Raw genomic sequence first — 116,004 nt, forward strand, 5'->3', positions numbered from 1 at the left:
GCCAGGAGTGCGATGTCGATAATTGCATCTACGGACATCACGTAGGTTTTCATGACGAACTTCTCCCTGCCTAAGCTAACTCATTTTCAGTGCCCCAGCGTGGTTGGCAACACTTGCACCCACCCTTACTGCAAGTTCCGAATCTCCGATCACCCGCCCGGAACCAAATTCAAGAATAGCAAAATTCACGAGAACTAAAAACTGAAAGAGGGTCCTGCCGCATGAGGTAGCAGGCAAATCATTTTGACACTTGGGACACGGGGTCGACAATCCACTCGTTTCGAGGCGGAAATGCATGGGAGACAGCTGGACGTGGCTTTCGTGAGACGTTGTGTATCTTTAAATTGTTAAATGCTGGCATGTTAGACTATGTATAAACCGCGAATAGTATTTCTTCATGCATCGGTGATAAACTCCGTCGATGATCGTCTCTTCATCGACGGAGAGCGTTCCTGCGTGTGTTGAGATGACGTTTGACCTAGCTTGAGCTGTCCGCCCGTAGGTAGCTCCTGAACCCTGGTCGGTGTAGTGGGTGGGCCCCGCAGCGACATTCCCCCACCACCACAACGAACCTTCGGTTCCCGACCCCACATATATATGCCAAAATCCCAGAGGGGATTAGTAGAGCCTCCTCCCAATCGACAACTGTATCCTCACTTCCCATATCCAAACCTCCACCACCACCACCAACACCACACCGCGACCCCTAACGCCCTCCTCCGGCAGTGGCACCTTGCACGACGATACCGCAAAGCCAATCCGGCGTATACCCACACAAGACCTCGCCAAAATGTCACACCCAAGGGTAGAGGAGGTCGAAGACAGCGACATCGAGGCGTCTGACCCCTCCGAGGGCGACATCGACGAGTTCGACGACATGGACATTATGCGACGGGTCGAACCCAAGTCCTCCACCACCTCCTCCTCGGCCGCCGCCGCCGCCGCCTCGCACATCAACCCGGCCAACATACCCTCCGCCGCCGCCGCCGCGCCCCGAGCCGGCGCAGGAGGCCCGGAATGGCAAACGGCAAACGACCCGAAGCAGTACGCCGACTTCCAGTGCCTGTACCCGGTCTACTTCGACGCCCGGCGCACGCGCGCCGAGGGCCGCCGCGTGCCCAAGGAGCTGGCCGTCACGAACCCGATCGCGCGCGAGATCGTCAACGCCTGCGCCGCCATGCACCTCCCCACCCTCTTCGAGACGGGCAAGTTCCACCCCAAGGACTGGGCGAACCCGGGCCGCGTCAAGGTCAGGATACGCTTCGGCGGCGAGGCGGGACGCGGCAAGGACGGCGGCAAGGCCAGCCCCAACCAGAAGCCCCACGGCATGCCGCAGATCAACAACAAGCACCACCTCTACATCCTCGTGGCGAAGCACCTCAAGGCGAACCCGACGACGGAGGACAGCGCGGCGCTGAGGGCGCGCGTGCAGGGCGCCCCCGCGGCGGACCCGAGCAAGCCGTGGCCCCGGCCCGCGGTCCCGCGGGGCTGGAAGATGGGCGACCTGCTGCCGTACATCAGTCCCGCCATGACGGGCGGCGGCGTGAGCGAGAACTTTTTCAAGGACATGATGAAGGAGATGCAGGGCGGAGGGGACCCGATGGCCGCGTTGATGGGGCAGGCGGCCGGTGGCGGCGGCGGCGGCAGCGGAGCGGAGGATAAACCCGCCAAGAAGAAGAAGGGCAAGGGCAAAGCATGAGTGAGGTGAAGAAGATGATGTTGCTGTCCGGGCGGAGGTTTCTGGAACCGCAAAAGAGTGTCGTTGCTAGCTATACATACGTGCATGTACATCATCATGAGGATAAACCGGGACCACGAGTTATTACGATGTCACGGGCGGGGAACGGGGAAGAAGAAAAAAGTACAACGCATGAAACAGAAATAGATGCTGGACATAAGGATGGGGGGTATCTAGCCACTGGTCCTGCTATCCTCGCTTGATAATCATACAGCCGCAAGGCGGCCCTGCAATCCCTCCCACTCGCGAGATCCCACAATCTGCACATCCCGGCCGCCGCCCGGCACCATCTTGCCGTCCGCGTCCGGTAGGCGAATCTGCAGCCTCGCCGCCACGTTCCTCATCATCTGCTTCTTCTTCTCCGCGGCGCCATCCTTGCGGCCGAGGACGACCTCCGACTTCTTGAACACCGAGTCCCGCCAGCTCTTCCACGCCGCGAGGTCCTCCTTCTGCTTGGCCGCGTGGTACTGCGGCGTACTGCGCGCCGGCTTCCATGCCAACTTGTCTTCGGGGAGGGCACCGAGGTCGTACACCCTGGCTGAAGTCGTGAACTTGACTAGCTCGCTGAGCACGTCCTTGCCCTCCGCCACGACGAGCGCGCGACGCTGCTCGACGACGGATGCCGACTTTGTGAGAGGCTCCGCGAGCCAGTCGTAGTTGTGCTGTTCAGTTGTACGGGCGCGACGGTTGTCCTCCCGCAGGTAGCGTACCGCGGCTTGTAGACTGGCGATGTCGCTCTTGAGGGCGTCCATCTCGCGGGCGGTGGCGACGGCACGCTCTTGTCCTGCCTTGGCGCCCGCGGCACCGGCGCCGTCGGCAAAGGCCTTGCTGTCGCCAGCGATCTTCTTCCACTTGTCGCGGTCCGTCTCCAATGTCTTGAGCTCGCGGTCCTGCTTGTCGATGTCCTCAACAAGGCTGGCAGCTCTCTGCTTGGCGGCCTCAATCTCAGCCTCGAGATTTTCGATGCGCGAAGCCTTGGCGTTAGCATCCTTCATGCGCGATTCGAGAGTCTCGATCTTGAGGTTGGCGGTGCTGAGGGTCTCCTCGCGCTGTGCAATGGCCCTGCGGGCTTCATTGTGCTCCTCCTTAAGGCGGCGCAGTTCCTCCTCAGCGTCAACCGGAATCGTCTTGATGGCCTTGAGCTCCTGGGAACGGAGCTTCCATGGCGCGGGACTGACGTCAAACTCTTGAGTCTGGGACAAGTCCGAGCTGAGTGCAGCCAGGTCCGAGATCTGGCTCGTGAGACTGCGAAGTTTGGCCAGGTAGGTAGAGAAGAGGTCAGACTCGCTTGATGAGGCAACCTTGACGGTGGCCTTCGCAATGGTGTCTTGAATCTCTTGATACGTGTGCGCCTCGGCCCGGCCCTCCTCATGCAGAAGAAGATGGAGATCCAAACCGATCTCACGCGCCAAGGCAGCAAGCTGGCGGGTGGCATCCAGGCATTGCTCGAAGGACTCCTTGGTTTCTTGTGGCAGCGCCAGGGATCTGGCCTTGAGGTCTTGAAGGGCCCTGACGGCCTTACCGGCGATGACCTTGGCGCTGCGGGTCTGGGTAACGACCAATTCAGACTTCTTGCTGAAGTGCTCTGCCATCTCGTCCTCGTCAGACTCGGCGGGCACGACCCTTTGGACCATGCTCCGCATCGTAGCAAAAGTAGTGGCCGCAGAGTCCAGATGGCTTTGCATGACAACAGTCTGCATATACGTGTCCTCGGCGAAGTCGGGCAATTCGTTCGTGAGGTGGACCTCCGCCAGATGAGACATGAGTGCAATGGTACGTTGAAGTTCGTCCGCGCACTTCTTCTCCTTCAGCTCATCGCGACGCAAACCATCGATCCATCCGTTCAGCGCACGCTCAACGGGTTCAAGCTCGAACAACGCGTTCTGGTAGCGCTGGAACTGCTCGATCGAGCAGTGGCTGATGGCGTTAGTGAAGCGCTCGCACATGGACGCGACCCAAGTGAGCTTGTCAATGGCGTCACAGGCAGCAAAGATATCGTCCTCGTGGCCGGGGTGAGGCTGGCCGTTGACGCGCTCCTTGATGAATCCTTGCAGAAGCTCCGCCTTGAAAGCCAAGCGCTTGAATCTGAGAAGGGCAAGCACAGAGTCTTGATCTTCCTTGTAAGTGTCGGGCAGGAAGAGCTTGACAATCTCGAGGTGCTGCTCGGCTTCTTGGGCCTCTAGCCTGCGAAGCTCGAGATCGATCGTCTTGACCTGAGCCTTGGAGGCAGAGATCTGCAACTTCATGTTCAGATCCATCATAGCGCGGGACTTGCTGTTGAGCTGTTCGGATTCCGTTTCAGTGACGGCATGAGATGCCCGCATGTCTTCGAGATCGCTCTGAAGGCTGGTGACCAAGCCCCTGAAGCGAGACAGAGTATACTCCATGTCTTCCAAGGCCTCCTCCTGCTCGCCTGCTCGCCGGGCCTGCTCCGCGATGACACTGTCCTTGAAGTCGAGGTCCTCCTGCATCTCCTTTTCGTTCTGGACATGGTTGATTTCAAGTTCGTCGTTTACCTCCTTCAAGTTTTCGAGATCCTCGATGACAGCCTTGAGCTCGTCAATCTGCTCGGACATGCTCATGTTACGTTCGGTGAGATCCTCGATCATATCCTCGGCGCCCAGTGCATTATCCAGCTGCTGCCGCAGATCCTCAACAGCCCCCTCAGACTGTGCAAGCTTCTCCTTGGCTGCATCAAACTGCTCTTGAACAACGTCATAGTCCTGAAGCTCAACCTCCAAAGTCTTAATCTGGTCGCGGAGTTCCTCTTCTTGTTGCTGCGTCAAGTCACGTAGTCGCAGAAGAGCCTCACGAAGTCGCTCGTTTGTCCGCTCCATCTGCAACCAACTGCTGCTTGATCGCTCTTCCGTCGTCATACCCTTTCCGAACTCCTCATTTTCCTCTCGAAGAATTTCCACCTCGAGCTCTAGCTCTTCTGACTTCTGCTTCAGAGCCTCGAGCTCAACCTTGAGGACCTCGGCCGTCTCCTCGGCCATCTCTCGATCCAGAGTCGCCAACTCCAGAGCCGTCTCGTGTTCCATCTGGATGGTCTCGATCGACTCAAATCTGGCCTCCGCCTCCTTTAGCTGTTTCCTTAGCTCGTTGTTCTCGTTCTGCTGCGGCTGGTACTTCGCCTGTAGTTTTTGAATGATGGACTCGAATCTGTCCCTCTCGCCTTGAACTTGCTCCAACTGCTTCAACTTCTCTCTATCTTCTAGTCTCTTTCGCTCGAGAACCTTTAATTTGGCCTTAAGATCCTCGATTTCCTTGTTGGCAGCGGCAGCATTTGTCGTGGAACGGGCGGTAGTTGTGGTCGCTGATCTCGTGGTTGTACCGGAAGGGCCTGAGTTCCCCGATGTGAGCTTCTCAAGAGCTTTGGTCCTCGCCTGCACGGGGCTGTTGTAGCCGATGTCCTTAGATGGCGAAGTAGCATCGTCCCCGGTTTCCGAGGCCTTCCCTCCGCCCATATCTGCAGATGGTCGTCTGACGGAGGTTGTTTTGCCGGTCATTGAAAGTCTTGCGCTTGTCGGCCTAGTTGAAGTTGGCCTTGTCGAGGCTGAAGACGTTGATGGCTGTCGCGCTCGAGTAGCGGGTATCGGTGGGGGTCCCATGGACGTTCGGGAAGCTCCTACACTTGGTCGCGTTTTGGCCCCAACGGTTGATGTGCGTGCGTTAGATGGTGTGGTTGTTCTTGATGGTGCGGTACTCGATGTGGCCGATCCGAGCTGTTTTGTTGGTGATTTGGTTGGTGACTGCGCATTCCGTGTTACTCGCTGTTGTGTTGCTCTATATCATCAACGAGGACACTTACTCTGAGTATACTCGACGACGGTCGAGACCCCTTAGGTCCCGGGCTCGGGCTCGGGGCATTCAAGCTCATCCTCTTAGTCAATCCGGAATCCGTCTGAGACCGTCCGGTGCCTGGATTGAAGCTGGTCGGCCGACTAGGCCTTCGAGCTGCGGGCTTCGCCGTCGCGGGCGCCTGGGCGATGATGGCCAGCGTCGTGGGCCGCACGAACATGCCATGGCCCATGCCGCAGTCGAAATATCGCTCGCCCTGAACGCTGCCATCATTCTTGCCGCTGTCGTCCTCCAGCTCGATGCCGACCCAGTCACCACTGGCGAAGTGGGTACTGCCGACGAAGCGCACGACGCCCGTCCGGCCATCTGACAGACGCACTGTCTGCCCAACTACTAAGTCCGACATTGCTGTAATCGTGCTGCATTAAGAGATAACCATATTCGGATGGGATGCGGTGTTGGGCGCGGGCCAATTGAGGCTCGTCGAGATGTGTCGTCGTTGTGTTGACGTCCCTTTGAGGGTCACCTGGGGGCGCGTCCGATAGGACGAACGCGCTGGGATCTGGAGCTTGGAGCAGTTACGGCAAGGATCCACAGGAGTGACATGAGCACATAAGCTATGCATAGCATAAATACGCACAGTCCAAGAATAATGTAGTGCGAATAAACAGATGACAGGATTAATTAACGTCAATGCAAAGCAGCAAACGCCTTCAAAGATTCGAACAGAGACATTGTCTCACCCGCCCTGACATTGAATCACACATTGGCGCGTCTACCTCGTGCATATGCTGAGGAAGCTCAGCGCGAACCGCGCCCTTGCTCACGATGCCGATATTGAGCACGATTTTGATCGATCAAGCTTGCCTTTTCCCCAGCGCTGGAAATGTCACCTTGAATCAAGTGCGAACGCCGGGCTGCTTTCGGTCCAGGAGAGCTCATGATTTTTCCTATCTACGCCTACGCTATGTCGAGAAATAAGACAAGAAATATTCTCAACCCGCTGCATCTACATCTTCCCAAATCACCATACGTCTTCCCATCTCAGGATATCAATCATTAAATCCGCTTTTCGCACCTCGTCAAACTCGACCGAATCCCTCCTGGAAGCTGGCTCCCCGGATCCACTCGACAACTTCGAAACAAACGCGCCGCTCAGTCTTCTCGTCCAGCGATTTGCCATGCGCGATCCTGATCACCATAACACCAGGGCCTTTGAATTCAACGGCTCCTGCTCGAGCGACCTCGTCTTCCGCCGCAGTCTTGACATATATGACGAGGTCTGGTCCGATGATGCCCCTCCACAGGGTCGACATCCACTGCCAGTGGTCGACAGGGGCGTACGAATCAGAAATGGGTATCATACAAGCATACTTGTCTGATATGGTCAAGCTGAAACCCGCAGGAAGCAGAGCAATCGGTGTCTTGGCCAGGCTGGGAGTTGATGTCAAATCGTGCCTCGATGCGACAAGCTCTCCTTCCGAGGCCCTTCTGTTCGGCGGTTGTTCTTCTGGTCCGAAGACCGGTTTGGTGGTGATGTGCTTGACGATCTCCCGCGACTTCTCGTGCCACTTCATCATGGTCTGCATATAGCTGGAGAATAGTTCCGACGCGTGGAGAGTCGGCTGCGAATGGCTGCTCTTCCTGCTGCTGGCAATGGACGCGCCGTCGTTCATCTTCGTGTCTTCCTCGGCTGATGTGGTTGACAGTGGGCTGGCCGGCGCCTCGCACCAAATCTTCAGGTCAATCTCGCTCAAGCCAAGAAGAGACCTGTGAATTGCCGTTCCGACCTGTTCCAGCTGTCGAGGATCACCTCCTTCGATGGCGATGACTGCGCCGCGGGTGTCGATGTCCGGGCTGGCCGGTCCAGGCGGAGTCAAAGTCGGGCTGATCTTTTGCAGGACCTTCAGCTTACTCAAGAATGGTATCGTCATAATCATGGCCTCGATGCTTTGGGCGTACGCGTCACGGGAGTTGGCAATGCCATGGCCCGAGGATGGATGAGCGCTTGGGCGATCGTTCATGTCACCCTCTCTGCCTAGTGGGGGAGAGTTTTGTGTTTGCAAGGGCGGCAAGCGAAGACTTTCGTCGAAGGCCGAGCCGCGGCTTGGTCCTGAGTAGCCCGAATGATGCGGTCGAGGAGGAGGCGCCATAGGTCCGTGGCCGCCAGGCCTCGCAAGCGCGGATGGGCCAGGCAACGGCCCGTATCCCGCGACAGGCGGCGTTCCTGGCATACTCAGAGACGATCGGGGCTGTCTTGACAGTGGATGCCCGGTGTACGGGCCCGGGGACGGCACAGCCTGGTAGTGGCCCATGGCGTTGAATCGGCGCCGTTTGAGCTCGGGCGACGGCGACATGGCTTCGTATTCCTCGTCGACGTCTCGCAGGTTGCCATGTTGATATTGATAAGGCTGTTTCCCGCCAGGCAGGGCATGCCGAAGCTGGTCGTTGTCGACGCTTCGCATATCTCTCTGGTGGTGAGGAGGCATGCTCGTTTTCGCAGCAGTCGGTGTGACAAACGGTGTCGACGGCGTTCTGGGCGTTGCGATGAACCTGCCTCCACACTTGGGGCACCTTCCTGTATCTCCTCCGGATGATGAGCCCGGCCGGCTTCCTGGTCGTCCACCGCGCCTCGGCTGGTACCGGTAGTCTGGGTATTGTCGTTGGTGTCGGATCTTCTCTTCTTCTGCAAGCTTCTTCCAACTTTCCTTGACATCCTCAGGCTGTACCCGCCACTGCTCTCCAATGATCTTGGAAATCTCGGGATTGGAGAGTCCGGGGTGTTGGGAGATGACCTGTGCCTGGTGGTGTTGTCTGTACAGGATGAATGCTATGAAGGAGAAGCAGCGTCAGCGAACGGGAGTTGCACAAGTGTCCAGCTGCCGGTTTGAATCATTCAACAAAGACAGATTGCCGAGTCCCTCGTCTCAGAGTGTCTGCGACGAAGAGTGTCGGAATATCTTGAGATAAGCAAAGGACATGAGAATAGCACTCACCGTTGCGAGGTCTTGGAACCTTGAGAGCGGGCGTGCAGAGACAGATGTAGTCCTTGCTGCCTTCGCTGCCCATCGGTCCGGTTTCCAGGCTGAATTCTCTCGCCCTCGAGCTGTTGTTGGCCTCGTCCACGTCGATAGAGGCAGCGCGTTTCCTGCTTGTTCGACTGCCAGCAGAGCCCACGGAGTCTGGTCCTTCGTCTAGTTCCTGGCTTGCTCTTCGCTCCATGGCCGAGTGGGCAGAGTTGCCCCCGGAGGAAGAGATTGACCGCCGTGGTCTGGGAGTAGAAACCACATCTGTCATCTTGAGGGTTGGAAAGGTGTGAGGAGGGTGCAAACGGGTGTCGGTGAAAAGGTGACAGGTGGGGAGCGGCGGCCGGGCGGTAGGTCGGTCTAGGTATGCGACGTTTGGACTTACACCATGCTTCGGGACGGGGCGTTTGGAGAAGGACAACAACGACGGGAGGAGGGGGGCGTGTATGTTGTATACGGTGAGAGACACTACGGGATGCCGGGTTCTGGTTTGGAAGAGATGGCGGGACAGACAGTCGGCGGAAACTTGGACGAACGGCAAAGACAGAAAGTATTTGGGAAAATGTGGAAGAGACAGATGAAGATGTTTATCGGGAAACTGGATGGAGACAAGACGGTCGAGAATGTCTCTCTGTCCCCTCGTCGGGAAGATTGCCCGCTTCGTTCTGTTCTTCTTCTTTGTGTTTTCGAGAGGACGGCCACCCATTCAGCAGACACTGGGCAGACAATGACTGTCCAGCTCAATGACCTTATGTTCAAAGATGGAGGTTGCCATTATGGGGGAGAAAGAACATTGGGGGTGAGGACCGGGCGGTACGTTGTTGCGGCGGCGGCAACGACGAACAGCAACAACAACCAACAACGGGAAGGTCGCGGTAAGGAGCAGCCCCGGAGAAGATGAGTGGAGGAAGGGAGGGAGGAGGTCTGGAGAGCGGAACGAACAGAATGAAGAAACAGAACAGAGAGAGGATGAACGAACGATTGAGGAAAGTGATGGGTGGCTTTGGGGGAATGTCTCGGGAATGCACCGACACCCAAGCTGTTGCAGATGAGGGTAGAACTCTTTGTGACGAAGCGTTTGCCCTGTGGCCGGAGCCCCTCTCTTACTCAGTCCACCGCGGTTTCCGTTCGCATTTGAAGAAAGCAGATGCGTGTAAATGCTTTCCCAACCTTTGGTTCTGCGACCCTGGGACACGGAATGGCAGGTTTCGTTCGGGTCCAAGTCCGAAGTTGCAAGTGGGGGACGATGCGGCGGTGACGATGACGAGGCAATGAAAGACGAATGAATAATGGATGTTGGGTGACCAAAACGACACACCGCGCGTTGTCACGAGATGAAGAATTCTTTGCCGCTTCCCTCGCAATTCTTCTTTTCTGAATAAAGGGCAGCGAAGGAAGAAATTGTTCTCCTCGAGAGAGACGAGGGATATGTGTTACTCAAAGCAGCCTTATTCTCGATGTTATTTTAGGAATTCCCTCCTTTCATATCAGCCCGTCGGAAATTCAGACAAGCTTTGGCCACACCCCAGACACATCCTCTTCCTCTCCATCTCTCTCTCTCTCACTCTTTCTCTAAGATAGATACAAGCAGATTCCCACATGTGTTGCTCCTCCTCGTGCTGCTGCAAATGCTACTACTCCTACTAATGTGCTGCGACAGAGTGCCGCGGCCACCGCGGCACTCTCTCCTCCCTCTTCCCCCTACCTTTTCCTCTCCTTGCGCCAATGCCCACATGCTCTCAGCCAGCCTCTCTTCAAAGGAAAACATGCATGCCCAACTGCAGACTCATCGCGCTGTGGGACATCGAAAACAATGAACGACCTTGCTTGCCAAGGTGCGATGGGTGTGGAGTGCCAGGGCCAGGAAGAGAACAGTGCAAGGGGAAAGAATAATGAGTGAATGAAAGGGAATGAATGCAAAAAGGTCGGTTGGAATGTTCAATCAAAAGAGCGCTTTTCCCGCCCTCCCATCCAAGGAACAAAGACAATGGGATGTCCGTCGAACCAACACAACCACCCCCGGCCGAAATTGGTCTAGACTTGGACGAACAGCGACTCCCACGTGATGAAAGGGAAATAGGCGAAGAGCCCTGAGAATTCCCATCCCCCCTTCCCCTTCTCATTTTTGTGTGGCTTCTTCTTGTCTTCTTGAAATGTTTTAAAATTTGATCGGCAAGGACACAATGCGTTTGGCGTTGGTGATGTCTCTGATGATGGGCGCCAAAGCATGGGATGGGGTGGGGACCGGGGTTCAGAACGGGAAACTGAAGACGCGGTGAAGGGTATTAGTCCATTCTCTCTCTGTCGTTGAGTGAGGTAAAGTCAGCACGGGACAGCATTGGTCGGTGCGTGGATGTCTCTCATTAGTTGTGTTTTTCCTTCGTTTTCTGGTTCGCGGCCTGCAATGTCTTATGGCTCTCGGGAGGGCAGCCCTACTTTTTTCCTCATCTGGGGTTTTGTTTTGCAAACAGAGTCGCCCTCTGTCGGCTCTCGGTACCCTCAGCCAAGTCGGAGATCGAGGAAGAGTTCACGGTGCTTCTCTTGATCTAGGTTCTCAGGTCGATGCGCGTTTGTCAACCAAATTGATCATCACCTTCCGTTGACTCTCGCAGACCAGTCCGAGACACCTGACTGGTCCCCTTCTGAAGGAGAAACGCACACACAATGTCCTCACGATACCATCACGGGACGGAATGCCGTGGATTACCTGTTTTGGTATTCGATAATGTGACAAGTTCTTTTTACAACGCCGCCGCCATCCTAATTCCTCGAGATAAGATGGGGGACCGTGACATATCTCTCTCTATCTCTCTCTCCCCCCCCCATCTCATCTACCCATAACCCCTCCCAAGCTTTCTCACGAGATGTAACCTCGTCCGTTTTCACTGCTCAGAAGGCTGGCGCTGCGCCGTGAGTCCAGGAAGAGTTCCTCGCACTCAGCCACGTCCTGGACATCGATTTGGCTGCGGCCGTTTGCCTTGGACAGAATGCTTTCATTGGGGTTAGCCCACATGTCTCACACTAGCCGGTCGATCAACGATCCAAGAGAGGGGAATATCCGCACGGGGATGAGTAACGGAAAGCGGTGGGCAATAACAGGCAATAAGATCGGGCACTTCTTTTACTTACCTGGCGGGTGTCAGCAGTTGCAGGCAGTACCGCAAGCTGATGCGGACGCCATGTTCCGCGATCTTGTCCAGGGCGTCATCGGTGATAGGCACACCCTCGGTGGTGGCCCTGATACGGACGATACGCTTGATTTCGTCCAGCTGGTACGGCGTCGTGGGAACGATGAGCAGGCGGGTCAAGAAGTCGGTAGGAATGCCGTGCGCCGCGACAATGTCATCCGTGCCGCGAACCGTGGTCATTCCTCTGTTCGATGCCAGCACGACAATCGGGGAGATGTTCGATTCCAGGGCCCGGTTCAGGTACGTGAAACACTCGACATCAAGCATGTGAGCCTGTTGTTGAAGATTAATCCACCGGTCTCAGTTCGCGTCAGACAGGGCATGGAAGCTTTGCTTACCTCATCGATGAAGAGAACACCGGGTACGAGCTCTGCGACGCCCTGGTCGATGTACTTGCTCACCACCTTGTTGATCTCTCCGCGCAGCTTGTCCGTGATCTCAGTCATCTTGGGCTTCATCAGCTGGCCCATCATGCTCATAATGTCCTGGCCGCCTTGAGGACGGGCGTTGGCAACATCGAGGTCGTGCAGAGTCACATCCTGCACGATCTCCTTCTTCTTGTGCACCTCACCCTTCGGGATGGGCACGTACTCCTCGGCCTCAAGGTCGAACTCGGTTGCGTAGGCGTCTGATCTTCCTACACGTTTGCAAGCGCCGGTGTTGGCCTCGATGTAGATGACATCTCCCACCGATACTCTCTCCTTCTGAATGGCCTCGTATATGCTCGGGTCCAACCGCAGCTTCTTCTGGCCCTTTGCGCTCTTCAGGCCAATCAGGAGTGTGCTGATGGTCTTGCCGTATCCGCCCAGAGGGTTCTCGGCCTCCTCAGGTGTGAGCTCTGTGACCTCGCCTTCGTACACCTCCTTCGTTTCCCGGACCTTCAAGCCGATCGCGCGGCGGAAGTTCTCCATCAACACCTCGGTCTTCTTCACTTCTGTCGAGTAGATTTCGCTGCCAACAATCGGGCAGAAGGGGATCTTGGTTCCGAGCTCTTGGCTGATGGCGAGCGCGAGTGCCGTCTTTCCCGTGCCCGGTCCACCGGCGAGCAGAACACCGCGACCGGCCATCTTGTGTGCGCGGATGAGGTCGACTACAACACCACATGCCTAGAAATCGCAGAAACATCAGCAAACTTGCTCGACTCCATCGCGATGGATGCGACCAACCTCTCGTGCTGTCGTCTGGCCGACGAAACCTGAGGCCTGCTTCTCCGCCGTGCCATCTTGCTTCAGTCCCAGGCCTTTGATGTGGGTGTGGGCAGCAGTGCGATTCTCGCGACTGTTTCCCTTGACCTCGCTAATTTGGACCATCGTCGCGGCGGGGGCGTCGGTTGCCTGAGGTCAATTCCTAGGGTATGAATTGTATCGTTCGCAAATGAGATGTCGAAATGTTCGGCGATTACTTCGTTGTCGCAATTATTTCGCTGTGGTGGATGATAGGTGGTTGGTGTTAGACGACGGGCTTGGTTGAAGCTTCCAAAAGATTTTGGACGACGCGCCTCGCTCTATCCCTGCAAAACTGCACGGCGCACGCACCGTGCAGGCGCCAACCGGCAACTTGGGAACTCAGGCGCCCCACACGTGACCTGGGGATAGCTTCCCGTTTGCACCTCCATCGAGTTTGGCTTTCACCTTCACACTTATCTCCACACAAGCGACTAACTTTGAAAACCTCCATGAGGATTTCTTCTCGCCTATGTCCCATGCTTGCTTGATTTTGTGTGAACTTAATGATCCGGCCCCGAACCACCGGAAAGACCGCCACTCTCTCATGGAGCTAGGTTCATTGCCAGACGAGCCGTTGAGAATAACAACACCAACTGCCTTCCGATTTTCTACCCCGTCTAGCTTTTCTCAACCCATGGCTCCCCTTCCATGCATCAGTAGGTTTGTTCATCAGAGGGCACCATCGTGGAATGGCATGTCACTCGCTATCCCTCATTCTTTCACCCAAGAAAGATCGAACCACTACGGTCGTCAAACGGACAGGCAGGTGGGTAGCATGACTCAACTCAATTTCCTTGCGGATTCTCCTTCCGCGTTCGGGAATGTCGAAATTTTGTCTCACCGTATCATCCTTTAACCCGCCTGACATTGTAAACGCCGCGCGCCTGGAATTCCAAGGGTCGCACCTCGGACGGGACCCCTATTACGCGATCGGGAACACGTTTTGTGTCGCCTTAAAATGTTCATCATCTAACATGATGGTCGATGACGTTGGATTTCGTAAGCGTGAAGACGTTAAGCAGGCGATGGAGATGTTGGGACCACCCGTTACTATAGCTCAACAACTTGTCAAGATTTAAGGGATGACATTTGGATGCGTTGACTATGGTTTAGCTGTATACAAATCTTATGACGTCATTGTAGAGACAACTATTCCGAAATCCAAGGCGTGTATGAACGTCTTGACCTGTCAAAAAGATGACTCTAAAAGTTTCACAGCGATTACGTATCGATTAGATGGCAGTTGAGAGGAGCGGCATGGAGAATCGTAGGCTATGGTCAAGACAGGTGAAACTCGAACAAGGTTTGATCGATGGCGAGTTCGATAAAGTCATTCATATAATTCACAAGCAGACCAGCTTCATGAATGTTCACGTGTCTTCCCTGAGGTATAACATGCGACTCGTAGGCTTGGAGTTGGACACACCGAGCTCATTGATAATCGGGTGCATTACCAGTGATTTAATCGTGAGGGTGAGAGCGCCGAAGACATGCCAGTACTTCACCATCACAGCGCTACACTTTCCCAATAGTAAGAGAAACTGAATCCCATGGCTAGGCAATTGAGGATATATAATGAGATGACCCTCGCAGCACTGTTACCCCGGCAAAGTCTCATGAGTTCATTCAATTTCGAAGGTATCCAACCCCGTTAGACGTACAGGTGCTCCAGGTATTCCAATCCCAGGTCAAGCGACTCTCTGCCGGAAAGATGCGCCGTCTATATCTAGATACCCAAGTCCCAGTACCCGATTCCCATAATTTTGTCATCCAAAGACCCATCGCACATGGCAGGGTATTATGACCGAAGCCCCCGCAGCTCCAAGTCCTCGTCCCTTCCACCGTCTATATCCGCCAACATGGGCACAGCCTCGGTGTCTCTCACATTGGCAACTTCGACGTCCGCCACAGTCTCCCTCTTCGGCGGCGGCGGCCTCTTCGTAAGAACGACCCAGAGGGCGCTGCCGATGATCAGGCCGCAGCCCGCCAGACTCACCCATCCCATGACGTTGCCAAATATGAATCTGTCGAACCCGGCGGCGAAGAGCATGTGGGTATAGACCATGGCGTTGGCCCTGTTTGATCTGTCCGTCCCCAGTCCCGCGGTGAGGAGGAACTGCATGATGAAACCGAACGCGCCGAGGAGAACCATGAACAGCCACTGCCGTCCTGTTCCCGGCAACGCAAATCGTAAAGCCGGCTGCTCGAATTCGAACATGGGTGCTATTGTGAGGACGACGGCGCACACGATTGTGCACCATGTCGCGAAGTAGTTAACGGAGATGAGTGGGTGCGCGCGCTTGCCGATCCACCTAATCGTCGTGAAAGCACCGGCAGCACCAAACACGCCTACTATCGCAACGCCGATAGCCGTGAGACGTTCCGCAGTCGTAGCTTGGTGATTAAGTCCGGGCAGCTTCGAGGAGACTGTACCGTTCGTTGCGTTGTCGTATTCTGGAGCGGTGGCGGCGGCAGACGAAGTCGAGTCGCCTGTGAAGAGAGAGGTAGGGTGTGCGATGAGGACGACTCCAAAGAAGGCTATGACTGTGCCTATCTGCTCGGCCCGAGTGAAGGGCTCGCGGAGAGCGAGGTAGCAGACGTAGCCGGCGACACTGGGAGCCAAGAACGTGATGACGGTTGCCTCAGCAAGGGGGAGATACATCATCGAGTACCACATGCCGAAGATGCCAAAGAAGCCGCTTACTCCTCTTGCGATGAGAAGCCATCTGACCTCCTTCTTCCCGAACGGGAAGTCTGGTGTCTTCATCCAGTACATGTAGACACAGCAGCAGACCATGGTGACTGACTGCCGGGCGAACAAGACCTGAAGGGGATGCATTCCGTCTCCTTCCAACTCAAGAAGTCGTGCCGTCAAGTTCATGAGAGCGCCAAACAACTGCGAGAGCGCTACGAGGACGACACCTTTGTTGGTGATCCAGAATCGCCATAGTCTTCCCCGCTTCTCCCATGGCTCTGATGTCGTCGGGTGGGTTGGTGCTCCCAGGAATGGTGATGCTCTCTCGTTCTGAAAAGGGCTGGCTGAAAATGTTCGAAACGAGTCCGGGTCTGGTAGGTCGAGGCCCTTTCCTTGGTCATTGGACCATGACATCTTGCTGTCTACCGACATTCTGTGGCCAGTCTCATCAACGATTTCCGTGTCGTCTTCGAATCTTTTCTTCGTCCCGACGCTCTGGGGGGTAGAGTGGTTCTCATTATGTTGCTTCGGCCCGGACATGACAGCTACATAAAGTCATGCCTAGAGCAGGCTGAGTAAAGTACACAGAGGTCCTCAGTGACGTGGGGGAGGCTCTGGGGATGACGCTAATGAAGAGATCGACGAAGAATAGCCGATTCTGTACGGCCCGTTTCTGAAAACAGAATGACTTCTTCACACAGAAAGATAGAAAAGAGATTTCATCCACCGTCAGAAGCGGGGTGTGGTGCAAGTGTTGAAGAATCAAAGAGAGAGTTCTCCATCGTTCATCGGAAGTGGGGAGGCTGGAGTAATAATGGATGGGGTCTGTCTGTCACTTCCATTCATCCAGTCAGTCACTCGGGACCGTTCCTCCCAAAAGTGCAAAGGGTCGGAAGACCAGGTCGACATATGTGTGGCCGATCGCGTGCGGCGTGCCACACCCTTGTTCCTCCTGCTGCTGTTCAGCTTTCTACCAGGTAGTGTGGTGGACCACCTGGTCTGGGCAGGGCAATGGTGGTGCGGGTGAGAATGGTTGGCAATAGTCGCCAGTGTGCGAGGTAGCGAATGCAGACGCGCGGATTCTGCGTGGATGGGTTGAGTAAGGGAAAAGAGCGGCAGTAGCAGGGTGGAGTGGACATTTTCGAATGGTCATCAATCAACCACTCGGAGACATGCTAACTGATTTTTTTTCGCCCACGCGGGTGATGGACCAACCAACAACACCAAGGTCCCCCTCCAGGCTTACCGGCCACCGGCCCCTTTGAGGCTGCCCAAGACGCCTAAAACAGACTAAGTCTGCAGCAGGAAGACCCGGGGCAGTCTTTTGTTTCGCTGGCACCCGCCGAGACGAGAAACAGAAACGGTGGGATGCGACAGAGGCACCCTGCATGATCACCTGTCGTTTGGTCTCGCCTCCCCCCGATATCGCCAGATATCCACGGCATGCCACCCCAGCTTCCCGAGAAGGAAGGCAAAATGAAGGGCCTGGGCTTCCTGGTGGCCGGCTGTCGTGTGCCGGGGGTGCAGTCCGCTTTCTCGGCGAGGTCCCGCCCGAACGCCTCTACAAAGTCCCGACAGCGGCGGTTCCGGCACCGATTCGGGTAGTCTTTTGGTTCGGGCAGAATCCCGCGTCGCTTTGCCCTTGCGATTGCAGCGAACCAAATGCATGGCAGGGCAGGGTTGCTTGTAAGCGGCTCAACCTTAAATCTTTGTAGCATCTGACATCGAACTCACCTCGCGTTGGACGAGGCGCTTGAATGACGGCTGTGGCATGTCGAATTAAGGTCGGCGGGGTCGGCCACTTTATCCCTCGTTGAAGATCGTGATCCCGGTCGAAAGTGGGAGCCAGATCTCGCTCCAGCCTTTCGAGAAAAAGTTTCACCGGCATCATGTCGTTTCCTGGTCACACGATCCATGAACTCTAGGAATCTCGGTCAGCCTCCGAGGCCTAGGTTACTGACGCCGAGACCCTGTCTGCTGTGAGAGACTGCGAGTGTGTGCATTAGTGGTATTAGTCTGTACCTTTCCAGCCGTCTAGCTAGCCCATGCGCCGTTACCATAACCAAGTATCAGTGTCGGATTGATAGACGTTTTCCGCATTTTTCTCCGTCCCTTTTGGTCCCATCCGACCGAAGGTATATTCTTCCTGAGCCGGATACCGGGCTCGTCCATCCAAAAAACAAAACGCCAATCGCTATGCATAGTCTCAATGTGTAGAAATGTCGTCGCCCCTCGTGCGCGCAGCCTTGCCGGAACAAGACGCCAGACTCACTTCGCGTCTCCATCAAGCCGGACCCTCTTCGCCGGCCGTCCCGCAACCTCGCTCTCTGCATCAGCATCATCATCCGCCTCGCCCAGTTCTTCCTCCTGCTTCGCAGCGGAAGCATCGGCAGAAGGGCCACTAGCCTCCGTGTGTCCGTTGACGGCCTTGTCCTTCGACTTCCCCTCCTGATCCACGGCGTCTTTCATAAGTACAGCCTCGTCGTCCTTGGTGAAGATCTTCTTGGCTGAATCAATCTCGCCCTTTTTCTCGAAGACTTCTTGCACCTTGCCGAGGAAGGCGTCATTCTTGCGGAAGGCGAACTCGAAGTCTTCATATTTAACTTTTTGACGACCCGCATAGTTTGCTGCCCGGGTGGCCTCGAAGGCCATGCCTTGGATGAACTCGGTGACGATTTCGTCGAGGACGCGGATCGTTTCGGGGAGCGGATTGCGCACATCGCCGTGGGCGTAAAGGAGCTGGGCCACTGCATGAGAAGAAATCAGTTCAGTTTTATTGCTCTGCTCTTGAGCCCAAATCTAAGGCGGAAGGCACGTACGCTCGTTGTGGCTGAAGTTCATCTTGCCAACATTTTTGGCGGCGCGGGCGCGAGGCTCCATGATGGGCTGTCGTGAGTAGTCGGTACGTGATTGATGTTGGTGTACTTGTTTCGACTTGAGGTAGAGTCGCACGCGTCGGCGATATAGGGATAGATGGAGCGGATGACTGTGATTTGCGCGCGAATCGAACGGTAGTGCGGTCGGAAGTTCGAACTGGCGAGCTGAAGAAATCACGGTGACAGTCTGCGCGACGCACGGGGCAGCTTCCACCTCAGTTTCCAGGTTCCACTTTCCATGTGTGGGGGTGGCGTCCATCATTGGAGAACGTGCCCAATAGAGAGCTTGAGCCACGTGTGGCTCGTCACCTTAATTCTCCGGGCCACCTTGTCCACTGTGACGGAATCGTACCTTACCCCTGGGCCATCGCATCGCGACCTTCCAGCTAGCTTGCCCATTTGCACCAGGTCAACCACGTCGCAAGCTCCCTGCGCAGAGGGATACCAGTCGCAATCATGGTCAGTCGCGGTAAACCCCAAACCCAGAGGCGGGCATAAGCTAACGAATCTACAGACCGCCCTCTTCAACTTTCAGTCCCTCCTTCTCGTCATCCTCCTCCTCGTCTGCACATGCGCATACGTCCACCAACTCTTGCCCGCCTTCATGGACCGCAACAAGGACGGGTAAGGATGATTCTCCGAGCGAATATACCTGCCGAATCGCACAATCGCTAACCGCGCTGTAGTGTAATGGGCATATTTTGGAAATTCGCTAGGGTAGGCGAACGGTTAAGTCCATACATCAGCTTATGCTGCGTCGTCATGGCGGCAAGTGGCCCCCTTTCCTTTCCTTCCCGAGTACCCTACTAACCAGCCATGACCAGGTCTCCATGCTCATCAACTGAGTATGTCATGTTTACACTGGCGCACGATTCCCCTCGTCGGAGGCGAGAAAACGAAAGACTTGTTCCATGGTTTCGGAGTTGGGTTAAGGAAATGAATACGGCTACGGCTTTGTTAGAAGGGAGAAATCTCAGGCCGTCAAGAAGAACAATACTTTTGGGCGGATTTTGCCCGTGTCACGATCGCAGGAGTATAAAGAACGCTCTGCCTCAAGTCCGGCAGTCTCAAAGATAATTCAAGAGTTTATGTTATGTTACCACCAGCATTGATTCACAGGCACGAGTCAACAACGCGTCTCAAAGCACTATTCTGGATCTGTTCAGCCCTCGACCAGGGACTTCACTGTTTCGACCCAGGGCTTTGCTCGCCTGGTAAATCGTCCGTTTCACCGGCACGCCAGATACCCTCGATCAAAGGGGGCAAGGAGTTTTGCGTACTTCTTGTTCTCGACCACCACTCGCCCAGGTCAAGAGATGGGCCGGTAGCTAGACAGCATCCCAGTGCTGCACCATTACGGAGAAGAAACCAACATGGCGCTTGAGACGGATGTAGAACAAAACATATCAACAGTCTACTGTTGGTCCTGTTTGACTCTGAATGCATGGTTTATGAGCCAGTCACCATGAAACTGTTGCCGCCGGCATGTTCACCTGCCTGATTCCATTGCTTGGGCCCCTTTCTTTACTTTTCCATTTCCTTGTCTTCTTTGCTTTTGCCGGGCATCACCTCGTTTGAGACCCCATTCGCGTTGTGACACAAAACACCACAATACACATCGGCACCATCATTTCGAGGTTTCTCATGGGGAAAAAGCGCTCAGTGTGTCTCTGCTGCCTGATTTATCGATGTTCCTGAGTTCGCCTCTGAATTGACACGTCCTCGTCAGGGTTGGCTTGCCAACTGTGGTGGATTCAAGGAAATTAATCTTGGTTTTCGGAATTTTCCTGACAGCACGTTTGTAGCATCAGTGGCAATAGCATCGACGGCAATAGACGATGCCAGACACGTCGGTGATGGCCAGGCCAGGTGTTATGTACATGAGAGTAATCGTAGGGGCTTGTGGCTGCTGAGGACTCCAGATTAAGAACATCGTACGAACGAGAGACCACGACAAAAGTTACTCTGATGTGTCCCCGAGGCAACCGCCATTTCTATGACTTTTGCGGCAACCATACCGAACCGTCGTCACTGAGACTGTTTGTATGTGATATCGTTATGAGAGATTAAACCTGCAAATGAACCTGACAATATATTCAGAGGCCATTTATTATTTTACGGCGTTGATACACCGAGATGCCTTCGACAACGTTCTCAACACCCAACTCTCCTCTTTTCAGTCCCAGGTGCCTGTCCTGGTGGAGAAAAGTTGTGGGCTTGATTATGAAGAAGAAAACGGACTTCTTGACCTGAAAACGTTCGTGTTCAAGTGGAAAGACGAGACCCCATCAAGAACCGACAGCCATCAAGGCGCTACAAGTCTTCAAAGAGCGGTCAAAGTAGGACAAAAAGATGAACCACCAGCATCCACGCGGGCACCTGAACACACCTCGATATGCTTTGTCCCCCGCCCATGTGAGCGGCCGGAGAGTACAGCGGGCCTATGAGTGATTGCTTCTAGAGCCTCGTTTGACAGGCTTCTAGGAACATGGACGACATGTTTGTCGAATACACGGGGGCTTCCGGTCCCGAGTATGGCCAAACTCCAGAATACCGTAGTTCCATAATGCGAGACTTCCATGTCATACATCTGAGACCTTCAGTCGTGGATACACACCATTGACGGGCCTGCCGGAGAGCAAAGGGGCCCGCGCAAGGCTACACGTGGAAGGAGGGCAGTCAACTGACACCCAGCCGTCGGCGTACATGTCCAGCTCACTATCGACATCTTCCATGAGACGATGAATTGGAAGAAATAAACAGTCTGGAACAAACTAGATGAGGGAGAAGGGAAGAGGTCCCAGTTACGTACATGGGTCGATTATGTGTGACTCAGATTAGTGTGGTTACGACAACGTTATGCCGCCTCGTCCACAACTTGCCATGCTGCGGCTATACCCCCTTGTGATGTCTCCAAGCTTTTCAGGTCGCGACCAATCCAAGTAGTTTATGTGTTGCTCTAAGTAGTTTATGTGTAGCTCTTTTGGTTAAAGGTGCTACAATATATAAATACAATCAAGCTCTCCCCGGGCGCGTGTGCACGTCACTCACGTAAAAAAGAAGATGTCAAATGTCAAGAAACTCTCATTTTCCTGTCTCGAAGCAATGCAAAAAGGGCGCTATGTATCTGCATATAACCACCGCCAGGAGACGCCTGTCCAAATAACCGCCGCGATAGCGCGAGCTTGAGATGCTATGATTCCCCAACACCGTCTAAGGTTCCGTAAACACCCATAGCCAAAAGATGAATGAAGTCTTGCGAGAAAAAGCGGCTAAATGCAAGATTAAATACTGTAAAAGGGGTATTGTTGTTCGACCAGACAAAGTAGATGGTGTAACTGCTGGCTCCTTGACCAGCAGCTGTTGATTAAATGCGATTTTGCTCCAAATCCCAGTGGTGCTCCGGAGGTGACACTCTTAAAACTGGTTCATCTCCATGATGCTGTCGGCCTGATCTTCAGAGGTGTAAGCCAAGCCGGCGAATACTCTCCAGTGAAGGATGCCGAGATGTGCCAATCGCGTCGCCATGTCTTCGATGCCGCCATCTTCACGAGCCTCGCGGGAGTTGTCTGAGAGCTCCCTTTCGCGCTCCGGACTCCATGACCTCCCTGACCCTTGGACACGGCCGCCAGTAGCAACTGAGAAAAGGCCGACACCAGTCAGGCCGCGGTACTCTCTGACCCGACATTGGAGTTCCGTGAGAAGCTTGCCGTGGAATTGCTGCTCGACCTCCTGGAAAAGCGGGCTGTTAACATCGCAAACATGCGAGGCAAGCTTGGACTCTAAAACAGGCAGCATATCGGATGGGGCGTTGGTGTAGCGGAAGATCTGAAGGGCCAAGGAAGGCGCGATGGCCTCCCAGCGAGACTCGTGCCTGCGTGGTGGGGGCGAGGTGTGAAGGAGGGCAACAAGAGAGTTGTACAGTTCCTTGGCCTTGGCGATGGACTCAGTGGGGTCGGATGTCGGTTGAGACGGGAGGACGAGAGAGGATCGAGGAGACGAAGTGGCGGAACCCCCCGAGCTGAATGCCAGACTGGACGGTCTGGAGGGAGGCGTGTTGAAGTTGAAGTCAGGTGTCATCGACAGGGGACGGCCGCCGGTTTCGTCTTCGAATCGGGACATCGAGTTGGCGAAAAGGGGAATCCGGCCCACGCGCTCCAGATCGTCGTACATTCGCATACACACCTCCAAGTTGATCGCGTCTAGCATATCAGCCCGAAGCTTGATGAAGCGCTCTTCATCAAAAATGAAGGTGTTGGGCAAGGCCTTTTCCGAGACCGAAGGCAAAACTAGCCTCGAGATGGACTCGAAAAACACAGACATCTCGCCAAACGAGTGAGCAGCAATTGGTGAGATGGATGTCGAGTATCGGTCCTCGGCGTCCCTGTACCACGCGTTCGCTTGCGTAACGTCCAACTTGTTCCCTTGGATCTTCTTCTCGAAAAACTTCCTCTCGAACGGAATGGTGCCCTCGATGAGAATGGGACGTAAACAGCGGATCTGGTGGTTCGCGACGTCCAACTTCATGGCCTCCAACACGCTGAGCAGGCTCTTCATGCCCTTGACCAGTTCCTCAACGTTGTTCGTCCTGTTTCCACTGCTCAACTGGCTGTACATCTGATCAACCCATTCGTCGCGCATCGGAGCGCAATGTGATTTGAGGACGCGAGACAGCCATTGCGCCAGCTTTTCCAAGTCCGCGATGCCCCTGTAAAATTGCTGCATCAACAAATCGACGTTCAGTCCTTCATCGAGATAAACCCTGTCCCTCTGCGGTACCAAAGTCTGAATAATATCCTTGACGGCTCTGAGAAGTGACGGCAGGCACCAGTCGTCGCCCTGGCCATGGGAAGCGTAGAATGCCTCGGGTTGGCTCATGAATTCAACCAATTGCTCCTGTAGCGTGTTCCAGAAGAGGTCGGCCTTGTGTTGTTTCCTCTTGCCCTTGTCTCCGTCAAGATTAGGTCGGAAGTGCAGTTCAGGGTCGAAGTTGATGTCGTGGCGCAGCTTGGGGTTATGCATGATTTTGCACACGTCCAGCTCGCTCAACGTGCCCTTGGTGACCGGTGGCTCGAGTGGGCGAGAAGGCCGCGGGGCGGGCGCCTTGGGCTCGGGCACGGGAGCAAAGTAACTGTCTGTCGGGGCGCTTGGAGTTGATACCGTAGAACTGTTGGATGAAGCTCTGGCCATGAGAGGTGCTGTGGAGGGGGTGGAAGTACTCGAGGGCGGGTTAAAGCCCCTGGGCGAGTCTTGCGAGGGCTGTTGAAACTGAGTCTTGGCTTCTTCTTGTTGAGTCTGCTTGCCGGTTTGCGGTTCGGTTTCTTGAATGGGCTCGTTGTCGCCGCTGGCTCTGGTGGAAGTCGAAAGTTGGCGACGGTTACTCTCTATGCCGCCACCGGCTCCCTGTTCGCCTGCCATCGTGTCGAATTATCGTATAGTAGAGTGAATTGTGGCGTGCTAGCTCTCGCGAGTCGAGCCGGCCAGTGGTTTCAGAAAGGACTGTGTCAGAAACCGATTCCAGAAGTCGCAGGTTACACACTCAGGTTTGGGTACTGAGACAAGGAATCAGGAAGCTATAAGGCCGGAAGAGAGGAGGAACAAGTTCTGGCGTGGCTAGTGTACCGCGAGGGAGCAAGTTAGCAGGAGTATATCTAGGTGGGTGGTCGCAAACAAGCATGGGTGGATTTGTGAGACGAAGGAGGTCTCGTGAGCGACACACGGGCAAATGCAGGTGCTAGTTGCCGTAGCTTTGTGTAATACAGCAAGTATATGCTGGCAGTTTGCAGCCGCGGGCGGCGGGTAGGCCAAGTAGGCTCAAGGCAACTTACAGGAATGGTAGTGAGCGTGGCGGGGAATGCAACGGCGATTGGAGAGATTCGTGATTCGAGGCGAGCGCCAAAGTCTCGAGGGATGTTTGCTTTAAGCAGGCGCTGCAAGAAGGAGCGGCTGGACCACGACAAGTCCGATAGTTAAGGGTGGGTGCTGAAGAGGCGCACACGGCTGAGAAGCAAACAAGCGTCGACCCAAGTCACAAGCAGGAGTCCGTCGTTGGCTGCGAAATGCTCCTGAGCGGTTGAGATGAGAGAAACGGTTTTCGAGCCCGGGGGTGCGGTTGGGCGTAGTACAGGAACGTATGTGTGTATCGTAGGGTGAAAGATCGGTGGTTGATATGGTTGGCCGACTGTGGTTGTATCCGTTGCCGGTTGGTGAGCTGGGCAAAAGGTGAAAGTCTATTGGAGGGAAAGCGAGGAAGTTGTCGAGGCCGGAGGGAAAGGGGGGAGAAGAAGCCTTTCTGGATGTCGAGGAGATGTATGTTCGGGAGATTGCGAGGAGGCAGCGAGAGAAGGTTGGACTCGAGTAAAAGAGTGCAAGAAGCAAGCCAGCCAACGAGTTAATTACAAATTGGGAAGGAAATTGCAAACGGAGAGAAGGAAGGAAAGGAAGAGTGGGAGATTTCACAGTCTAGTAAGGGGACGGGAGAGGCAAGAGAAATACGGTCGGTAAGTAGGTAGGTAGGTACGGTCAGGTCAGGTCAGGCCCCAGACAAGGTCAGGTCAGGTCAGTGCAGCATGCGGCCGGGGAAGGGATGGAAAAAAAAAAGGAGAGAGAGAGAGAGAGAGAGGAAGGACTGGAGCATGTTAAAGCCAAACAATAATATTAGCATGTATGGGAGGGCGAGGTACAGTACCTACCTACTTCAGGCCAGTACATACGACGGGTGCGGTACCTACCTAGGTAAGGTACTGACTTGCATACTCGGGCACTAGGCATTATGGTGGAAAGGTACGTACTGCTGGAAGTTGGTGCTGCAAGTGGGAGTGAGAGTGGGAGTGGGAGTTGGAGGTGTGTGTGTGTGTATGTGTGTGTGTGTGTGTGTGTTGTGTTAGATGTGGGAGTGTGCAATGGCATGTACATAGCGCCTCCAGTGCAAGAAAGGCATGTAGGCTTGTACATGACCCGGGACAGACGATGTAGGTACATGGACATGCATGTATGAGGTAGGCATGTAGGTCATCACCGAGAAAAGGGCAGAAGCAAAGAAGATGCTTGTCACTGGTACCTATCTCATCTTTTGGACTGACTGCCCGGCTTCCCACTTTCTTTACCTTGGTGAGGTGTTGGACACTAAGGTAAAGGTACCTAGTAATAAAAAAAACGAGCGAGCCCGGCAAAGAAAAGTCAGGACGGGAGCCCGGGCCCCATATGTTCGCCCTGGGAGCTAAGGTATGGAGTTACTATATAGCACGCTAGGGGAGTAGGGCAGATTCTTTCGGGGCGGTACATGCAAATAGGGGGTTTCAGAGGGCCTCGGCATGTACCTCACCTTACCTAAGCAAAGATGTACATTACCTAAGGTAAGGTGCCTTGACCTTGTCTTTTCGTCCCCTTTCCCTTCCATTCTCTCTCTGTTCTTGGCTGGGGGGCTACCTGATCCACCACCTCCCACTCCGTATGCGCTTGGATGGGTTGGGTGAAATTGCTTGCAATGCACCCTCTTCATAGCAGTGAGTGCCAGAGTGGGCTCCGTCCTTCACCCACACTACACACTCGGAGCTTCACATTCTAGCGCACACCACCCATTACCGTAAGGTACCTTAGGTAGGTTGGCAATCAATCTCCTTGGTCCCCTCCCCTCTCTTCGGACTGGTCTGGCCTGCTAATGTAGCTGACGGCGCGCAGCTCTACCGCCTACCCTCTGAACGAACCCGGGTCCAGGTCAGGCACACCCGTCGACGAACAACAAGCGCCTGCTTATTACCAGGATGAGGGCGATGAGGCGATGGCGATGGCGATGGCGATGTTGAGATGGTGGTGTTGTGGCATGGACATTCGACAGATATGTGGAGGGAACAAGTCACGCTCTTGTACCCCTTGCCAAATCATTTGCCCTTGCCTCATACAACTCAGGACCTCTCCACTACCTCTCCATACGAATCCCATCTTATCCCATACATGCCATGCCTCCCTCGTCTTCTTCCCTCACCTCGAGCCAACATCCCTTCCAGTTCAAGTTCATGGTGTTGGCGCCTTTCCCTTCTCTGTCAGGTACGGCACGCCTCACCAACGCCTCCAGCCTCCGGTCCCAGTACCAGTCCCAAGGACCACACCCACGTCCGTCCCTCACGGCTTGCTTGGGAGCTTTTAGCGCGTCATCTTGCGAGAGCAGGTCCCTTTGAGAGCTTTCCCCATGGCAATGACAAGCAATGTCCAAGACAACCACCGCGGCCACTGCTTCTGCTAAGCAGCACCAAGGAGACTTTGGGGACTAAGACCGACGGCACTGAAGGAAACAGCACCAACACCGGCGCCGGCACCAACACCGGATGCCCTGTTGAATCCAAGGCACTTTGGGGCCAATGTAAGGTAGCGCGCAGCGCTGTGCTCTGCTCGACGACTCAAACCAGTGAGTGGTTCATCCCTCGGGAACTTGCCGAGTAAGGTGTCCGGACCTCACTCTCAGAACTAAACGAACCATCTACATACAGGAAACCAGCAAGCCGCATTCGCCCATGCCACGCCATCTGCAACTCGTTTGTCTGCGCAGTATCAGTACCTGAGATACCTTCTCTGTCTTAGCAGAGTGGCCAACGGGTGGCTAATCAGCGCCGAGATTCGACAACGGCCGGCCAACAGGAGTTACACTGCGGATACAGAGGACAGCAGCAGCATGTTGGGGCAACATGTTCTACGGATATCATTTCCATTGAATTTTGCCGTTGGTCCTGTGGCCTCTGGTCTGGTGGCTCTGGTTTTGGTACTTGTCCCGTCCATGGACTGAGACGACATAATTACCCATGCTGCTACTATGGTATGTCCCATGCCCCATGCCACGCCAGACCTTGCCATGCCACGCTCATCGCACGCTGGGGCGTTTGGCGTCCACGCACACGGCACCCAGGTCCCAGGGTCAGGACGGACATCCTTGCAGCGGGCTGGGGGGTGGACGAACAACTCGTTTGGTGCTCGTACCGTGCCTTACCGTACTTGAGTCTCTTGTTGGTCCACTCGGGCCTGTTCCCTGCCGGCCGCAGACTCTCAGAAAGAACCACGACCCATGCGCCTGTCGGTGATCTTGAAGAACGGAACGCAAAATGGATACCTCGTGGAACACGCCAGCCAGCCTCCCTTCTTTACCTGGCTCTCCTTGGTTTGTTTTCCCCGACAAGTTGGGACTGCTTCCATGGAGGGGGGAAAAAGGGGACGACCGGCGTGGCACTGGACGGGGCAGGCCGATTCAGCGTCGTTGGAGCGACGAGCATTTCCCAAACACCAGACTCAGTTGTCTGCGGAATCAAGCAAGCCAAGGGCAAAGGGGCAGGTATGCGCGTGCGACTAGTCGTTGCGCGGCTTGAAAGAGCAGAGACACCACACACGATAGCCGCCGCCGCCGTCGCCGCCGCCTGTCGGCAAAGGGGTGGCCACCGCATCATTTAGGAAGAGGATCCGGGCCTTCGGGCTAGACTTTGACTGACATGACAAGAGATATTAGGCAGCTCGGGATACAGTAGGTGGTTGATGAGTCGTTGGGTGTCCGTGTTGGAAAGAGAGAGAGGGGGAAATAAGGAGTGTCAAAGACGACGGCGAGTCAATAATAGGCTTTGGTTTGCTTCGTATCGTCCGTCAGCGAGCGGTAACTCAACCGATTCCGGTAGCTGCAGCGTGCGGCGCGTGTAAGCATCCTCAAACTGCAGCGGAAGCAAGCGAAACCTGTTGGTAGGTATCGACCGTCAGCCCGTGGATCGTGGAGGCCGTGTTGCATAGTTTGCCGGCGGACGGGAGACCGAGATGGAATGGGAAGTGTCCTGTCCGCCAGGAGGAATCCCGCACGGAACCACAAGGCGACTCTCACTTGCCGCCCGCTTGTTGATAAGTTGTGCGTCCGTCCGCTCGTCGGCTTTGGGGGAATTGAATACGGGTAAGTTGGACACCACCACTGTCTTCTTCAGTCTAAGACGGGCGGGCGGGCGGACGGACGCAGACGACAAGATTGCTAATAATCCATCCGCCAAAGGGAGTCCGAGCCACAGCAAGGACGCTCACTCTTGGCAATACATACCGGGGGAGGAAGACATATTCGTACAAGATGGTAGAAAAGAAACAAAGGAGTGCTCCGTAGGAGTTGGTCGATCATGAAATGGTGCGTCTGGCGTGGGGTTTTGCTCCAACAGGGGTGGGATAAGCAAGCATCGGAGGAATATGGACAGAAAAAGAAAAGAAGCAAAGCCAACAGGGCAAAAGAAAAAGAAAAAGATGGTGATGCCAGGATGGAACAGGCAAAAGAGCAACGGCAAGGGCCAGTTGAGACAACCCAGCAACCCGTACAGTCGGTAAGGTACAGGTACTGATAGTAGAAATGATAGAATATGGATGTGATGTAGGTACCATTCCTGGCACACGACAGAGAAAAGATACATGGACACGATTCCGAGTGCTGAGTTCCATTGAGGGCGTCCCAGCCACAGCTTACCCTCCGAGTGTCCCAGGGGTTCAGCGGCGCCCAGTAGTACCTGACTGAAGTGCCTTAGCTGGAGATGTGAGCAGGGGACGCCCTTCCACTCGTTCCAAGCCAGGGCACCTCATGGTTCAGGACTCGGAGGGCAGGGCAGTGTACGGACGGGCATACACTTGTCTCTCTCCCTCGAAATAACACTCGAGTATCGTTACGTAGTACATGGCCACCTGTGGGCAGCCTACACGCACCTGACACCAGGATTGTATCTTCCAGATGTCAGCAATCTGGCGTGTAAGGTACCTCTGGCAGGTGAGGTGGGTAGGCAGATCCCCGGTGAGAGGAAGAAGGTCGAGGTGAGCGCTATTGTAATTTAGTGATTTTCAATGTTCGTAGAGGCCAGGAGGCACTTTTGTAAAACGCATCAAACCTTCATCAATTGATACGCCCGCCAGCAACTGCACCAGCACCAGCACCGGCGCCATCGCCATCGCCATCGAATCGTATTGCCATCAAATCTTGTTCCTCGGACCTGTCTCCGTAGTGCGTGACATACAAAACATGTTGCCTCTCGGTCACTCCCGAACACGGCAAACAAGACGAACCTCCGCCGCCGCCGCCGCCGCCACCACCACCACCACTACGACGTATACGACCACAAAAAAGGATACGACGGAGCCGGAAGTGTGCGTGATGCACAATACAAGGTATGATGGCCACGCACCACCGACACCATGTACGCAGTAATGCAAATGGGTTGGCAGTTGCCATTGCCATCAGATCCGCAGTGTCCGTCCAGAGCGCCTCACACAACCAAAGCATTTCTCTCCACGACTCCATATCTTGGCTGCATGTCCGGTCCAGACGCTGGGTTGCATCCGTCGTTGGCAGACGACCACTGGCTACGGATACCTTTTTCAAAAACTGGGCCGGGATTTATTCAGGGAGATAGAAACCCTCTGGAAGAAACAAGTCAATGCCTCCCATGTCTCCCTCTCTCCCAGGGTCGAGGGCAACCAATATGAGTCCGGTCGGGGCGGTTTCTTGGGGGTCGGATCTATCACTGTGAATTTCGGTGTCGACACCCTCTTCATGCCTACGAATGGTGTCGTTCCCCGTCCCTGCATCTGGGCTCGTCTCATCCGCGTCAAGTGGGAGAGGAAGCGGCCGAGATACCGAATCTCACCATGGTCCGGGTCCGGGTACCTGATGTACGGGACCTTCATATCGCAACCAGGGCATGCCCTGCCTTGCCAGGGGATAGATGCAATGGAGAGTCACGGAACTCAGGCACGCCCCGAACCTGCGGCCGGCCTTCATCACGTCGTCTTCGGAGCCGGGCCACAGAGGCAGACGTTGGAGCACTTGGGGCATGTACGAACACAGTATACGTACCGGCCCTTACCTCATAATGAGGTACGGATACCTTACTTGTCCAATGCAAGGCCGGCTTCAGTAAGGTAGTCTTTGGGGCGCTGCCGCTGCAGATCAGAGTCGGCGATACGGATAGTGATAATAACCCAAAACTTCCAGGTTCTGCCAGCGACACGAACTGAGATGTCGCGTGTGCTGGTGCTGTGGCTGGAACGGCCAAAGACAAATACGGAATGCGCTCCGTCTCCCTCTTCAACTCAACACAACACAAACCACCACAATCCTGCGCACAACAAAGCAACAAAGCGACAACCCACCGACCCCTTCCCTGCGTCGTTCATCTGAGGCAACAAGAGGCAGCCGAGGCACCGTTTCCCCTGGTTTTAAGATTGGGTCCATTTAGTTGCGATCCACGATCCACCGGTTTTTTTCGTCCACTCCAGATACGACCAGCCACCAACTACACTGTACCAACAAAATTCCTGCCTGCTGATCAATCAATCCTCACGATCAATCTCTCTCGCGGTCGTAGTCGCTGTCGCGGCCGCAAGCCTCCGAGTCTCGTCTCGCCTCGCCGCACACTCGGAGCCGTCGACTCGCCAGCGTGTTACCTTCTGCAATCGATGCAGGACCAGGACATTGCCCGAACGAGCCAAGAGGTCGTGATGTGAAATGAGAACAGCATCACACTTCATCTTGGACGAACAAACCCCCTGTTGCCTGCACTGCAACCACAGCTGGACCTGCAACTACAGACGAATGCAATATTCTATCCAAAGTCGTCCTGGCTACACCCGTGAGCCGTCCGTCGGCTGTTCCAGATTGTGCACAACAGAGCAAACGCACAACAGTCACGGGAGAGCCTCCAAGCCGACTCTCGCCAGGCTCATGTGTACTATGTAGTCCTTGGGGTGTGGCTGTCAATTAACCCATTCCTGGGTGCACACGGCCGAGATATCGGTGCCTTTTGGGAAAATGGCCGACGACGAGCCAGAGCCAGACGCCTCGCTGACCGCCGTCGTCTGACGCTGCCAAGTGCTGCGTGGCTTGAGGTCCAAACGGCCGGCCCAGACGGTACCGGGCAATATGACCGTCCATATCGCAACTTCCGGCGCGTCCGTCACTTGACCCAAACGCCTACGCCTACGGCGCTCGACAGATGATCATTTCAACTTTCGAGACGCCGCCCGCTGCCCGATCCTCAGACCTTTGACATTCACGCTACATATTGCACACATCTTGCTCGTCGCTATCCACGCATGAGTAATGGAGCGCTGCTGGCGCTCGCCCCTGCCCGTTCTTTTGGCTACTTCTTCGACCCCGACGTGGCTTTGACTCCCCGGACTTTGCGACAAGTATTCCCGGTGACGAGATGAACCGTCGCCGGTGGGCGCTGGAGGCGGTCAAGTCACCCACGACGATATGACAAAGGTCGACGGTCTAAACCATTTGCACCTACATGCATGCGAATGGACGGAGGGATCGGGCGTTGATGAGCTGAGATCATCTCATCTTCTCCCAAACGCCCACCATTACCACCTTGAATCCGGAATCAGCTTGCATCTAAAATTGACGCTGGCTGACTCTTGCCTGGGCCACCGCCCATTTTGCTCTGATACGAGTCAATCAACTTCTGACGTCGACATTCGACAATTTCTCTTCTCGAATAATGCCCGTGTACGTGCGGAGCGGACCTACTTCTACGGATACACTACGCGTCAACCAAAGACGCCTCGGCCACGGCGAACCCTCCATCCCTTCTGCCTCGTCGTGCCATGTGGTTGATGGAGCACACCCATCGCCCACAGACCGGGAACCGCAACCTAGGGGAGACGAGGGGTCATCCTCGCACGACTCCTGCTGAGAATGAGGCTGCACAGCTCACACCATCACCAAAACATGTCGGCCATCCAGTTTCAACGGTCCGACATCTGCGTGCCCACCACCAACCGCCTAGTCATTGGCGACCATTTCTCAACTTGATTACCAGCAACCTGCTTCGATTCGACAAGGCAAGTCTTGTCGTACCCACCCTGACATCGCCGTATGCCGAGCATCTGCGGAAACCCGTCCATAATCGGTCACTGTCACGGGAGCCGGCTTCAAAACTTCGGATTCAACCTTCTTCTTCGCCCCACCGAGAGGAATTGATGAAATAAGAGGCCTCGTCAACTGCTTCTGGGACATCGAAGGAAGCCGAACCGCTGGAAAGACCAAAGAGGAACTCTTACACGAGAGAGCGCCTTTCTTTCACCTCAGCCGTCTTCGGACTCGAAAGGCATAAAACGGTTTGTAGACCGCTTGCCTGCATGTTCTTTTGTTAGCATGCAAACTATTGAAATGTCGTCTCTTCACCTGACTGTCGCCTGCCGCCTCACCGAGATTGGACCACTCTGAAGGTTCAAGCACTGCCCAGTCAGACAAACCTGGCGCAAAGCTTGAGAGTTCCATTATTACGCCGCCCCTAATTAGCCCAGCAGATTGTCAGAGTCGCCGACGAGGATGCTTGGCAGATCCCATCGTCCCAACTTCGACATCCAGTGCAACGTTATTGGTTTGTTCTCCAGCCCTTCTGCAGACTTCCGAGGCGACAGTTACATGTAGCAAGGCCCTTCCCAGGGACGAGAACACAACATCAAGTGACCGCTACCCTACCTTTCTCTGCGCTGTGGCACAACGCGCGTCGTTCGATCTGGCCCGTTTCGACTCCTTCACCAGAGAGCAGCAGAACATCATTAGCAACCCAGTTGCGAGCTCGCTACGCACGCGACGAACGTGATAGCCTCATAAGAAAGCCATCTTCGCCCGACACTACTTCGCGTCATGGAGTTGTCTTTCCACGCTAGGCTTTCAGGGAAATAACGCCGCTCGTCATCGTCCAAACGGTGCCTTAGTGACAACATAAGGATGAAGCGGGCCCATGACTCGGTCCGCTCCAGAGCACACGACATGCCCGACCACTGCGTTTTCCACGGCCCTTGCGAGCACTTGGCTTCGACGCTTCAGACGACCAGCAAGTGGCCCTCCTCGTAGTACCTACTTTCCAGACGGGCATGACGGTGCTGCGGCGATATGACCATCATGCTGCAACCCGCCAACTATTGCAGCTTGCAGCTTGCTTCGCGACTTTTCAATGGCCCCGTCGCAACGCAGCGCATCGCGATGCAACCCAGGCCAACAATCACCGTCGGCATGCTCACACTACTGCGTGGTAGTCCACTTGCTTTATCCTATGCTTCCGATGCCGGGATTCAGAGGAATTCGACAAGCCTACACGCCAAGCTAGCAAAGCAACGCAACGCAGCACTCTGTGGCAACAGCTGATTGATGGCTACTCAGCTTGACCCCCCAATGCCGGCCTGATTGATCGTCCTTGGTCTGTCGTTGGATCACGTTCCGGATTTGTGTGTGACGAGAATACATGCTGCGTCGGCAGGCCGTTTGAGCCCTCAGGACCAGACGACTGTGACAAGTCAGACGCACACAAGCACACCCACACACCATACATGGCTCGTACACGTCGCTGACTCTGTCGCCATGCCTCTTGTCGCACCCTGGGCCGACGAGAAAGGGCCTTTGCTGGACAACGTCCGGACCGTGCCCACCCAAGCCTTTCCCGAAGCGCGCCTGTCTTCCGTGCCCGGCCGACGTCTCGTCTCTATTTTTCTTTGTCGAATGGCTCTGCCCTCACCCACTTCACTTGCCAGAGGCCCAGTCTTCCAGCATCAACCGTTTCAAATCACATCACAGCGGGATCTGGGCCGAGCAGTGGCACCTCCTCTTTTACCCGTCTTTTCCGCGTCTTCTAGAAGGCTCAAACCCCTGACGAAGAAGCCTCTCAGACTTCTCGCGCTGTTCTCGAGCCAGCATCTCGGGGACACCGCCCCTGCAGTCACCCTGTGTGTGGATGAGCATGGGTTGAGGACTCCATCCTTTTCATATCCATCTGCACCGGCTTCATCGCCACCAATGCGCCCTCAAAGCATTTGGTCTCGACGAACCCACCTGCCTTGACCACAATTCTTCAGCAGCGACTCTCGCTTCTGGCAGCAAGTTTCACCAGGGTCTCTCTAGATGCAAGGGCTCTGATGAGACGGGATATCTCCCATTACGATGCCATCACAGGGCGGTGAGCAACGTCGCGCCCCAACCACACTGCGACAACAAAGTAATGTCGCTGTGTTGACGTCCCAAATGCAACCTGTGCTTGGTTGACATCCAGCAGGAGGAGTCAAACTGCATGAATCGAATCCCTTTTGATCACCGCCATTTGGGGCGTCCTTTTTCCCACTTACCGCCCCTCGTCGTGGAGCAGCTGGCTTTGATGTCCGCAACGTCATTGCCACCGCCTGCCACGCCTCTCAGTCTTTGAAGTCTCCATTTGATCAAATGTACCCGAACACCACGAGGCACACCACAAGCTCATTGTCTCTTTGACGCTTCGTAGCCACCCCTAGCTCTGCGCTACTCGAGTCGGGGCTCCAATCAAAGATTGTCAGCCGTCCGGTTTGGGCCAGCCGCCCCGCCGCCCTACGGACAATGAAGATCGGCAACACCATTGCCTCCCCACCAAATTCGATGCCACAGCGGCGTGGAACGGTGGAAACAAAGTCGCAAAACTCATTTCGACAGACAGAGAAAGGCACTGACGGTGCCTGATTCGGGATGTGTGGTCAAAGAGACAACGACAAGGCAAGGGTTTCGGCCACCAACTCCTGGCTTTCCGGCTCGTCCAGATGACCTGCGGGACCTGCCTTACCGTCTCGTCATCGTCAAAGAGGGACTCCTCCAAAGGATCTAGGCCCTTCCGCGTTCGCGCAGATCCCAAGGAACCACTTTCGCACTCTCACGACCCCCAGCCCGCCGTTTTGGCAATTGTCGCCCCGTCATTTGGGGGCCGCTCTAAGCTCAACACTGACCTGCTGCCTTATACCTCTTACGGTCGCTGCCAGGGCTAGAGGTCCATCCAATCTGGCAGGAGGTGATCATTGAATGCCGATCTCGAGCTTCATCGAGCACAATTTGCCCACGGCACTTGTCCTGTTGAGTGTCACCGTGGGCCTTTTTACGGTCAGGTGACTGAGAGAGAGTCGCAACGGAGCGGGTCCGGTCATCTGCGGTGCGGAATTGCGGGATCTCAACACGACTTTTCTGGTTTCGCCGCGGACTGCCTTCCGGTGCCGCCTCCGCCAACCCATTCCTTGCCGCTAATGACGAGATCCAAGGCCGGGGCTGCATGTATCCTCCATGATATCACTGCGATCACGTCGGGAAATTTGCGTGCTTGCTTACTATGTGCAGTTCTCGTGTCAGGTCGGTTTAGACATGCGTATAAGGGATGAGCGACGATCCTCAACCTTCGAGACTTGACAATCCTGTGATGGTGAACAGTTGAATCGCAAAGCTCTACCTACCGTGACTGCTGCTGTAGGTACTATCGAATTCACTTCAGCAATATTTTTTCGCCAGTGAAGACTGGCCGTCGCTCGTGTAGGTATTCGACTCAAGAGTCGCGGCGCCGCTCGTCCGCGATGTTGAGGCGATGCCCATCCGCTGTGCGTGAGTTCCGTCAGGTACATCTCAAAGGCCGTCATGACAGGAACCGTGATAGTGGGAGGCTTGACTACGTGTGATAGCAACAGTCGCTATTGGAGTCGCAATGACCTTCAAAATGGGTATGGTCCATATACCGAAAGACGGCTATGGGTATGCCGAGTAGCGTCCTCGAGACCGAATGAGCCGCGCCTCCTCGAGGCCGGGATAGCGAGGAGCTTAGACACGTACATTGCCGCATAGAGCTGAGCGGAGCTTCATGTTGCGTCGATGGACGTAGTCGCTTCCAGCCTTGGTGCTCTTCAGACCACGCCGGTTGACATCTCGTGGGCATTGTCGAAAGAAGCACGCGCAGGATCGAGACTGCTGCCAAGTTTAAATGTACGCCGTCGAGTTACAGCCCCTTCACACGTTCATGAGGATCCGTGACACTCAACGCGGACACGATGGGGAAGGCTTAAGCCTGCGACATAACGCACGTATGTACGTACATGAGAGAGGGAGGGCAAGGTTGTGTGTCACTTTGGCTGTGTTGATTTGATATTCATTCAACCTTGAAAATTAAGGTGTCATCCCCTAATCGACCCCTCTCATCTCCATTCTCTCGTGGTATCCAGAAAAAGCACCAAAGCTTTAAAGAACATAAAGGGGGGTTTGTCGCGGCGCTCGAGGTCAAGATCGAGATCGCTCGCGTCCCCAGCTATCCAATCAATCGAACGCGCAACAGGGAAAAAAAGACAGGCGGCGTCTCCTCCCATTTTTCCTTTTTCTATGATCCCGCTATGCAAAAGAAACAGCAACGCCGGCTGGGCAAAGAAGAAAACGGGCGGACGACAGGCGCAAATCGGAAGTCCTGTTTCCCCTGGCTAATAGTACACATGTAGCGATGATTGATGGTGATGTGACAGTGGTAGAGAAGTTAAAGAAGAAGAAGAAGCTGTATGTGCGATGCGACGAGTGTAAGTCGGGAACGTCGCGTGAATTATGGTTGTGATATGGCTGGTTATCTTGGGCTCAGGGGGCTTCGTCCGGGGCCCTGCGATTTCCTGAACTTCTGCAGTTCTTCTTCGAGCCTTCTTCTCTTGGCTTGTTCCTCCTGCGAATGGGGTTAGTATATCAGAGGCCGTAGACCGAACTCGATATGGGCGTACCTTGAGATCCTCCTGGAACTTCTTCCTCTCCTCCCTCATCGTGGCTCGGAACTGCTCGCTGAGCATGGTAGCTCCAGCACCACGGGCACCGGCGCCAGGTGTAACCTTGAGTCGCTCCGCATCCAGTTCCTCTTGCAACTTCGACATCTTGCTCCTCGAGTTGAGAACCTCGGCGTCGAGCTGATCCTTTAGCGACGCAACTTCGCCCTCGAGGGAAGACTTGGTGGCCAAAGCATCGTCAAGCTTGCTCTCGACATCAAACTTCTCCCTCTCAGCGTTGATAGTCTCCGCCGTGATATTCTCGAGCTCCTTGAGGGTAGAGCTGAGCTCATCCTTGAGCCTTTCGACCTCGGACTTCAGCTGTGTGAGCTCCACGTTATTCTGAACAGCAGCGGCCTGCGTAGCCCTTTCCTTACGAGAGCCATACGCGCCGTCGAGCTCGGCTTGCGCGATGGTCAGCTCGGTCTTCAGCTCAACGAGCATCATATTGAAACGGTCGATCTCTTCCTCCTTTTCCTTCACTTCCTTGCTCTTAGCCTCGGCCTCCTGTTGCTTCTCAACGGCCGCCTTCTCCGCAGCAGCCAGCTTGATCGTCAGCAACGACACCTCCTCGTTGGCCTTTGATAGCTTGCCGTCCTTGTCCTGGGCGTTGGAAGTGATGCTCGCCATCTTCGTCTCCGCCTCCTTGACAGTCGCCTCCAAGGATGCAATCTTGGCGTCGCGCTCCTTGATTTCGTTCTGAGTCTTGGTGGAGCTCGACTCATTAGCCATGCGAGTAACGTTTGCGGCCTCAGCCTCCTTCTCAGCCTTGGCAAGCTTTTCCTGGGCTTCAGCAACTTCGGCCTCTGACTGCTCCAGGAGAGATCTGAGCTGGTCGAGCTGGTCTTGCTTGATTGTCAGCTCGAGCGTCCTCTCTTCATCAGCGCGCGCTTGAGCGGCTCGAAGCTGGTCGAGTTGGTCTTGCTTGGCTTTGATCTCAGTGTCCTTCTGAGACTCAGACTTATTACCCAACTCGCGTTGTTGTTTGATTTGGCGTTTGAGGACGGACTTCTGTTCCTTCAAGCTAGTGGCCTGGCTGTACAGCCACTGAACCTTGGTTGAGAAGGCAGACAACGAGTAGGGCTCGTCTGTGTCGACAGCCTCGTTGTCCGACATGTCGTCGTCGTCAGACACGCCCTGCTCCATTCGTGTGCGACGTCGGTCTGCCTTCTGCTTCTGAATGCTGGCAAACCCGGACTGGATGATATCCCACAAGCCCATCAGTACAGCCTCAGTCTGCTCGTCATCCTGCTTCTTGACGGCGGTCTTGCTAGCAGTCTTCTTCATTTCCTCCTCGACAACAATCAACGCGTCTCGGAGGAAGTCGAACTGCGCATTTAGACCCGTGTTGGGGACCTCAGGGTAGTCTGGGTCAACAACGACTAGGACATCTCGGAGTTTCTGGTTGAGATCTTCAATACGGCCTTCTGCCTGGGTTAATGCAATAGAAGACGCCGCAGCCGCAGCCTTCACATCCTTGAGACCATCGGAAGACTGTCCCTGAAGCTGCTGTTCCTCGCGCACGACCAGCAGGCCCTGCTCCAGGTACTGGAACTGACTGCCGAGTGTTGCACCGGGCTCGGCTGGTGGTGCCGAAGGAGGCTCGCGAAAGCCGCCGTTCTTGGTAGGATTAAAGTTTACAATTACCTCTCGCAAAGAGTTGTTGAAAGTCATAAGTTTTCGCTCCGTATCCGTAACAGATTGTAAGCGCTGCGTGTTCTCGCTTTTGAGGGAGTCAATTTCGGTGCTCAAAGCATCGGTCTGCGCCCGTAGCTGGGCATTCTCGTCCTGTAGCCTATTCAACGTGTCGGCTTGCGCACGAAGTTGGGCGTTCTCCTCCTTCAATCTGTCGGCCTCTTCCCGCAGCTGCTTGTCTTCAACCCCAGGCGCTTTGGACGGAATATTCAGGGGCGTGACCTTGGGCTTCCCGCGGGAAGGAGACCCCTCGATTCCCAAGTCTTGGAACAAGCCGTTCTCGTCGAAGAAAGAGTCGTCTCCAGATCGCTCCATGCTGTTGCGGCCATTCGAGTACGTGTAGAGGCTCTCGGGGCTTCCGGGCATACCGTTCATGATTTGTGCAGGCAGCTGATTCGTCGGTTTCTTAGACGCCTTGTGCGTCAGCTGGAGGATACCAGCCGTATGCTCCAGCAAACTCCGTTGCGACTCTATTTGACGTTGCTCAAGGCTGCGCAACTCGTTTGACAAGTCGTCGCAGCGCTTCTCGCTCGCTTGTCGTTCGGCTTCAGCCTCGCGCAGGGATTCGCCCATGCTGTCGCGGTTGTTGCCCATCAGACTCCTCCTCTTGCTAGCCTCGGGCTGCGAGTATAGCCTGGCCATGGATATCGCAGCATCTCGATACTTGGTCTGGATGGCGAGGTTCGTTCGTGTTTGTTCGACGCGTAATGTCAAGGACTGGATCTGCTTTTTCAGACTGTCGACCTCCTCTTGCGACAATATCCGGAACTGTTTGCTGTCTGTCAAGGCTGTTTCGGTCAACAGATGGACTTGGATCGGGTCCTTGAGGTCGACAAGAGCAGAGCTGGGCGGGAGCTTCGTGTTCATCTACGGGTAGTTAGATGGCGGCGCAAGAGCAAGGATACAGACGAGGTGGACTGACTTGAACACGTAGTGGCGCCTCGTTATCCATCATGTCTCTCCTGTAGGCATTCCCAACACGGCCAGGCGCCCGGGGCGGAGATGGCCTCCCCGGGGAATAGCCGTTCATTATGTTGGATCGGTCGTGAGCGAGGGACGACTCGTCAAATCATTATATTACAGAGAAAAATCGTTGAATCGTATGGGTGCTTATGAGGAGATAGTCGCGACGACCGTAGGGAGCATGTTCTTCGGAGGAGGACGCGGTTGGCTAAGGTATCGGTCGGTAGCCTCACAGGGCTGGCTTAGTACGGCAATGGAAGCTCAAGCAAACAATGGTGCAGCGAATTCGTCAACGTAAAGGTAAGGAAGGTAGGTGAGGTAGGATGACAAGCCAAGGATAAAAGCCTTTGGTGGCTGGTGGCTGGCGCGTGGGATTGGGATTGCCGGAGCCCCTTGGTAGGAAGGAAGCAAGCAAGGGGGTGGTTTTGCTGTATCGAGCGAGTCGCGAGTGCTATCGCCGTGGAGACGAAACGGAGAGGCGGATGAAGATGGGTACGGGGTCGTGGGCGTCGTCGGACGACTTCAACACCAGCCGCTGCAATCGGGAGGAGGTTGCGAGGATAAAAGAAGACGCTTCTGGGCGAGAGACAAACATCTCTATTTCTTGCCCCCCTGGTTGGATTGGTGGATCAGAAAGCAGCCCGTTCCAGCGAAAAGCGACGAGTCTCTGCGTCTGAGTTTGCCGTCCCAAAAATTGAGTTGGGTGGCCTGTCGCAGCGGGTGGCAGTCAGAAGTCTGGCAGACATTTGACACTAACCCACTGAAGCCACCGCAATCCAGCTGCTTTACTGCAGAGGCCCCCGCCCCCTTGCAGCCGTTTGGCGATGCTTCGCAGCTCCCACTCAACCACCTTAGGTACCTACGGGGGCGGGCACTTGCGCTAAGCTTATTCAGGTTCGTCCCTTGCCGCGTTCCTTGCGTCTTTGTGCAGTTGCGACCACTCTATTGGCAGACGGAACCGTTGGCTTCGCGGTACGTACACAGAGCGTTAGGACCTGAGCATTAAGGTCAGCGGGCAGTATTTTGTGGATGCTATTCCGCCTCGTCCATCTGCGTAATTCCAAGAAAGAGAAAACTACTTGAATACACATGCTTTGTGATGCATCATCCTTCTTCCTGACGGATGCTGATGTGATGCTGCCTGAGGAAAGACAAGTTTTCGCAGCTGGCGATTAGGTAGGGTCGCAAATTGCATAAAGACAGCTCGCATCTGCAATCTGAGAGAAGATTCACCGTAATTTCGGGATTCTGACGGCCAGGATCTCTGGCCGGGATTAAACTGGGCTAGACCAATTCTGACAGCTGCCCGAACCTCTTTTCGGCGACGTTTTAATCATCGTCCCAAGAACGGTTGTCGGCCTCAACAGGGCCCTCCCTATTTTCGATAGATCGAGCAGATCAGCGGGCGTCTTAGATGATGAGTCGGTCCTCGAGAAGAGGAAAAAACCCGAACACTGGAGAACCAAGCCAATAGCTCGTCTTCTCCTGTTTGCTCGATTCCGCGGGAGCTTTGTCATAAAGCTGAGCACGAAAATATACGAGGAGAGGGACCGACGATGCATTATCTTTTGTCAGCAGTGCAATGTATGTAATGTGATGCCTCACTAGAATTTCGCCTTTGATGCACTCGAAGTATTTCTGAAGTCTTCGTCGACTGCCGCTCTACTGAAGATGCGCAGGTTTTAATAATAGGTCTTGCTGATTACGTTTTTGGGGTTTGCATTTTGCCCACGACGGCGCTCTCAGTCCTCGCGACTGTCTTGGCCAACTCTCCGCCGTCCAGCGTCCCCGTCAACGCCTTGAACCCCGGAAGCAGAAGCAGTTGTCCCTTCACCCTCCAGTCGTCTCCGAAGTCCCTCAAACTCGCTGCGTCTCCTCTGACTTCTTACTCCAACCATCCAACCCGGCAGGCGCCACTTGGTCATCACACCCGGTAGCAGGTCGTTCCTCCAAGAGTATCCAACAACCCAGCCAACAACAGCACCGAGTAGCGAGCCGGGCCACTGGAAAAGTGCCAGCTGTATGGCAAGCGCGTAGCGGTACGACTTGTCGGAGAAAGTAAGGCCGACGAATTCGTCATTCGTCGGCGGAGCAGCGGATGCGGCAACTCGGTATCGGTAGATGTGAGGAATTACAGCATGGTACTGCGCTAAGATGGCGAAAATGATCGGGGTTGGTCCGGCAGGCATGTAGTTGAACAAGCCCGCCGTCAGTGGCCGCAGCACGATCGACAGGAAAACCGGCGGTATCACGGCCGTGAAGAGTGCGGAAACAAGAATGAACGACTGTGATGTTGGAATTAGTTTCGCACAGCCCGTATGGGTCGTAAGTCAAGTGAGGTGACCTACAGCATACTTCCTCGAACCCCACATTTGCTCAATGACTCTCAGGTGATAGAGGGTCATTGAGGCGAAGAGCACCTCGCTCGAGTTGGTGCAGCATAGCTGATACGTCAAGAGACGCCATAGTTGATGATAGCGCCAGAGGTGGGTGTCGACGATGATGTAGAAGTAATGCTTGATGTCGAACAGGCTGGCTGCTATCGAGCTTGATACCAAACCAAGCACAATGGTGCGCGTGACGGGCGCGTTCGTGAATGACATGTTTTCTGGAGGCTATCGCATCGTAGCTCTGGATGCAGTCTGAACCACGGCCGATCGATGGAGGGGCAGGGAGAGGTAGCTTGAGGGTGATAAGCTATCCCTTGCGGCGGGAGACTTCGTTTTGCTCAATCCGTGCCCTTGGCAGCGTGGTATTGAATAGAATCCGCGGACGTGCTTCTTGCTTGGCCTATCGAACAAATTGGCGCAGTTTCAGTGGCTGGCGACGTTGAGAGTGAATCGCGGAGGCCAGAGGACCGATGATGCCAGGTGGTTTCTTGGGCCGATGTCGAACCCACCCGAAGCTCGATGCACTTGCACAGTGACCTTCAGACTCCAGGTGTCCCACACAATGCTTTACTACGGAGCTGCCGCTGACTTCCATGGAGAAGGGCGTGCCGACGCCACGGCCACGTCCATGACCAATCGGGCGGTAGCCCACCGGTTCAGACACCTGTGACCTCAGGTCCTCCCGTCCCGTGCAATGGAATGACGAGGCTGGAGGGCTGAGGGTGGGCAAAGTGTGGCTGATTCACCTGCCATGTTCGTGGGATTCTATTGGCTCATTGCTCTTCTGCCAGCTGCCAGCTCACTATCCCTGCTCCCGTCTCCACTCCTTGCGCAACCCTGTCGCGACGTATTTTAGTGAGGCGCAGAGCTCTGGGCACACGCCGCCGTCGCCGATACTTCCAGTCTCCAAGCTTCTGGTGGCCGAATGCTGAGATCAAGCGGGTACTTGTCCAAGTTGTCTACCTACAGAGCTGACGCGCCATCACAGAGTGGCTCAACCTGTTTCTTACTCTCTTTTCTACTGTCGCCTTGGCCGTTGCATCTTTTTGACGTAGGGCGCGACTTATCAAGAATATTTAATTTTTACTGCTACGCAAGTAGACAGGTTTCCCTTCTTCCACGTCACGTCGAACTCTCAAGTTGGCAAATCATGTCGGAAATATTCCTCAACCACATCAGTCGATGGCTGCTAAGCTCGCCGCCAGCCGAGTGGGCAATCAACCAACTGCGCGAACTGCTCATTGGTGCTTTGAAGCAAGGGCCCGTTCCTCAGCATGTCGCCTTCGAGATGGACGGTAACAGGCGGTATGCTCGGGGGAAGAGAATGGAGACGATCGAAGGCCACCACCACGGTTTTGAAGCGCTTGCTAGGGTAAGATTTATTCTGTTTCGCTTAGTGTTAGACTTCCGCTGATTGTGCGAATGCAGGTTCTCGAAATTTGCTACAAGTGCGGCGTCAGAGTCGTAACCGTATACGCCTTCAGTATCGAGAACTTCAACCGCCCGCAATACGAGGTTGACGGGCTTATGCAGCTTGCCAAAGTCAAGCTCGAACAGTTGACGCAACACGGAGACTTGCTGGACAGATATGGAGCGGCGGTCAGAGTGCTTGGTCAGAGAGACCTGATCCGCAAAGACGTTTTGGATGTTGTCGACAATGCGGTGGAGATGACCAAGTACAACAAGCGGTAAGCTGGCGCCGGTTGAGACTGCGAGAACTTATTGCTGACTTTGACAGCAACGTACTAAACATCTGTTTCCCGTATACTTCCCGCGAGGAGATGACGACGGCCATGCGCTCTACCGTGGAAGAGTACATGATGCCCCCTGGACCCAAATACACTCCTTTTCCGGCGGCGCGCATCTCGCAGAAGATCATGTCGAAGCAGCTCGACCGGCGCGAGCCCCTCCCAACCATCCGCGACACATCTCCTGCGCCTTCGTCCCGATCTGATGGCGACGACGGTGCGTCGTCGTCAACCACTCTACCGCCAGACTCGCCCTCACCGCCGAACCGCCCCGGATCTTCCGGTGGTCTCCGTCTCAAGAACCCAGAAACAATCACGGCCGAGACGTTGAACAACCACATGTACACAGCCGGAAATCCTCCGTTGGACATCTTCGTTCGGACTAGTGGCGTTGAGAGACTCAGCGACTTCATGCTATGGCAATGCCACCAGGACACTCACATCTTTTTCCTCAAGTGTCTGTGGCCTGACTTTGACCTGCAGCATTTCCTCCCTGTGCTCTTGGAGTGGCAATGGAGGCAGAAGCAGATTGAGAGAGACGAGCGGCCGAGACAGACCGTCAGTAAGACACGAAAGCTTGTTTGAAGAACAGGGGAAACGGCGGCGAGTTAATTTCTTCACGGTTGACTTGATGCGGGGGCGGTTTTTACTACTTTGTAATAGCCTCTGTTTTGGAGGGAATGACGGCCTGGGCCCCTTCTAGAGGCCGCATCACCAGTGCAGGACAGACGGAACTGATACCAGCATGACATTGTTTAGACACGTTATTGATATCCATTAAATGCAATCATTTTCTTAGTTGTTTCTTGTGCCGTCCGACTTGGAGACGAAAGCTTGCTCTGTTTGGGAAGGGGAAATTCCCGGGCTCTAAAAAAAGGCATTAATGAGGCATGCAGGATTGGAAGCGGAATGCGACCGCCATCAAAGTGTGGCGCTCCAATCCTGGAGAACGGGCAAAACCCGGCGGATGCCATCCCGGGCGTCAAGGAATGACGACAATTGATGTGGCTGATAGCATTCTTAGGTGCGCAAAAATCGGACGGTAGGTACTGAGTGGAGGTGGACTGGACCTCACTGGACGTGACGGGACGGGTGGCTGGAGACGGCAGAACCAGGCACAGGGGCCCTCCAGGTCCAGGTGAGCTACGGGGGCCTGAGGCCCAAATCGCTCGCTAAGTGATGAATGGGGTCACTCAGCCAATCCTCCGCCCGCGGCAGAAGCAGATCCCCAAAAAGACGTGGATGATGGAACATCCCGAGGCGTCGTTCTTGATTTTCCTCGCGCACTCCCCTCTCTCACGAATACCCGTTAGCACCTTCTGGACCTCGACAACCACCGGAATGCCCTAGATTGCTTCAGTAATACATCGTATTTACCTAAACTTCTATTTTCGCATTGCGAATCCCTTCCAGAATCCATCCGCCCGCCGCGGCACCTACCGACAGCATTCGTTGCTGCGACCACATCTCTCTCCTCCCCACGACGTAGTGTGTTCCCCGCGCGCCTCGCTGGTTGAAGTCGCCATGAAGTCGGCCAAAACATCCTCGGCGGATACCCCGTCGAGCAGGAGGTCCCAGCCTGTTCGACAGACTCGCACCAACCCTCCGCGCGTCTCTTCTGGTCTTCGTGGATCGGCGAGTGGTCGGGACCCTCTCACCGGTGGTTCTGCCTCTGACCAACCCATCGACATTTTTCCTGCGATAACATACTTTTCCGACGCCATTGCCGCCCTACCGAAGGAGCTCGTCCGACACTTTACTCTTCTTAAGGAGGTCGATGCCAAAATCTTCGCCCCCGAAGATGCCCTCTTCCAGCTCGTCGACGCTGCCATGAACGCGCCCCCTCCGCAACCCCGACTGTTGAACGACGCATCTAGCAGTGTCGCGCCGGCCTCAGCTCCGATGAGCGCCCAAAACAGCTCCAGCGGAGTGCCTGTTGGTGCCATTGCACCACCTCCTGCCCCATCCACAGACGGCTCCTACGCGACGTCCATCTACGATCCTAGCAACCTGCCGCGCCGACAGCTGTTCCGACAGACAGCCATCAAGATCCAAGAGATGCTTGGCTCTCTGGAAGAGAAGAACCATGTCATCTCAACCGCGAACGACGCCCTTCAAAAGCAACTGGCCCGCATCGACGACGTCTGGCCGCACGTCGAGACCGAGTTCAGCGACGAGGCAAAATGGGGGAGCAACACACACTGGGCATACCCTGAGAACAGAGCTGTTAGCAAGGCCGCACATGCCGAACGCTCACGGCGCGAAGGCGCCGCCGCCATCTCTGCTGCTGCACAACAGCTTGCCGAGGAGGCTGCCGCCCGGAGCGACGCACGGAAGCAGGCGGTCCAGGCGAAGAAGAATCAAAAGACGCAGCACCAAGATACTGAAAATGACGATGCCGAAAGTCGACCAAAGGTCGAATCTGGTAAAAAGGGGCATGGAGGCGGTAAGGTACGCAAGGCGGCCGAGGCTGCTGCTAACGTGGGTTTGGGTATCTCGACAAACGGAGCGACAAACGGCACCGCCCCACAACCCAAGCGACGCAAAGTCGAGAAGACTCCCAGCGGAAACAATGTCCCTGGCGCTATGAGCACTGTTTTCGGAAACAATGCATCTAAGACGAAGACTACGAGTCCCAGAGAAACCCCAGCTCCAGAGGGCCAGGGGCCGAAGAAGCGGAAAGCTCTCCCATCCGGCACCGGCCAGGCCAAGAAGACGTATGCTTCCCTGAAGAATATAACCAGCGACCGTAGTGATTTGCTTGCTGACGTAGATCGCAACAGAAAAAACGGCGTCGCCGCTATGTCACCGTCCGTCGCGTCCTCTCCGGTCCTAAGCACCTTCCCCGAACCCCCATTACCTCGAGGCTCTCCCGTTCCGACTGCGATACCTGTGCCCTCAGTGCCAAAGCCACCGACCGCTTCAAGAGCCAAGCAGAGTACTACAACGCCGGCGGCAGCGGAAGGTGCGAAGCAGTCGCGGCCGCCATCATCTGCGTCGACCAAGCCCAACGGAGCTCCACCGCCCACTCCCGAGGTGTTGCCTCTGGCAAACACGCCAAAGCCCACCACGGAGCCCAAGCCCGCTACCAAAGAGCCTTCCGCACCACCTGTGCCGGAAGTCACAAAGAAGGAGCCTGAACCGACTGAGACGGCTATCAAGCCCAGCATCCCTGCGGCGAAACAGAAGAAAGATACACCCAAGCCGGAGGAGCCGCAGACACCGGTCGAGCCCCCACCAGTACCCCAGACAATCACTGCCGCGACGGTGACAAAGAGCGGTCGGGCCAGCAAACCATCAACGCCTGCGATGGCCACGTTCCAGGAAGCTGCGCGACCGAAGTCGGCTCGTAACACGGATAGCACTACAAGCAAACGGAAGAAGAGCAATGCGGTAACATCAGCAAAGGCTCCCAAGCCGGCAGAAGACGCGGACGACAGTGAGGATGCCGAAGAAGCAGAAATCCGAGCCAAACGCAACTACGATTACACGGAAGACGAGCCGACGTATTGTTACTGTACAAGCGTAAGCTACGGCGAGATGGTAGCTTGCGACGCCAACAACTGCGAGAGGGAGTGGTTCCACCTCAACTGCGTTGGTCTCAAGGTGGCACCCAAGGGAAGCTGTAAGTTGACAACACCACGACGTCGGTCGCAGAGAGATAGAGAGGTCAAGCTAATATTTGTCGTAGCGAAATGGTACTGCGAAGAATGTGTTCAGCGGTTTGCAAAGCAAGGCAAGAAGCTGAGCCATAAGTACAACCTGCTTCCCGATGCCATGAACGTGCGGAAGCAGCGGAGTTCACAGTATTGATTGACTTCTCAACACGAATGCTTGGGGTTATGAAGAAGAGTACGAAGTGGCGTTTCAAGCGTAGAACGTCCCACGCATCTACCAGGCGTTGATTTGATTTGCCATGGAAACCGACGCGTTTGTCGACTTCTGGATGCCTGTACCTAACGAGCATCGAAACCGCGGGGTAAATCGACATGGAGCAAGGTACATACGCTAGTTGCCCTCAGGAATGGAGCACAGTACAGCACATACGGCAGGGACGGCATGTATGAGGGCGTTGGGGCGAATGGTGTGTCGAGGGCAAGAGAGGCACCATTGCAGTGGTGATCTGGCCTGTTATCTGAAGGGTCTTGTGGCGAGAAGATGGACAATGGAGAGCGTGTATCTGACCACCTTGTTTTCTTTGGTGCCGAATCGAATCGATGGGGATAGAATAAACATTTAATTGGGAGCCGGAGCTCGATGGATATGCTCAGAAAGGGAGATGTTTCCACTGAATGGGAATACCAAAGACTCGGACTTGTGCTGTTACCGCCCTTGACTTTGGACGAGTTTGCCTTTATGCCGGTCAGGTTCCCCGGGTGCTCTGGTCCAGCGGGTTTCAACATTGCAGCGGTTCGGCGGTAGCTGCTGCCGCCCCGGCCATCGTCGGACCTTTGGTTCCAGGGAGACGCGGAAGTAATGTGGGCAGCAACAAAGGTCACGATGCATGGCGGTGAGGGAAAATGAAAAGGGGCATCTGTGACTGGAACTCGGACACGGCTCTGGGTTGGAAAGTAAAACACGGAAAGGCGACTGGAGGTGTGCGGTCCAGACCTGGCCGCACGGCATGACGGGAACAAGACTACGAGGTTGAGATTCCACGACTGTCGGTAGGTATTCTTTTACGAGGTGAGGTAAGGTGAGGGGGGCTCCCCTGGACAAGGGGTCTGGCTAGGCTGGGGTGGTCGGGTAGGATTTCCTGGGGTAACGAGTGAAAAGGGGAAAGCGAGTTGCTGGGGATCCCTCCCCCTTTTTTCCCTTTTTCCCTTCTTGAGTTTAGGTCGCTGGTTGAGCCGCCGCGCTTGGGAAGAGTTGCCTGAACTTGAGAGACGAAATATGATGGGGTGGACAGGAGATGGCGATCTGGGTGAACCCCGAGGTTACGCCTCCTCTGGCCTCAGATATGCGGGAAGTGTTTGTACACAATACGCATGGAGGAGGCGAACTTTTGGAGGAAAACCTGGGGAAGCTTTTGACGACGCTGAGTGGCTACTACGTGAGATGAAATGCACTGCACCACCATTGTCTGATGGCAGTACTGTTGCTGTTGCACTTGAGGGCTAGGCAGCTGTGCTCCTCATTTTCTTCCCTACCTGTTGGGATTTCCTATTTCAATTCCTGAGATGCCGGTCTCCTGTGCGCGTGACCATCTGTTACATGAGGGTAGCAGTATTACTAACTGCAAGGTACCATGATGGGGCTTGTGGTGTGGTGGGCACCTCCATTGCCATTGCGCAATGATGTATGGAGACGCGTTTTGCAACTAGTGACTAAACGATGGGCAATATGAGCAACACGTTGGCTGTTGCGGTTGTCTGATTAGCCTCCGCGTGACATGTTTGACGGAACTCTCTGAGCGAGCGGTTGGCGGACAGGGAAGAGGAGAGAGAGAGTCAGTGGAAGCAAATGCGAACACAACAACAGTCATAGGCAAAGTTATGTCCGTTTCAGCGCCAAGGAGCCCAGCGCGTCGGTGTCGGACTCATAATCCAGGACAACAGACGGCGAGAAAAGCCCGCGTGCTTGTATGGGTGTTCTTCAGCTTCATTAGCAGCTGAGCAACGTTACTCTCAGGTAAGTTATTGGCTGAGTGAGTGAGTAGGTAGGTGAGGTACCGAGGAGATGGCCCAAGGCGGTTGGCTTCGGCCCATCAGATTTTTTTGAGCAGACTTTTTTCTCTCTCTCTTTTGGATCCCGCTGGCGTTCAAGGTGGATAATCTGGGGCAAGCACCACGCGGCTGGCATAACTTTCCCACCCACCAACCGGAGATCCGCTGGGATGCCACGGGTGCTAGGATCTTCCCGTTCATTCGCATCTTTCGTTGTGTCTAATCAGGGCCAGACGTCGATCTTCCAGGTCAGGTATCAGCACAGAGTACCTTGGATGTAGCTGAGGAGGTGACGCCGATGACTCTGACTGACGTTGGGAGTTGATGCTTGAGTCGTCCGAGTTGCGTTGCCCTCCAGCTGGGCTCGGGAACACCTTCCAGCAATTTCCAGCGTTTCGCGGGCTGTATCCGTAGGTATCCCGGGTTTTCAGCTCGTACCGTTGCCCGCCTCACCTCTGAGCTCTGCCGCACAGCCCGGAACCCGCATTGTTCGGCGATGGGGGAGCGAAAAGGTCAGATGACTGGTATGAGAGTGGCTGGATTCAGACAGACGCAGCGGTTTGGCAACGCAACGTGGTCGTCTGCGGCGAGGCCGTTATACTAGCAGTTAGACCCGACCCATTGCCCTGCCTCGACTTCCCCAGTCTTTCGATTTTGGCCATGGCATTTCGCCATCATCGCCGGAGTCTCTGGTCTTTGCCATGGCTTGCTGATGCCGGAGTCCGACTACCGGAACGGACGTCTCGGGGTGCTGGCATGGAGCGACATCGCAGCTGACCTACTAATTACCTGCTTGGTTACTCATTCTTCTGCTCTTAGCGGGCTCGGTGTTTGGGAGGATGAGTGAGTTGCAAAGGCCGGGCGCCGAGCCGAGGAGATGATTCTCTCGCGACGGAAGTGCATCCGATCCGATCGTCTGTACGGATAGGGAGATTCTGCATATGCAGCGTTTCGGTTTACTTATGCACCAACTCCGTGCAGAGACTGGTAGCCAGCAGAGACTAGGTGTAACAGTGAGATTGATACGATACGTCTCGTCACTTTATGTTTATGTAAAGTCTTGCAACGCTGCCGAATAAGCAAAGTCGTGTTTTGTATTAGGTAATTGGATTGAATGAATGTCTTGAGCAACGTGACTTGGCGGTTGAGGTCTCGGCGCCATGCTCCATGTTCCATGCTCCATGCTAAAAAGGCTTTTTCAGTTTCTATTAGTCGTACTGCGTTCCCATTACGTTTCTAAACCTCTTTTTCCTCGCCTCATCTGATCACTTCGCAAGCCAAGCTTTCCAACACAACCTGTCCAGAATCCAGCTCTGCGCACCTAATGGCCCCGACGCATTTGCACACTTTTTTGGTGTTGTTTTTTTCTCCCTCCTGCTGACCCCATATGACGGGGCGCATTTTTTCCTTCTTCGCAGGAGGTGGAATTGGATCGTCCTACCAAGAAACCAATCCTGCTCTTCGGTTCCCCTCGCCCCTGGGCCGGACACCGGCGCCCCGTTTGTCGCCCCGTCCGCTCCTGGTCTGTCGGTCTGGTCTGGTCTGATGCCACGCGAACGCTTGACGCCGGACTGACTAACCATCTTCACTTCTCTCAATGCCCTGTATGCTCCCATAACTCGGGATGATTATGATCACACACGGTCAAACAACGGCCTGTTCGGGAGACCTTGAACACACGACCTGACATCTTCGGAAGATGGACATTCCCTGACACATCTGGCGCCGCCGTTTAATGGCTGGGAACGTGAGCAATGATGTTATGCTCTCTTTTGCTCAATTGCCGACTGGTCCAACGCGACACACCCATGACATTCTCATTACCAAATACCCGTCCAATCGTTGGCGACCAGGCTGCTTCGTGTCGCCAGCCCTTTCCTCTAGAGGTTCTGTCGCCATCCAGCTCCCTCTCGTCGCCGTCAGTGGGCGTTGAGGAACGTGAGCTTGAACCTGGATCCGGACGGACCTGGACATGTTGAACCTGGACCTGGATGGACATCGTCGTCGTCTCTGACCACGAAGCATGTCACCTGGAAAGGCGCGTACCGCAGTACCGCGCCGTGTCATGTACGGACAAGGCTCCGCCTCCATCTTGATGAAGCTCTGGATGCTCATGTGACGAGGCAAGTCTCCATTCCTTTGTTTCCATTACCCAATTCTTGGCCAAGAGCAACCCTTTGCCTCTTCGTTTTGCTATATTAATCTGCGGGCCGCTCACACACGCCCGGCTACTGACGCCTGTGCGTATACTACAAGCCGCACCTCCGCATGACAGAGACCTCCATAAACTGCACTCCCAACTCGCGATCCCGTGGATGATTCCATTTCTTGCCCCTGCCTCCTCCTCATCGCCGTCGTCGTCTCTGACTCTCCTCTCCCCATATCACCTCAGCGATTGCGAAGAAGACGTCTTTTCTTGTGTCACGCACCACCCTTCTCTGCATCCATCCCCAGTCTATGCAAATCCTTTCCCCGGGACCCAGTCGCCGAGTCTCGTTTCCCCAAGCCTCTTGGTCGATTGTCCTATACCGACCTGGGATTTCACTCCTCAGAACATTGAGGTTGGACCACCCGAACGCGCCAAACCACCATCTTCCCCGCATCGCAGCAACTTCCTCTTACCTAAAAGCCCCGGTCTTTGACTAATAGAAAAGCTCTTCTGGCTTGCTATTTCGACCGTCCCGGGCCCCCGGCCTTGTGCCTTTTTTTGTTTTTCATTTTTTTTTTTTTTGGGCAGCAAGTAACTCGAGCTGTAAGGTATACTTTCCTGCAGCACCACTAGCTGGCTTTCCCACCCCGGCCTGACAAACAGCACGACATACGACAAGCGAGCGTGTGTGCGTCGTGTGGTTTGGTGTTGTGTCGTGCAACAATTGAAACGGCAAGCGCAGCGACCCGGACGGACCTTCAGTCAAAGTAAACTTCCTGCAGCCATGTCTACTCCGCGACTTGTCCATTCCCAACTCTCCTCGTCCCAGACTCCGGACCAGGACCACACCCCCCCAGGCCCTCCTCCGACAGGCCACATTCAAGGTCACGGTCACGACCACGACCACGACCTCTCCCCTTCTTCTTCTCAGACCCGGACCCAGACCCAGGCCGTCCAGACTACATACAAAATGGACAGCCCGGAGCCGCACCGACCTGATACCCCAGAAAAGAACGGCAGGTCCTCTTTCTCATCCATCCGCGAGAACGACTCCGACTTGGCGCAGACTTTCACCTCCTCAAAGGTCTCTTCCTATCTGCAGAAATCAAACGAAGCTGCCGTCTACGACTCTTCCTCCAACTCCCCTTCCCCCTTGGCCTCCCCTTCCCTAGACATGGGTGAAGTCCAGTTCCTTCCTCCCGTCACCCTCCCCAACAGCAGACTTCATGGCGGTTGGCATCCTGCCACCAGCTTCAAGGGCTGGAAGCAGATCAATGTCAAGGGCAAGACCGCCAGCCGGAGCTACAGCGACCTCCAGAGTCTGCACATGGCATGGAGCACTCCTCCCGCCGCCCCAAAGAGCAAGGACAAGTATGCTGGCGGTCGCGCGCCCATGGAAAGGCTTCCTCTCGAGCTGCTAGGTCAGTCAGATGTCCCATTCTTCCATTTCAAAACAAATCTAACCCGCAGCAGGATCCATCATTGAGCTTCTCGTCCTCGATATCCCTCCGCCGTACGGCACCGCGCGCCGCAACGTCGACCTGATGGCTCTGCTCCTTACCTCCAGAACACTCCACGCTGCCACGCTCAACACCCTCTACAAGCACATTACCATCCCGCATTCGAGAATCTTCCGCAAGTTCCTCTCCAACATCACAACACACACTGCGCTGGGCACCATCGTGCGGCGCATGGACTTTAGCCACTTCAACAACGCGACCTTGTTCGAGTCCGCCAGCGAGCGCAAGGGAACTAGAAACCTCACGGCGGAGACATTGATTCAATGCCTCAAACTGACGCCACACCTCCAGGAGTTCCTGGCCATGGAGCACATCGACGACGATCTCGGCCCCGACGTCTTGCAAAAGCTCTTCTTTGACATGCCGCGGCTTCGGGCTCTCGACTTCGCAGGATGCACTTCGCCGGCATTCAAGAACTCCTTCGCCTCACTGGTCTCGATGGAATGGCCTGACGCATTGTCCGTCACCCGATTGTCATTCCACAAGTGCCTGACGCTTCCCTCTACCCTCTTCGAGAAGATCCTCCCGCGCCTGACCAACGTCACGCACTTGGACCTCGCCCAGACTAAGATCACGGACCGAGCTCTCCAGTCTATCCCGGTTACGGCCAAGATCACCCACTTGAACATTGCCAAGTGCACTCTCCTCACGGCGCCAAACGTTATCAACTTCCTTGCTAACCACCCGGCGGTCAAGAACCTGGTGTACCTGAGTGTGGCCACCGATGCTCGGAGCCACCAGCTTCTGGATGTGGAGGATGTAACCCAACTCATTCCCGTGCTGCCCAAGACCCTCAAGTCATTGAGTCTGAAGGGTAGCCGCATGGATGATATCCACATCGATCTGCTGCGGCCACTGACCAAGTCTCTCGAGGAGCTGGCAGTCGGACGCAACATGGACGTCAACGCCGCCGCTAAGCTTCTTGAGCCGGCGGATCCCGAGAAGGAGGAAGAGCCCCACACGCTGCGCTACCTCGATCTTTCCGACCTTTGGGGCAGTGAGCTAGACATCGTTGACCTTTTCTCGTCTCGGAACTCCTTGCTTCGACCGAGCTCGGCGCCGCTCGAGGTCGTGGAGGTCTCGGAGCAATCGTTTAAGAGCCTCTCTCGCAACAAGACCCTCGAGCGGATTGGTTGGTCCCTGCAGGAGATCGGAAGCCGATGCTGGATGGTCCGACTCCAGGACCACCGTATTGACAGCGATCGCGGCTACCGATGGTGGAAGATGGGCGCCGACAACTGGGGCATGCGCAAGATCCCGGTCGCACGCGCCGAAGTCGGGGGCATGTACGGGTCCTTCATGTTTGGACGCAAGCTATGATTGCATTGCATGTGACACGACAAAAAGCGACTCATCGGCATTTTCAACTATGGCATTTCTTTTTTTTCCCGCTGTTTTGATTTCGCAGTACCATCATCATTGGGCGGAGTTGGGATACCAAAACCAAAAAGTCTCTTGTTTTCTGTTGTTGTTTTTTCCCTTGGCGCGGAAAGGCGCCGGTCATGATCAGCGGAGCTGCAGGGGGGATAAAAATGTTGTGGAAATTCGAGGTTATCAGATGAACAGAAAAGCGAGCAAGCAGCTACGACGAATGACTTGTCTTGATGTACGTTATTAGGAATCAGTGGCATAATCCCTAATCTTTATGCTGGAGAACTCAATCTGTTCAATCGCGAATGTTGCTTACGAGCGACGAGGTCAAGAAGACGTTGCGCTCAATGGATCGGTGCTCTTGGCGTAGCTGCAGGGGGTACATCATCGTGCCGTCACCTAGAACAGTCAAAGTCAGCTCATCCCTGCCCCGGATACAGCTCCTAAGTTCTGTCGCCTGGAGTCTGCTACTTAGGTAAGCCGTGCATGATTCTTGGCAACGAACTAAACTCAACTTACCCGTGTCCTTGGGAAACTGAACGGCCAGCCTTACGCCTTGATCCCCGCGCGCGCACCACGTCGTCCAAAGAAGACAGATATTTCTCTTAGCCTCGCCCAAGCGTCATCTCACATACGTCGTTCGAGGCCGATTTCTTGTCCGCTCTACCCAAGACCTTCCGACATCACATCGCCGGGCAAGAGACACGCCGCCGTGTCATAGTCGCCCATCATGGCCTTTGGCTGGGCCGAGTAAGTTCCCCAGCGTTGAATACGTCTGCCATTGTATCATCACCAAGCTAACAAAACCACCTAGGTTCCGCTCCCTCCTCCTCGTCTTCGGCCCAATCCTCCTTCCGAAAGCAATCTCTGCCTACCGCTCAATCCGAGCCGCCTCCCAGTACCGCGCCGAACCCATCCCGCCTCCGCCCAACGTAACCCGCGCCCTCGCCTTCCTGACCATCCTGGTCCTTTTCTACCTCGCAAAGACGCTTCCCCTCTTCGCCCCCGAGAACGTCTTCTCCCTCACCCAGTCCCGCCTCCAGATCCCCGTCGACGTCCTCTTCACCCGCCTCGCGTCCCTCCGGCCCGACAACGTCCTCACGGAAGCCGACGAGCGCCTGCGCGCCCGCTTCGTCAACCTCGAATCCCGCCTGCTCTACCTCCAGCTCGGCCCCGCCACGCTGGCAGACTGTCCGTTTTGCAAGTCCGACGAGCCCAAGAGCTACTTCTACTACGCCTTGCCCGCGATCGTGCTCCCTCACCTGCTGAACCTCGCCGCGGTAGCATTCGTCACGTCGGCGTCCGTCACGGGCCGCGACGGCGCGAGATGGAGGAGTTACGCGACCATGGCCGCCGCGGCGCTCTGCATCGCTGACCTGAGCCTGGTGAACCAGTACGACTACTCGGCCAACGCGTCCGCGCTGCGGCTCCCCGAGATCGACTTCTTTTACTGGAAGGCCCGCGCGCTGCGTTTCATCGCCCTCGCCCTCCTCGACGTCGGCCTGGGAGGCTTGGTGTACCTGTCTAGCACCCGTCGGGCGTTTGTGCAACCCCCCTCCGAGGCGGAGAGGATCGAGGCGGGCAACCGCGTTCTGAGCACCATCAGGAGTAAGCTCAACGCGCTGGGGATCGTCAAGAACACCACGCTGCGGGACGAGGAGCTGCGTGCGAGGAGCCAGGCGTATTGGTTGCATGAGGTGCGGCTTGTCAGGGAGGTCATGGAGGAGAGAGAGGTCATTGAGGGGGTAAACGATGCGTTGGGGAACCGCATCAATATCCAGAGCATTACGGCCGATGCGGAGGCGTACGCGCAGAGTGTCTTTTCACCGCTAGAACAAAGCATCGAGAAGCCGGAGTAGGGGGTAGGCAATTCGTTTGCCGTGGACCAGATTCATGATAGAGATAATGGGATTCAATGTCCCAGTAAAGATACGATAATGTTTCGACGAATAACAGAACACAGCTTGCGCAGCCCAGAAGAGAAAATTGTATTTAATACGCCTCTAGGGCTGTTAATACGTCAAGAGATATTCCCAATGCCTTCCTCTCCACGCTGGTTCATTCCATACCACCCGCCCCCCTATCCTCGTAACCAAAACCTGCAACGACGATGACGAAGACAACCAGACAATGCTACATGCCCGCTCGCCTGAATGCCTGCCCTGCCGTGCGAGCTACAACGCCGGTTTTCTTATATAACATGTGTATAACGTGTCGGCTGCCTCCAAAGTCCTGACAGCGCGAATGCATTTCGAAAGAAACACAATGAAGTCTTTTCGGTACCCAAGAAATAGAAGTCGCGAGCGACCCTTGATGGGTTCACTGGGCAGAGAATCTTTTGTTCCACAACGGCATCTTCTATCCGCCGCGGGTGTCGGGCCTCGTCGCCGCGCTGCTGGCACTGTCCTTGCGATCGCGGGGAACTCCTGACTGGTTGAGACCCTCCTCGGCGCTGCGCTCCAGGAAACCGGCCCACAAGTCGGCGAGCGACTCCTTGTTGGCCGACGTGGGTGTTTCGGAGAAGAATTCTGTGCTGAGCGAAGGGGTTGATGGGGTGCGATGGAAAGGGGAGGCAGGAAGTCGCAGGCTGTTTGTCGAAGTCCCCGGGCGTGCGAGACCAGCCTGTTCGCGTTGCTCATCATTCCAATTCAGGTAGCCAGCCATGACTTGCAGGATCTGGAAGCGCTTGGGGTCGGATCGATCCAAAGTGAGGAAGTGGAGGAGGTGGTTTGTGACGACTTGTCTGCAGCCGGGTTAGTCCTAAGGCATGTCTTGGTGGGCGAATGGGGGGAGCACATACCTATCTACGTTGTCTTCTGGCTTCGTCTTCTTCAGGTAGCGAAGGGCTTTGGTAAGATGGTCATTGAGCACAATAGCTTCGTGCCGCAGTTTACCGATGAGAAGATTCTTCTCCTTTACCTCCTTTTCGAAGGGCGCCGTACGCTCGAGCTCCTTGGTGAGGTTCTCCTTTGCAGCCTCGGCTTCTGTAGCCCTCGTGTCGGCCTCCTGCACGAGCTTCTTCATAGCCTGGAGCTGCTCCTCCGATGTCTCGACCATCTCCCGCAGTTCCCTCTTTCGCGCTTCCTGAATCTCGCGCAGTGCCTTCTGCAAGTTGTCGATGACCTGCGATTGCTGGTCTCGCTCGGACGAGGCGCTCTCGTAGCCCTCGCGGAGGCTATGGATTTGTTCCTCCAACTCGGAAACCTTCTCCACCAAGCTCTCCTTGACGGAGCGCTCTTCCATTGCGATAACCTCCCATTCGCCCATGGCGTTCGTCGTCGTCTCGACCTCCTCCTTGAGGTTCGCGACCAGCCTCATCAGCTCTTCTCGCTCCTTGACCCAATTTTGTTGAGACAAGTTGCTCCGGCTACGCAGGCTCGTCGCTTCGCGCGAAGTATCTTGAAGTTCCTCCTTGAGTTTGGCCACTTCATCCTCGGATGCCTTTGCGCCGTTCTGCAGTTCCTCGTTTTGGGCCTCGAGTTCCTCGATGCGCTCTTTGGCCTCTTCGAGTTCAGCGCGGTCGCGCTTCAGACGTTCGCCGAGGGTCGACTTGAGGTGATTTACACGCTCAAGAAGCGCCTGGTAATTTTCTTCCGCCTGTTCCTTGGCTGACGCGGTCTCTTCCAGCTCCGACTTGAGATTCGTGACCGTCTCATTGTGTGTCCCCTGGATGGTTTCCAGCTGCTTTCTTAATGCCTCGACTTCTGTGCGCAGTGCCTCTCGTTCCTTCGTGAGAGCGTCTAGCTTAGCCGTGGTATCGGAGCCGGCGCCCTGCTCCTCCGCTGCTTTTTCTATCGGGGGATTCGCGTGGCCGTTGCTCGTCGGCCTTTCGGTGTGGCCATTGGCCGTTGTGTCCTTGTCTGTCGCCTGTCCGGGGCTGGCTTCTTCTGCAGGCGTGGTGTCCTGCGACAACAGTAAGATACGGTGCGTAGAGGTTGCGGACTCAAGGGAGCATTACCTGCACCGGGGTTTCCGGTTCATCATCGCCATCCTCGCCAGCGTCGCGGTGCGAGGCCCCGCCGTCGGTCTCTATGGGTTCCTTGGGCTTGTTCGCATTCTTCTTCTTCTTGCCGCTCTTCTTCTTCCCTAGGGTGTGGCCGTCCAGGTTAGCGCTACTATGACACCATTTGCCTCCGGGGTATATTCAATCGGCGAACCTGAAGATGCGTTTTGGACCGGGTCAGTTGAGGGAGCGGCGGCCGACATATTGGCTTCTCAGATGCATCGGGAGGTGCAGAGCCCTTTGAGCTGTTATGCGCTGCTGGAATCGTAGGCTCTTTTGGCGGTTCGTTGGGAGGTTGCAAGATGTCTAGTTTGCACCTGGCGAATTGTATGTACTTACACCACGTAAGCTAGGTTGGCAAATTAGCGAGCGTGTTCACTTCACACGCGGAAGGTGCTGATCCCCAGTCCCCCACACTGCCCTGGCCTGTCGGAGAGCTCCACTAAAGTTGCCGATAGCGATAACTGTTAGCTAAGGGCAGCGCATCCAGCGCCAATTGAACTGTTGCCGAGCCTGAGCGCCAACGGTCTTCTGGAGATCAAAGCGAGAGATTACTAGGATTTCCTATGTGGAAATTCCAAGTCAATTGAGGAATGATTTCTCAGAAGTTGACTGCTCAACTATAAACTTCAACAGGTGTTTCCAGCAGCAAGCACCAGATCGATACATGAAACGAGGCCCTCGGTGGCTGGTCAACTGACTAACACGAACCGCCTTACCTTGGTATGTCCTGTATGATGCCGACTGCAAATGGTTCGCTTGGATTGAATGACCATTGACATACGCACTGTGTGAGTTCGAGTTGCATTGTGCCCAGTCTCCGAAAATACCTTGAGTCCCTTGTTACGAGATGCATCAGCAGATGACTGAGAGATACAACAATGCTTTACGAGGTTCATCCAACATTCTGGAGGAGTCGAACGGCGGGTCTGGGCTGACTAAGCCTTATCTTATCAGTCGCTGGCCCTTCAAGAACCGTCGCTTCGTGGGGAATTTTTTCGTTTCCCTTCTTCTCTTCTTCATACATATTCACCCTTCGCTGAAATAACTCTCTGAACAAGCCCATTTAATCAATGACTTGGTCATTTTTGACGCTGAAGTAGAGCAGATTCGCCTTTTATAATCCCGGTGCCTGCCCAATTCTGAATGGGTGCGACGGGTTCGCTATGTGCGTACATACCAATCCTAGTGAATTACCCTTTATTGTTTTGATGAGACTCCCCAAATAGTAAATGAAGTGGAAAATGCGGAACAGAAACTTTTGACACACAAGTACATCGTGACGCGGGATATCATTATGGACCTCAGTTCTTGGACTTTCTCCTGCCGCCCTTCTTCGCCTTGCTCTTGGGCGTCGCCTTGGGTGTCTCCGCGCTCTCCTCCTTCTCCTCGACCGCAGGAGCAGCCTCCTCCTCGGTAGGCTTCTCCTCGACCGGGGCAGCTTCGATGGCCTTCGGGTCCTCGGGAGCGGCGATGGCCATGGGCTCAGGCGGCGGCGCGACGGCTTCCTTCAGCTTAGGGGCGTCGAATTCGTAACCCATCTCCTTCATCTTCTGAGCACGCTCCTCGCGCTTCTTCTCTTCCTTTGTCTTCTTCAGGGACCAGTGCTCCTCCGTTCTCTTCTTCGCGACCTCGTTCGCGGCGATCTTGTGCCAGGGGATCTTCTTGAATCGCTTGTTGGCGCCCTTCCAAAGGTTCTCGTGCAGCGAGTCCTTGGGGACGGTCTTGACCTTGAGGATGTGGCCGAAGAGGAGGTAACTGTCCATAGTCTTGGCGACGATTTCCGCGGTGCTCTGCTCGGCAAACTCGATGAAGGCCCAGTGCTTGCTCGCACCGGTCTTCTTGTTGCGGGCGAGCCTCAGCCTGTTGATTTTTCCAAACTGCGAGAAGTAACCCTTCAGCTCGTGCTCGTAGAAACCGTGGGGCAGTCTCGAGATGAAAACCACGCCGGGCTCCTCGCTCGATCCCTCCGTCAGCTTCTTCTGCTTCTTGAACTTGGGGATCTTGCCAACGTCTTGGCCCTCCTTGAAGACAGTGCCGTCACTCGCCGGCGCATCCTCAGGGTCGAGGCCAGCGGCAAGCGCCTGGATGTCGGCGTCGATCTCGTCGTCGGAATCGGCGCCATCCTCCAAGGCAATGACGGAGGTCTCGGCGTCCTCAACAACCTCAGAGGTCTCGGATTCGGCCTCCTCGACGGGTTCGGACTTGGTCGCAGCCTTCTTGGATTTCGCGGCTGCCTTGGCAGGCTTCTGCTTCTTCGTCGCAACGGGAGAGGTCTCTTCGGGTGCTAGAGATGGAACTGTTAGCTAATACGCTTTCCGAATCCAATCCGGAACGTACCTTTGCGCTTGGGGGTCTTTTCGACCTTCTTCTCGACCTTCTCGACCTTCTCAGCCTTCGCAGTCTTCGCAGGCTTCTCAGTCTTCGTCTTTTCCACCTTGGTCTTCTTGGCTGCAGGCTCGGCCTTGTCAACCTTCTTCGCCGCGGGCGATTTCTCGGCCGCAGTGACCGCTGAATAAATATTAGATATTGCCAGCAGGGATCGCGTGAGGTGATTTCACTCACATCTGGTTCTCTTCCTCAATTCGGGCGCCATTTTTGCGGTTTGTGCTGGGTTGCGTTTGGGTCCAGGCAAATTCCTATCATCCGCAGTCGAGTATTCGTCGCAAGCGAAAAAATAAAAATTTCAAGGTTCTGCCGCTGCGATATGGAGGCGGTGAGGATAAGACCCCGCTAACGCGGTGCTGGCAGACGGTCTAGCCAGGGGCTTCCAGCAGTGCATCGGCGCCGGAACCGCAGCGGAGCCGACCACTGTCTGCACCGCTACGCGCTAAGGTAACCTTGAACGTCGAGGAGCATTTCAGTTCCATGCAGTCAGGCAAGGTAGAAAACCACGTCTATGAGCCGCAATCTCTCCAATCTGGATTATCAAAACGTCCCAAGCTGACACCGACTTCAGCGACATCTTTTTTCGTGGATGCAGATCAGCATATATCAGGCTCTAACGGCACCCGTCAGAAGATAGCGTCTTGAACTCACCTTTTCATACCATTTGGCCTCATTACCGCAATAACACGCCGAAAGCACGTTCGCGTCGTCTGGCCCATGAGACATCACCATCGATCGAAGAAAAGTTGCACGAGCCCTCTCAAGAAATCGGAATAACCTCTCTCCTTACAGCTGCCATCCAGCCTCGACAGGAACGATCGGCTCCACCCATCCTCACCTCTCACACTTTATTTACTCCAGACCTTTGAGCAGGCCGCTATCCTTGCCTCTGTCACGCCGCAGGAACAGACCAGAAGCTTGAGTCTGCACCGCCGTCATCGCCCCAATTTTCCCAGACACGTGGCTCTCCTCGACTGAGGAGCCTCATCCTCAGCAAAGAGTCAAAAATGGCCGGCGACAACGTGGAAATGACGCATGCTGAGATGTGGGACGACTCTGCTCTCATAGAGTCTTGGAACGAGGCTCTTGATGAGTACAAGGTGAGGGTTCTCGTCTCGGCTAGGACGACTGCCTCCATCAAAACATTTGCTGATCAACTTGGCAGAAGTATCACAGCATCCACGCAAAGGGAGGCAGGCTCGAAGACATTGATCTTCAGGAGAAATCAGAACCCCAGTACGGCCAGGCGTCTCTCCAGCCTTTATGAAAACACCAAGAGATGACCTCTGACATTCAATGATCTCCTTAGGACCCATTTAACCACCGGCTCGGAAACGAAAGCGGTCGATCAGCCAGAGACGGTGGACGGCGAAGAGGCAGCCAACGAAACGAAGGGCGCGGAACGCAGCACGGATGTAAAACAACCCATTCACCCCAGAGGAAATCCAGGCAGATCAGAAAAGCTTGGCATCCTTCTGTCCAGCATTCTCTTCGCTTCCGCTAACGTGTTCCTTGCTCCCACCAGGTTCAGCCAACAGCCGGCGTGCCTATCGCAAACACTATCTCGGGCCACAGCGGCAGCGTCCCAAGTCCTGCGACGATGGGCCCGCAGGGTCTTCTCGGTTCAGGTACGTATAATGCTCTCCGGCTCGGGTCTTGGGTCTAAAGGCTATCCGGTGCCGCGCCCGTTGAACCAGAGCAGACCATAACGGAAGCCGTGACTGACCAGTACGCCCTCGTGGTTATAATTTGCAGTGCAAGACGAAGGTCTGAAGAGATTGTTGATGTCTTGGTATTACGCCGGATACTACACCGGGCTTTACGAAGGCCAGCAGCAAAAGCAGCAGAGACAGTAGCCGCGACAATGAGGCTGAGCTGACTCCTGTAGCCTGGGATGATGAAGACGTGGGTGGTGTGGGGAATGGGGTGAGGTCGGCCGTCCTGAGAAGCGGCTACTCGAGAGTTTATCTGATCGACGTGCGGGAGGACGACTCTGTAACACGATCTGTTCCATCGTCCGATGATGCAACGGCGCCACACGGTTCCTTGTCTGAGGTTCGCCATGGCATGTGTCACACGAACGACAGGAGTGCAGGCCTTCGGTCAGCAGAATTTGATTCGCCATTCTGTCTGTCATACTGCAGGCTCCTGCGGTCTTGGGACGGAGGAATGTTAATATTTTTTTTGGTTGTCCAAGTCGGGGTCGGGCGAACTTGAGCTGGCGGGTCCCCCTCCAATACCGATGCAACCATGCATGGAGACCTCGTGGCTGCTGCGACGAAATTTAGAAATTGGCGCGCTCTTGTCTGCTCGCCCAAGAGTTCGTTTTGTTTCACTGTGGACGGGTCTGGGCTTGGTTGTTTCTCCTCTCCGCGCAGCAGAGCCTTGTCGCCCATGTCGCCGAAAGAATTTTACGCGCTTCTGCGAGCCAAGTTGGCAAGCTGCATGGGGGCCAGCGGACCAAGATCCGAAAAGAGACTCAACAAGACGGCACAGAAGAGATGACACCGCTAGCGCCAGCCTAGGCGAGATAGCCTCGTGTATGGCGGGCAATCACAGCGGGTCGGTGGTATTGTCGAGATGAGCTGGTGAATGGCTGCGATCGGAAACACGTCGAGATGCGGCCTCTGGATGGAAACGTCAACGTGGAGTCGCAGTGCTCAGCGACGTCCTCGGCCTCGCGAGCAATGTCCGTCTGGCCGCGATCCAGCATAGCAGGCGAATATGACATGTTTCCGAGGAAATCAATATACGATGGCACGACCTGAAGCAAGGGTTCGTGCGATTCATGTTTGCCTCCCACTGCCGTACATCCACAGCCAGTCGTGTGTACCTGGCGTATCGCGGGTGTCTTCTGGGCCGGTCAGCCGTTAATCTGCACATCGAGCATGGAGATCCTCCGGACCGGCGGTGCCATCCACGCGCGGATGGTATGCAGCGTCCGAGCCATCGACGCGGAGCCGGGTCGAACGGATAGGTGATTCAGTCGGGGCTTGACAGGACGGTAGGGAGGCCGATGCATGTTTTTTTTTCTTCCTTCGGTCGATTCCCGAAGCAGCGCCATCACCGTCAGGTTTAATGACGGGGAGAAGACCAAGGGTAGCAATGCGAGGAATTTCACCAGGAGTACCAAGAGGATGACAAGAGGATGGCGGTGCTGGAAGAGAAATAAGCCGATGTCTAGGGCGTAGATGGCCTCGTGTCAGGTCTCTTAGTTCAGGGCGTTTGGGCAGACGGGTAGCATAGCAGTCGGAGTAATGGTAGCAATGGTGGAAAGCCAAGGTGATTTCGAGACTGGATGGACAAGGTCCATGGATGAAGGTGAGTAGGAGTTGCTAAGAGTTGGGACGGAAGGGTGTACTTGGTGCCGCATAGAAGTTTGCGGTTGTGAGGTGTGGCTGCTGACAAGGGCGGGTAGATGAGCAAAGTTGGGTGGAGACAGGGCCTTAAGGATGACGATGGAGATTGGGCCGGTCTGGTCTTTGTTCATCTCTCCCCCATCTCACACACTCAAGCTCTTGGACTTTTCTTGGATTGTGGGCCGGGAAGAATGGCCCGCGGTCAGAGGAACGGATGAAGTGGAAAGAATCGAGAGAGAGACAGAGCTGTGAGAGGTGGAAGGAGGGAGAAGGGGTGGGCGGGGGCGGACTCGTTTCATAGTCTTCAGTGGCCGTTTGAGGCGGCTGCACGCCGAGCATGTACTCTGGAATACTGACTTGGGCACAGCTGGCAAGTCGTGCCGACTCATGCGGATTAGTAGTGGGTGTCAATTGGTGAGAAGGGGGAAGAGGGAAGAAAACCTCTCTCACACTTTGGTGAGACTTGAGAAGCCGAATACCGAGAGGGACGGAAAGGTGGTGGATGTGGTGCAGAAGCACATGCAGATACCTAGTATTGTAGAGATACAGATGCGGATGCAGGGACGGTGCAGACCAAAGACTCAAGACGCTGAGTCTGTCTGAAGGCACGTGTTGAATCCGATCTCGTCTTGACAGGACCTGAGATACACCTGAGGCTTGACGTCAGCCAGTTAAATTGGTGATTAGATCTAGGCAAGGTGAGGTGAGGTGATGTGAGAAAGTGTGGAATGCAAGACTCTGCATCCGTGAGGTACTATGTAAGGTGGTAAGGTACCTGCAGGAACGAGGTGTAAGGGGGGTGGGACGCCATCCCGATGCTCCGGCAGCTAAAATGCTAGTTCAGGGGGTCCAACCACCTTAATTGGCCGCAATAAGGTTTAGCATTCTCCAAGACAGCGGGAGGGTTAATCTACAGAGGGCGACAAGCCTTGTTCGGGGCATTTGGCAACTGGACGGGACGGGGGAGGGTCCAACGGCGACGCAGGTCATTGGGTGATTAATCTATCGTTGGTGCTTATCTGCTTACCTTAGCCAAGGTAGGTCGTTAGTTCAACCGTCCATTAGATATTGTCTCGTCAAAAACATCAACATATCAATTACCTCGATGCGACAAATTCACAAAACTCAAGAGGCCTCCTTCCCTCCAACTACACAAACCACACTCAACCATGTTCCCGCAGCGACAAAAGCGAGCGTAACATGCAAAACCCTTGGGGTATACTACGAGAGAACCCTACGAGGTACCTCGCTTGGGGTCCGAGCGACTACCGTCTTCGGAAGGGCAGTCAGGGGTCAGTTAGCGACGTGCCAAAACACGACTCGAGACGATTCTGTCACAGCTCCTCTCTCCCTTCACCACGCTAGCGCCAGTCCGCAGCCTGCCACTGGTGCTTCTCTCTCTCTCTCTCTCTTTCCCGTCTTTCTCACTTCCATTGACACCAACACCTGCTTCCGCTTGTGCTGCGGCTCCATTGGCATTGGTGTTGGCAGCATCATCGTCCCTCCTCCCCTCCTATCGCGAGAAGCCTCTTCGCATCCGTCATCCATCCGGTCTCCACCCCCTGGTTCCTCCCATCCCTCATCCCTCATCCCTCACCCCTCCCTACCTCCCTACCACCCAACCTCCACCCATCTCCATCTCGTCTTGGCTTTTTTTCTTTATTTGCACCAAGCTTGGGATGGCAATGCCGCCGTGGGCCTGTGCTTCGTGTGCTTAATCGGACGCTACGTCCCCGAGCAACGAACCGCCCCTCAGCACCATCACTAACATGCCCAATACCCAACCGAAAATCATCATCGTTAGGTTGCCTTGCCCCTCCGCCCTCTTCCAGACTCCAGTTCTCCGTGACCACCCCTGATTCCCATACCAAGGTCCCCCCCGAGGCGCTGCTTGGCTCGCCCTTGGCCTGTATCCGTACGGATACACCAAGCCAAACCTGCACCAAGCCTCCAAGGACGGGCTGGCGGATGATTTTCTCGTCCTGTTTCGTCCTCGTCCATGTTGCGCCCGGGAAGGGGCTATCCCATGTCCCGTCCATGACATTACACTAGCTATCTACACTAGAGAAAGAGAGACATGGGATAACGAACGGATAATGCCAGGGTGCCTTTACAGAGTACATGGGCCACCACCACGACACTCCCGTCTCTCTCTCGATTTAAGCTCTCCTCCTCCCCCCATATCCTCGCCACCTCAGAGTTTCTGTTTCTTCCTCCCCATCTCCTCTTCATCCGCCGAGTGTCTTCACACGTTCTTTTTGAACTTTCGTTCTCTTCCGGTTCCGTGTTCAATCCTTTTCGTCACGAGCAGGCCCTCGCCATCCAGCAGTTACTAAACCCTTTTATTCCCTTTTAAAGCTCGACAGGCTCTAGCAGTCTTCCTACCAGCAAAATCTTCCGAGAAGAGAAATATTAAAAGAAAAAAGAAGATAAAGAGGAAGGACTTTGGACCGCATCCTCGATATATATCAACAAGAAAGGTCTCCCTAATCGACGACATCAACACCACACAACCGCCAACATGAAGTTCTCCGCCGTGTTAGCCCTCTCCGCCGCCGCGATGGTCTCCGCCAGATCCGCCCGCAACACCTACCCCGTCCGTCGCGATGGTCACAAGAAGGAATCCTCTGCCGAGATCGCTAAGGCTCTTCCCGCTGGTATGGCAGGATTCGGAGTATCAAACAGCCAGGTCACTGAGGTCATCATCATTTGGGCGAACCCGGGTGCCGGCGCGCCTACGATCAACATCAACCCTCCCGCCGGTGGTGCCGCCGCTCCCCCCGCCGCTCCCCCCGTTGCCGCTCCTCCTCCGGCCGCCCCTGCCGCTCCTCCTGCCGCTGCTCAAACCCACCAGGTAAGTCGACTTGCGCGCTGTCAATCTTCAGTCATGCTGACATCTCCTCAAGGTTACCGTTGGTGGCCCCGCCGGTCTCGTCTTCGTTCCCGACCAGGTCAAGGCCAACGTTGGCGACATGGTTGTTTTCACCTTCATGAGCCAGAACCACACTGCCACCCAGTCTTCCTTCGCGAAGCCTTGCGACCCTCTGGCCGGTGGTATGAACTCTGGCTTCATGGCCAACCCCAACAACTCCGTTGCCCCGCCTCCTCAGGTCGCCATGCAAGTCATGGTCTCTGAGCCTCTGTGTAAGTTGCCTCGCACACATCTCGTCCTGTTCGCATCTAACACGTCTCAGGGTTCTACTGCGCTCAGGCCAACCACTGCGGAAAGGGCATGACTTTCTCCATCAACCCTACTGCCGACAAGACCCAGGCCATGTTCCAGTCCATGGCCATCCAGCAAAAGGGCAACGGTGCTCCCAGCGCCATCGTCGGTGGTCAGCCCCCTGCTGCCGCTCCCCCCGCCGCCTCTGCTCCCGCCGCCGCTCCTCCCGCTGCTGCCCCTGCCGCCCCTGCCGCCCCTGCCGCCCCCGCTGCCGGTGCCGGTAATGTCCAGAGCGGCACTGGCCAGATCAACGGAAACGGAGCTTGCGTCTGCTCCGTCACTTGCTCGACCGGCTCATTCCCCGCAGCTGCACAAGGCGTTGGTGCCTTCGGTGGCATGGCAGGCTCTCTCCCCATGAACATGATGGAGGCTTAAGAGGATAGACGGAAGGATAGAAACGCCCAGTCGTGCTCTTCCCCTCGCCCCTCAGTAGTCTCTTATTCATAAATCATCCGGGAAAGAATAACCTGTTTTATTACCCACTCCGCTGGGAACGATACCACATATCCGGAGTTGTCGCAGTTTTTTGGTGGCCTATGACCTTTTTCTCTTTTTTTCTTTTTTTCTTTTCTCATCACATGTAGATTTCTCTTTTGTTGGTTGTGGAAGACGACGAGGTGCACAAAAAGAGCGGGAACAACGGTCCAGAGGACTCGAACTCTTCTTTGGTGTTTATGGGAGCCCACCCCAGCATTCGTTACTGTTTTCGAAACAGGCGAAGGCAAAAAAAAGGAGGGAATCTAAGGGGTTTAGGGATAATTACAGAGTATGACTGGTTCGTATTTCCTGGATGGGATGCTTTTTTCACAACCACTTAATAGGAATCAATAAATGGATGATGAATGATCACGCTCAAAACTTGCATTATTTTCTGAACATAACTTTTTCTGCGATGAGAACAGGCCTCTCTGTGCTGGATGAGTGGGAGCCCTGTCGCAAGTGGACAAGGTGAACAGGGGAACATGGAAAGTAGGATATCCGAGATTACTCGCGTCGTGTTACAACTCGCAAGGTTTGATCGGCCGTTGAGTGTTTGTGTGTGGCCCGCCGGGCGAGAGCGCCGCCGGAGGGGAGGGGAATGGAGGATGTGGAGGCAGCCGTGTTTCCCGGCCGTGTGGGCTGAACGGTCGGCCAATGAGATATGGCATGAGAAGCCGGTAGCCGGTGCCTCGTGAGGACCGTGTCGCTGCGTCAGTCAGAAGTAGGAAGTGTTCTGCTCATGACTTATCAAGTCGTCCGTGGACGGCCTGAACAGATTCGTCGAAATAGATAGCCATCATCTCTCGCTCTGATCGACGTGCAGAACCTGACGTCTGACAACTGCATGTGTATGTATGTCATCGGTTTCGCCCGAGTAACCAAGCTCTCTGCGCAAAACACACGGACGGACTACGGAACAAGCCATGTCGTTTCTGAAAAGTGTGAAGAAACGACCGGCCGGCCGCGAGCAAGCAGGGTCCTGAGGAAGACGTCGTGGCTGTTCAGGTCTTGACTGAAATGATGCCAAAGACAGAGAGAGAAAGAAAGAGAGAGAGGAAAGCCGAACTAGGCCGGGCCCTTTTCCCGCGTCTTGGAATTTATTTGCTATATTTATGTTATCGTTGTATGTTCCGTCCAAAGCACGCCGAATGCAACCCCCCACTTCGCCCCGATTGAAAAAAGAAAAAAGGAAACCGACGCCGGTGAATCGTTTGCAAGTCGTTGCTGTGTTTTGTTTCTTGCGCAGTCTCTCCTGAGCTCCTCTCCTCCTCGCTACCATCATCTCTCTATTCACAAGGGGTCACCCTAGCACAGAGTACGCCGGCATCCGTCCTCCTCCCGGAAGAAGATCAGGCTTACTCATCTCACTCTCATCAACCTCGGAAGGGGGACTGGGGCAACTAGCCGGCCAGACGGGTAACCAACGCGGGTGATAAGAGGACGAGTCGAGAAGACTGTAGAAGAAGAGTCGAAGAGCGAGCAAGAAAGACTGCTGGTCCCCCGGTGCCTTCTATTTCTTCTTCGCATCTTTTCCGCCGGCACCCTCCGCTGCCTTCTTGGCCTCGGCTGTGAGAAACGGTCAGCATCCACGTCTCACTCACTCGGCCGCATAGACTGTTTGTCCAAAAAAGTCCCGGAAGACCCGAGTGTGATCCTCTCCGAGCCATCGCAGTCCAGATGGATTAAGAAAAACAAAAGGGGGAGGCAAAACTCACATGCGGCCTGCTTCTGTCTCATGATCTCAGCGGCAGACTCCTTGGCGCGCTGGAACTCGGTGCCGCTCATGCTGTTCTTGGTCTTCTGTACCATGGGGAAACTCAGGCATCAGCAACTTCACTCACTCTCTCTCACACGCTCTCTCACTCTCTCTCTCAAAAAGCCACGTCACTGCCCAAGGCGCTGATTGACCAACAACCACCGCGACCGCCCTCATTTCGCCCCCGTCAAACCAGCTCCCGGCACTAAACCGTCCTGCTCAAAACTCCCTCCAAAACGGCCTGGCGAGCACCGAAAGCTGGTTCCAACGGCGGTAGAAAGCAGTGTCGGTCGCGATGGGATGCGGTCAGGCGATGGAGAACCCGGGCGTAAGCACGACCAGAGGAAGAAGGGGGGTGGGGAAAACAAAAACCACTCACGGCAGAGTTGGCCTTCTTCTGAGCAGCCTCACGGGCCTTGTCGCGCTGGTTACCACGGGTCATTTTCGTCGAGGTTGGAAGTCGGTAAATCGACTCGGAGAAGGGTGTTGGCTAGCAAGTGAGGTTATGCTGTGGTAGCGATGAGAGCTGTGACACGGATCAAGAGGAAAGGGCAGGAGAAAAGAAAGGGAAAAAAAAAGGAAGGCTTCGAGAGGTCTGGCCTTTTTTCTTTTTTCTTTTTTTTTTTCCCCTGCCCCCTTCCGCCGCAGGCCCGCGCGCCCGCCCGCGTGAAGTACTACCTAACAACACAGTGAGGCTGTGCCCCCAATGTCAGCCCAGCCGCTTTTGGGAGCCCCCGTACCCGGCTGCGGGAGAGCATCGGTTTGCGATTTCATCCAACCACAGAGCTTCTCTGGGGCTCTCGTTTCGCCTCACAGGCTCCACTCCCTAGGTAGGTAGGTAGGTTCGTCTCATCGAGGCCTGAGACCATAGAAGAATAACACGACGCGCGCCAAACATAAATAGCCACTTTTCACACCACATAGGAACATAGTTTTGTTCAAGAGTTTGTTTCTTGATCTACCTAGATACATGCGTGGTCTCGGGTTGCTGGGCATCTACTGAGAGGCGTATGCAAATCGAGATGCCCCTGCACATCATCCCCATCGACCGGAAAGCAAAATAACGCCTTTTCATCCCTAGAGTCTCTTACACACAAACGAGAAAGCTCTCTCCCATCGCAAGGTCGCTCGAATCTGTCCCATAACCCCCTGATACGCGAGAGTCAATGTCCACCATTCTTGCCAAAATCTGTCCTCCCAATCAGAATAGCCATGAGAGAGTATCGGGGTAAAGGTCGAATGAGCGGTCCATGCCGGAAACAAGAAACGTATTACGCCAAGCACATGCGAGAAGAGAAAGAAGGAAAAAGAAGGGGAAAAAAAAAACCGCCGCCAATGTCATCCTGTCCCAAAGCTGGCCCCTATGCAATGCGCGTGCAGTCGAGCAATTCCAGTGAAGTCTCGTTGAGCCATCTCTGATCTCGTTGACAGGACGATCTCGAGATTCGCCACAAGACAGAAGAGCCGCTGCCGTCTGAGGAAGGAAACAAAATCTTCCCCGTAATCGTGTTGCTTCATGATCAGCGTTGTCATGGCAGGTCGTTTAGAAGAATTAAGCCGATGTCGTCGTGAGTGCGATCCAATCGTGAACCAAGGAACCGCGATGTCCCTGGGAAGCGAGCGTGGAGAATCGAAATGAAAAAAATAAGACGCAAGAAAAAACAAAAGGAGAAAGGAAGAACGTTCGTCTATGTCGATGTCTGCGTCAAGTACAAGCCTATTGAAGGCTCCGTCGGATCTGGTGACGGCTGCCAAGAAGCAGAATGCGATTCTTATGATTGCGCTGTAAATGCCTAGGGCATTCATACGCTGCCCGAATCCATAGTGTACACACAAGACAAGCCTTGCAACCAGATGCAAGACCGCCGTGCTGGACGGATGAGGAGGTTGGTGGGGGTTGCGATTCTGTATGTTGGTGGGGTTTGATTTTGGTGTTTGCACAGACAGTGAAAGGAAAAGATCGTCAAGTCGTTGCTGTGTCGTCGCGGTGCTGTGTCGAAAGAAAAACCGTCGCGGAAAGCATCATGCCGCCCATTAGATTTGTTGCCGAGTGCCCGCGTCGCATTTCTTGCCATTAGAAGTGAGATCCCACGTCGACAACGCTGTGTACAATTACAACCATTGGCTTGTCTCGCCACCGGCACCAGCCTCCGCAGCAGTACCGCCAACGCGCGGCTGCGGGGCGTATCCGTACTGCTGCATTCGCTGGGACTGGGGAGCCGGGGGAGGCACAGTGACGGTGGATGCCGTGGGATAGTTGGTTTGGTTGCCACGAGGAGCCATGCCACCGTTTAGACCGCCGTTGAGGCCGTTGCCGAAGGAGCCTCCGGGACCAGAGGCAATGACCGAAGTGTTGTTCGACATGGCACGGTTGTGACCCGGGCGCAGGGCAATCTGACCCTGGCTAGGGTCGGCGGGAGTAGTCTGGCCACTGGAGGTAGCACTGCCACGACCCTCGAAGGCCTGAATTTTGGCCTGGATGCGACGTCCGTAAGGCGTAGATCGAATTGACGGCAAGATGGGTCGGATAGCGTCAACCAGGCGGAACTTGCTGTGGGGAGTCGCGTACTCGAGCGCTGTCTGGATAACGTAGTTGGCATAAGAGTCGCGGAGGAGACGCTCTATCTCGCCAGGAGAAAGGAGCTCTTCGACAATCATGTCGCGGGAAGGCTCCTGAGAGCAGCGCAGACACTTCTCGATGACGTTGGAGCTGAACTTGTGACGAGAAAGCTGGCCAATGCGATTCTGGAACATGCGCACGATGGGCTCAGTGAAGGAGGGCTCATTGAGGTCAATGATGTACTGAACGACGTAGTTGCCGAAGGGGTCCTGGACCAAAATCGGAGCGTGGTCGGTGATCTTGGCGATCAGCCAAACCTTTTGATCACCGGATGCATGATCAATGCAGCGTTGGAGAACACAGCAGCCGTGGCGGTGAGTGCCTACGTCGACGCAGTTGGTACCGACGGCATCAAAGATGAACTGCGCATCCTGCGCACTGAGCTTGTTAAGACACTTCTGGATGACGTGGTTGCCGTTGAGATCCTGGATGAGCTCAACAACCTGGAAGCGCAGGGCATTGATGATCATCTCGATCTGGGTGGGAGTGGTGACGAATTCAATCATCTTCTGCAGGGCACGAGTGCCGTGCTGGTTAAGAGCAATGCGAACCATGTCGTTGGCAGCGTTCTGGATAAGGACGGTGCGCTCATCATCGTTGCAGTACTCCAAGAGCTTTTGGCACAAGTAGTTGCCAAATGGGTCGGTCATGAGCTCCGTGACATGCTGGTTGGTCTCGAGCCAGATCATGTGGACCTGTTCGGGGTTGCGCTCCTCGAGCTTCTTTTGCAGATAGCGACAACCGTGTTGGTCCTTGCAGAGATCATAGATTTGACCGCCCACAGTCTCAAGGGCGAGGCCGTTGTAGCGCGACATAGCTAGGCGGTGTTAGTTGGGTTCCCGTGGGTTACCAAGGAGCAAGGAGAAACAGGGATCGTACCTTCGTTGTCCATCTGGCGGCGGTGCTGAATGACACGAGCCTGGCTGTCGCGAGGCTGGGGCTGCGGGTTGTAAAGCGCCCCATAACCAGAGTAGTTCTGGGCAGGATACATGTTGTTGCCGCCCAGGTTCATGTTCTGCATGCCCATGGCCAGAAGCGGCATGCCGTAAGGTCCAGGACCGCCGTGACCGCCGTGACCACCGTGACCACCGTGACCACCGTGACCACCAGGACCACCAGGACCAGCAGGACCAGAGGTAGGAGGCCCAGTGTTGGAAGGAGAGACATAGCCATTCGGGTAGAAGTTGCCGTACGCGTTGTTGGGACCGGCGGGGCCAGCAGTAGCCACCTGGTTGGGAGTCGGGTTGCCCTGAGAGTGGTGAGGGAAGCCCTGGCCCGGAGCGCCAGGGCCGAAAGGAGCAGCGTTGGCCTGCAGAGCGGACTGGATGGAGGGGAAAGAACCAGCCTGCTCGCGGACACCAGCCATGCTGTTGTCGTTGGAGAGCTCACGGCTATGACGGCCGGGGACAGCACCAGCAGGGATACGACCAATGCTGGCATTGTGGTTGTGGAAGTGCTGCTGGGCGTGATTATTGGTCACGGCAGCGTTGTTCGCGGTCTTGACGGTAGGCACGTCGTTAGCAGAGAAGGAGCTCTGCAACTTGGGAGGAGTGGCCATGATGTGGTTGGTAGGCGAAACAACGGAGTTCTGGTTATCGGAAGGTGCGTCGGGAAAGAACTTGAGGTCGAGCGAATGGCGAACGGAGGCTCTGTTGTTGCCGATATCGCCAGATGAAGCAGCTCCGTTGAGCGCAGAAGTGTTGATAGCAGACAGACTCTGTTGAGTTCGGTGACGGTTAATATGGCCCCAACCTTTGGTAGTGGTGGTGGTGGTAGGCGCGTCGGGGGCAGGCGAAGGAGAGAGGGCAAGGTCAAGGGCAGCGGAGGATGCAGAAAGCTACACGACCCAACAATGTCAACACTATGAACAGAGGCTGACAATTTTGTATCGTTGGTTCGGATCGAGACAACAAGTGAGGGTATTCCTGCAAAACCCCGACCTTGACGGGGGGGAGGGGGGGGGAGGGAAGGAAGAATGGAGGGGAGGTAAGATGGGTGTAAACAGACAGAAGAGAAGAAGGTGCGAAATTTTGTTGCGGAGGAAGAATTTTCCCAATGGGAAAAAAATGAAAATAAAAGCGAGGACGGAGACGCGAAGGAGGAGGAAGGCCGTGGTGGGTGGGGTGAATGGGATGAGAGGTAGAGGTGATGAGGTTGGGAAGGTGCGGTTGCTGGGTTGAGAACTCGCTCCTTCCCAAGTTCAACTCAAGCTTCAAGTCCCGATATCAAAATTTTGGGCGCAGCAATCCATCAAACCGCACTGGCTCGCAACTTGCTTTGGAAGGCGAGGCGGGGTTTTTGGTAGAACGGGGGAACCAAACGTGACAGATAAATGAATAGATAAAAATTGTGACTTACCATCTGATCGTCGCGACGCACCAAAGTAGGGAAGTTGTCGTCGTTGCCCTGTCCGTACTTATGCTCGCCAGAAGCGTCTTCTTCGCCAAAGAGGAAGCGAGCGGTGCCGGTTTGGTCGAGGTCGGAACCGTACAATCCAGTTCGGGACCTGGTCACCGGCATAGAATACCGGTTGTAGCTGTTGAAGGAAGTTCCACTGTCAGTACAAGCCTTGGTGAGATGTTTCCTGTTGTAAGTGAGTTCTTGGATAAGTCGCGATTTGTTTCGTTTCAAAATGAAACCAAGTCGACAAGCAGATTTGCCCTGAAATAGCTCTAACTCTAAGCACGTCCTTGTACGGTCGTGGTCGTGTCAAGACAGCAAACCAAAGGCTGGAAGGAGCGACTGGTGAATCTTAAAACGTAGGAGTTGTAGTTGAAGTCGTGATGTTGAACGTGGCTTGGAACTGCGCGTCGTTGAAGAAGAGGCACGCCTGTTGAACTGTGAAAGCTTGCTGAGTATGTGAAAGAACTTTTCACGCAGGCTGAGTTGGTGTTTAAGTCAGAAGCCTCAAGGGCTAATGATGTGTTGTAAAGAAGACAGGTCAAGGTTAAGGCTGTGGTTGAGTTGTGGTTGTGAACCTTGAGAGTTGCAGACTCAAGGTATCACACTCGAGTTGAAAGAAAGAAACTCCAGTTTGGTAGTGGCGAGACCAGACCGGGAGAATCCAGTGTCCTGAGCAAAGCCATTGAGGGAAGGAACCAACCCAATCCGCCTTCCCTGCCCTGCCCTGGGCGGCAAGAGCTGCGACCGCAGCAAATAGAGGGTTTGGCCTCTTTAGCCAAATACCTACCCTGCATTACACTACTGACTGCTTCGGAATCGGAGCAATCAAACCAGCAGCACTTACTCACCACGACTTATCCAAGGACACACACATGGTTACGGGTAAAGGACTTACGCATTGGAGGACCGATGGCTAGTCGGGTCCTGGCGAACCGCCTCCTCCTTCTCGTCTTCATCGCTGTTTCTTCGGGAGCCGGGGACGGATCGAGATGGAAGATGTTCGTCGAAGTTGAAGCGCGATTGCATCATGGTCGACTGAGGAGACGTGAGCTGCGATCCCGAGCGGCCGGGACGGTTGAACAAGCCCGGGGGCGACGTCAGGCTCGAGGTTGAGTAACGGTTCGGCCGGGAGAACATCGTAGGGAAGCCGGAAGACTCGTGGTATTCGGGAGGCGTCGTGGGCTCCGACTGGTGACCCTGGCGCAGGTCGTCCTGCATCTTGGCGAGCTCCATCTCTTCGCGTCGCTGTACCTGCTCCAGCTTCTGCATCTCCAGTTCAAACCGGCGTCTTTGCTCGCGGATCCTCTCGTATTCGAGTTTCTTCTTTTCAAGCTGCACCGAGTGTCAGTCTTGCTGTGAGGCTAAACGAGCTACCATGATTGCGGCGCTGCAAGCCGCCACCGTCCGTCGCCAAGTTTCCGATTCCGAGCGTGGAGAGGGGCCCACGAACCAGTTGAACTTTGTGCAAAGTCTGCGAGTCTTTTCGTCAGCCCAACCGTTCGTCCATGCATGCGCACCAAAATCAATGCGCGAGAGATGGCACAATGCGACCACGATCCAAGCGTTTCGCAGTCCAGACTGAGGGCACATACGTTATAATCGTTGCCCATATCAGGGCCGCCACGCTGGCCGGTAATTGAAGACAATGTTGGTACACGCCCCGAGTCGGTGGTGAAGCGGCGAGGCAGAGCACCGCGCCCATCGTGAGCCTGAACAGGCTGGGACATGCGGTTGCCGTTCCGCGGAGGTGAAACAAGCGAATTCATCGTGGGCTCGTTACGGGATGTTTGTTGGGATCGGAAGCGCGGGTCGTCCATATGGCAGTCGGATTTTTCTCCCCCCAAGTCGTACACGGCGCGGAATGGGCCAAGTTGTGATGTGGTGGGTTCTATATTACTGCTGGGCATCAAGCACGGCTGGCGGTCAGCGACATATGATACATGTACAAGCAAGAATCAGAAAAGAGAGCGACCAAGGCGGCTGCAGTTGCGTTGAGGGCGACGTCGGCGGCGACGAGAAACACAGAACGGAGCGAGGGTTTTTGGCGGTTTGGAAACAAGGAAAATCGGAGGCGGGGTGCGGATCTGGCGAAGTAGGTCGGTCGGGTGGTGCTGGGCCAGGGGGGAAAGAGTTTCCTTTTGTCTTTTGTTGGCATTTCTCCAAATGCGGGCGACGGTCGGTGAAGCCCTGGAGAAGACAAGGAGAACAAGGTAAGGTAGTCCGTGGCATCCAGGTTCGGGGAAGCGTAGGCCAACGTAAGGTAAGGTAGGTTAACGTAAGATAGCGTATAGAGAGAGCTGGGCAGCATGAGACTCAGATGTCTCGCCTTGCAACTCCCGTCTTTTTGGCGTGTCTTGAAATCGCAAACCGGAACCGTCCTCTTGTCTTTGCTTCTTCATCGTGTGCCGCGTACTTCGTACCCCTGCCTCCCGCCTTCTTCCCTTCTCTACCTTACAGAGAGAGTATAGCAGCCCAAGCTCTGCCGGGTTGCGATACGAATGCAGGGCGCCGAAGTGCGAATAGAAGAAGTAGACTTTGGCTGCGCATTGGGAGCTTGTCGCGCGGTTGAAATGGCTGATTTGGTAGCGTAGCGTACCGGCGGTATAGGGGGGCCAAGATGTGTGTTGTGTGGTGGTGTTGTTCTCTCTCGCGCCCGTATGTGTGTTTCTTGCCGCCGTATTGCAGAGTTGCCCTTCATCGCAAAGCCCATCACGGGCAGAGAGTTTAAAGTAAAACAGTAAACTCACCTCGTTCTTCTTGTCGCCCCAATTCAGAACAGAACAGAGTATACAGCTCGAAATATATTCTCACACGTCGCGCCCTGGAGAGCCAGGAGCGGCAGGCTGGAGAGGGTTTGGAATACACGGACACACGGGATGGTGTACAGAAAAGAGACTGGACAAGAAATTCGACCAACGTGGGGAGAGGAGGAGGGAGTTTGGAGCATAAGAACCTGCCCTGAGGTAAGGTAATGTAGGTATCGGTTTTTGGGTGTGGGAAAGGAGCACGGTTGAGAGGGCGTGGCAGGCGTGGCAGGCGAGGCCAGCCGGCGGCCCTAGATACCCCTGTGCATGCACTGACGACCGGGGGTGTGAGAAAGGGACCTGGACAATGGATAGAATAAGGTAGGAGGACTTGACAGACTGGAACTCGCAGCAACATCTCACTCTCCTACTCGCCAGAGAGTACCTTGCCTTTCATACCTCCTCACCTCTTTGGAGTGCCTTATTAGACTGGGACCTACCTAGAGGTAACCTGACAACCCTCTTCTCTCGCGGTCTTCTTCGGTGGCTGGTGGAGAACCCGAACAAGTAGACAAGATTGCCGTCTCGTCTCTTTACGGATACCGCGTCAAGGCATCTTTCCCTGCCCTGTCCTGGTCAATCCAAGGCAAGAAAAGGTACCTGAGGTAAGGTAGCGTCCAGCTCATCGCGTGCCGTGCCTGGCCAGATGGGAGGAAAGTTGCGGGTACCGGAGCAGGTACAAAGTCTGGACAGCACTGTATTCTTACACCATTGTGGTAGGCAAAAGCAGCCGCGGCGCATGTGGGAACGCTGGCTGCTGTGGATGGTCCCCTGACGCAGAGCAGCGCAGCTTTGGCATTTCCCCTCAGAAACAATGGAGGACGACGTGGACTGGACAGGCAGAGGACGAGGGGTGCAAATGCCCAGGAACCTTGTCCAAACCGTCCCGCAGCAGTGCCAGCAGTAGCGCGCAGGAGGGAGAGTCCATGTACGTACGACTGGTTGTGCGGATACTTGAATCCATACCTCCCTCTCACGTACTCGAAATTTAAGAGAGATTCCCAGCTTGCCTGATACCATCTTGCCTCAAGTGCTTTGCCGTGATTTAAACTGCAGAATGAGAGCTGGCATAGTTAGTGCTCATCCCTTCTCGCCCGTTCAGCCAGCCCCGCGGCCTATTCATCCGCGTCTGACTTCCATCCTCCAGAAGACCAAGAGGGTTCCGATACGGAGAGCATGCAAGCCCAGGCGGGCAATTCACTCCCACGCCTCCATCGTCTTCGCCTTTATCCTCCTCCTCTTCTAGTGAGGGGCTGGCACACTAATAACCGCCGAGTCCAGCAGGTCGGAGGTCGGAGGACGTCCGTACTAGTCCCAGTTGATGGTCCTGTTCCGCTTTCCTGTCAGGGGCTGGTCCGCTACCTATCAACGCCAGTCGCTTCCATGTCGACCTTGAGCATGAGGGTTGACAACAGAAATGGCTTTCGTCAGTGCATCGGAAACTCTATCTCGGTCTGACAGGAGGCCCGAGATCTCCTTTGGCTCAAAAGGTTCGATTTCCGGTTGTCTACCGCAAATTCTTGACCGGGTTGTCACCGCTCTCGTTCATCTTTACTGCTTGACTTTGTCGAATTGCCAATCTGCCGAGTAGGGCTTGGTTTTGGAGGGATACCTTGCTTTTGATTTGCAGTCGACTTCTCCCCTCGGCGCAGAGCAACCGCACATCCAAAACCAAGGACTTGCATGTCTCTTCAGGCGGTGTAGCCGCTTTGTGTGATGTGTTCGTAGCTTGTTCTCGACTGTCTGTGTGTGCCACGCACAGCCTGCGTCGTATTGCTTTTCGGGACTTGGATAGCCCTGTGCGACTGACAGCACACTTCCCCAGATGGAGTAGCAATGCATCTAGAAGGGTTGGAAACTCTACCGGCCATCATGTCCGTGTTGCTCCCAGTATGACACATCTACCTCAAGAGATGTCTTGGTCGCAGCAAGACCGGTTGACGTTGGCAAGATATCACGATGAGTGAACGGAAACCAAGCCCACGTCCGTGCCACGGCCATCGAAGATCTCAACGGAGCGGGCAGACCAGGGCTGTTCGCCAAATAGCGAGATGTGCACAAGGGGGCTAAGACGACCTGGAGTTTCGTTTGAAGCTCTGAGCCCTGTCATTGGTCTGCCCAGTCAACGACTGATGACGGATAGTATCCGTAGAGCACTCGTCTGTCGGTCGTAGAAATCCTTAATCCAACTCACCCATTAGAAAACCCAAGGTCGAGGCTTACTTTCTTAAGAAATGGCATCGAATGGCTGGAACAGTGTATCGAAACTTTTGATCGATTGGCCAATCAGTCGGCCACGTAACGATGGCTGTCTCTGACGTTCGAGGAGTTGTCCCTGAGCTTTTCCAAAAGGCTAGGTTGCAACCCGCCATCGGTGAGGCACGGGATGGAGGCTTCAGAAGATTGCTCAACTTCCATAAGAAGGTTTACCCTTGATCTGTGACTGCACTGCTCCAAAAGGTCCCGCTCAGTTTTCATTGCTTTTTTGGTTTTTCTCTCCAAGCCGGTGACGGGGAAACAGGGCCCTCCCAACATGGGGTTTTGGCTGGGTTGGCCGCCGCCAGTAAGACGTAGAGCGCCCTGAGCAGAGAACTGTATAGTACTTGAGTTTGAGGAGCGACGCATGTCCAGGACTGTATATCGCTGATATTCATACACAGGCGCATCCTCGGCACAGCGTATGTGCGAGTAGCAATACGTCGTTTGCCCCGCGATTTGGGTTCACACTACTTGGTCGCAGCCGCATCTCGTACCGTGGCCGGTGGGCTCGAGAGGATCGAGAAGTGACTTGCATCTTCCCACTTCCCACACGACATGAGGCTTGTAAGATCCATGTTCGAGGGGTAAGAGGTCCAGAGGCTTCGTCATAATGCCGCCGAGGTTTTTCTCCCATGCGGCCATCGGTTTGCCTGTTCCAAAGTGAAGGCAGAAGTCGGAGGACTTGATTTGTTGGGCGGCAAGCATGGGCTCTCGTAGGCGTGTAGCGGCTCGATTCTACACCGACTTTTAAGGCCCGCATTGAGTGGACTGTCTGCGAAGTCTGCGACAAAGCAGGCTGCAGGCGTGGTGACTAGACTCCAGACTCGGACCGCAGTAACCTTTCCAGATCGACGTCGGAGCAAGACTGCATTAGTATATACTGGCTTTGTATCCGTACCTTGCCCTACTTGGGTATGAGGAGATGGAGATGACGGCAACTGTGAGCATCAGAGGGCTGTTCGGTTCGTAGACCCTCAAAGCGCTGCATCCAATCCAGCCCGCCAATCCTGTAGGCGACAAGAGTACTGCTGAGTTGCAGAGAGACCTGGCTGTCGTCCCATGTCACTTGCAGGACGCTTGGGACAGGCACGAAGCGACGATGGGCTAGAATGATGGATGGTGTTCCATCTGCCATTTCCTGCGCTAGCTCATGGAATACCGGCTCGATGATCACTTTAGTTCGGATTTTCCTTTGCCACCCCTTTTTTTTTTAATTGATTGCCATTCTGGCGCCGACCCCTAGTCGGTGATGAAAAGGTTCCATCAGGCAAAGGCGGCAAAGCCCTTGGCTCTGGCTCTCTTGTGTCGCGATACCCCAGCGGAAGGAACCCCTCTCTCCTGCGATAACAGAGTGGTTGGACCCTCGATCCGCCGCAGAGTTCGGGGCCGCAGGTCGTGACTCGCGGGGTTAGCCTCTTGCATCATAGGCGACAAGCATGGCCGGAGGTCGAGGTTGAAGGCTGGTGATTGTGTCCAGGCCAAACGCGGCGCCGTTGATGAGGACCGGTAGTACGCCACGAAGAACGGTTTGAGTGGCGCCTCGTTGCAGTCGCAAAGTTCCGGAACGTGCAGTCTGGTGCTGAATTGGCTCAGCGCCCCCCGTGATGGTTTGGTAAGGTTGGCACTGGGTGCGGTACGCAGCTGGGTGAACGGCAAAGGTGAGGCTTCGCCATCGCGGGGCAGATTCACCAACAAGTGCAAGGTAACCGATCGGGATCCGATATCTGGAGACAACGGGGGCGGTTTCAATTGGGATTGCGTTGATGGTTTGCGTCGCGACTCGAGCTGCCACAAATTTGACTTGCCAACGCAACATGCAGAAGCCGGCGCCGTCGAGGTGAGATCTCTGCATTACACCTGTTGCGGGTCATTCCAAGAAGGATAAGGTATCCTACGGGGAGTATTCCGATTCCGTGTGCGACGGCAGGAGGTGGACAAAGGAGCAATGGCATTGTTGGGTCTTTGTCTGCTTCATATTTCGAGTTGTTCGCGGCATGTTCCAAATTGCCTCTTCATCTGGGTTGTTTCTGCGCTAACGGCGGTAATTGTGAAGAACAATTGAACTCACGAGTCTTGCTTCCATGCTCGTTCCAAAGGAATGGCTCAAGTGAGGGGTGGTTTGCGTAAAGTGGTGGTAAAGGAGAGGTACGGACGGATACGGATAATCGTCCAACGAGAGGGGTAAAGTATGAGGTAGAGAGGAAACATGCCGGATGGCGGGGCTTGCAGCAGTGGACACAGCCAGGAATGGAAGAGCCCCGTCCCCCCACATTTTCCCACCTCAGCCCACTGGCACGGTGCACCTGGCCCTGCCCGCCTCGTACCTACGTGCCTAAATGCATCGTGCATCGCAGCATGAATGACTAACATGGCATCGTGCACGACACTGGACCCGTGGACACGCCTGAACTGACAGTCAAAGTGGATAATCGAGGGCGCAAGAATCTTTGTGGTTTCGATGAAGTTGCTTCTAGATCCAATCTGGGAAGCTGATTTCACATGTGGACAGTTTATAAGCCTTACCTGCAGCGCTTGAGTCTTGACAATGCTGGCCCAGACTCCCGGTGCCTCGTTCCTGGCTCCTGGCTCCTGGCTCCAAGGTTAGGCGCCTGTCAACTTAGACTGGGACTTGGGCAGAGACTGAGCCCACAGATGAAGTGATCGAAAATTGATCTGGCAGGTTCTCAATGCCCATTCCCTGATTCATCATGCCACCCTTGACCCTCTCGATAGTGAGGTGTCAGTGTACTCGGTATGTACCTCGACTTCAACATCTGGTGATTGACACTTGAAATTGAATTGACCTGGTGCTAAGTCAGCACGCGGCAGCACGCGAACGACACGGTTCCAAAAGGATGGGATGAACTGCCTGATAACCTTAGGGAACCTTAGGCAAAGGTAAAATACAATTCATGCAACCACTTTCTCTCGGGTGAAGGAACTCGTTGCTGACCTCGGTACCACTTTGCAGCTTATCGCACGTGACCCTGCTGATAAGCTGTTACTCTCAGGTGTACAATGGAAGGGTCGCTGTCCCGTCGGTCAGCAACGCACTGGACCAGACCAGACCGGACCGCGTCGCGCTCTGGTGGAGCAGCTGGCAGCACCCGGCATCGCGGGGCCAAACTTTTTTGCTGCTGGCCGCCACACTCATCTTCCTCCAATTCTCGCCATATGTGTGTGACTCGAGTCCCGACGGCTCAAAAATCTACCACGATAGTCAGTCATACTTCACGCCACCGACCTGCCGAAGCATAATGTTTGCGCATAACCGGCGGTGACACTCAAAATGCAAGACGACGGCTTCGAGGCTCTTTTGGAGCCCTTCTACAACGGAAAGAAGCTCACAGACCCCATCTCAACCAAGGAAGACAAATTCCAGCTCCTGCCCGCCTTCCTCAAGGTCAAGGGTCTCGTCAAGCAGCACATTGACTCATACAACTTCTTCGTCGAGAACGAAATCAAGGAGATTGTTCGTGCCAATCGCATCATTCGAAGCGATGTCAATAGCTCTTTCTGGCTCGAGTAAGCCACCCTCGCTGTCGAAACCCTGCACTCTGCTGATCTCCCCTTAGATTCACTGATATTAGGGTCGAACGCCCTAGTCGTGTCGACTTCAACGATATCAGGGCACAGAATGAGGTCTCCCCGATGGAATGTCGTCTGCGCGACATGACGTATGCAGCCCCCATCATGGTCGACATCGCCTACATCCGCGACAAGTCAAAGATTGTGCGCAAGAACGTTCCTCTCGGACGCCTGCCTGTCATGTTGAAAAGCTCGATTTGCCGCCTCGGTGGTGCTACCAATGCCGAAATGTCTCGCATGAATGAGTGTCCTCTCGACCCCGGTGGCTATTTTATCATCAACGGAACCGAAAAGGTCATTCTCATCCAAGAACAGCTTAGCAAAAACAGAGTCATCGTCGAGGCAGACGAGAAGAACAGCATCATCACAGCTTCCGTTACCAGTTCGACTCACGAGCGTAAATCCAAGACGTATGTTACACTCAAGAAGGACCGGATCCTCCTCACCGCCAACATTCTGGTCGAAGGAATTCCCATCGTCATTATCCTCAAGGCGTTGGGCGGACTATCAGACTACGAGATCATGCAGCTGGTTGCCGGAGATAACGGAAAATACCAGGACGAGTTCCTTGTGCAATTCGAGGAAGCTACCAAGGTCGGCGTTTACACACAGCAGCAAGCTCTCGAATACATCGGCGCGAGAGTAAAAATGGGCAAGAGCAGAGTCCCATTTTCCGCCCAAGTCAGACGCAACCATGTGGAAGAAGCCCTCGACGCCTTGGCGAACCTCATCATTGCCCACGTCCCCATCGAGGGCTTGGACTTCTATCCCAAGGCAGTCTACGTGGCATTCATGACACGTCGCGTCCTCATGGCGCAGAGCAACCCTAGCCTCGTCGACGACCGAGACTTTGTCGGAAACAAGCGCCTCGAGTTGGCAGGTCAACTTCTTTCTCTTCTTTTCGAAGATTTGTTCAAGCAGTTTTGCGGCAACGTCAAAAGCAGCATCGACAAAGTCTTGAAGAAGGACAACCGTGCTGTTCCCCTGGACGCCGTCAACATGATCAGCAATCATGCCAACATGATCGGACAGGGCATCAACCGAGCAATCCAGACGGGCAATTGGACCGTTAAGCGGTTTAATATGAATCGAGCGGGCGTGACCCATGTGCTCAGTCGTCTCAGCTACATCAGCGCTCTTGGTATGATGACCCGTATCAGCAGTCAGTTCGAAAAGACCCGCAAAGTCTCCGGTCCTCGTGCACTTCAGCCATCGCAATGGGGTATGCTTTGCACCTCCGACACGCCAGAAGGTGAAGCTTGTGGTCTGGTCAAGAACTTGGCACTCATGACCCATATCACGACCAACGTCGAGGAGGGACCTGTCAAGCGATGGGTGTTTACGCTCGATGCCGGGGTCGAACCCATCAGGAACTTTTCCGGTGGTGAGATGCACCGTGAAGGTTCATATGTCATACACATTAACGGAACGCCCTTCGCGTTGACGAGATATCCCAAGCGATTCGCCGGAAAGTTCAGGACAATGAGGAGGCGTGGCTGGATCTCTCCTTTTGTCAGCATTCACATCAACAACCACTTTAACGCAGTCCATATCGCCACCGACGAAGGCCGTATTTGCCGACCTTACATCATTGTCAAGAACGGCAAGCCCAAGCTAAAGGAAGAGCATCTTCGACTTCTCCAGCTGGGTAAGGCCACGTTCGACGACTTCTTGACTCACGGAATCGTCGAGTACCTCGACGTCAATGAGGAGAACGACACACTCGTTGCTCTGTATGAGACAGACGTCACCATGACCACCACTCACATGGAGATTGAGCCGTTCACAGTCCTTGGCGCTGTCGCCGGTCTCATTCCCTTCCCTCACCACAACCAGTCTCCCCGTAACACCTACCAATGTGCAATGGGCAAGCAAGCCATTGGTGCCATTGCTTACAACCAGTTCAACCGTATCGATACCCTTTTGTACACCTTGGTGTATCCCCAGAGACCGATGGTCATTTCGAAGACGATCCAGCTGGTCAACTACGACAAGCTTCCCGCTGGACAGAATGCGACTGTTATTGTCATGTCGTATTCTGGCTACGATATCGAGGACGCGTTGGTGTTGAACAAAGCGTCTTGCGACCGTGGTTTTGGACGCTGCCAGGTCTTCCGGAAGTACACCGCGGAACTACAGAAGTACCCCAACGGCCGCCGCGAGCGTATCGGAGACCCCGTTAATGACGAGAATGGCCGAACCACCAAGCACGCGGCGTTGGATGAAGATGGGCTGGCAGTTGTGGGCTACAAGGTCAACTCGGGCGAAGTCATGATCAAGAAGGAGACGCCGCTTGACACGGGATCGACCGGCATTGGCATGGATCGCGGGCCGAGCGAGTTCCGTGACTCGTCTATTTCGTACAGAATAGCTGACCCGGCGTACATCGACAAGGTCATGGTATCTCACACAGAGAGAGAGACGATGGTGGTCAAGGTTCAGACGCGGCAAACGAGACGACCGGAGCTTGGCGACAAATTTTCTTCTCGTCACGGACAGAAGGGTGTCGTTGGTATCATTGTCGATCAAGAGGACCTCCCATTCTCTGACACTGGTCTGGTTCCCGACATTATCATGAACCCCCACGGTTTCCCCTCTCGTATGACCGTCGGCAAGCTTCTGGAATGTTTGACCGGTAAGGCTTCTGTCTTGGATGGCCGAAAGGACTACGGCTTCGGTGACGCTTTCCGCTCCCACCCACTGGAACAAATGAGCGCCGCGTTGGTCGACCATGGATTCTCGTGGGAGGGCAAGGACTACTTCACATCGGGTATCACCGGAGAGCCCCTGGAAGCCTACATTTTCAACGGCCCCATCTACTACCAGCGTCTGAAGCACATGGTGCAAGACAAGATGCACTCGCGTTCTCGTGGTCCCAGAGCCATCCTCACCCGCCAGCCCACGGAAGGTCGTTCCCGAGACGGTGGTTTGCGTTTGGGAGAAATGGAGCGTGATTGTTTGATTGCGTACGGAGCCTCTCAGCTACTTCTGGAACGTTTGATGATCAGCTCCGACGGGACGCAACTCGACATCTGCCAGCAGTGTGGCTTATTCGGCTACAAGGGATACTGCCATACCTGTAAGAGCACCAGGGAAGTGACGCAGATGACGATGCCGTACGCTGCAAAGCTTCTGGTGCAAGAGCTCATCAGTATGAACGTCGGTGTGCGGTTGCAACTTGAAGATGAGTTCCCTCACCCAAGATGAGGAGGAAGAATGGCACGCTGTGTAAATTACGTCAAGTGTATCACATTTGCCCATGGGCATTGGAGTTTGCCTGCACGGTAGCGTTGGTCCCCCAAAAGCATAGACATATACGAGGAACGTCAGTATCACAGGGTATAGGGTTGTCAATTGAAACTCCGTTTGCAAACATAACCGTTCCCGCATGTTCAGTGTAAGTCGGATGTCGTCTCCGACCCGACGAGGAAGTGGGGTTCCAACCCGGGCGTGCGGAACCTTCTCCGCATTCCCCGGCCAGCTGCCAAAGGTACCTACCTGAAGCACGGGCGGGTTTTCCGTAACTCGAGGTAAGGTAGCTTCCGGAAGACTCCCCTGCCCTACCAAATTTATGTTCGCCGACTTTTCCACCCGCAGCCTTCACCCTGACATCATCCTTTCCGCCGCCCTTGATTGTTCGCAACGTTGCTTTCTACTGCTCCTGCTTTACACCAATGCATCACACTTTCATTTCATGATAGCAGCCTCATAGGACCCATGGCCACTTTGCGCCTCGCTTCGACGCCCACAGGCGTTCGCGCCGCCGCCGCCGTCGCCGCAGCATCATCCCCGCTGACCTGGTCTTCCTGCGCAATCCCAACGAGCGCCTCCCCGCAGACACCGAACGTCCCGATACACCCTTCCGCCGTTGTAGCTTCCGCAGCAGCTGCTGCTGCGGTAGCCACAGCTACAGTGCCGGGCCCGGTTTCGTCACCGCCTCCGTTTGTTCTCGCGCGCGAGAGACCGAAGGAGAGTGAGCTTCCAAAGCGGTACTTCAACCCCTCCAACACAGCGTTCTCCGAGTCGGGTGGGAAGCCGAGTAAGAATCCTGGCAATGAGAACAACGCCTGCCTGGGGAAAAGTACGTTTCTACTCTTCCGTGCGTTCCTCTAGGAAAGAAAGGAAGACTAACAGTGCGCCCAAACAGCACTACGCATCCTCCAAGACCACCTGCCGACAGTCCTTCAATCACCTCTCCCCCAAGAGATCCTCGCACCGAACATCTCCCTGCACCTTTTCCCGACAACGCACCCGCATCTTCCCACCGTCTCCGGCAGGGTAGCCTACACCGCCGCCCTCTGGAGCGCCCCGATCGCCTGGAACAGACTGCCGTTAGTCGGCAACGTGCGGCTATCCATCATCTCGGAGCGCGTCACGAAGCATCCCCTGCACTTCGCCCCCTTGCGCGCTGGGGCTTTGCCTGAGCAGCTTGTTGTTAGGTGGTGTGCCGGCGGGAAGAATGGCTCGAGCACGACACCGACAACCGATGGCAAGGCGGCACGGAGGGATGACGATAAGGCTTTCACGGGGCTCTTCGTATTCCAGTTCGACGCTGACGGGAGGATATTAAGTCATACCATCGAGACGGTGCAGGAGGGTGGTGATTGGGAGAAAGGTGTGGGCGCCAAGGTTGTCGGCCTGACGGATTGGTTGCTCGGCGGTATGAGGAGGGGAGGAGACAGTCCTAGTCCCGCGTTCGAGGGGCTGGGTAAGAAGGACTAAGGCACATCATGAACAGCGAAACTTTTTCTTTGGGGAATCGGCGTAACGGACACGGCGTTTCTGCTGTCGGGCATACCAATCATCATCATCATTAGGCGGGCGGCGTAGTCACCACCTCTCCTCTACTCATGTAAACTACTGTACAACAGCCTCGAGGAAAACCCAGGCGCAACTCCGAAACTCCCTCTTATGCAAAGCGATGCCGTGGTCATGCTCGAGAATTCATCTTGTCGCCCTCCTCTTCTCGTCCTCTTCTGCATGAGAAGCCATGACATCCGACAAATCCCCCTCCCTAACCAACAAGATCTGCGTGTCCGCCAATGTCGAGCTTGTAACCGTCGTGCCCAGAATCCACCCGTTCCAAATCTTCTGCATCACATTATTGGTGCTGAGCATAAGACAGCCCTGCATTCCCTCCTCGTCCTTTGGCGTTACTGCGAGCATCAACTTCGTTGCGCCGGAGAATCGGTCCACCACGTGCCACAGACACCCGAAAATCTGATCGGATTCCTGCTCCGGGTAGTGCAACTCCTCAAAAGCGCATGCCACGTACTTTACTCTTCTGGTGTCTTCTCGCCTGAGGAAGTACACCATGGGGCTGTTGAACCCGTACTGGTCGTAGGCCTCGAGCTCGCCGACGAGATACAGCGCGTCCAGCGTGAAGTTGAACCACGCCCTCGGCGGTCGCGCGATTGGGGTGTCGCTGAGGAGCGCCGAGACCTTCCATCCAAAGGCAAGCTCATAATGCTTCAGCCCCAGCGCGCGGGATTCGCGGCAGATGCGGAGGATGACGGGGCACGTCGGGTTGAACACGACGTCCTTCTGCTGCTCCTCAGGCTTGGAGGCGCCGGCGGAGCGACCTTCAAACGCCGCACGCCGGGAGGGAAGCCGCGAGTCTCGTTCGAAGCAGCATACCGTCACGACTCGGGGAACGATGAGGTGCGACCATATCTTGAGGCGGATTTCCGGGGGTAGGTCCGGGAAGCGGTGGAAGTTTGGGAGCTTGTGCGCCGCTGCATTGGTGATGGAGGCGGCGCGCGGGGCGTCGAGGCCGTCGTCGAACACGGAGAACTCGAGCCAGAATTTGGAGGCCGACGTGAGCGCTTTCAAATGCGTCTCTTCGTCCGGTAGGGGGGATGGAGGGTTCTCGACTTCCATGTTGAGGTGAGCTCGGTGGTGACTGGGGATGCGCAGTGGAACGGGACACACTGCAAGACTTGTGAGATTCTACACGTCGAGAGAAATTCGAGAAGTAAGTCTCATGTCACCGGAGTCGAGATCATGGTAAATATGCGCCGCGCGAGACTGTTCTCCTGCCGCGACGGTGACAAGGACGGGCTTGTGATGGATGAGATGAGAATGAGGTGAGGTGAGGTTCCGTGGTTGAGAGGAGGCCCGCGGCCGGAGCTTGTGTGCTGTGACGGCAGACAGCCCACTTTCCCGTTCAAGCCAGCTTGGCCACCTCGCCTCGGCGTTCTGCAGCGAATCACAACGGCAAAAGATCAGCGCCAAAACGGCGAGCTTGTTCCAAGGAAGCGACTGGGTTTGCCATCTCGTATCCTGTTTACTCTCTCGGCTCGAAAATTCCGGAGAACCAAATTCATGGTTGGAGGTTTGCAGGGATGTTCACCACTGCGATGACTTCACCAAGGACGACAAGACAACGTTGTTTAACAAGAAGTTGGCCCGGGACTCGTTTCATGCCCCAACTTCAGCTCGATTGAAGATCAAGTCTTGATTAACGTAGAAGCAAAAGTCACTATATATTCTCAACTGTCTATGTTTGTAGATTTATAACCACGGGTATTTGACTCCTCAGCCCCAACTAACCCAAACAAAAGAGATCGTTAATTATGCCATATTACTTCGGAATCTGTTCTTCGCCAGACTGGTGCTCCCGGGTCGTGATCTTATCTTTCGAAGAGCCCTTACGAAATGGCTTGAGCAAGTAAACACCTTCGTATATGGCGTTCTGCCTGCCATTTTCGCCCTCCTCGCTCCTGTTGATGTAGACATTACCAAGAAAAGAGGCAGTAATGGTGCACTAAGAGCGTCCATGTTAGCCTTATGAAATGCATCATCCCGGGCGGGTAGCAAACTTACGATGATCATGAAGGGGCAAATGGCGACAAAGGCCCAGACAACACCCATCTTGGCCTCGTTGGTAACCGCAGCCTGTTGCTCGACGGGAAGGCTCTTGAGCGTGGCAAAGTCTCGCAGGGGCGAGTCGTTGCTGATTCCGGACGCGTTATTAAACACAGTAGTCATAACGGTGAGGCCAAGGGTTCCGCCAAAGGGGTAAGCGACCGCCATGAGAGAGATCACTGCGGCGATCTTCTTGGGGAATTGCGCGATCCCGTGGAGGGGAACGGGCATCACACGTAGGCCGGTACCGACACCCGTCAGAGCCATCATTCCGTAGACGGTAGGATTGTGCTCCGTGTAGATGGCCCAGGCGATCAAGCCAATCCCAACCATTTCGAGGATGGATCCGATGAAAATGGGAGGGAACGTCTTGCGCGGCCAGGAGTTGCACATGAAGGCAGAGATATACACGCCGACACCCAGACCCGGCGTGAAGTACAATAGCTGCGTGCCGGCTTGGTCGGCGGACCAGAGCTTAACCATTGTGAAATAGATGTTGCAGAAGTACAGGACCGAGTACATGGCCATGCCGGTTGCGAATGAGGTGTAAAACAGCAAACCGATGTCCCTATTGCGAATAAGCTCCCAAGGAACCATTGCCTTTTGGGCAGGGAACCGACGGGCGAGGGCTTTGCCAGGAGACATGTGGTATTCGTAGGTGATGAACAACACGGTGATGATGAGTCCGAGGATGAGAGTGACGAGCACGGCCGGGCTGTTCCAGGCATAAGTTGCGCCGGCCCATGAGAGACCCAGGATCAGCAGGCCGAAGCCGAACAGGAAAAGGACCTGTCCGCCGACGTCGATTGTCTTGAGACGCTTGGCAAAGGTGGATCTCCGGCCGGTCTCGGTAGTCTCGTCGAGTTGAGAAAGAGGCTGGGGGCCGAGGAGTTCGGAGCGGAGAACGAAGTAGATGAGGAGCATGCTGGCGAAGGCGATGGGGAGGTTTATACCAAAGCACCAACGCCATGTAGACTGAGCCGTGATGTAGCCCCCGATTAGAGGACCTAGGCCCCATCCCAAAACACCTCCCAAGAAGGAGAAGGCTGACCAGTTCCTCGCATTCTCTCGCAGAGTGACCTTGTCGGCGATGATGATGCGAACGAGGACGTTCAAGCCAGCGCAAGCAAGACCCTGAAAGGCGCGGCCGAGCAAGAGAACCGGGTAGGCAGAGGTGGGGGCGCCAGTGCAGAGTGCGCTACCAACGAGCATCAACGCCAGGCAAGTTTGGATAGAAACATGACGTCCGAAGATGTCGGCGACCTGGCCCCAGAAAGGAATGAAGGCTGCCGAGGTGAGGTTGAAAGCTGCGATGATCCAATTGAGCTGGCCGGTTTCGTCTGTTTGCATGTTAGCAGGAGTAAAAGATTACAGGAGCCAAGGGGAGCGTACGAAAGTCGGCTGCAATCCAAGGAAGGGCGCTCGCGACGATGGTCACATCCAGAGCCTGGACGATGAATGGGAGGATGAGTCCGGCGAAGAGTCTAACCCTATATATGATTCTGTCCTTCCGAGCAGACTTGCATGTCGGGCACGACCCAGCTGCCGCGTCGAATTGGTGACCACATGTAGAGTTAGTCGTAGTTCGCTCTACCTTGTCCTGAGTACTGCTTTGGTGATCGGCGGCTCCCTCGCTGGCGAAGTCGTCTGCAATATTTCCATCGGTTACAGGTGTACTAGACTCTTTGGCGGGTGTAGTCGTGGGTGTTGATTGATTTGCAACCTTCCTGGCCTTGATTGATCGATAGATCTTCTTGCCCAGGTATATGAAAACCATATTGGGTATGGACTCTGTCTTCAGAAGAGGTGCTGGCTTGTTGAAGGGGTCGAGGATTCCGACGCCGTTGATAGGAGAGCGTCTGAGAAGAGGTCAGACTGATATATGAGCTCCCACGGATCTTGCAAGCTCGGAGCAAAGAAGGAACTGAGATGTCGTGAACATGTTCAAGCTTCGGGGACATGGGCACCTCATATATATCCGCAACAGGCATAAGGCGGGGTACAGTGAAAAGCAGTGAAATGGAAACCTGCGCTTGGAGAAGCGGAATGAGCCCCCGGACAGGTAGGAAGGACGGCTAGCTTTGTCGAATGCGAAAGAGAGGAGAAAGAGAGGAAGATGACCAAAAATGGGCCATATCGGAAAGGATTGCCGCCACGATTCTGAGGTTATGGCATATTGGGAGTAAAGGAAGGCCAGGCTCAGGCCCGTTGGACGATAGGAAACGCATGCAGGAAGATGCAGAAACACAGCCTGCAAGGCGTACATAGCACCTAGGATCGAGAGCATTTCAGCGGGTGTGGGTGGCTGATTCGCTTTCATCGTGTCCGCACCTCGTCGTTCTCTCCGATGACTAGCCGTTACCGGCCGCGTCCATGTCCACCTCATGTGGATGAAGATTGAGGTGAAGGACGAACAATCCAGTCCAACATCCAGGAGCTTGGTTCAGACCCTTACCTACCTTATCTATACCTATGTACCTTAAGGCGGTACTTGGCTGCATCATTCATCAATAGGTACCTTGGGCGCGATAAGAGATGTAGTGGATCCTTCATCGACTTAAGCGAGTGCGAGGGTGCAGTGCCAGCCAGCTGGGTCATCATCAGTCTCAATCAAGCTTTGTCCGACATCATACCATCTTCATCACCTAACCTACATGACCAATCATCTGAAATCCACTCATGCAAGTCAACGCGGCTTACATGCCTTCTTAGTTTTGGGTCGTGGCCAGCGATTTGATGGCCTTTCTCTGATCGCGAGTGTTATTGGGCGGTTTCGCAGTCTCACAAGCCTTCTCATAGCGGGGATAGGTGCCTCGAATGGTATTCCCAAGAGGGAATCGCCATATGCAACTAAGCCCCCCACCCCCCGGTTACCGAAGTTCTTCTGCACTTCGAATCAACCATCGGAACTCGGCACACAGACGAAGTCGTGTTAAACGGCCTCAGTGCAATGATATGAGGCTTCGGCGGCCTCCACATGATGCATGGTACCGGCAGCCTTTACCGGCCAGAGCTGCCATCTCATGCCTTCAGCCAAATGTTCGTCTCAAATACGACTGCAGTTTCATTTTAACTTCTTCCATGCTTCTAGGCACCAAAGCTTTCCAGCCGTAACCCCCCGTTCCAGTTCACAGTCGGTAAAGCTTCAAGCTTTACCAACATATCACCATGCTTTCAACCGGACGCAGCCGCACGGCAGATCGGCACTGGCCTGCAGGAACTGCATGAAATGCATGTTCGGCTGAGCTCGCTCTGATCTAGCTCTTACCGGCCGTCGCAAACCACCCTGGTCTGACTTACCAGGCACATCGGAACGCCTTTCTTTGGTAGGGACCCTTACACGATGCGTCCACGAAGTCGCGGGCTCTGGCTCCCAGGCGATTGGACAGGGCTACGAGCTTACCACGCGCTTGTCATTTCTCTTGTTTTGTTTGATAGTGACGTCCGGATCATTGAGTCATATCGCTGGTCAGCTCGCTGATAACAGAACGTCAAGACGATTGCTTGTCCTTATATGGTCATTCCTCATCTCCGACGTTGCCAGACGCAAGTCCTGCGGGTCCATTGTTGCGCCTGGTCGCCAGTCCAAGAGAGATTCGATTGATGTCCTGCCAATGTTCGCTTTCTAGGCCATCGCATTGGATGGCATCAGTGTGGCCGATAGACTCTATGGCTGGGCAATACGAAAGGTGGGGTGTCCACTCTAGAATTGAACACCTAGGAATACAAGAGATGTAAACAAGCTCATTGAACGAGAAGTAGAATCAAACCAAGCCCAACGAAAATGCCCGAGTCGAGCTCGGCTTGTCACCCCGAGCCCAAGGAACAGCATTTTGGCCATGTCGTAGAATTGGGTCAAAAAGCCCATAAGCTTCCATAAACACCGCAGGTAACAAACACATGAGCAGCGAACTTTGGTACGATGCGACGACTTGATTTTTGTTAGGTTTCGGAGTAAGCCTCGAAAACCCAGGACCAAGACAACGGATGGCGACGGGATACAGCATGATCCGGACGACCGGGCAGCCGGCCGAGTCACAGTTCATTTATAGTGGGGCCGACCGACCATGACCGGAGACCGGGCGGAGGCGGGGGCGAGAGCTTCAATAGCCGGAGGACGCACCGTTGAAGATACCTTACGAAATTGTCGCCAGCACCGCACCGTGGCCCCACGCAGATTCCGAACCACCGGAATTCTGTCGGCAACAGGAGACACAGACAGGTCGGAACGAACCAACCAGACGGGTTGCAAATAATCTCATCTCAGCGTCAGCTGGCAGCGGCGTGGTCACTGGTCGGCCACTAGGCACCTAGAGGCGCGTTAGGCGCATGCATGTGACTATCATGTACTATGTAGGTGTACCTTTACCTGATCCACACCTCAGTCAGCCCAGCCGCGTCGATTTTATTGTCCTTTGATCCGAACCCCTTCAGCGATAAAACCGGCGACCATTCTCTACCCGTAATCAAAACCCAACCGCTCCTCCACTAGACCATATCTCCTTGGGCTGTGTGTCGGGCGTCGGGTGGGAGGTAGCCGCGGTCTTGTCATTCCAGGCACCCCAGAAGCAGACTATCGTGAGGGGCACTTCTTGAACGCTTCTTTGGCATGACAAATGAACAGCCGTCCGAGATTACCTCAGATCCTTCGCGAAAACCATCGAACTAGGTAGACAGGCGTCGTCTCTATCGCCGACGGCAAAAGTCCCATGGATCAAGAGAAGAAGAGTCTCTCTCACATCCACAAATCATTTGCAGCATTTGCATTCGCTTCGCGGAAAAGAAACACGCGAAAAGCCCCGCATTCTCTTCCCATAATCAGACCCCAAAACCCAAAACCCGGTGCCCATCCCATGCCCATCACATCAAGCAAGCCCCAAGACTGAATAGACTTCCCGTTGGTCCTGATAGCGTGGATTTCTTGGCTAGAAACTGGGCACATGTCAGCGACCGCATCGACAACAGTCCAGTCTTGATTACCGACCTGTCAATCAGTCCTGGACGCTGTCATCATCCATCAGTGACAATTAAGTCCCGCTTCTCGCACGAGGGGAGACTATTCCTGTTCCAACTTCCTCCACATTTCCACCCGTTGAACCCTGTTCGTCTTGCAACCCTTGCCATGCATTTCTCCAATAAAGCCATCCCGCGGGGGAATGAATCATTGCCCACGTTCGTCGCCTTCCCCTCTTTTCTCTCTCCGTCGTCGTTCTTCCTCCACAACCGTTCGCATGGATGAAATCGTCCTGGCCGAAACTGTCTTCGCTCAGTTGACAACCTCATCTTGAAAGGACATCAGCGACCCGGGACAACTCGGAATCGCTTGCGAGATTCATCCTCCTGAGCTGGTCTAAGAAGTAGTTCACAAAGGGAGGGGGCTTTCAGAAGCCAAAGAAAGACTGGCCGGCTCAACTCTCTCATTCTCATTCTCTCTCGGAATCAGTCAGCCGCCAAGAGCATATTGAGTATTGCAACCCACACGCCCCCTGGCCCGCCTCTTCTTCAAGTCGCATCAAGCGCAAACACTGAAGCGGCCCTCGATCGATCCGTCCAACCACAGCCGGCCATTGCCACGTTCTCGATATCCCCTTCGCCCGAAAGGCTGTCACAACCCTCGGGCTTGTCCTACTAACCTTGTCATTCTGCACCTGTTCGAAAGTACGGCTACGTCCAGTCAGTAGGTGCGAGTACTCGTCCGTACCACGGTATTCTTGGCTTGCCTGCGACCCCGTGGGGTCTGAATCATCTGCACCTGCACCGCAGCGAAGGGTGGAGCCTGACGTCGAATTCCAGAAAGCACCTTCATCGCGTTGATTGCATCACAGCTTGAGGTGTGAGGCCGTACGTCCTATCCGTATCACCGTCGACGTCGCCATTGCAGAAACCGACAGTCCATCTGTCCAGTTCGCCTCAACCCGACCCGAGTCGTAAACTGGTCTAGACCAGGTATTCTTTTTCCAGCATCCCCGTCGCTCCATTTCCATTCTTCAGTTTTTGCCGTGGTCAAACACACTCTCAGTACCTTGCGGTAGCTGGCCTCCAACTTTGTCAACACTCGACCTGGCCGTGCGGCAGTACTTTCAAGTCTCGTCTCGTCTACCCTACCTTCAAGGCAAATTTGGCAGGTGAGTTGAGCTTTTCGGTGTTTGGCCGTCCACCCGGTGGCCCTACGCTCGTCATCTTCGTGCGTATCACGTTCACATCGTGGTCCTCATCGGGACGTGAGTAGGCAGAATACATAGGCTAGAGGCTGACTGTTTCCAGCCACTTGGATCCTCCACGTTTATCTACACGAGGCTTTATCCACCGTGATAATCATTTCCGCAATCCCATCGCTGTCGCTGTCGCCGTCGCCGTTGCCCACGTCCACGCCCGCGTGGTACTGCCAGCGGCCGCACGCCATCGCTCGTCTGCCCGGTAGGTGGCATTTCTCCTTCTCTCCCCTGTCCTGATACCTTTATCCAGAAGAAAGTCTCGGCAGATTACGAAACTGCCCTGCGCGCCCAATTTACCATCTCGCGTCGGTCCTGCGGAGCGAGTTTCACAAGCCCCCGAGGCCAGACCCAGCCAGCAAAGCCCAGTTTCCCACATCCCCATCTCCATCCCATCCGTTCCCCTCTCCGTTTCCTCTCTTCCGTCAGCCCAATCAGGCGCGTGCTCCCGGCCTCGAGGCACAACCTCCAGCCCCAAGACTATTGCACATGTGAAAGACGTCCCTCGAGACAAGACCCCGGGACCCCGGAAGAATTGTCAACCAGCCCATCCCCGTCTGGGTTTGTGGGGGTTCCACTTGATCCCATCTCGTTACCGTCTTTCCCATCTCATCTCCATCTTGCTTTGGTTGCGCCTTTCTTGGCAAGCTAGTGGCCGCCTGCCTACCTAACCACACCTCGTCGGTCTCTCTTCCGGCTTCCTTAGGCCCGTTGATATATTCCCAGTCCTGTCCCATACCAGTAGCCGAACCGTCTCCTCTATTCCCTCCCCGTTCCTGAGCCTACCCACAGTTGCCCAGATGTTGTAGCATTGTCTAGTGTAATGCCATCGTACTTTCTGCAAGACTGTCACTATTTCTACCGCACGGCGCTGCGCGGCTTGAACATCAGCACCAACGTCTCGCCTCTATACGCTTAAAAGAGGTTACGATTCCTCCGCTGACAAATATGCCAACTCAAGTTCGAATCTTTTCGCGACCTAGGCCTCTCGGCGAGACCCTTGACAAGTCTATCAACAACGCCTCCGTACCTCGGTCTATCCCCGATAGCGCACATCTTTGGAAACAAGTCGAACCGCCCAAGACGAGAGCGAGTACCCACGACGGCAACTCCATGGCAGTATACAAGGACAACTCCGTCGAAGGCGGTGTCACCTTTGCTGGCCAAGACACCCTCAAGCATCTTCCCATTCCAGAACTGGAGACCACCTGCGAGAAGTACCTCACCGCCTTGAAACCCTTGCAGTCGGCGCGAGAACATTCAGACACCAAGCAAGCCGTTCAGGAGTTCCTGAAGAGCGATGGCCCGCAACTTCAGGAAAAGCTGAAGGCTTATGCTCTCGACAAATCTAGCTACATCGAGCAATTCTGTAAGTTCACTGGATCTTGTTTGCTTCTTTCGGGCTAACCCTCCAAGGGTATGATTCGTACCTAAACTTCGACAACCCCGTCGTTCTCAACCTCAACCCCTTTTTCTTGCTGGAAGATGACCCAACCCCAGCGAGGAACAACCAGGTGACCCGAGCGGCATCGCTCGTGGTGTCAGCCTTGGAGTTTGTCCGGGCGGTCCGCAAAGAGGAGCTGCCTCCTGACAACATCAAGGGTCAGCCTCTTTGCATGTACCAGTACTCTAGACTATTTGGTACCGCCCGTGTGCCAACCGAGAATGGCTGCCAAATCGAGCAGGACCCCGAGTCCAGGCACATTGTAATCATGTGCCACGGCCAGTTTTACTGGTTCGATGTTTTGGACAGCAACAATGACTTGATCATGACAGAGAAAGACGTCTCGATCAATCTGCAGACCATCATCGATGATGCTGCGCAGGTCCCGATCCAGGACGCGGCCAAGGGGGCCCTCGGTGTTTTGAGCACGGAAAACCGAAAGATCTGGTCGGGACTGAGAGATGTTCTGACCCGGGAAGAGGGCTCCAACAACGCTGACTGCCTGGGTATTGTCGACTCGGCCCTCTTCGTCTTGTGCCTGGACTACACCGAGCCTGCTGATGCGGATGCCCTCTGCGGCAACATGCTTTGCGGTACCAGTCTTGTCGAGAAGGGCGTACAGGTGGGAACCTGCACCAACAGATGGTATGACAAGCTGCAGATCATAGTCTGCAAAAACGGCAGTGCCGGCATCAATTTTGAACACACCGGCGTGGATGGCCACACCGTCCTTAGGTTTGCCAGTGACGTGTACACGGACACGATACTGAGGTTCGCGAGAACGATCAACGGCCAGGCCCCGACTCTTTGGGCTACCACCAGCCCCGACCCAGCAAAACGCGATCCCGACAGCTTCGGCGAGGTCAGCACCACCCCGCACAAACTGGAATGGGACATGAGTCCGGAGCTCAGCATAGCCGTACGATTCGCCGAGTCCAGACTTGCCGACCTCATCGAGCAGAACGAGTTCAAAACCTTGGACTTTAAGCACTACGGCAAAAACTTCATGACATCGATGGGCTTCTCTCCCGACGCCTTTGTGCAGATGGCTTTCCAGGCAGCCTACTATGGTCTGTACGGTCGCGTCGAGTGCACATACGAACCCGCCATGACCAAGATATTCCTGCATGGTCGTACCGAGGCCATCCGCAGTGTCTCGGACGAGTCAGTAGACTTCGTGCAAACATTCTGGGCTGATAACCCGGCCGAACACAAGGTAGAGGCTCTCCGCAAAGCGTGTCAACGACACACCAACACGACGAGAGAATGCGCAAAGGCGCAAGGTTGTGATCGCCACCTCTACGCTCTTTTCTGCACCTGGCAGCGCTCCGTTGACGACGAGCTTCTCAGCGGCGTCAGCTCCAACGGCTATTCCAGTCCCGTGGATGGCTACTCGGAACGCGACGCGAGTTCTGCCGTCGGCAGCCCGGGCCGAGACTCGGTGCTCTCGAACGGCGTAGAGGTCCAATCGTCTACGGGCCGCGCACGTGGTGACAGCACCAACTCACGTAACGGAAACGGCCAGCCTGCGATGCCGCAGATCTTCGCCGACAGCGGCTGGGATAAGCTTAACAACACCGTTCTTTCCACGTCCAACTGCGGCAACCCGTCTTTGAGGCAGTTTGGTTTTGGCCCGACTTCGGGCGATGGGTTTGGTATTGGGTACATTATCAAGGACGAGGGCATCTCCATCTGCGCGTCCAGCAAGCACCGCCAGACCAAGCGGTTCATGGACACCCTTGAGAGCTACCTCCTAGAAGTCAGGAGAATCCTCCGTATAACATCACGCCGCGGTACGGGCGTCAGGCAGACCCGTGCTCGGGAGCTCGACCAGCCGCGTCCGAAGCCGATCAAAGGAATCAAGTCTCGCGGTCGTCTCATCACCGCCCACGACGCCATCAAGCCTTCAATCGCGAGATCTTCGACGGGAACTCAGTCGCCGACCGAAGAGAGCGTCACCCTGAGCGAGGACGACGAACTTGGCGGATGTAAGTTCCTTCCAAGCGTATCACGCAGTAATTCTGGCGGTTTGCTGACATTGTCTCAATAGACGGCTTCTTCGACGCGGGAATGCTCCTTCAAGCCCTCAAGGCTCGCGGAGAAAACCTCGATACCGGGGAGACAAAGCCCTCGGAGCGCGCTGCCGTGCAGGCTCGCCGGCGAGAGATTGGAAAGAAGCTCCGCTTGATTGACTACTAGCCAGCACATCTACCGCCTCCCTCACATGCGGTGTTTGCATCAGATAGATGATGTGGATGTTGTTGTACGCCGACACGTGGGGATGGGTGGTTACAAAACAAGATGCGGCACCCATGCCAGTTTTGCACGACGAAATACATAGACCAGCAAGCCTCATGTTTTCTTGAAAATATACCCTCCCTTTCTGGTTAAAGTTGCTCTGTGCTGCGATGCCGTGGGCACAAACCATGTCTTACATTGAATCCTGTCGACATTCTCGTTCCGGGTCTCGTCGTTCAATCATCTGTTGCGCCAAGTCCGCCCTATCATAGTCGTCGTGAAGATCGAGGCGTACCACGCGACTTCTATTGGGAAGTCCTCTTCACGTTTTCTATTGCGAGCTGAATAGCCCAGCACAACATCTTGGTGTCCTGCTTGGTTGTCGTCTATAACACATTCTATGGCTGTCTCGGCCCTGGGTCATTCTGACACCGTGTTACCGTGTTCTCCGTGTTAAACCTCCCCCGTGCTTCACCTATCAGGGTCTTCGATCTTACGTCTTTCTCTCATCGATTTCCTTGGAGGCTTCCGCTAGGGGGCACAACTTGTTGCAATCGCAGCCTGCATGTTCAAGTCGTTGCTAGGTATCTATTTGCTCCAGATGTCGAGGTTGCAAACATACAAGACTTAGGATCCCCTTTCTTGTGACACACATTCTGATGTCTAGGACCGCAACCTGCCTCCATGGTCATGGGATGAGAATACGATTATTATAATTTGTAGTCGTGACACAAAAGCCCAGATGAAACTCTATGTTTTCCCTGCACAGCAACGTCATCCTGTAGTGTCTAAAACAAGAAACAAGAGGGAATGGCTTAGAATGTACAGGAAGAATCTAGACCTCATCACTACATGGTTTACAAATTCACGGCACAAACGAGGCAATCGCCTGCTCATGCAAGCTCATGCATCTGGCCCTTGTGCCCATCATTGGTGGCCGGGGCCTCATGAATAGTAGGTTGCGGCTGAGCAAACTGCTGCTGCTGCTGCTGCTGCTGTTGGTGAGGCTGTTGTGGCTGATATCCCGGAGCAATGGTTTGCGTGCTGTAGCGATGATCAGTGAACTGAGACACGGCGCCAGGACTTGTTGTGTCCGCGCGGTCCGGAACCATGTTACCGGCAACGAAGTAGCCTGGCTGCTGGTAACCGCCTTGAGGAGGAGGAGTGCCGCCAAAATTCTGGGGGTATCCGCCCTGGGCGCCAAATTTGGGGTCGTAGAGGGACTGGGTATGAGAGCCGGCGGCGTACTGGTTCGGGGACGCATGAGAAGGGTAGTCCCCTTGGGCCATCGGTGGTTGCTGGTTGACGGTTGGTTGCTGGAATTGCTGGGGCTGAGCAGGCTGCTTCTTCTTGCGGAGGATGAGGAAGATTCCGAGACCGACGAGGGCGATCACTGCAAGACCGCCGACGACACCTCCGACAATTGCTCCGACCGGTGTGGAGGACTTATTATTGTTATTGTTGTTGCTGTCGTTATCGTTGTCATTGTTGGTAGGGTCTGAAGCCACTGGGTCTACTAGAGACCCGGATCCGGTGGCTGTGAACCTGCCGGACGCGCTTGGAGCGCGGAGACTTGAAGAAGCGTCGGTCGTTAGTGGTAGAGGAACCCACGTACGTCCTGTCTGGCCTTCAAAGGTTGTAACGGCGGCTTGGACTGTTGAAATGTCTACGGTGTTACACCAATAATCGAAGATGCTGCCGGGGAAAGATATCGTGTTGCAGAACGGCCTTGCCGTGTTTGTACTGTATCCGATGTTAGATTGGTATATCTTCCGGGATGCAAGTGTTAGGCATACCACTTCAGAGTGAACTTGTCAACCATGCAGCCGCCATCGCAAAGACTTGAAGTAGAGACCTGCCTGGCGTCGTAACAGGTACGACGCGCTCCACAGTCGTCTGCGTCGCAGCACGCGACGAAGCCAGGTCGAGTTGCGGAGGTGAAGAAGATGCAGCTGGCGGCGGTGCCGCAAGTGTAAGCGGCGCCGGCGCGGCCCGAAATGTATCCACAAGTGTTATCGGGAGCAACGAGTACGGTCGTTCCAGCTGATGTCTGCCGCCTCCTCAGCTCGGCATTGGCCGGGGCCTTGGTGGGCTGAGGGCTGAACTGGTCGAGGGGCAAGTTGAAGGATGCTGTGGCCTCGGGTGCGGCGTAGATCTTGGCATTGGCAAGACCTGAGAGGACCGCCAGGCCGACGATAGATCGGGTCGAGATCACCATGATAGTCGAATCGTGTTTGAAGTAACTCGATAGGGCGAGCTGTGATCAATTGTGAGGAACTCCAAGGTGACCCAAGGCAGACCAGGCAAGACCAGAGAGGGGGGCAGGGTTCGCAGAGAGTGGGAGACGGGTCGCCGTTATAAATCGGCGAATCTTGTGTTCCCCCATTCTCTTCCCATTGTTGTTGTCGAGCTCAAAAGGCTCGGGGCGCTCGTACCGATTACGAGCTATGCTGATAGAAGCAATTAGGGGTGAGCACCGACTGCGGCCGGTGATGCTGAGTAGGCTTCGACAGCAAATCCCGAGTTGCTCAGCCCTAGCCTAGTCTTAATCGACCTCTAGTCGTAGACCTTGGCTTAGGGGAAATGACTAGCTAGGCATCCAGGGTTCGGCCCAACCAATTGTAATACCGTCGGTTTCTTGTGGCTTGCAGGAGCTGAACGGAGAGAGTGGTGTTGGTGCAAGCCAAGAGAGTAAGGGTCAACAGCCACTGGGCAAATGCTCAAGGAATGTACGTGCCCTAGAAGGCGGGGTTAACGCGGAGACAAAGGCGAACGATAAAGACAGAGGGTTGAGCAATGTTTCCCGAGTGGAATAGAGGGAATAGTGCGAGCGAGTGACAAGCAAGAAAGGCTAACTGTCCCAGCCGAGACATTTGCAAACAACAATTTGAGACATGGACCGGAAGCTTGACACGGGCGACTTGGCGCTGGGAGGAGGATTGAGAAGAGTAAAGTTGTACTGTTGCAACATTTTGAAGCCCGAATTCTTCATAAGTTATGTCAGAAGCAGAGCTGGTACTTTTTGAGTCGATCGTAGACAGCCGTGACGATGATGGTGGTGATGATGGTTGTTGCTGAGAGTCCGTCTTCTTCAGTAGCTATCTACGAGCAGCGAGCATGACGATCCGATCCTTCGCGGGACTCAGAAAACCACAAGCGACAATGAAACTGTGCCATTGGAAGTCGGATTTCTCGACAGTAGCGGCTGATCGGTGCTTGCCAGCCAGTACTAGCGGGTGTGATCAGAGGCGACACTATCCCCTCTGGTCAGTTGGTCCAAGCCAAGTTGAAATTAGACGAGAGCAAAGCGACGAGGCAGACTACAACATCAGGCTTGTGTTTTCTGCTTTGGGTCAGCTCACAATGAGAACATGGGCTGATGCTACGGGGCCGAGCCTCGCTTGTTATGAGTTATTCCTGCTACCGCCGCACTTCTTTTCGGAGACAAGCCGTTTCTAAACTGTTCGTAGATTCCACGCGTGCGTGTAGATCTTCGATGAAGAGCTCGAACCTGGCCGTTTTCGAGCTTGAGGGAAACGTCTGGGCCGTTAACGGTAGGTTGACATGCCACAAGATCCATGGCGTTTCAAGGGCTCATGGAACATGAAAATAAGTCCAACACCCAGGCTACAAATACAAAGGTCGTCGATTGAGCCAGCGAAATGAATGCGGATTATATAATCAAAAAAAGGTTCCATTTATTTCGGATTCCTTCCAATTAGCGACGGCAGACGGAATCGGTCCGCACTTTCCAGTTCCATGGACACCTGGGCACTCACTCACTCCAATTGTTTACCTTCCGTACCTTAGGTAGGTACATACCTACCATCTAATATCGAGGCAACGAAATCCCTGGCCGGTTGGAAGCTGCGAACAGCCCGCAACAAACACACGCGTCTTGTGGATGCAAATCAGTAACTTGGTCTGGCACAGTACTCTCCAAGTGTATTATCGAGATGCATCGCTGATCTGCTCCAACGACATTGTTTGTTCTTAACTCGGTTTGCCATCAACGCCCAATCCCAAGCCGCAGAACGCTCGGCCGAATTCGTCTCTTCGGCAAACACCAGCACTTCTACAGCCAAACCGACTGACCAGCGAGGAAGGGGGGAGAATAGAGGAAAACCCCTCAACCAAATCCGATTGTATGAGTACCATGCAAAAGTTTCGTCGCTCCGTTTGAAACACTTGCCGCATGCCATGACGGACCTGCTCCAGCTTTTGCCAGACTTCCCCGTGAGGCAGTTTGCCGGGCTGGTGCAGACTCTGGAACGACATCATATCTCTACCACCGAGCTTCTTACTCTGGACATTGTCGACATAGGCAAGCGCACTCAGCTGCCGCTCCTCGACGTCAAGAGACTATGTGCGGCAGTCGTTGACGCCCTTCACCACGACTTCGGCCCCTCTCACCGGGATGCTGAGGACGAGGACGACGCCCCTCTCAGGCGAACACTCACAGACCTGGAAAACCAATGGTCTACCATCAGCACTCTCGACGAGGACTTGGATCTTGCATTGGGAGGAGGTGTTCCGACAGGGTACGTGACCGAGATCACGGGCGAGAGCGGCGTGGGGAAAACGCAGTTCTTGTTGTCACTACTGCTGGCTGTTCAGCTTCCACCGCCTTATGGACTCGGTCGCCCGGCCTTGTATATCACAACGGAGGCTCAGCTGTCTACCCGACGGCTTTCACAGATACTGTCAGCAAATTCTCGATTTGCACATCTTCCGCTGGAAGAACGGCCATCCTTCGACGCCATCTCAAGCACATTAACACCCGATCTTGAGTCGCAAGAGCACATCCTTCAGTTCCAGGTGCCAGTGGAAGTAGAGAGACGCAACATCGGACTTATCGTTCTGGACTCGGTGGCCTCCAACTACCGCGCCGAGTTCGAAAGGGGGGCTGTCAGCAATCAGGGCTCGAACATGGGAGCCCGCAGCAACGAGTTGACACGGCTGGGTGCCTTGCTTAGAGAGCTGGCTCAGAAGTATAACCTGGCTGTTGTGGTGTCCAACCAGGTCGCGGACCGATTCTCCAGCCCGGTTGCAGTGTCCAGGATGCCGGCTCCAAGCAGTCACGTGGGGTTTACTCAAGAGAGCCCATTGGCATCGAGAAGCAGAGGTCCGCCGGCAACCTTCTCTCCGTCCGCCATGGAACCGACCTCATCCATGGCCGAGCAGCTCCGTTCCAGTATGCCGGAACCTCCAGGCCTGAATGAAGTTGGACCACCAGCCCTCCCCGCGCTGGCACTGGATCATCAGCAGCGCTGGTTTACAGGGTGGGGTGACGATCCGATGGCTGATTTCGGGCTCAAGACACCGAGTTTGGGGCTGGTGTGGTCCACGCAGATCGCATGTCGCATTGCCCTTTTCAAGAAGCCTGTTTACGGAGTTCATCGACACGTGGATGATGAGGGTGAAGGCGGAGGAGTGCCAGCGCTCAAGAACTGGCGACGATGGATGAAGATAGTATTCGCTCCGCATGCCAAGGCTACAGGACAAGGATTGGACAGCGCTGTCGAGTTTGCGGTGACTATGGCCGGACTGAAGGCAGTCAGCAGGAAGACAGATGATGATGTTTGAGCGAGTTCGGCAGAGTCATGTAGACTCAAACACGTTAAACAGACGACACGAAGTATCAACAATATTTCCGTCACAAGCTTGGGTTATGTCATGTTCGGGCACACAATGAGGTTTGTGTAGTCACAAACTTGGTTGCAGCCGATTTACCAAAACACTAGCCGTCCAAACACCCGACCCTGACATTGATACCTGGACAAGGGGAAGGGATATGGGCAGCTCCTCTCCAGCTTCAGCTCCACAGGCAGCGCGGAGGCTTGGTGGAGTCCTGTCAATCATGAATGTCGGGTAGGTATTCGTACCACCTCAGGCACCACATGCACGATGCACGCTCTATATAAGTGTGGCATTATGCAGAAACTTGCCGCAAGGTACAGTACCGACCCCGATTCGAACCGGCCTAATTAGTATCAAAGGCGACGGAGATCGATGCTTGCTGTCAAGCGTTTTTAAAGAAGACCAGAAATGCGAAGACAAAATGACCATAACTCAACGAGACTTTTGTACCTAGCAAAGCCTCTGCGGAGTGCAGCTTTCAAGGGAAGAAGGGGGGGTCTCAGACAATCTGGAATACGAGTGCAGACTTTTGGGCCTTGATATCAAGGACTGCAGGAACCAGACGCGGCAGTCGGGTTGCGTACGTACCTACGGGGCGGCATCTGGCCCAGACCACCTGCAGTGTCCCACCTCAGTGGACGAGTGGAGGCCGGAGGGCCGAGGCTGCCTGCGCAACGGTAGGTAGGTGCGCTGGAACACCGGGAATGGGAATGCTGGGTTGGGTCCTGCTTACCTTATCATAGGTACCTTAGGTAGGAGTAGGCTCGAGCTTCTATTCGACAGGGACCAACTCATCTCAAAAGTCACGTGCTTGGTCCCGTGCTGTCCTCTGTAGCTGAAGGGTTTCATTCGTTGGTGACATCTGACTGAGGCAGGAGTGGGGCACATTCCATCTCCCTGGGCCTGCGTGGGCGGCTGCTGGGTGCCAGTGCACTGGACTGAACAGAGGACACTGAGCACCAAGGTACCTAATTCTGAGGCAATCAGAGGCTGCTACGGATCCTACCTGTACATTTCTACCTACCTACCTACCTACACGGGCACTAGAAACCTTGACGTAGCAGCCTGCCTGACTCCGTCCGACTCTTTACCTGACCTTACCTCTTGACTGGCTTTGTTGCTTTCAACACCTCATCACGACACCTCCCAAAATCATCGCCTCCCACCACCTCGTCAACGTCCATTTAACCGCCAGACGTGCCTCCTACCGCTGCACTTCCTGATCGTTGCCAGTCTTCGCTTCTCGTCCGCTTATCACAATGAACCCCGAGTAGTACGTTTTCGTCCATCACCTCCTTGCGAACGAGGAACGAAGCCTTTCGACGCCCGTCTGTATGCTGACCTCTCACTTCTGCAGAGTCCCTTCATCCATCCCACCTTCTCGGCACTGCCCTTCACCCTTTCCGCACGAAAAACCTCGATACCGATACCCTTCTCGCCATTTCGACGACGATACTAACCTCGATGACAGGTACGACTACCTCTTCAAGCTTCTCCTCATCGGTGACTCCGGTGTTGGAAAGTCTTGCTTGCTTTTGCGATTCGCCGACGACACCTACACTGAGTCCTACATCTCCACCATCGGTGTTGACTTTGTATGCTTTTCCGTCCATCTTCCACCACCGACCGATCCCCTGCTGACGATGATGAACAGAAAATCCGCACGATAGAGCTGGACGGAAAGACGGTGAAGCTGCAGATCGTGAGTTGACCTTTGTCGCCAATCTCCTTGCCGCGGCTGTCATCGGCCACAAAACTGACCCGTTTTGGTCTTCGTAGTGGGATACTGCTGGCCAGGAGCGTTTCCGCACCATCACCTCCTCCTACTACCGTGGTGCCCACGGCATCTGCGTCGTCTACGATGTCACCGACATGGACTCCTTCAACAACGTGAAGCAGTGGCTTCAGGAGATCGACAGATATGCCACTGAGGGCGTCAACAAGCTGCTCGTCGGCAACAAGAGCGATATGTCCGACAAGAAGGTTGTCGAGTACACCGTTGCCAAGGTACGCCGCCACCTGCCAGCCACCTGAGCCGGGCGCTGCGCTGCCAGTATTCAGCCTCGCAGATATCGCCTCATTGAAGACGTGCCTGCTAACCCCAGACAGGAGTTCGCCGACAGCTTGGGCATCCCGTTCCTCGAGACCTCTGCCAAGAACGCCAGCAACGTTGAGCAGGCTTTCCTCACCATGGCCCGCCAGATCAAGGAGCGCATGGGCAGCACGACCGCGAACAACACGAAACCCAGTGTGCAGGTCGGACCCGGACACGGCGTCTCTTCGAACTCCGGCGGCGGCTGCTGCTAAATATCTTGCTCCCGGTTCTTTTCGAAGCTCGCTTTCCTTACCTTTGTTCTATGGCATTTACGGATTTTCTCGGCGGGGGGGAAACAGCTGGGCAGACAAGCGAGGGAGGACTACACAGCCTACGAACGTGCTAGGAATCGGATTCGGCTTGGGCAAGGCTGAATCGTTTGATATTCTTCCTCTTCCCCGCTCCTGCTTTCATACTTCTTCTACGCATAGACGAGTGTTGATTTGGGTCGCTCCAGCTCCTTTGGCACACCACGCTTGCACTCGACAGACAGATACCTCTGTAATGGGACCACGACGCTGCTTTTCTTTTTTTTCGCAACAAGACAGAACGCCCCCAGTTGTTCATGGACTCGCCGGCCCATCGCAGGCTCACTTTCCATAATCTACTTGGGGATGTTGAGGCGCCGGACTGGAGCATGAGAGCTACGAGGCTGTTTTTACGTGTGCATGTGTAGGCTGTGTGGCGCACCGTGTATTTTGCAACCGAACATGGCCGGCGACGGGGAGAAGCACATGATAACCGAAGGGGATGATCAGTTGGAAAAAGACTTCTGCTCTTCTCGTCTTCTGCGGTTTGGTGTTCCTCCTCGTTTGTCACGTTTCCTTTGGCGGCTGCTGCTTTCTCTAGTAGATAGGGTCGAAGTAATGGGCAAGTGACGTTTTCTCTTACTGATTTTGAGGCCTTTCTGTCTCACTATGGAGTCCCGTGGCGTGGGGTGCCGGCGCTGTGGTAATAATGACTCCTGACACCGCGTATGGAACTCGATGGAACGAGGCAGTCGATGTCGTCCCCGCGGTTTAATCCCAGACTGACCAAGTTCCGTTTGCTAAATCGGTCAATATACGATGCTCCAAGGGACCGGTATCCTCGGATGGCCCGGCGCTATCGGGCGCGGCCTCACGTGGGTTGGGGGCTGGGGGAAAAGAGAGCTCAATGCGCCGCCCGCGGCATTCTACAATCCGGGGACACATGACCCCGCGCGGTCACATGCATCCAAAAATCACCTGGGCCGCACCCAGTACCCGCTCGTCGATAAGCTAGGTAACGACTCCCCGTCTTGAACTGTTACTTACGAGTGCTACATATTAAATTATTAGCGCTGACGTTCGATCCATCATCTAAATCAACTGAACAGTATATTTACGAACACGCACTCTTCCGGTCCAAGTTTCGTTTTGTTGAATCTACTTACTCATTTTGGGAGGTTTATTCCCCTCCCCCCATGATTTGTGAGTGATCTTGTGGGAGAACTGGCATATGTCGAAATGCAGGATGGTTCCGAGGAATCCTTCGTTCCTTCGCCTAAAGGGAGATGGGACCGGACAGAAGAGAGACGTCAGGAGGACGCAGCGTGCGCCTTGCCGGATTCCTTCTGCGATTTCTGATTCTGGGTGGTGTGAGCGAAGGAGGCAGGCAAGCGCCGCGGTACCACGGGTGTTGAGCGGGAATCGCCTCACTCTGGTGGCGGGAACGGTGCGCTGCACGCCCGAAGACGATGCCTGTGGACGGTTTACGTCAGGTGCGGTCCATACGACAGACGGACATCATCCAACGCCGTCAAGAAACGGCCTTCGACGGACGACAGCGGCCACCCCCCCCCCCCCCCTGGCGACGAGCCGGTCATCTTTGGAAGTTCGCCTTTCGAAAGCTTCGGTGATCCTACACACAAGTCCCTTCGGCGGTTCGTTGGTTTTGGATTTATTTTACTTCCTTTCCCCCCGCCTCTCCAACTTCGATTGATGGCTGGCTTTCCTCAGTATCAATCCGGGTCTCGCACCTAAAATGCTTCCAGGCACAGGACTATGTAGTTCTTTTTTTCATGTTGGTGCTTATGCCTCGGTATTCATGCTGTGTTTGCCCTTTGCCGTACCCGTCTTGCCAAGTTATCAAATCAGCTTTGTGACGTTGAAGAGGGAAGAGAGGTCACGGATTCGGATCTTAGATGCAATTTCTTTTCCTGGGGATGAAGAATTTATCACTGGGTATTATTCGGCAAGGACGAGCTAAGGTCATTGTGACCACTTCCTAAAACCAAAGCAAGCAAATATTCCCAGCCTCCTGAGCAGAGCAGCAATCTCTCCACGCCACAAAAGATCATCGTCATCCTTGTTCTCCCCTACCCTCCCAGGTTTCGAAACCGTTGTCTTCTCGATCAGTGACAAATGAAATCGTCATTACGCTGATAAAAACACACAAGTGCTCGGAAAACGTTGTGATGCCAGCCCACATGCGAACCAAATCTAATGAATAGAGAAAGGTGAGAGTTGGAACTTTTAAGCCAGACCGAGAAACTTGAGTGCCTTGCGGCTGTTTCCCTTGTTACGAGCTTGTGGGGTTTTCTTCAGAAACATGGGCATCAAACGTCTTTCCTCGAGGTCTACATCGCTTTCGTAGTCCACGTCGACGGTGAAGACGGATGCGCCGTCGCCCAAGGCTTTTTTCTCGGTCCTGCGCGGTTTGCCTCGCCGGGTCTTGACCGTGTCCGCGATGGACGATGGTCTACCTGACGTCAAGATAGAGCCCGGTTTCTTGCCGACAGTTTTGCGTGTGCTAGAGGATGGCGGAGACATCGGAGGACTGACGGGATGGTAGTTGGAGTGGGAGAAGGGAGAGAAATTGTCGGATCTATGGCTGTCGTCCTCTGGGAGATAAAACTTGGAGACGTGGATGAGAGTCTTCCAGATGGTGGACATGAAGGTGGCAATCTCAACTTCCGTCGCCTTTGACGTCAAGAGAAAGTTGGCCTTCGGAACAGTCTTTCCGTCCCGCGACGACGACGAGACTGCCGTTGTCGACTCCTTCGATTGAAGAGACCCTGAACTGGAAGCCAAGTCACCTTGGTGGGAGATGCGTCCGACGGAGCCGCCACGCACATGCGTGAAGGGGAGTGGCTCCTTGGCATCAGCGTCGATGACTTGCGCGACTTTCATCAGGTCAACGCCGACGAGCTTCTGCAACGCAAGAATAGTGGCTAGGTGGTCCGGAGGGTAGTCGAGGAGAAGGAAGCGGACCTCGGAATGCGTCGCAAAGTAAGTCTCGAGATGAGGGATGATGAGGGTTGCCAGGAGATAAGAGTTTGTGAAAGGGTTGTCGTGGGTCTGATTTGCCAGAGGCTGCGCAGTGAACGACTGCATTGCGTTTGCAATGAGATACCTGGAGACGACTTAGACTATGTCTTGCAAATACTTCGATATGAACTTACCTGAAGTCTAGCTTTCCGGTGCGGGAGATACCGCTGGACTTCGTGCCGAGTTTCTCGAGTTGACAGGTAATTGACGACACAAACGTTTTCTTGACCCCCTTTTGTGAACCTATGGCCAGAATCTGGTCAATTCGGTGGTTGTTCTTTCTTGGGCTACCGCCTGGCTCTGCGTCTCGGAAAATCGGTTTCCAAAGACCGTCCATTTCAGGAAGCAGAGGGAAGTTGAATTGTGAAAAGCCTCTTGCCTTGGGAGGAAAATAGATGTTAAGAACGGATCGCAGTGAGTTCTGCATCGCGACCGCAGTCTGGCAATGGACGGTATTGAAGTCGTGGAACTTATCCTCGATCTCCGAAACTGTCGGCGGAGGCGTATGCGCAGGAGTTGGCAAAGTCGAGACCGTCACGGTTGTAGAAACAGAGTGAAGCTGTTTCGAGGCGTATCCCGGACCTTGGTAGGAGAAAGGATCGTATTCATCGAGCTGAACGGTTCTCGCAGGTGTGAATTGAGTAACTTGACACTCTTCTGTTTGCCATGTTGGGGTTTGCGGGGCTGAAGCATCTCCGTCCGTAACCGATGTGCTGGACGAAGGCAAGGCGACCGGGTACAAACCCTCTTTGAAAGCTCGAATCATATAATCCAGTATCGGATCAGGGCTGTCATCTTTGAAATGAATCACAAGATCTTCTGAAAACGGCAGCACTGGCTGGAACGATGAGCACGTCATTACAACCTCTTCCGCATCAGTGCCCCTGTCCACATAGCTTGATTTCCCAGTCAGAGACTCGTCAGCTTCCTTAGGACTCGGTGGCGGTGGCGGCAAAGTCTTGTTCAACCGAGCTGGCCTGACGTAGACTGTGCGAGGCGCTCCCAGCAGCTTCGAATTGTTCTCGCGCCGTTCTGCATCTTCAATGAGCTCGATGACTGACGATCGTCGACGGTCGCTGCCTTTCTTCTTGGCGAGAGTGCTGTCTTTTGACTTCAGTCGCATCAAAGTGTCTCGGTACCTCGAGTTGCTCCGGTGAAGACGAAGCCGGTCCGCGGAATGTGATCGCGGGAGAGACTTCGCAGACGAGGTTGACTTCATCCGGACTATTGAAGCTTGCTCGATGATGATAGGCTCCGTTGAGCGTATGCTGAACACATCAGAGCGCGGGGACGTCACATCGAGCAAACCAGGAGGGTTGGTTGATGGAGGAAACGCGTCCGCCGGCTCGTATGCCTCACCGATGCAGCTCGGGGAACGTGGCGGAGCCGCAGCCGGGGCCGGGACCACTGATTTATGGTTGTTGTTGTTGTTGTCAAAGTTGAAGTCAAGAGCCGCGAACTTCTCGAGTTCGTCAAAGTTCGTGATAGCCAACCTTGGTGCTGATCTGCGCGTCTGAAGTGTCTCTGTCGGCAAGTCTTCCTCGCTGGTGCTTTCTTCGTGGGGCTGTTCGCCGAAGACGTAGAATGGCGCCGTATCACCGAACCTATCAGCGTAGCTGTACATGGGGAGGCTCATGCTCCTCGGACGACCAACGGTGAGGTCAATGTCGCTGCATGGTTGGAGGCTTTCGGTCTCTCGATCCAGAGCATCGGCGGCTCGCATGGCTCGTGTAATTGGATCTTCGGCGATATCCTCCGTGGTGTCTAGAAAAGAGCCCCTAGAGGCGGCAGGATGTGCATCTAATCCTGCGACACCCCCCTTGACAATTTCGTTAAAGATTGCTTCGGCCTTGGAGATGTCGCCGTTGGTCTCGTTCCGAGAGATGGCCCTGATACAGACTGTCTGAGCACTCGGCGTGCCTCCGTTCATAAAGACCAGTCTTTTGCGCTTAGGAGAGGACTCCTTGAGGAAGACCATCGCAGCCTCCCTTCTCTTGACGACGGCATCGTGGACTCTCTTGACGAACCTGCGAGATTCGAAGGGCTGATCAGGGTCCTCGGGCTCGAGGAATTCCTTGACGCTTGGCAGGATGGCGATTTGCGATGATGTGGGCAGCAGGCGCAGCTGCGTTGATACGAGGTCGGTAGGACCCTCGAAGGCCACGAGACCACCGTGATATTCGGCAGACTCGGGCATTGTGAAGAATTCTCGGGAGGTACGTGAAAGTTGTGTCGAGACGTTTGGCGGCAAGATTAGGTTTTAGTAAGGAAGCTTGATGAAGACCGTCGAGTGAGAAAGAGGTAAGCTGGAAAGGGGGTTATGAAGCGAGGAAGAATGGAAGGGAAGCTGAAACCGGGGACGAAGTGAAGAAAAATCGGAGGTGAGTGAAAAAGTCGAGTCCGACGAGGAAGGTGGCGAGGTGGGAAGATTTGCAACCAGTTGCAAATATCTCGCACTTTGGCGCGTCGTGGGTTCAGGTTGGCGACGGCCCCGAGAAACGAAAGAAGTGTTTGAAAGTGAAGAAGCCCAACGGTCATCTAATCTGGAGAAAGAAAGATGAAAAGCAGAGCATGGAGGAGAAGAATGGGAGATGGAGGCGAACGGCCACCAGCACAAGCGGGAGGGAAGTGGCTTGATCTAGCGAGTAGATGTTCCTGATTTAGGAGACACAAGGAGTGGGATTGAACAAATAGTTCGCGTTTCCGGACAGCGCCCCCAAGCCGCTAGATTGGCAACGATGAGGCGGCTACCGAGGGTGGACAAGCGATGATGCAGATAGCGATACCGAGAGAAAGGGCTGTTTTTGTTTTACTTATTTGGTGATCTGTGATGGCGCGTGGTCTCTCTCTCTTGTTCTTTTCCGAGCCCAGGAAAGTTGGATTGTCGTGTTGGAAGTGGGAAGGAGGGACGAGGCGGATGGCGGCAGGAGGGATGGGCAAATGTCTAGCCTAAGGCGGTGCGGTGATGCACTCTTGCAAGATTAAACGGCGTCCTTGCTTGGATAAAATACGGGTGCGGCAGATGTCTAGAGTATTTCGAATCGTTGTAGAGGCTCCGTCATAACGTAACCAGTCGGTATACTATGTATGTGAGGTGAGCCGCGGCAGGTAAACATGAGCCACGTACCCGGAATCCAGAGGAGGAGACGTTGACAAGAAACAAATCCGATACAAGAAAGATTGAGATTATTCACCACTTGACAAGGGTTTACTTTAGTCAAGAGCCACTGCAGAAGCTAAAATGCATACAGGACGAAGCCGAGAACGATGCCAAATGCTGTCTGATACCTACCTACCTTACCTAGGCACCTTAGGTAAGGCCATGTTACGTATACATACATACGGTGTCGCTGGCTACTGCCCCGGATCGCAAGTAGCCAAGGTAGCTTTCGGAAACAGTCGAGGGACTGTTGGCTGACTGAGGTCAGGGCCTAGGGTGTTTGGACGAAAGCTTCATCCTAAGATGTCGAGATGGGATAAGACGGGACAAGGCCAAGTACAGGGGTAGGTGCAAATGGGATATCTCCTGGTCGTTACGCATGGCTTGCGGCTAAAGGCAGGCCGTATTCCTGATTCGGTGCCGGTGTCTCGCAGGAACCAGTCCGTCGGCTTTGCCAGCACCGAGGAACAATGGCATACCTCTTTGGCAGTTGTGCAAGCCGCCGTCACTTGCATCATGATCGCCCACGCCATGTCGCCGTTTGACGTCTCTGTCTTGGTGTCGTGGGGCGGACAGGTGAAGAACACTAAGTGAAGCGTCGTCGTTGTCGCATAATAGAAAAGGAAAAGGGGAAAAAAAAGGGAGAGAAAAGTCGACGGCGGTTACACGGAACGGAGCAGGGCCCACGACAGGCCAAGGCTACGACGAGTTCGCGTGAGACAATTACTATGTGGAGTTGATCAAACGGAAAGCATGAGGTGAAGGATTATCAGTAAGGTATCGTCCCATAAGGTAGGACCACAAGATTGTAACATGACAGGATGATAGGTAGCTCTACGAACAGCCCGTGCAACTTCCAAGCTGCTGCAGTTGTGGAGGTTGGATATCCATACCTTAAGGTCAAGGTACTCCGCAAGGTAACTGAAAATGGGCTTGGAGGCTGGAACAGGGGAGGCCCTGAACCGGCAGCACGGCAATGAGGGGCGGTTCCAGGATGGCCCCGAGGTGCCTACCTTCACTACTAGATACCTACTGCGGTAGATACCTACCTACCTTACCTACACTGTCTTTCCCCCCTTTCTGAAAGGTAGATATTCGTACCTCAAATGCCTTAGGTAAGGTGTCTCAAAGGTCGGGTACCTACCTAGCTTAGGTAAGGTATCCGAGTACTGGCGTTTACCTCGAGGCGCCTTCCAGGTTATATACCTTAGGCTCTGAACCCAGTTACTTTATTATTCTTCACTTAAGAAGCAAGGACTATACTCAGTAATAGAGGGAGCGAGGGATTCCGCAGACGACCAAGGTGAGGTGACCTAAGGTAAGGTACCTGATGGTGGTATCCAGGGTTCAGGGTTCATGTTACAGAAATCAAAGACTCGAGCTTGACCTTGCTGGGCGATCGGCGCAAGCAGTGGAAGCTGGCAAGTCGGAATGAAACAACCAATCGGCAGCCGGGCGCATCGTCCCGGGTCCCCTGCTGTTTGTTCACCCCGTCACCGTTGCTGTTGCTGTTGCTGTCACTATCATTGTCATTATCACTACCACTGGTTTAAGGC

The 116,004-nt window shown here is 54.8% G+C and overlaps 27 protein-coding genes across 27 annotated transcripts in view; 11 read left to right on the plus strand and 16 right to left on the minus strand.

Moving 5' to 3' along the window:
* The window catches only part of CkaCkLH20_11994 (c-x8-c-x5-c-x3-h zinc finger protein), a gene marked incomplete at both ends in the record, with an annotated part of 2,364 nt that extends 2,166 nt beyond the window's left edge, over positions 1 to 198 (plus strand). The window contains 2 exons of the mRNA XM_038894708.1: positions 1 to 41; positions 91 to 198. The exon at positions 1 to 41 is cut by the window's left edge and continues 675 nt beyond it. Coding sequence (XP_038739965.1) covers positions 1 to 41; positions 91 to 198 — 149 coding nt within the window. The remainder of the gene's footprint in view (positions 42 to 90) is intronic.
* Positions 199 to 790: 592 nt separating this feature from the next.
* CkaCkLH20_11995 (uncharacterized protein) lies at positions 791 to 1,699 on the plus strand (the record flags this gene model as incomplete). The annotated part of the gene is made up of 1 exon (XM_038894709.1): positions 791 to 1,699. One exon carries the CDS (start codon positions 791 to 793, stop codon positions 1,697 to 1,699), a length of 909 nt encoding a protein of 302 aa, XP_038739966.1.
* A 245-nt stretch (positions 1,700 to 1,944) lies between these two features.
* Positions 1,945 to 5,247, minus strand: CkaCkLH20_11996 (dynactin ro-3; the record flags this gene model as incomplete). The annotated part of the gene is made up of 1 exon (XM_038894710.1): positions 1,945 to 5,247. The coding sequence occupies one exon, from the start codon at positions 5,245 to 5,247 to the stop codon at positions 1,945 to 1,947; it is 3,303 nt and encodes a 1,100-aa protein (XP_038739967.1).
* Positions 5,248 to 5,410: 163 nt separating this feature from the next.
* Positions 5,411 to 5,945, minus strand: CkaCkLH20_11997 (dynactin; the record flags this gene model as incomplete). The annotated part of the gene is made up of 2 exons (XM_038894711.1): positions 5,411 to 5,490; positions 5,561 to 5,945. 2 exons carry the CDS (start codon positions 5,943 to 5,945, stop codon positions 5,411 to 5,413), a joined length of 465 nt encoding a protein of 154 aa, XP_038739968.1.
* A 676-nt stretch (positions 5,946 to 6,621) lies between these two features.
* Positions 6,622 to 8,761, minus strand: CkaCkLH20_11998 (HMG box protein; the record flags this gene model as incomplete). Its single annotated transcript, XM_038894712.1, has 2 exons — positions 6,622 to 8,369; positions 8,536 to 8,761. The coding sequence occupies 2 exons, from the start codon at positions 8,759 to 8,761 to the stop codon at positions 6,622 to 6,624; spliced, it is 1,974 nt and encodes a 657-aa protein (XP_038739969.1).
* Positions 8,762 to 11,422: 2,661 nt separating this feature from the next.
* CkaCkLH20_11999 (AAA family ATPase) lies at positions 11,423 to 13,063 on the minus strand (the record flags this gene model as incomplete). Its single annotated transcript, XM_038894713.1, has 4 exons — positions 11,423 to 11,555; positions 11,695 to 12,026; positions 12,092 to 12,859; positions 12,920 to 13,063. The coding sequence occupies 4 exons, from the start codon at positions 13,061 to 13,063 to the stop codon at positions 11,423 to 11,425; spliced, it is 1,377 nt and encodes a 458-aa protein (XP_038739970.1).
* Positions 13,064 to 14,777: 1,714 nt separating this feature from the next.
* On the minus strand, positions 14,778 to 16,214 carry CkaCkLH20_12000 (duf6 domain-containing protein; the record flags this gene model as incomplete). Its single annotated transcript, XM_038894714.1, has 1 exon — positions 14,778 to 16,214. The coding sequence occupies one exon, from the start codon at positions 16,212 to 16,214 to the stop codon at positions 14,778 to 14,780; it is 1,437 nt and encodes a 478-aa protein (XP_038739971.1).
* Positions 16,215 to 17,942: 1,728 nt separating this feature from the next.
* On the minus strand, positions 17,943 to 18,554 carry CkaCkLH20_12001 (transcription initiation factor IID; the record flags this gene model as incomplete). Its single annotated transcript, XM_038894715.1, has 2 exons — positions 17,943 to 18,421; positions 18,494 to 18,554. The coding sequence occupies 2 exons, from the start codon at positions 18,552 to 18,554 to the stop codon at positions 17,943 to 17,945; spliced, it is 540 nt and encodes a 179-aa protein (XP_038739972.1).
* A 3,413-nt stretch (positions 18,555 to 21,967) lies between these two features.
* Positions 21,968 to 23,968, minus strand: CkaCkLH20_12002 (camp-mediated signaling protein sok1; the record flags this gene model as incomplete). The annotated part of the gene is made up of 1 exon (XM_038894716.1): positions 21,968 to 23,968. One exon carries the CDS (start codon positions 23,966 to 23,968, stop codon positions 21,968 to 21,970), a length of 2,001 nt encoding a protein of 666 aa, XP_038739973.1.
* Positions 23,969 to 36,930: 12,962 nt separating this feature from the next.
* CkaCkLH20_12003 (involucrin repeat protein) lies at positions 36,931 to 42,378 on the minus strand (the record flags this gene model as incomplete). Its single annotated transcript, XM_038894717.1, has 4 exons — positions 36,931 to 37,023; positions 37,079 to 39,679; positions 41,665 to 42,060; positions 42,124 to 42,378. 4 exons carry the CDS (start codon positions 42,376 to 42,378, stop codon positions 36,931 to 36,933), a joined length of 3,345 nt encoding a protein of 1,114 aa, XP_038739974.1.
* A 937-nt stretch (positions 42,379 to 43,315) lies between these two features.
* Positions 43,316 to 44,498, plus strand: CkaCkLH20_12004 (di-trans, poly-cis-decaprenylcistransferase; the record flags this gene model as incomplete). The annotated part of the gene is made up of 3 exons (XM_038894718.1): positions 43,316 to 43,537; positions 43,594 to 43,853; positions 43,904 to 44,498. 3 exons carry the CDS (start codon positions 43,316 to 43,318, stop codon positions 44,496 to 44,498), a joined length of 1,077 nt encoding a protein of 358 aa, XP_038739975.1.
* A 939-nt stretch (positions 44,499 to 45,437) lies between these two features.
* Positions 45,438 to 47,726, plus strand: CkaCkLH20_12005 (phd finger domain protein; the record flags this gene model as incomplete). Its single annotated transcript, XM_038894719.1, has 3 exons — positions 45,438 to 46,630; positions 46,697 to 47,538; positions 47,605 to 47,726. 3 exons carry the CDS (start codon positions 45,438 to 45,440, stop codon positions 47,724 to 47,726), a joined length of 2,157 nt encoding a protein of 718 aa, XP_038739976.1.
* Positions 47,727 to 52,512: 4,786 nt separating this feature from the next.
* On the plus strand, positions 52,513 to 56,478 carry CkaCkLH20_12006 (leucine rich repeat domain protein; the record flags this gene model as incomplete). Its single annotated transcript, XM_038894720.1, has 3 exons — positions 52,513 to 53,149; positions 53,202 to 54,534; positions 55,434 to 56,478. 3 exons carry the CDS (start codon positions 52,513 to 52,515, stop codon positions 56,476 to 56,478), a joined length of 3,015 nt encoding a protein of 1,004 aa, XP_038739977.1.
* Positions 56,479 to 56,977: 499 nt separating this feature from the next.
* Positions 56,978 to 58,825, minus strand: CkaCkLH20_12007 (uncharacterized protein; the record flags this gene model as incomplete). Its single annotated transcript, XM_038894721.1, has 4 exons — positions 56,978 to 57,362; positions 57,420 to 58,522; positions 58,578 to 58,705; positions 58,777 to 58,825. 4 exons carry the CDS (start codon positions 58,823 to 58,825, stop codon positions 56,978 to 56,980), a joined length of 1,665 nt encoding a protein of 554 aa, XP_038739978.1.
* Positions 58,826 to 59,926: 1,101 nt separating this feature from the next.
* Positions 59,927 to 61,218, minus strand: CkaCkLH20_12008 (uncharacterized protein; the record flags this gene model as incomplete). Its single annotated transcript, XM_038894722.1, has 3 exons — positions 59,927 to 60,909; positions 60,963 to 61,133; positions 61,188 to 61,218. The coding sequence occupies 3 exons, from the start codon at positions 61,216 to 61,218 to the stop codon at positions 59,927 to 59,929; spliced, it is 1,185 nt and encodes a 394-aa protein (XP_038739979.1).
* Positions 61,219 to 62,017: 799 nt separating this feature from the next.
* CkaCkLH20_12009 (uncharacterized protein) lies at positions 62,018 to 62,866 on the plus strand (the record flags this gene model as incomplete). The annotated part of the gene is made up of 5 exons (XM_038894723.1): positions 62,018 to 62,110; positions 62,176 to 62,258; positions 62,320 to 62,425; positions 62,536 to 62,638; positions 62,766 to 62,866. The coding sequence occupies 5 exons, from the start codon at positions 62,018 to 62,020 to the stop codon at positions 62,864 to 62,866; spliced, it is 486 nt and encodes a 161-aa protein (XP_038739980.1).
* A 4,024-nt stretch (positions 62,867 to 66,890) lies between these two features.
* Positions 66,891 to 67,967, plus strand: CkaCkLH20_12010 (uncharacterized protein; the record flags this gene model as incomplete). The annotated part of the gene is made up of 3 exons (XM_038894724.1): positions 66,891 to 67,223; positions 67,276 to 67,513; positions 67,564 to 67,967. 3 exons carry the CDS (start codon positions 66,891 to 66,893, stop codon positions 67,965 to 67,967), a joined length of 975 nt encoding a protein of 324 aa, XP_038739981.1.
* A 1,615-nt stretch (positions 67,968 to 69,582) lies between these two features.
* On the minus strand, positions 69,583 to 70,270 carry CkaCkLH20_12011 (4f5 domain protein; the record flags this gene model as incomplete). Its single annotated transcript, XM_038894725.1, has 3 exons — positions 69,583 to 69,638; positions 69,788 to 69,872; positions 70,208 to 70,270. The coding sequence occupies 3 exons, from the start codon at positions 70,268 to 70,270 to the stop codon at positions 69,583 to 69,585; spliced, it is 204 nt and encodes a 67-aa protein (XP_038739982.1).
* Positions 70,271 to 71,940: 1,670 nt separating this feature from the next.
* On the minus strand, positions 71,941 to 76,668 carry CkaCkLH20_12012 (pumilio domain-containing protein; the record flags this gene model as incomplete). Its single annotated transcript, XM_038894726.1, has 5 exons — positions 71,941 to 73,265; positions 73,328 to 74,285; positions 74,807 to 74,984; positions 75,747 to 76,183; positions 76,444 to 76,668. The coding sequence occupies 5 exons, from the start codon at positions 76,666 to 76,668 to the stop codon at positions 71,941 to 71,943; spliced, it is 3,123 nt and encodes a 1,040-aa protein (XP_038739983.1).
* A 6,535-nt stretch (positions 76,669 to 83,203) lies between these two features.
* CkaCkLH20_12013 (uncharacterized protein) lies at positions 83,204 to 86,709 on the plus strand (the record flags this gene model as incomplete). The annotated part of the gene is made up of 2 exons (XM_038894727.1): positions 83,204 to 83,439; positions 83,490 to 86,709. The coding sequence occupies 2 exons, from the start codon at positions 83,204 to 83,206 to the stop codon at positions 86,707 to 86,709; spliced, it is 3,456 nt and encodes a 1,151-aa protein (XP_038739984.1).
* A 510-nt stretch (positions 86,710 to 87,219) lies between these two features.
* CkaCkLH20_12014 (uncharacterized protein) lies at positions 87,220 to 88,224 on the plus strand (the record flags this gene model as incomplete). The annotated part of the gene is made up of 2 exons (XM_038894728.1): positions 87,220 to 87,583; positions 87,650 to 88,224. The coding sequence occupies 2 exons, from the start codon at positions 87,220 to 87,222 to the stop codon at positions 88,222 to 88,224; spliced, it is 939 nt and encodes a 312-aa protein (XP_038739985.1).
* A 222-nt stretch (positions 88,225 to 88,446) lies between these two features.
* On the minus strand, positions 88,447 to 89,382 carry CkaCkLH20_12015 (uncharacterized protein; the record flags this gene model as incomplete). The annotated part of the gene is made up of 1 exon (XM_038894729.1): positions 88,447 to 89,382. One exon carries the CDS (start codon positions 89,380 to 89,382, stop codon positions 88,447 to 88,449), a length of 936 nt encoding a protein of 311 aa, XP_038739986.1.
* A 703-nt stretch (positions 89,383 to 90,085) lies between these two features.
* On the minus strand, positions 90,086 to 92,656 carry CkaCkLH20_12016 (MFS multidrug transporter; the record flags this gene model as incomplete). The annotated part of the gene is made up of 4 exons (XM_038894730.1): positions 90,086 to 90,268; positions 90,328 to 91,709; positions 91,762 to 92,228; positions 92,616 to 92,656. 4 exons carry the CDS (start codon positions 92,654 to 92,656, stop codon positions 90,086 to 90,088), a joined length of 2,073 nt encoding a protein of 690 aa, XP_038739987.1.
* A 4,873-nt stretch (positions 92,657 to 97,529) lies between these two features.
* Positions 97,530 to 100,224, plus strand: CkaCkLH20_12017 (choline/Carnitine O-acyltransferase; the record flags this gene model as incomplete). Its single annotated transcript, XM_038894731.1, has 3 exons — positions 97,530 to 97,950; positions 97,998 to 100,013; positions 100,076 to 100,224. The coding sequence occupies 3 exons, from the start codon at positions 97,530 to 97,532 to the stop codon at positions 100,222 to 100,224; spliced, it is 2,586 nt and encodes an 861-aa protein (XP_038739988.1).
* A 932-nt stretch (positions 100,225 to 101,156) lies between these two features.
* Positions 101,157 to 102,481, minus strand: CkaCkLH20_12018 (uncharacterized protein; the record flags this gene model as incomplete). The annotated part of the gene is made up of 2 exons (XM_038894732.1): positions 101,157 to 102,006; positions 102,060 to 102,481. 2 exons carry the CDS (start codon positions 102,479 to 102,481, stop codon positions 101,157 to 101,159), a joined length of 1,272 nt encoding a protein of 423 aa, XP_038739989.1.
* A 1,982-nt stretch (positions 102,482 to 104,463) lies between these two features.
* Positions 104,464 to 108,210, plus strand: CkaCkLH20_12019 (GTP-binding protein ypt1; the record flags this gene model as incomplete). Its single annotated transcript, XM_038894733.1, has 6 exons — positions 104,464 to 105,819; positions 105,892 to 105,959; positions 107,375 to 107,498; positions 107,558 to 107,605; positions 107,683 to 107,910; positions 108,013 to 108,210. 6 exons carry the CDS (start codon positions 104,464 to 104,466, stop codon positions 108,208 to 108,210), a joined length of 2,022 nt encoding a protein of 673 aa, XP_038739990.1.
* Positions 108,211 to 110,493: 2,283 nt separating this feature from the next.
* On the minus strand, positions 110,494 to 113,485 carry CkaCkLH20_12020 (gastric mucin-like protein; the record flags this gene model as incomplete). The annotated part of the gene is made up of 2 exons (XM_038894734.1): positions 110,494 to 111,373; positions 111,423 to 113,485. The coding sequence occupies 2 exons, from the start codon at positions 113,483 to 113,485 to the stop codon at positions 110,494 to 110,496; spliced, it is 2,943 nt and encodes a 980-aa protein (XP_038739991.1).
* Between the last annotated feature and the right edge of the window lie 2,519 nt (positions 113,486 to 116,004).

This window comes from Colletotrichum karsti (genome assembly GCF_011947395.1).
Source record: "Colletotrichum karsti strain CkLH20 chromosome Unknown Scaffold53, whole genome shotgun sequence".
Taxonomy (NCBI): domain Eukaryota; kingdom Fungi; phylum Ascomycota; class Sordariomycetes; order Glomerellales; family Glomerellaceae; genus Colletotrichum; species Colletotrichum karsti.